Genomic DNA, 142,778 nt, shown 5'->3' with positions numbered 1-142,778 from the left:
AACATTTTTGATTTCAATAGCTTTTTTGAATTACTCGTGACATGTTCATAGTGCTAACGTGATAGTACTTCAACTGTAAATTTTCACGAGGGATTACTACTACTGCTACAAGTTATGCAACGTATGTAAGCTGACTGTATTTAATGAGTTACTTCCAAGTGCCTTTTTTGCCACTTGCAGAAATTGTTATTCTAAGTGTCTGACACCATTACAGAGATCCTTCGGGTTTAACCAGAAACACGTCTTGCTCAAGGAGAAGTCTCAGTCTGAGATAATGTGAGAAGAGGTTATTGCAGGAAGGTGAATAAATATTCATGGCTGAATATTTAGCTGATTTCAACAATCGAGATGAAGCAGCAACTCCTGTCCTGGCTGAAGCAAATCCAAAACTTTTGTTATGAATTATAAGGCCCAGCATTAAAAATACCAGAGTTATCCTGAACAATATACTGAATAATAAACAGTATGTTGTGTTGATTTTTAATTTTTTGATGACAGCAGCATGTACTATTATGACCGGTTTATATTTGCAAGTAATTGCTTTCTGAGTTATAATGGATGACATGTGTATTTTGCCATTCATTTTGTTTGATACAAGCTTCATATGAGTGCTAATAAGTACAAGACTTTTCTGATCATCTGCAGAGGCTCTCCTCAGCAGAGACTCATCAGTTTTTCCATTGTGTTTGGCTCTCAAAATGAATTTATGTCTAATTGACTGTAAATGGAGGAACTGCTCTGCAGTAAATTACTGCTCTTTGTTAAACTGAGAGCTTCAAACAAACAATACCGTTTTTCTTGAAGCCAGCGTCTAGTATCTACACTATTATCTGCACTCCAGGGCTGAAATAATTTCTCTAAAGATCTTCTCATAATCTTATCAACAGCTCACATCTCTTCATGTTAAGTGTGTGTGAGTCCTTTAAGTTCCAGTCTTTTTTCTTTTTTTTTGACCATCTTATAGTTAGTTGCTCTTGGAGTTTGGGCAACATCTGTTTTCAATCTGCAAATTGAAATTAAAAGCCAGTTTTTTAGTTTCAAATGCAATATAAACATCATGCCAGAGGACTGATTGAAGCTGATATCTGTCTTTTATTCACAATACCAGGTGGCTGAGTGACCCCACCCCTGTCCTTGGCCGGAGCTCCGGTTGGGACCCTGAAATCTGCATGGATTGTATGACTTTTTATGGCTTCTTAAATCAGTCATAAATCAACAGCACATGTGGCTGCAGTGCTGGCTCCTGTGTTATTCATTAAACTAGCAAGGTTGTAATAATTTGCCATGAATCCACCCAAAAGATCTCCCTACAAACTAACCCTTAATATCTCAACTGTCATTTGATGCTGAATTTTCCTCTCAACTTAAGTCATTTTCAACCACATCCTGGCGTCCAGCCTTATCGTGGCTCAACAAGGCATTTCAAAATCCAGTGTTTCTCTTTTATTTCAATTCCAACAGCTGATCTCTTTAAATACAATAAAGTGGGTGATAATTATTTCACAGGGGTAAAAGGAAATTCAGTTAAGAAACAGCATTTTTTTCAGGAAAACAGAGGCTTTTCATTTATATCTGCGCGATAAAACATTCTCCTTGTTTCTTGCACATTTTTACTTGCAGTAACTCCAGACATTCCAACAGATCCAATTTATAGTTCAGGGAGGGTAGTTTAATGTACAGATAAGTGAAGATGGGAAGGCAGTAATCTTTTAAATGGTGACACTGTTGGTATTAATGTTTCTTTGCACTTTTACCAGAAGAAAAGTGAATGCAGATTGTTTTCCTATAAATGTTGTCTCCAGTGAATGTACTCATTTCCCAGGGCAACTGTAAATTCTCCAGCTGTGCCAATGTGGTCTGTGAATGCATCCCAGAAAACCTAAGGAGAAATGTGTGGGCTTTGACAACATACTGTAATTACATCAGGGTTTCCATGGCCCCCTTTTGTTTATCTTTACACAGCTCCATCAGTATGGCATTTACAACTTTCCATTCAAAATATTTAAAGAGACCCACTGTTATAACTTTAAAAGACCATACCAGGGGTTTCGCATCTCGCAGCCCAATTTACCACAGGTCATTTTATTGCAATACATTTACATTTTGTTCAAAGCATTGTTCTTTTTAAGAGGTGCATTTTATTTTTCAGAAAAGAAAAATGTGAAACAGGTCAGAAAACAAAAAAAAAACACAACCAGCACATAAATAATCACATCTAATCTTGGTTTGTAAGCACAGATTTATTAAATCCACAGAACAATACTGCAAGTTTAACAAGCAGACATGATGTTCACCTTAATGGAATATCTGCCTTAAGTAAGTTTCAAGCCTAAGCCAAGTTGCATCCCATTCACTATTCGATTTAAATATTTAAAACATTTTAGTCTGGTCTGGAACCGGTAATGTTCAAACAAACTGGTAGATGGAGTTTAAGAACAAAGGGTCTTCAGTGTTTTATATACTGTAGAGCTCCTTGAGGCAAATTGGTGATTTGGGACTAGATAAGTGGGTCAATGGTAGGTTTAGGCTCAACTAGTATTCATGTTTTGCAGTTAATTAGATAAAAAAAAAAAAAAATACTAAGGCACAATTTTCAGTTTTAAAAGCTGCGTGACTGTTTCATTGTCAGGAGTCATTAGGAACACACACTCGTGTATGCACTTTTGATGATGACGTCTTTTCGTGATTCTTGTAAATGATGGAGACTGTGTCCCTGTATTAGAGTCTTGCTGCGTATGATTGTACCATGGCAATCTCTATGTGTTACTCACTGTGTTATGGCTACCCAGACTCCATTAGCTCACCTCAAACACAGGTCAAATGAATCCAGCTGCAGCTTTCAGTTTTACCACACCATGCCTGCAGACCATGGGACATTTGTTCTGTGAGCTGTGACTCAGATATACGTATGCTGCTCTGAGTCATGTCCTACTAAGGCAAGGTACTTTCGGGGTGTACTCTACACCCGTTACACATAGGTAGGTGTGTGTGTTTGTGTGGGCCAACAACGCTGTTACTTGTGAAATTTTTACAACTGAGGATGTTTTAAGAAAAGTCAGGACCACTTACCTCCATTACAAGCCATTTACACCTACACCGCTTTGGTTGTAAGAAAAATGGCTGTGATCAGTATCACCAGCGGTCTCTGTGGCTGCATAAGGATTCAGATTTTCAAATGTCGGTGGCTTCACTAATAAAAATCCTCACGTTTTCCATGGTGGTCCCTATTGATACAATATAAATAAAGTAATTTATTTTATCAACTCTGTGAAAAATGTCATTGTGATTACTGACAGTAACATCCCCCTGCCAATACCCAGGCAGTCGCTCAATGGTGAAAAACAACCCCTGACAACATGATATAATATTGTTAGCTAATGTAGCTTATGTAAGTGTTCACATTGCACAGTTGCAGCTGTGGCTAACATAGAGCCATACACCCACACGCTGGTAAGAGTTTGGAAGCAAAGTGAAAGAAGGATGCAAGCTATCAGATGAAGACAAAAAGGAAACTGAGAGAAACACATAGACAAATGGATGCTTGTGATACAACAGCATAAACACTTAATTTACTCATGATGCACTCCAATGTGTTCTAGTGTACATATTTATATAAACAGTACAACACAAGGTTTGTATGACGTATCATTGTGACCGAAATTTGTGTGGGATCTTAAGACAGATTTAATACGCTGGGTAAAAGTTTTAGGTTCAGAGACTTCAGAGTCTTCAAACTCTTCGATTTATCAAGTTGGGCCCCACCTGAAGAGTAACTGGATATTGCCTGGATATATGGATATATGGATACCAACTGGATATATGGTACTAAGATGTTGTTAACATTACTAACCTACTAATTATATACCAGCTGATGAACATGTGATAGCTAGAGGCTAAAGAGGAGTTGGTTGAGGCCAGGACATAGCTAAAAGAGGGTGAATATTGGGTTTACATTCATAAGATGTCCAGGAACACACAGCTGAATGCTAATGTTGCTCTGTACCTGCTAAATGTGCAAATAAGTGACTGTTTTAAATAAATGCCAAGGTCTATTTCTGTGTTGTTTGATCTTTTGATACACTTGGCTGTGAAGAATCTTTTGACCCACTTGGGTTTCTTAACTACTGGATGGTACCTTGTGTGTTTCTGTGTCAAAGCAAGCAGGTGGATGCCACATCCCCTCAGTCAAGCACAGTTCTATTACTGTGGTGCCACCGACACCCTGGTCACCATTCAGTCATTGCACACAGATGGCACTCAGTACAGCCAGGGAAGGCAAGCGAAGGCCACCATGTGTAGAGCCTTCCCTAATCAGTAACTGATGACAGAGAATATCCATTACAAAACACAAAATGAAACATCTTTTGAATCCTTCCCGATCTGATATGGAGGAGTTGAGATTGTGACTCAACAGCTGTGTGGCGTCAGAGCTGCTCTGTTCACGTATGCACCAATTCAACACTTTGCTTTTCATTCCGCCCAAAATTTTCAAAGCCCCAGATGCTCATTTCTTTGTTTCATTGTTGACTTATCACCAGAAGAAAATAGTGTATTATCTCTATGTCATCTTCAGAAATGTTTGCAAGTCTAATTACGTGTTGCGCTGATGCAGATAATGAAGAACACATGTTTGGCAGTGGCTAATGTGAATGTGACTTACTTGGGATAACCCATGCTTGTTCAGCCTTGACCTTTTCCTGTCCAACCTTCTGGAAAGATTTATATAAGAGACTCTTGACAGCCACTTTTCGGATGCTTCGCACCATCCAGCCTGTATGCCTCAGACAGGCGGGACCCAGAGAACTGCTGTATGTTAACAGGAATTGTACCACCCATTCAAATCTCAGCCCACAGAGATCCAGCTGTGAATGTGCTCATGGCCTTAAGACTTGGCTCTGACACGACAGACACGTGAAGGAGACGCCTCTCAGCCTCAAGAAGACATAAATATACACAGGCCAGTACATTCTGTACTCCCACGTGCATGTATACAGATAAGAATATACAATATTGAATATGCACAAATGGACACACACATTTACTAATGTGATATGTCTTGTATGTCTATCTGTCTGTCTGTGTGAACAGACATACTAGCTTTATCAAAACTGGAAAAATTGTATTCATTGCCAGCACTAATCTCCAGTGCAGCTTGTTTTGCAACAGTGACTCAGGCAAATTTCTCATCATTTCTCATCACTAAGCACAGAAATTAACCTCTCGGTATCATGACAGGAGATACATGTTTTCACATGTTACAGATATGCGATAAATACTTTGATGCTGAATTAATCAAAGCTTTCCCTCTTATCTTTTAGGTTACAGTAGGTGTTCTTCATTCAACCTGTTGTTACATGCATTTTCACATTAAAATTAATGAATATTTTATGAGAACTTGCATATAAAAACAATTAATGGTGTCTGACTGGGGAATTAGTATCACCTAATGTTTATCTATCTATCTGTGTGTGTAAAACTGTAAGTGCTTTCTTTCATTTAGCTGATAATTACAGCATTTTTCACTCACATTTCAGTACAGACATACAGGAGTTTTTTTTGTTGAGCTGAATCCCACAATGAGTACAAGATATTTTTTTTCCAAACCTGGAGTGGTTCTCATAGAAACTGCCAAGCTCTTTCACTTGCAATTACGTTGACTACCCAAATATTTACAGTTTCATAGTGGCTTAATGGCTTGGATATCTCTGATGAATTAGCAACACATGGCAAGCCACATAACACTTTTTGCTGATTGCACTGGTTTCTTTTACATCTCCGTCACACATGCACAAGCAGGATCCACCCTGCACTGTTAACTAAACTGCAGCAATGTATTCTTCTTTGTCGGGCAAGGCTGAATGGGAATATTGTAACACCAAAGTTCTTTCTGTCAAACACATGTTTGGCAAACTTTTGTGTCCTCACAAATGCCTGTTTGTTGGGAAGGAAGGAAGTGCCCACTTAGACAGCAATCTGGCAGTCAACAGTAAAATTGATACAATTGCAGATTCCATTGGCTTTGATATCATCACAGTATGTCGGCGATGCTGCCACATTGCAGCTCTGGGTAAGATTCACAGTCCTCGTCAGGAGTGTCTGTGCTCTCAAACTAATTTCACCCTGGGCCTATGACTGTCTTGTAACAGTTCCTTAGATCTAAAGGAATGGAGGGCAGGGGAAGAGAGGATGTGCCCACGGCAAGCTGGGGCTTTACGGTATACAACGAGGTGCCACCATGTTATAATCTCTGCAGGGATTTAAGGACTGACAGATGAGCCATGGAGAGAAAGAAAGAGACAACAGAAAGAAAGAAAACAGTTTGGGTTGTCCCAGCTGTAAAAACTCCAGTCACTGAGTGCAGAACAGCATCTGCAGCATGTTGCTCCGATCTGAGCCTTGCCATCCTTCAAAGACAACCCTGACGGCTGAGAAAACGTTTAGAAGAGACCACACAGGCCCTTTCGGATCATAGCTGGCCACAAAATCCCTGTCCTGCCTCCCTAGAGCTGCTGCTCTGCTCTGCTACAGCATCAGAAGAGACCCACACAATTACAGTAACTGTGCAAGCGTCTAACTGTAGGGACGGTGGGTACTGGCTAACTTGGTCTCTTAACTGTCTTAGCTACAGACATTTACAACTTTAAACATATTATATGTGAGAGACAGAGAAAAAAATGCTTTGGTCATATGTACAGAACAAATGCTACAGGGGAAAAAGGTGAGAGAAGACAGAGTAATAAATAAAAGAAGCAAAGGAGGATACGGTAAAGTATGACTTGTGGGCAGACATTCTGTGTACATCATTTTTATGACCCTTTTACATTTAATGGTCTTGCAACAAATTTACGCATAAGCCAACAAGGCTGCAAAGTGACTACAGATCACATCTGTCACAAGTGAGTCAGTGAATCTGTGTATGGACAGAGTGCAATGTTTAGGCCATTTACAGGGTATGGAAATGCCCCACAACAATATTTAACTTATGAACAATTATTTGGATTCATATAATTAAAGTCTTTAAAAGAGACCATAAATTATTTAAAAAAATAATTAGATGGGGTGTGAAATGAGAATAAATCACAGGTAATAGAAAGAAAACATACAAGGCTGCATGTCATAGGACAGTTGAGTTTATGCAAAAAAATAAAAATAAAATAAAAATATATATATTGATATGATGTCTCATTTGCTTCTTCTAATGAGGATAGATATGAAATATCAACTTCAGTGACATTACCTGAGTAATGTTTGTTGTATTCTTCACACAGGAAACATAGTTCCACCTTCATCTACATAACTCTGTGTCATTATCTGCAGATTTACCGTCTGGAGTTTTTTGTCTCGCTCATTGTCCCAAAGGAGAGGAGGGAGTTTTCCCCAAATAATTTGGCAAAGGGGAGCCAGTATAGAGCTGTGCATGGTGATGGGCTGATGGGTGGGGGGAGTGGTCTCAACCATGCAAGGCTATAATAAAAGGCACTTGTCTGGACCTCTGAGGAGCCAAAACTTTCCAGTAGCACCACAGGCGGCTGCTGCACAAAGACAGAAAGAAAGAGGGACAGCTAGATGAATGAAAATTAAAAAGAGAACATAAGTTGTTCAAGTTAACATCCGGCTCTCCTAAATTATTTAAATTTAGTGCATTTTTTACCTTTCAAGTTTTATATTTATATTTTTATTGAAGAAGGCCCTTTGTGTGAAAAAAGAGAAAATGACGAGTCTGCTGTGCATCACAATAATCTCCCTGACTCTGGCTGCCAGTGCATACAGTTATGTGTTGAGCTCACCGCCACCAGTAACAGGTAAGATTAAATTTATGTAAAAGAAAGAAAAAAGTTTAACATTTATGTGTCTGTTTTATTTGTGAATTCATGTGTGTTTATGTGCGACTGTGTTACTGTGCATGAAAACAAAAGAAGAAGCAGAGGATGAGCTGAGCAAAGCAGTGCAACAGTTCAGGCTTATGTAACAACAGGGTCATTGTTACAGTAGGTAACAGAGTTGTCTCTGGGGTAACGTCCACACACAGACACAATTTGACCCAACCTGACTCATTGACTTGCTGCATACAGACCAGCACAGCATGGACTCTCAAAAAGCTGTAAATCAACCGGTCAATGACAAGGGCTCACTGCCTGCTCTACTGAATGAGGACCACACCACTAATACTACTGCCTGTACTCTTTAAGTGGATCGTATGTGCCTCAGTGACAGAAACTGGGCTTGTAGTCCTATTTGGATGCAAAAAAAAAAAAAAAAAAAAAAAAAAATTAAAACAAAAATAATTAAAATTTCTTTTTCTTTCTCATTACTGTGGCACACATGAAATCAAAACCCTAGAAAGACATCTTATCAGAGAGTACCTGCTCTCCCTCAAGAGGCTGTTGGAATTCAGATTCACACCTGCCAACAGGAAGACACACTGAGATGGTTCCTGCAACCACAAGCTATGAAATACCAGAAAAGCCTACCACTGTGGTGAAGGGGAAAAAATGGCTGGCTACAGCAGAAGCTCTCATGTTATATCAATGATATTCAATGCTCTTTCAGCAGCCCTGCAAGCTGACTCAGTAGATGTCAAATTAGTCTCAGCTTGCTCTCTTCCCAGACGAGAGGAAATGGTTTGTATGTGGGGAGAATAACTCCGGGAGGAATGGAGTTTTTTCTATCCAAACTTTGAAATTGCTCCCGTCGGCCAGTGATGGTGTGTGTCTATGTCTAGCACATGTAAGAGTATACATGACCTCACCGTCTGCATTACGTAAAAGCGTTGGCTCAGCTCAGGCCGGCCCTGATCATTGTTCCATAAAGTATAGCTTTTATTAGCCATGTGAGCAGTGTTTTCTCTGTCTGTTCATGGGGCGTTGGCTGTCCTTATACCTACTGACTCATCCTGGCACCAGGAGCTTTTGGAAATCTGCCACACAGACACCCTGACAGGAGCGAAGTTAAGATTAACAACCCGCAACCAAATGTATGCTCCATACTGAACAGCAGCCAAATGACTCTGTTTTTCCTTGTGAGGTAATAGCCTGTTAAGTCTGGTGCTTACTGTATTTGTTGGTTACTGAAGCTTGGCCTGGTTTCTGGGGCTGGGTTGGAAATGGTCTGGGGCTCGGAACTAAGTTGAAAAATGTATTAAGTCCAGGAGATGAGATGTCGGTGGAGCCATTTTTGGTGCAACTGCACTTATGTTAATACACAAATGATTCCGATGACAGTCTCCCACATGGGTGCTGAGGGTTACATATGTGTACCCCCACAGTCAGCATTTGTGCTTGTTCTACATGACAAAAAGCGGAAAAGACTTCACTGGAACTAGTTTGTAGGAGTTGGCTTGCTGTGTTCGTCCCAGCTGTGATTGTTAATTCTTTCATCACACTGACAAAAACGGGCCAGCAGCAGCAGAAGAGATTAAAGCTGTGGGATGAAGGATCTCATGTCCAGCTGCTCTGTCATAGGGTGTGGCACACTGTGATATAAACATGACTTCTCTCCTTATTATTTCCATCCTTTCATAGAGGAGGGATGTGAGCCAATCAAAACATTTTTCTCATTCAATAAGTTAAAGTGCAAATTATACTTAGGGCTTTAATAGTATAATTAGACTCTTGTTTTCGGAATATAGGTCACTGAGCAGACTTAGGCCACTGTAATGTTGTTGTAAATTTACAGCTCTGTGTTACAAAGAAGCAGATGGTTCCAATCACTTGCTAATACAACTTTTTAACAAAGTGAGAGAGAATTGTGCTCGGTCATAAAATGGCAGCAGGCCTTGGCTGCAGCTGCAGAGCTTTTTTTATTGTCATGCGCATGTGTTCATTTACTTGGTTGCTGTGTTTTCATTCCCACCATTGAAGAGTTTTGAATAAAAAACTATTATGAATTATTTGACAACCTGTTTTTAAGTTAAACGTGACAATTTGGCACCACTCTAGACCTCAGACAGTCTGACATAAATAGGATGTTGTTTGATGTGTGACAAAGAAAAGGAGGGCTCCCCTATGTTCCTAAAAGGCAAAGTACACACAACAGGCTGTTGTTTTATGAGTGTGGTGTGGCCCACATGGTCGGGCCCACATTCTCCTGTGGGACATGTGTCTGTCGGCAACTGCAAGAGCAGGAAAGAGTGTGGAATTACTGTTAACATGACCGTCTCTCTGTCTGTTCATGCTGTTTCTTCGGGATCATTGCCTTCACGGTTGGTCCATAACATATGATACATCTAAGAGACAGGCTTTATTATTACCTACTACCCTTTATTATGCTTTCATTTCATGATCAATAGCTCTTCAGTGCTCTCCAACAGCAAGCTCTTTTCCTCTGCTTTAAGTTGGCACCATGATCTTTGATCAATCCCTTCCTTTCATCTCATATTTTACGATCACAAACCACATCCAGTGATTGGTTTTCACCTCCGGTCAGAACTGTGTTTCCTTGAGACAGTTCAATGAACACCTTTATTCTATCTACACTACTGAAATTTGGAAAATTTTAGGCATAAAAATTGGGTGGAAACAAATCTGGTGAGCTGGTGTTGACATCACATTCACCTTTGCCAGGCCATTTGATGAGCAGTTTAATCATCTTTGGTCCTTTGGGTTTCAATCACACTTCATGCAACTGCTACCCATGCAGAGAATTTACGAGGAATGGCGAAGCTATGAGTCATTCATCACAGTCAGAATGGGCAATGAAGAATCTTGGCCAGACTGCTTTTAAACTCTGCACTGCTTTTAAAGACATTAGTCATTAGCAAGGACAAAAGGGTGTTTCCTAGTTCTGAAAAATACCTTGCATCTCACTGACCAGTCAAAGGGAGAGTGCGGCTACTGGGTGTGGAATAATAAAGTAACCTCTGGTGTATGACATGTTTTGCAGTCTAATGAGAAAAATGAAAGAAAAAGTGGCATGAGGACAGACTGAAGGGTAGATTAGGTCTGTCAGTAGGGCTTCTGCTAATTAAATCCTTCTGCAGGACAGCTCAATATTGATGATGGGAGTGCAGCTGAACAAAGTCCAGACACGCGCCTACTGTGCGGTTAGCACAGTTTAGGCACAGAGTTGATTAGAAGTCGTTTCAGTGTCAGTCCCAAGTATGTGTGGGTTGAGGGGGCAGGTTATGGGTTGATCAGAGTGGAAGGAAGCAATTCAGTGGCTCCAGTTTTTTCCTGTATTGCTCATGTGGGAAACATGGGAAACATTTTGTTGAGGCACCTCAACACAAATGCTGGCATTCACAGTTGAAAAGGAGAAGCAAACCTGGACACAAATCACCTACTCGTGGGAGTGGAAGTGGAAAGAAAAGGGGCTGTGCATATCCATTCATCTGGAGCTTATTATTATTGCCTATAAGCCCTTTCAGACTGGGGTCCTCTTAAATAAACAAGTCCTGCGAGGTTTAAACATAGGGGTCAAGGAGATTGGGGGAACCCATGGTGAAATATAAATGACCTACTGATTTGAGTCAAATTGTGGTCTAGTTTGGAAAGGGACAGAACAGAATACACATGAAATTTAAAAAAAATATTGATAACAGCCTAGACTCTGTAAATCATTCATTTTAATATCAGGTTACTTGTCCTGATGTTCATCTTCACACAAATCAGATGGAGCTGATGAAAGATAAGCTCTTCATTTTGAGGGTTAATGCCGAGAATCAAAGGTTTTTAAGCGCCAGGACTGAAGAGAGCAGGAAGGGGGATGAATGGCTCCAGGGGCTGAAGACTGGCTGGTGTCCAGTACTGCATACAATAAACTAAAACAGTCCCTCAGACTTTCTGAGTGAGAGTAAGAATGCTTTTAACTGCATTTGTGTACTCATGAGTCATAAAATGTAACATATAGTCCACACATGCCACAACATACAACAATTACATACAAAAGGAAGGGTTTCAGTTTATGCAAAACATACTTATTTTCCTGTTTAAGTTCAAGTATAAAACACCTAATCATCATAACATCATAACATAATCATCACCAAACACTAATTAGCTTATTTCATGTCTTTCTCTTTTCCAGTTCAGGTTATTGCTGAACTAGGTGCCAATGTCACCCTGCCCTGCCAACTCCTGTCCATGGACACTATGTCCTTTGGTTCCATTGGTATGAAAATCAAATGGACCAAGGTGGCAGATGATGAGGCACTGAATGAGGATGTGCTGCTTTCAATGGGATTCCACAAGAAGACTTATGGCAGCTTTGAGGACCGAGTCTTCTTGGAGGAGAAGGACAATGAAGATGCTTCCTTAGTAATAACGGATATCTCCATGGATGACACAGGAAAATATCGCTGTGAGGTCATCAACGGGGTGGAAGACACCATCCAGGAGATTACCTTGGTGGTCCAAGGTGGTCTCATTGATGGTAAATGCTCACATATATTTAAAATCTTAGCTAAGAGATGAGCCTTTAAGTATACATCAATAAAACCCCTGTAGTGACTTTAGGAACATATTTACCAATCATTTCACATGTTGTTTCTCAGTTAAAATGCATAGCTCAGGATTGGATAAGGACTCTTCCTCAGCAATATTTTCCTTCTTGTCATTAAAAATGTCCACATGTTCTTTTCTTTTGGAAAAAGGAAAACAAAAGAACAGACAGCTTATGGTGATTCATCCAAACCACTGTGACGATTCATTTGTGATACATTTGAATACTGTTCAACTTAGATAAAGAGAAACACGTTGTCCATCTTTTCCAGGCCATATACTCACCAGATTTTGTAATTATTAAATTATCTTCCTTATAAAATGTGTCGTTCAAAGAGAAATTGCTTTTCAAACATGTTAGGGTTTGCAAAAGTTTTTAGTAATTATGAAATATAGCAGCATCATGTACAAATTTCTCTTGAAGTGGACTGCACCGATGTGTAGACATTTGAGTCATTATTTTATTACTTCTCTTTGGATTCATGCAGTTAAAGCAGTTAAAACTACTTTGATCTTTAATGCAACAGAACTCAACATCTAGTTTGCATAAGATGATCTTAGGATTAAACAAGCATAAAATTAATGAGTTAGCAAACTGCTGACATTTTGACAGCTGCAAGACCTTAAAAGACTAATAGACCTACATCCACTAAAATAAAACCAAACATAGACTGATACATTGACATATTATCACATCCATTTCATCTCCTCTACCTCACACAGGTGTTGTGTTCCCATACTCCCCCCATTTTGGTCGCTACAACATGAACTTCGATGAAGCTGTGCAGGCTTGTGAGGAACAAGATGCTGTGGTCGCCTCCTACGATCAGCTGCTTGAAGCCTGGAAGAGGGGCATGGACTGGTGCAATGCTGGCTGGCTGAATGATGGCACAGTGCAGTATCCCATCAACAAACCCAGAGAGCCTTGTGGTGGCTCCAACAATGGACCTGGTCTCAGAACCTATGGTCGTCAAGACAAAAACCAGAGCCGCTATGACGTATTCTGCTATGCTTCTGCACTCAAAGGTGAGGGTTTTTTTGTTTGTTTGTTCATCCAGTTTCTTAATTCATTATTTTTGTTATTCAGTATTTTGGTGTTGACCTTGCACCAGGTAAAAAGCTCTTGAAAGTTCTTCTCCTGACAGCTTGTTTTGTTTTCTCTGCTGTCAGGACGTTTCTATTGGCTTGTCCAACCCGACAGACTGACCTTTGATGAAGCTGTGCAGGCGTGCTTAGATGATGGTGCAGAAATTGCCAAAGTGGGCCACATTTATGCAGCCTGGAAGCTTGAGGGTTACGATCGCTGCGATGCTGGCTGGTTGGCTGATGGAAGCGTCCGCTACCCAATCTCCAGACCCCGCAAGAACTGCAGCCCCACAGAAGCTGCAGTGCGCTTTACTGGGTTCCCAGACAAAATGCAAAAGTCTTCTGGTGTATACTGCTACAAGCAGTGAGCAGTGAGGTGGTAGATAACAGTAGGGAAGCCATAACCACCAAAGAGCAGCACAAACACAACCAGTAAAATCATCATTACAAAATAAGCTCTGGATCTTTACTAGCATGAAGTCGATATTTTATTGAAACTGTGATAACCATTTTTAATGCCTAGAAACAAATACTGTACATTGTACATCCATATACAATCAATTGCAAAATATTTTGTAGCCAGTACGTTCTGTTTTTCTCAACTATGCTTTCATTAATTTTACATAAATTGTTGGGGAAAAGGAAATAGTGTTAATGTATGAGTGATGAGACAGAGACAAAAACTTGATGGTTGTAAGACTTCATCTAAGTTCAGTTTGTCCTCCACAGAATGATTCAATGTATGAAGTTCAAGATTTAGAACACTTTATACTCATGTACAGATGATTTTTGCGGCTTTATAATTTTTCTAGAGAAACATTATTATGCCTTTATCAAGCACCACATCAATGAACGGCCATTGATTGAATACACAGTAACGAATATAATTTTGCTACCACTGTTAAGCTAAATATATATGTTATACTGCAGTAAGTATTCAACTGGATTCCTCTCTTATCAGAGTTGAGCCTCTTTTTCACCTCTAAAACTGCAGCAATGTCCACCTGAGGAGTTGAGATCAAATTTACCGTTCGACGAGTAACTGAAGGTAAATAACTTGATGTACTGTGACCTGTTCTGCATTAATAACTCCCATTAGATTAACTTCCCATTACAAATTAAATGTGTTTTTTACCCTTTTAATGATGTTAGTCACTATAGCTTTTAAGCACGTTCATAAAGTTCTTTTTAAAGAAGAACAGTTTCTGTCACTTGCAGACTTTTTGGAAAGTGTAGTTTTTAAATAATATACATCTGCACATACAAACCTGCTACCAAAGACAACTCTGACTGTCTAACAGTAGTAGGAATTCCATAAGACAGACAAGACAACTAATATTACAGTAGTCACTGGCTAACAAATGTATTGGCTGAGATCAACTCTGGCTGCAGTTTCACAAGTTTATACTGAGGTAATGGGTTGTAAATGGTAAAGTTCCACTGATCTTGGGTAATACTGATGGGTAATACTTATACTCCTAAATAGAATTTGTGTTGATAGTAACAGATAGCCTAAAGGTTTGCCACAATCAGAAGGCAGCATAAGTTACAAAAATGTTTTTGTTACATTATCCCTTTCTGCTTTTTCTAATCCTATGCACTGACACATGGTACTTACTGCAGGTTACATGTGGTAACATGACACATTGTTGTTAAAAATGTTTGTTACACACTTGTGCATGAGAAAAGGGTAAAGGTGTTTTTGTATCTTATCACCATGTACCGTTTTCAGCAAAGCAGTTTGAAATAAAAAATACAACTCTTTAATTAATTTTGTCCCCTTTTCAGCAATGAGCATTTTCATTTCCATTGGCATCACATCAACATGTATTATGTGGAGATACAGAGGTTTAAGCAGGGATTTAAACAGTATTGTTTAAGCTGCCATGGCCAGGGGCCATGAATCTGGCAGGAGCCCATGTCACTGTGAGATTAGACTCTCCTCACATTTATTTATTCTTTGGCATTTTTTAAATTCAGTGCCAGGCTGTCAGCCCACCACTATGTTAGACAAAGAGAACAGTACCACAGTCTTTAAGGTTGTTTGTGGGGATGCATGGGAATGAGGTCAGATTTTGGTTGATACAGCAGTGAAATGCCAGACAAATGTAAATGTGTGTGATGGTGAAAAGTCCATTGATGCAAGCTTTTTGTTCTGTGCCCACAGAACAAAAAGCTTGCATCAAACAGAATAGAGAAGAGGTTGTGAAGAACATACTTTTGTTTAGCATTCTGGTTGAATTCTCAACCAAAATCTTAAGGTTGAACTATAATATAATTTTGATGTGCGCACAAATATTTATGTGGCATAAAGTGAGCTTTCCTTTTGTTCTGGGTTGGTTTATGCTGGAAGCAGACAGTAAAATTGAGGGGCAATTGTGGGATAAAGTGTAAGTAATGTGATAGAAAAATAACAGGGTAATAAATGAATGACAGACACTCTGCATTGGACAAGACAGATCCTGAGGAGCCTGTCAAGGCCAAGAAGCTATCATGGTGGAGGCAGGATACATTTCCTTTCCAAAACAAACCTAGCTTTTTAAATCCCACAGAGACCTGGGCTGAAAGGTCTAGGTTTTTCAGCTGATCACCCACGAGACATCTGCATTTCATGAGGCAAGAAGGCAGGTTTTACTCTCACTGGGGCATCCAAGAGCAACCTTTAATCACAAGTCAAGTCTTCTCAAATGACAGAGTGGGCAGTCACAGTGAAAACCACAGCAACCCCAGCTTACACAAAGATTACACTGACAAACTTTTTACCTTGCTGGTCGTGCTTTGTGCTATTAGGCAATGTCACACTGCTCTGAGGAGCTGCTCTGGGAATAGTGGTGAATTGTAATTTACTCAAAAAGGTTATGTTTTTACACCAAGGGAATTCATCTGCACTTGTTATGCAACACCATGTTGGCATAAGAAGTATATGACATTCAGGAGGAGCCACCAGAAAAAAACAAATAAACAAAAAAACTGTATTGTGGTGTGCAGGTCCACAGTTCTGCAGCATCAGCCATTTCAGCATATACATCGCTTTTCCATAATCCATTTCTCACTCCATATGTTTGCCACTTCCTATCTGTGAACCCCTCAATGTACTGTCTGGCAGCCAAGAGGCTTGTAGAGCATGTCTGAAAGGTTTTTCAGAAGCGTCTGATGTATGACACAGCAATACTTTGAACATCAGACATTGGTATGATGTATACACTGAATTCTGTGTAAATTTTTCATATTATGTTTAGTTGTGCGGATACTTTATGGAAGGAAATGAAATATTTGCTTTTTTTCCATGTTATTGAGCAGACAAAGACTCCTGTTTATGGCTTAGTCTTATAGCACTACCTGCTGGTAGAAATATTGTACTGCATACACCACACAAAATTTACCTTCATGTGAGAGGACCCAACAACAGGGACAAGTAGGTAATGAGAAAATACTATTAAAAAGTTTCTAACATATCAAAGTGTTACAAAGCTAACTATGCACAACTCAGACTCTCCATTCCACCAAATCTGTGAAAGAGGAAAACACAGCATCTGGAGAAAACTTGCACAAACACTACACTCAAACACCATACAGCATTCACATGAAATGTCTGTAAAAAGGTTCCCATAAATATTATTAGTATATCCATATATTTTATTTCTTTGGTGACTTAAAGCAGGAAAAAAACAGTTTGATCTCATTAAAAAAAAAAAAAAATCACAAACATCCCAGACATTCACATTGTAAAATAAAAAAAACAAATATGTTATAAATATAAAATGATATTATATGGACATTAAGGCTGAAACACACACACAGACATTCACAGGCAGAAAAACACATTTTTCCATGAAAAAAAAAATGTGGAAGAAACACATAACCATCCACATGTATGCATATTCTGTTAAGGTTACAAAACAACATTATTGCAGCCGATGGGGCCCTCCATGTTCTTTGGTCCACTGCTGGCATTAAAGATGTAAAAAGATAAATCCATTGTATTTATTGTAATTGTGAGTAATTTTTCATCTTCACTGCATCCCATTTATACAGTCTGTGATTGTGACTGATGTTCCATTGTACATAAAATAAAATGATATGAAAAGCACTGCTGGGCCAGGAGACAGCATCATTATTTTACCTGTGACTATAAAACAAGTAAGGAGATCAGGAGCAGCTTCAAAATAAATTACATGCATCTTTGCCTAAACAGCCGTTACGTTCAAGTCTTTGAGTGTTTCACAAAATACATTCTCTCAATGGCTGATTCCCATTGACCACAATAACAGAAAAGTTAGGTGTGCAGAAGAAAAGCATTACCTAGAATACCATCACAAGCTATGACAACAGGTGATACAAAACATGGGAACAAAACCTTAGGCTTGTAATTACGAACAGCTCTGCAGTGATTGTAAACATGCTGCTGTAGTTAATTGGGAGTTATGGAGGACACATGAATAGAAAATAAAGGCTACTTGAGTCACACATCCCTTCTTGCATTTTAAAATAGCTGATGGTCTGATTGAGATCTCCATCAGTCAATAAAGGCTTTGTTGGCAAGTCCTTACAGACGACACTTTCATATTAAATGGGAAAATGTCATACAAAAGAAAAATCGGTATACTTTTTAAAATCCACTTTATAGAAATCTATCCAAAAACATTTATCTTGACAAGACATCAAGGGGAAATTGGAACTAATGAAAGGGCAGTAATTTTGTAGTTTAAAAGCTGCCACTACAAAGAAGGTCCACAACAGTTAACTGAGCACTTAAAATCTTTCAAAACTTGGTTGCACTTTTCATCTGGAATCTGAAGAACTACTACGATCAAACCTATGAAACCAATATGACTTGTGCCTCTGCCGATTAGTTTGAAAACAACAGATAGAAAAGTTTACAATTCTACAAATATGAGCTATGATATTCCACTGATGTAAAATATGAGTCAGTTGCCTGATCAGTCATTGCCAATGATTCCTACATTGTGTTCGAAACAAGTCAAACTTGGATCTCTTGACATGGAATAAACATAGTTTAAAATCTGAGGACTTCAATACACATGCACATGCACGCATGCAAAATGAAGTCCGACTTAAAAACGGCACAACAAGTTTACATAACATAAGCGCTAAATTTCACAAGTTTTTTTTTTTTTTCTCTATGAATAAGGAACACTTATGGTGATTTTAAATAGCACAGTCAGTGTACAAACATATTAGTCATCAATCATAAAGGTATTGTTAAGCTAAGGACAAAGAAATATCTACCGCGGTTTGAAAAAGAATGAGTGTACTTTTTGCTTTTCCAGTAGCCAGCTGAAATTATTTTTTCCACATTGGCATTGTTATAAAGCAGTGCCCCTTGATAAGAAAAGTCATGTATCAGCATCTCTTTGAAGGCACTTCACAAGATTCCATCGTCATCCAAAATGCAAGAAAACTACAGGTTATCCTCTTGGTTTCTTTCAGGAGTTTTCTCTTGTGCTTTTTCTTTGAGAATCCTTTTCCTCTTTCCACACAAGCATCAGTCATGTGTTTTCGTCTGGGGGAATCTCTGCCATGTTACACGGCGATCACTTTCTCTTCCGCTTCTGTTCAGTCCTGTCTCTCCTCCCCCGGTAGAGCTGATAGTGAAAGCGGACTGCCTCATCTGGCCATTTCTTGAAGTTGTTGATGCTGTAGAGACTATTGTGTTGATGTTTTCTGATAATGGTCCTCTGATAGTTTGATGCTGTCAGAGAAAAGTCATATATTAGCTCAAAAATGTTCCTAGTGTTTGTTAAAGTGCTATACACACAGGACAATGTGCATCCATTGAGAGCAATACTAGCTGTACTTACGATTCATGCAGGAGATTTTAGGGACATCCCATCGTCCATCCCCTCGACAACGGATAGTTGGGACATGCCTCTGAATAAAGCCTGTCCGGCACTGGTACCTCACCAGCGAGTTGACCTCATATCTCTCACGCATCTTCCCGAAGGTACGTGCATTCTCCACCAGAGGGGGCTGACTGCAGGCCACTGAGAAACAGAAGAGACAATAATGTTAAAGTGAGGAATTTTGAGGAACAGAAGACTCTGTCCTTTCCATTTTCTACTGTCTAAATTCATGCATTCAGTTAAGAGATAATTTGTTCAAATTTGGCAGATTTTGTACCTGTGCCCTTCTTGCAGGTGAAGGTGAGGTGGTAGTTGCATGGAACATCATTCCATTGTCCGTCCTCGTGCCATATCATCACGACACAATCCTCACCAGAGGTGAAGAAGCTGTCGGGCTGGTTGGGCCTCCAGTTTTCATATTGCTGAAATAAGCAAAAAGCCTTACAATGGGTTTCATGTCCTTTGTAAGAAAGGTGTTTCTTTGAATGTAAATATGACCTGTTGAAAACAGACAAATTCTAATCCTAACACAGATATAGGTCTAGATATTTTTAATATTAGAACTAATTCTGGAAGGAGTAGTTATCTGCTAAGTTTATGAAGCCTGCCTTCTGAATTACATGGCATCACACTGGTGGCACAAATGGGATAAAAGTCACCAAGTCAGCACATGAATTGTTACTACCACTTATCTCTTTCCACAGAAATGATCTTAAAAATAGAAAATCTGTTTCACGTCAATGCGATTTTAATTAATGCCACAGGAGGGAGCAGCTGTATCTTTCAACTAGCCAACCTAAACTCAGAAACTTAGTGACCTCATTGTTCATCTCCAAGGGCCTTGCAGCCTTGCAGGCTCCATATGACTAATACAAGGCACAGAATCCAAAACACTGATGAAAATGGCTTATAAACTATATCCAGGTAATGACCAGGGACACTACTGTTACATTAAGCCACAGAATGAGCAGCATTAGCATCAGTAAATGCCACAGGTAGTGCACGAGAGGGCTCTGTGATAACTTATGTCATTACGTCACAAAGTCTGCATGCTTTGCATTGTATGTGTAGTTCTGCAGGTCAAAAAAAATTCCACATGCACACATTGGTACAGTATGCATACACACAGCTGTGGCGCTGTGGGGCATTCAAGCAGGGATTGATGCTACCTGCAGTCTTTCAGCACATTCTAGGTTCAAACAGTCTCTTCAAAGCTGTGACCTTCCCCCCCACCACCAATCAGGCCCTGAGGCGCTGCTACTCTGTCATTATGGTTAGCAAACACACACTGACTTCCTGCTCAGATCACTTCAAGTTAACAAATGGGTGACCCATCAACTGCACAGCAGGCCTGCATCCTCCTCAAAATAATCAAACAAACTTTGATCGCCCACACACACAAACAACCAAATATACACCAACTTGGGTGTTTCACTGCCCTACTGCCAATATTAATCATTTTTCTTTTTTTTTTTCAACAGTTCCAAATGTCTTATTCAATTGTCAAATATTTGTTTAAAAGCAGCCTTATTTATTATGTTTAAATTCACTGGAGGTGACCACCCACCCAGACCCCCTGGGCTGCTTCTATTCAGTTTTTTTCTCAGAGCACAGGTGCTGTCCATCTGTGTGTCTGCCTGCCTGGTGGCCCTTCCCCCGGGTGGCTGCCTGCTAGCCATGCCTTCTGATGCATGTGTGAGTTGTCAGGGTACCATACCTGTCTACGCCTGCCAAACTCCCTTCTACACACCGTCACTCACACCCTCATCAACCCTTTCAGTTGAGCAAGGATCTCCATAGGAGGCCTGTGCTTATCTTTTAACCCTCAGGCTGTCTCTATGCTTCCCCTATCTCAGGTCCTGGAGGATTATCTTTGAAGTGAGGACATCAATCTGTACAACATGGATGCACATAGTAATTAGCCACTTTCCTGTCTAGTGAGGGCTATCTTCAGCAGCTACAACCAGCAAACACATTCCCACTTATGTGCTTTTTCAAGAAGATTTGTGCTTTTCTCTCCCTTGATCACTATTTTTACATTGGATTGCTATCTCCCTGCATTGGTGCAAATGCTTGTGTCACGCCTTGTGTTTTGTCTTTTGCTTTTTGGAGTCCATGTGCAATATTTCATGTTGTCTTATCATGTGTTTCCATGTATTTAAGTTTTTGTCATGTCCTGTTTTGTTTTGAAAGCGTCACTTCCCCAAGTGTCTGTTTCATTTATCTTTCTGCATCGGGGTTCAGCTTCCTGTTAGCAACGCCATACTTTTGTGACAGCTTGCTTTTCCTTCACTGGGCTCATATCAATTCAGTTGTGCCTTACAGCAAGTACAGCGTCAGATTTATTACCAAAGCGGTCGTCCACCAGGATATAGCGATATGAGGTGGAGGAGAGACTTCATGAGAAATTCAGAGAGCTGCTCTCTCTAGATGACATCAAGATTTCTACCAAATATTTACACTGTCTCTGTGCCATGTTTGTTGAGACAAAAATATGTGAGAAACAATCTCACCAGAGTACTGCCATCGGTCCAGCGGAAGTCACTGTCGAACATCTTATCATTTAGGCCGATCCACTGGTAGTCCTGTCCAAGACCTGCCATACAGGGAAGAATGATACAGCAGATTATGTTGCCATATGTCCATTTTAGGACTCTGCAGTTGCAGAAAGTGCAAGAGGAAGAGAGATAACAATAGCATTTTCAATGCCAAAAATCACAGAAATGTATTTCCTGTACATCTAAGTTTAAGGAGAACTTGTACTTTTCCAGTCTTATCATATTGGTTTCATGAAGTAGAACTTGAACACGCTCCTGTACTTGATGATCATCTTCAACTGCTGTCTTTAACTTACGATTGACAAACTGTTGCTCCTCATGGGAGAGGATGCTGGTCAGATGAGCCCCCTGTATGCGACACTCTCTTTCTGCTGTGTCCCAGTTTTTCCTGTGAGGGAAGTACTTGTAGCAGTGGCCCTGAAACTTATGCCAGCCATAGTCACATGCTTCTGTATCTGATGGGACAGAAGACGAGAGGTAATGAGGTATACAGGAAAAACTAATTTACAACAGATCAACAAACATTAAATGCATTAACATTTTCAAAAGGACAAAATTTGCACTGTTACTTTAATCCATGGATCTATTTACCTCACCAAGTTAATAGTCATAATACCTAACCTATTACATCTACAGTACTATTAACACCTGAGTATACTGACCCTTGAGGCCTGCTCTTATCTCTGACTACTGTCTCTAATCAAGATGAAGGAGGAACAAAGTGATGGATTAGTTTCTACAGCTCCTAACATCAGCACACAGGATGTGGAAGCAAAACAACTACAAAATGATGTCATTATTATTCCAAATCAGATCTTCTGGAGTCAGCTGGAGTCATTCACAGGTATTCATACATACTTAACCAAATCAAATTAAGATACCATATTACATGGAAAAAAATGTCAAATTTCTGTAAAACCCTGACACTTGAGAGGTGGTGAGATTAAAAGTGGGTTTGTGCTAAGTTGGTGTGTTAAAATGTTGCATTATTTGAGACTGGAGACTTTCTTCTTGATACCACACTCATCTTGACCCTACAAATCATGTATGTCTGTTTGTACCTCCTTTCCCTTCTCTACTAAGCTTCCGGATATAAACCAACTGGGTTGTTCCTGTTCCAATGACTTTGTCTCCCTTTCCCTTGGGCAACCCCCACCCCACCCACCCAAAAAAAAAATAAATAAAAGTTTAGGGTGTAGACAATGACAAGAAGCCAAGGGAGATGATGCCCTGCTTTCAACGCACGTGGAATGAAAGTAGGCTGCAACTGTTAAACTGACTGTTAGTCCGCTGAGTACTCAGGATCATCAGTGTAATTTCCAGTCTGATTTTATCGTTCTAGATGGAAAGAATGAAGAAGTGACTTGAAATCTAGCATAACACCACTGAATTGTACACAGCGTCTGATGTGGAGAATGAAAGAAAGAACAGATGGTGTGAAACAGGGTACATTAAAAATGTGTCCACAGTCTGTGTCTGAAACTTGTGGAAACTAAAGCTTGAGGGTGACTCACATAACCCATGTATTATCAGACATGACAGACCTTTAGGCAATACAAAAATCAGAGTGTAAAAAGTGCTTGTGGTGATGAGATAAATGTGTTTTTATGACTCAGCTAATGCATGGGAGACCCTTTTGGCAATGCTTTAATTTCTGATTTATTTCCCAGGGACTGAAGTGAGCGATTAAGGTTCTAAACACATGATCAAATGCAAGACCAGCAACTGTTTATTCTACTAGGTCATATGAAACTGTGTCTGGACAGTTCAAATGGATGGTTGCAACCAGATAGAACACTAATAAAACAAAAAGTTTTCATTGATTTTAGAATAGAATAGAATAGAATAGAGAATAGTCTGAATAAAGTTAGGGAATTAATAAATGAAATGAACCACAAACTTACCCTCCTCACAATACAGCCCAGAGTAGCTTGGGAGGCACACACATGTGAAGGAAGCCAGCCCATCAACACATGTACCTCCATTGCGACAAGGGTTTGACTGGCACTCATCAATGTCTGCAAAAGAAACTGACATAATGAGTAACAAAAGGCAAAGAACTCCAACGCCTTACTAAATTAAAGACATTTTTAGGATTAATGTGATCCTTCCTGGGTGAAAGTTAAGGCAGTGAGATACTGTGGGAGGATGATAAACAATATTCTACCTGTTTGACAACGATCACCGCTGTAACCAGGAGTGCAGCTACAAATAAAGATGCTGCCGCTCTTGTGGCAAGATCCTCCATTCAGACAAATGTTTTCTGAACACGAGTGAACTTCTGTTTAGAGATTTCAAATGCAAATTAGAAATGATTTTAAACAGAAATTTTCACATTTCGTTGAAAGCCATTTGGAGAAATGTACCTGGAATGTCAACGGTCTCGCCAATGACGGTGTGCCCCAAATCGAGTCCAGCTTCAGGGAGTGCAGTTGCTTCTTGTCTTCTTGATGGGGATTCTTCTCCAGTAAGTGATGGAGGTGCAGCTATGTCATTGTTCAGTTCCTTATCCCCCTTAGGAAAAGATGACTGAGTCGTGGTTACAGGTGCAGCTGTCACTGGCTGGTTTTGTGTTTGAGCTAGTGTCACTGTTGTGAACTCTGTATGGCTACCTGCGGGGATTTCTGTGTGAGAAGAGATATCTCCCTCTATTGCGCCCACAAGTTTCTCTTTTCCAGAAGTGCTATCAGCACTGGTGGACTCCGTGGTAGCATCTACCTTGAATACAGTCTGGATTTCATCTGGAGACTGATCCTCCATACTGTCACTTTTTTTTGAAGTTGTCTCTCCAGACGCACTCTCAGAACTGACTGACCCGCTTTCGGCCCCAGTGCTAAAGACAGAGGGTGACTTAGTTGTGGAAGATAGAAGCACAGAGGTGACATTCTCAAAGACACCACCATCCAGCTTAATAGTGCTTGCTGTTGACATGGTTTCTGCTGAGCTGCTGCTTTCTGAGCCACTCTCAGAACTAGAGGAGGATGCTGCACTGATTGGAGCTGGAGCAGAAGGCAAGAAAGTGATAGCTGCTGTCTCTGCTGCTTTTACAGGTGACTCGGTTGCCTTTTCTTCTGAGCCACTTTCAGTACTTCCCACTGAGTCAACAGGTTGACTGTCAGATGTTTGAGAAACCAACCCTGTTATTTCTCTTGTTGTAGTTTCATTGTTTTGGGGAACTGCTTCCACAACATTTAGGTTTGGTGCTTCATAATCTGGGCTTGGATAATTCATATTCTCATAAAGGCTGTCATCTGGAGAAGAGGGCTTTATTTGTGCATTTATATCAGCACCACTTGAGACCTGATCATCAGTGGGTTCAGCTGTCCCATTTTCCCCCAAAACTGAAACAGCTTCAGCCACCAAAGAAGAGACTGTTGTTGATTTTGTAATCCAATTTGTTTCATGACTTGAAAGCACTGGACGAGTTGCTTCAACTGTCTTGTCTTCCATTGAAGTGGTTTCTACTCCTGTCTGAGGAGTCACATCACTAGGTTCAAAATTCTGGCTTGACTCGTCACTGTGTAATATTGGGCTGGTTGTGGCCAACACAGTTTTCTCAGAGGAGATATCAGTTTGGGGATGATGTGTGAATGTGATCTCAGACCTGGCCTGCTGGAAGGACACTTCAGCTGGTGTTGTATCCGATTCTGGGACAAAGGTAGTGACAAACTGAACCATCACATCAGGACTTGAAGTGCTTTGTATGGAAGCCACTGTGGATGTAGTGATGGGTTTCTTTGTAGATATAGAGGTGATGTGCTCTGTTGTGCTCTCTTCAAGTGCTGGAGGTGATGTTGCTCCATAGGTAGGGGATAAAACCGTTTCTGACAATGATCCTGTCTCTACCTCTGCAGTTGTCTCATTCATTTGAGTTTGATCCTCATGGGTCATTATGGAAGATTTTTCTGTGCTGAACAGGGAGGAAAGTGGAGTGGTTGTTGTCATTTCACGTTCAGATGTCACCCTCCTAGTTGATGTAGTTGTAGTACCTAAGATCTCATCCCCCGAGCCCTCCATACCTGAAAAACTTGTGTTACTCGCAACTAAAACTTCATCTGTGCTGTAGGAAGGAGATAAAGTTGTAGTAGATAGCACTTGGTCCATTTTCACTGTACTGTGCAGAGGAGCAGCTGTCTGTGTCATGGGCTCTGTCACATGAGTGTCATCATCTGATCTATCTTTCTCAGTAACATTAGCAGAGGATGTGACAGTTGGCTTCCCAGTGCTATTGAGACTGGAAGCAGTACTTGAGACTGCAATTTCAGTCTCCCTAGTTCCAGGTTCAGGCGAGGTAACAGAAAACGCTACTGCTTCAACTTTTACTGTTGAAGCTGTTGCTGCCAAGGTCTCTGTATCAGTAATCTCTGACACAGAAGTGACATATGGTTTCGCCGTTACTTTGTCGACTGTGCTGACCATATACTCCTCACTGGACACCGGAGTGACTGAGCTTATGTCTGTTGTTTCAGTTAAGCTGAGATGAGAAGGCAAAGATGAGATGGTGATTTCAGTGACATTATCGGTGTCCTCTCCTGATAAATCACCCACTGCCAGCTCTGGAACTGGTTTGGTATGAGTCTCAACAGGGAAAACTGTATGGGGGGTAGTTAAATTATAGGTTTCTTCAGAGCTTGAGGGCACAGTAGCGGCTGGGGTCGTCTCTTCACCGGATGTCTCCATACTAGAAACACCTTCCATGGTTGATAGTTTTGAAGTGGACAATGAATACTGAGTGGATGTTGAGGGCAATAATGAATCACTGGCTGAAGATATATGTAAATTTCCTGGTGTAGGAGAAAAGAAGGTGGCACTATCAGTCCCTGAACCCTCTGGTTCTTCTGTTACCTCAAACCTTTGTGCAATTGTAACTGCTGCACCTCCAGCTTCCTCTGTCTGGATGGCTGGGTAAAATGAGGAAGAAGGAACTATGGAAATAGTATCTGCATCAATTATAGTATCATCTTTGGTGAAAAGTTCAGGAGTAGGGTTGTCTTTTCTTGTACTGTCTGTAACTGCAGAGAACAGCTCATCTTCATCTTTTACATCTGTAAATATGATGGCTGTGCTGGTTGATGGTTTAGACACATGTAGGACCATAGTAGGTGTTTGTTCAGTTAAGTCAGTCTTGGCTTGGCTGCTGCTGGGAGTGATGATAACAACTTGTTGGTCTGTGACGCCATGATATATAATGGAGGGAATGGGGGTGGACATCATTATGAATCCATCTTGCTTACGTTCACTGCTGGAATCTACCATGGAGAAGTCAACTGTAGTGTGATCACTAAATGAAGCTTCAGTCGTATGGGCAAAAGTACTTGTACTGGAGGACTGTGTCATAAGTTCAGATTCAGTAACATTTTTTGCAGCACCTGAAAAAGGGGTCTCTGTTGTTTCAGAAGTATCAAGAGTAATTTCACCCTCCTGTGAGGAAACCTGCTCATCAGAGGTTGGTGTAACTGAAACAAAGGTTTCAGTTTCACCTACTGCTTCTCCAAATGTGCTGCTCTCCACCAATGAAGGCTTTGAGGTCGTTTGGTCATGAGAAATATCTTCCTCTGTTAAAGTAAAGGCAGGAGTTGGTGTCAATTTTTCAGTTGCAGATATAGATATGTGAACTGGCTGGGCAGATGTGACACCATACTTGAGTGTCACATTTGGCTTCTCAGTGCTGTAGAGAGAAGATGCTGCAGTTACAGCAGATTTTGGAATCTCAGATACTTCGCTTCCATGCAGTGCTGTTGTTGTTTCAGGATTCTCTGTGCTGAACAATGAAGAGTGTGTACTCTTTGTAGTACCAGCATGAGATGCTGCTGTTGTTGTTGGCTTCTTTGTGCTGAACACTGAAGACACTGTAGCATCCTCTTTAGTAAGTTCAACAGTATGATCACCTGAACCATCCTCTTCTGAAGACACTGAGATTGTACCTGTGGAGGGACTAGTGCTACCCACAGGTGGTTCAACAGGCCTTTCAATTACTCCTGTGGAGGAAGGCACTAATTCCACAAGTAAGGGTTGTTTGCTAGTAGCATAGTCCAAACTCTCAGCACTATCCAACAAACCTGAAGATGCATCCAAAACAACAGCAGTGGATTCTGTGTTATAAACAGATGAAGGTGACACAGAAGACATCTGGGAGAACATATCAGCTGAGCTCCCCTGAACTGCTGAAGTGTGCATTTCAGGAGATGCTGTTGGCTTCTCAGTGCTGTAAACAGAAGAAGCTGTGTAGCCAGTGGGTTTTTCAGTAATAACATTGTAGGTGGACTTATCTGTTGTTTGGTCACTTGAGCTCTCCTCAATAACAGCAACAACACTTGAGGACAATATTATTTGTTTTGTAGTTGCCACAGGAGTGGTGGATATCACATGAGAACCTGTAACTTGTGATGTAGTTGATTCATCAAAAAAGTCAGCACCTGAACTCTCATCCACTGCATAGTCATCTGTGAAGACCCCACTGCCCTGCTCAGTAATGTACATCTCAGTGCTTGTCACGTGCGGAGATTGGGTCGATGACGTAAATTCCTTGGTAAGATGTATGCTGGAGAGAGTTGAGAATGCAGTCTCATCCGTTTCAGTCTCATCTGTAGCAACAGAATATTCATCCTGTGGTTTTTTGGTAGTGTCAATGAATATTTCTGCACCAGATCCATCTGGACTTGACTCTAAATCATCCTCTTCAGTTGAGTAACCAGAGCTCTCCATGTCAATGTAAGTAGAGGTTTCCTTTGAGGTGAACACTGTGCCACTAGAGACTGCCGTAGATTGAGTGGTTAAGCCTAAGGGACTTGTTGTGGCAGTTGGAAATTCTTTACTCAACGTAACTGACGGACTAAATGTGGTTGTTGCACCAGTTGTTTGTTCCACTGAGGGTTTCTCAGCTGCTGTTGGTGTTTCTGGGGGAGTGTCATCTGTGGATGCTGAAGTGTCCTCTCCTGAGCTCTCTACTTCCATAAAATCACCACTTCCTGACTCAGACACTGATGCTGTTGTTGCCTCAGTTGTGGTAGAAAATTCGGTAGCATCTGTAGACTTGACTTTCATGAACTGTGATGAGGATTGGGTTGATGATTGAACACCACGCTGTGATGTACTCTGAGTCTCAGCTGTGTGACTTTCATCTGTTTCTGGAGAGAACAGGAGTTTGCTTTGAGAGTCAGTGGAAACAACTGGTGGCGGTGTCTCTGTACTGTAGAGAGACGAAGCTACAGTAACATGAGATTTTAAATCCTCACTTGTTTCAGTTTCCGGTGATGTTGTTGTCAATAATGGTTTTTTTGTGCTAATCACTGAAGCGGCTGCACTGGCTGTTTCTTTTGTGAGAACCTCTGTAGGAGTAACAGATGTTTCATCTGTTGCAGTGCTCTCAGTTGATTCTGCAAACACTGCTGGAGCTGTGTCTGTGCTGAAAACAGAAGAAACAGGAGTAGTGGCAACATCGGCTGAACCCTCTTCATCAGTGAATAACGAACTTGAGTCCATGGTAAAAGCAGTGCTGGTGGGCTTGACAGTTGTCCTCATAAAGGTAGGTAAGGATTCAATCAATGTCACTTCTGTGCTGAGGCTTGCGGATTCAGACGATGATGTCACAGAAGAGAGCTCAGCAAACACATCAGAGATTTGGTCTCCAGAACCCTCTTCATGGACTGTGCCAGCTGAAACATCTGGTGGTTTTTCAGTACTATATGGAGATGAAGTAACACCTGTTGTTGAAGCGGATACTTCTACAGTTTTCATTACAGGTTTTATAGTACTGACTATAGATGATGATGAGATATCGGTTGAAGAAGGAGACAGGAGTTCATCAGGAGTTTGACTTCCAGTACTTTGAGTAGTTGTGATCACAGACTGTGTTTCAAAAGTTTCTGTGTCAGGTGAAACGGTACTCTTATTATTGTACAAAGGAGAAGATGTAACAAGCTCAAATTGTGAACTCTCACTAATTCCAGTTGCAAGTGATGCTGATGTTACTTCTGGGTTTTCTGTGCTAGACACTGAAGAGGCCATGGCTGATGCATTACCAGCAGCTTTGGTGGTCAAGTCAGGGATTTGATCAATAAACTGCTTTTCATCAATAATAGGAATAGATGAGGAGCTTGGAGATGCAGTAGCTGTTTCCTGTGAGCTGCCAATCACAATAGCTGCGAGGCTGCTTGGTTCCACCGTTTGGTACATATCAGGCAAAAAAGACAGGGCAGATGATTCTTCTGTCAAAATTTCAGTTGTTTGTCCAGTTAAGTTGTCCTCTGCTGTCACTGCAGAATCTGTCTCTGATTCATCAATGATCTGGATGGCTGGGCTTAAAAGCATCTGAGGTTGTTGTGTAATTGTGATGTCCAATTTTGACTGCAGATTTGTGGTGGCTGTGGTTCCTGGCATTGAGGAATGGCTAGATTGATCTGGAGTCAGAGTAGAGTTTCCCTCGCTTTTTTCTGTAAAAGGCATTAATGAGGGGCTTTCTGTACGAAGTTCAACAGTACTGTCAAAAGGCATTGCTGTTGGTTTCCCTGTGCTAAACAATGAGGAAGTGGTAGGAGCCATAGTGTCATTGCTGGACAACCCAGTGGTCTCATCTGTGCCATTTTCATTTGTTATTTCCAAGCTAGAACTTGTTTCCAGTGTTACTGGTATTTTGCCAGTCTGACTTGTGGTTACAGTCTCTTTTGTTTCAGGTGACACTGATGATGGTTTCTCAGTACTGTAGAGGGACGAAGCTGCAGAAATAGCTGGTTTGAAAGTAACGCTTCTTTCAGCTTCATATGATGCTGTCACTAATGGGGATTCTGTAGTCAATATTGAAGAAACAGTAGTTGCTGTGATGACTGATTCCTCGGTGAAATCATCAGTGCTGTCTCCAGAACTCTCTGTATCTGTGATAGAGAAGAATGATGCCGTTTCAGGTTTCATGGTTGTTCTGCTGAATGAAGGGAATGACTCCACTTTTGTAGTTTCACTACCAATACCTTTAGCCTCAATGTCTGAACCAGCAGTTGATGGAACAGAAGATACTCTTATTGGTGCACTTGTGCTATAAAAAAGTGATTTGGAGGTTACAGATGTGGTCTTGGTGAACATGTCTTGGGTTTGGTCACCAGAGCCATCTTCATCTGCTGGAGTGAGAACAGAGCTCTCTTCCATCTTGTCAGTCAATGGAGTTACTGAGGAGCTCTCTGTATGACTTGTGACTGCATGGTCTCGTTCTGTAACAGGCAGTGCTGTTGGCTTCTCTGTGCTGAACAATGAGGACGCTGTAGGAGCTGCAGTCTCTGTGCGGGTAATTTCAGTTGGCTGTTCACCTGAGCTCTCTTCTTCTGCTGTTAAAGAAGTAGAGATTGTCTCTTGTGTCACTGATGCTTTCTCAGTCTGACTTGTGGTTACAGTCTCTTGTGTTTCAGTCAATGCTGATGTTGGTGTCTCAGTACTATAGAGTGATGAAGCTGCAGTAACAGCTGGCTTTGAAGTAACACTTGTTTCAGTTTCATGTGATGCTGTCACTGATGGAGTCTCAATGCTAGACAATGATGAAGTGGTTGCCAAAATCAAAGACTCTCCAGTGAAATCAACAGTGCTGTCCCCTGAACTTTCAGTTTCACTGGTAGTTGGAAATGACAATGATTCTGTCTCAGGGCTAATGGCAGATGCAGTGATGGAAGGAATGGACTCCACCATTGTAGGCTCACTGCTCATGACATCTTCCACATTATCTGGCACAATGGATGATATGACTGAGGCCAAACTTGGAGACATTGTTGCCGAGACTATTAGGGTCTCAGAGACTGGAGAAACTGATGGTTGTCCTGCATGTGATGGCATTTCTGTCTTATAGGATTCTGGACTTTCTGCTGTTTCAGGTGTCATTGCTGTTGGTGTCCCATTGCTAAAGAGAGAGGATGTGTCTGTCACAGAGGTCGTCTGAGTGAAAATGTCTTTGGTTTGGTCACCTGAGCCATCTTCATCTGCTGGAGTCACAACAGTGCTGTCCTCCATCTTCCCGATCAAAGGAGTTACTGAGAGGCTTTCAGAATGACTTGTGACTGCACTGTCTTGTTCTCTAACAGGTAGTGCTGTGGGCTTCTCTGTGCTAAACAACGAGGACATTGTAGGAGCTGCAGTCTCGTTGTGGGTTATATCAGTGGTCTCTTCACCTGAGCTCTCCTCATCTGTTCTCCAGAAAGCAGAACTTGTTTCTGGTGTTCCTGATGCTTTCTCAGTCAGACTTGTGGTTACACTTTCTTGTGTTTCAATTAATGTTGGTGTTGGTTTCTCAGTACTGTAGAGTGATGAAGCTGGTGTAACAGATGACTTTGAAGTAACAATCGTTTCAGTTTCATGTGATGCTCTGTGTGTTGCTCTTTCAGGGCTAATGGTTGATTCAGTGATAGAAGGAATGGACTCCGTAATGGGAGGCTCACTGCTAATGACATTTTCCACGGTGTCAGGAACAATGGACGGTATGACTGATGCCAAACTTGGAGACATTGTTACTGAGAGGGTCAAGGTCTCGTTAGAGAGTGGAGAAACTGATGGCTGTCCTGTATGTGATGATGTTTCTGTCTTATCTGATTCTGGATGTTCTGTTGTTTCAAGTGAAATTGGTCCTGCTGTCCCAGCATTGTAGTGAGTGGCTATATCTGTCACAGAGGTGATCTGGATTTGGTCACCTGAACCATCTTCATCTGCTGGAGTCTCAACAGAGCTGTACTCCATCTTCCCAGTGAAAGGAGTTACTGAGGGGCTTTCAGGCTGACTTGTGACTGCACTGTCTTGTTCTGTAGCAGGCAGTGCTGTTGGCTTCTCTGTGCTAAACAATGAGGACACTGTAGGAGCTGCAGTCTCTTTATGAGTAATTTCAGTGGGCTGTTCACTTGAACTCTCTTCATCTGTTGCTGGCAAATAAGAACTTGTCTCTTGTGATACTGACACGCTCTCATTCTGACTTGTGGTTACAGTCTCTTGTGTTTCAGGTGACACTGATGTTGGTTTTTCAGTGCTGTAGAGTGATGAAGCTGCAGTAACAGCTGGCTTTGAAGTAACACTTGTTTCAGTTTCATGTGATGCTGTCACTGATGGAGTCTCAATGCTAGACATTGATGAAGTGGTTGCCAAAATCAAAGACTCTCCAGTGAAATCAACAGTGCTGTCCCCTGAACTTTCAGTTTCACTGGTAGTTGGAAATGACAATGATTCTGTCTCAGGGCTAATGGCAGATCCAGTGATGGAAGGAATGGACTCCACCATTGTAGGCTCACTGCTCATGACATCTTCCACATTATCTGGAACAATGGATGATATGACTGAGGCCAAACTTGGAGACATTGTTGCCGAGACTATTAGGGTCTCAGAGACTGGAGAAACTGATGGTTGTCCTGCACGTGATGGCATTTCTGTCTTATAGGATTCTGGACTTTCTGCTGTGTCAGGTGTCATTGCTGTTGGTGTCCCATCACTATAGAGAGAAGATGTATCTGTCACGGAGGTTGTCTGAGTGAAAATGTCTTGATCACCTGAGCCATCTTCATCTGCTGTAGTCACAACAGACCTGTCCTCTTCTCCTCCAGTAAAAGGAGTTACTGAGGGGCTTTCTGTATGACTTGTGACTACACTGTCTTGTTCTCTTACAGGCAGTGCTGTTGGCTTCTTTGTGCTAAACAATGAGGACACTGTAGGAGCTGCAGTGTCAGTAATTTCACTAGTCTGTTCACCTGAGCTCTTTTCATCTGTTGTTAGGGAAGCAGAACTTGTTTCTGGTGTTACCGATTCTTTCTCAGTCAGATTTTTGGTTACAGTTTCTTGTGTTACAGGTGACAATGGTGTTGGTTTCTCAGTGCTGTAGAGTGATGAAGCTGCGGACACAGCTGACTTTGAAGTAACACTTGTTTCTGCTCTGATAGTTGACTCCTCAGTGAAATCAACAGTGCCATCTCCAGAACTTTCAGTTTCAGTGGTATTCCAAAGTGAGAATGATGCTGTTTCAGGGGCTATGGTTGATCCAGTGGTGTAAGGAACGGACTCCACCATTGTGGACTCACTGCTAATGACATCTTTCACAATGTCCGTAAAAGATGATGATATAGCTGAGACCAAACTTGGAGACATTGTTACTGAGACTGTTAGGGTCTCATCAGAGACTGGAGAAACTGATGGTTGTCCTGTAAATGATTGAAATTCTGTCTGATCTGAGTCTGGACTTTCTGATGTTTCAGGTGTTACTGCTGTTGGTGTCCCAGTGCTATAGAGAGAGGATGTGTCTGTCACATAAGGGGTCTGAGTGAACATGTTTTGGGTCTGCTCACCTGAGCCATCTTCATCTGCTAGAGTCAGACTAGAGCTCTCCTCCATCTTCCCAGTAAAATTAGTTACTGAGGGGCTGTCGCTATGGCTTGGGAAATCTTCTCTAACTGGCAGTGCTGTTGGCTTTTCTGTGCTAAATAATGAGGATGATGTAGGAGCAGCAATCTCTTTGTCTGTAATTTCACTCGTCTGTTCACCTGAGCTCTCTTCTTCTGTTGTTAAAGTAGAGATTGTCTCTTGTGTCACTGATGCTTTCTCAGTCTGACTTGTGGTTACAGTCTCTTGTGTTTCAGTCAATGCTGATGTTGGTTTCTCAGTGCTGTAGAGTGATGAAGATTGTGTAACAGCTGGCTTTGAAGTCACACTTGTTTCAGTTTCATGTGATGCTGTCACTGATGGAGTCTCAGTGCTAGACATTGAGGATAAAGTCGTTGCCAAAATAAAAGACTCTTCAGTGAAATCAACAGTGCCGTCCCCAGAACTTTCATTCTCATTGGTAGTTCGAGATGACAACGATGGTGTTTCAGGGACCACGGTTGACCGAATGATGTCTTGTTCTCTAACAGGTATTGCTGTTGGCTTTTCTGTGCTAAACAATGAGGATCCTGTAGGAGTTGCAGTCTCTGTGCGGGTAATTTCAGTTGGCTGTTCACCTGAGCTCTCTTCTTCTGTTGCTGGGAAAGCAGAAATTGTTTGTGGTGTGACTGATATTTTCTCAGTCAGATTTGTGGTTACAGTCTCTTGTGTTTCAATTGATTCTGATGTTGGTTTCTCAGTGCTGTAGAGTGAAGAGGCTTGTGTAACAGCTGACTTTGAAGTCACACTTGTTTCATTTTCATGTGATGCTGTGACTGATGGGGATTCTGTAATCAATATTGCAGAAATAGTAACTACTGTGATGGTTGATTCCTCGGTGAAATCAACAGTGCCGTCTCCAGAACTTTCAGTTTCAGTGGTAGTCAGAAGTGACAGTGATGTTGTTTCAGGGCCAATGGTTGATCCAGTGATGGAAGGAATGGACTCCACCATTGTAGGCTCACTGCTAATGACATCTTGCACAATGTCCGCAGAAGATGATGATATAACTGAGACCAAACTTGGAGACATTGTTACTGAGACTGTTAGGGTCTCATCAGAGACTGGAGAAACTGATGGTTGTCCTATATGTGGTGGCATTTCTATCTTATCCGAATCTGGACTTTCTGATGTTCCAGGTGTCATTGCTGTTGGTGTCTCAGTACTATAGAGGGAAAATGTATCTGTCACAGAAGGGGTCTGAGTGAACATGTCTTGGGTTTGCTCACCTGAGCCATCTTCATCTGCTGGAGTCAGAATAGAACTTTCCTCCATCTTCCCAGTAAAAGGAATTACTGAGGGTCTGTCTGTATGGCTTGTGACTTCTTTACTAACTGGCAGCCCTGTTGGATTCTCTGTGCTAAGCAACAAGGATACTGTAGGAGCAGCAGTCTCTTTGTCAGTAATCTCACTAGTCTGTTCACCTGAGCTCTCTTCTTCTGCTGTTAAAGAAGTAGAGATTGTCTCTTGTGTTACTGATGCTTTCTGAGTCTGACTTGTGGTTACAGTCTCTTGTGTTTCAGTCAATGCTGATGTTGGTGTCTCAGTGCTGTAGAGTGATGAAGCTGCAGTAACAGCTGGCTTTGAAGTAACACTTGTTTCAGTTTCATGTGATGCTGTCACTGATGGAGTCTCAATGCTAGACAATGACGAAGTGGTTGCCAAAATCAAAGACTCTCCAGTGAAATCAACAGTGCTGTCCCCTGAACTTTCAGTTTCACTGGTAGTTGGAAATGACAATGATTCTGTCTCGGGGCTAATTGCTGATCCAGTGATAGAAGGAATGGACTCCATCGTTGTAGGCTCACTGCTCATGACATCTTCCACATTATCTGGCACAATGGATGATATGACTGAAGCCAAACTTGGAGACATTGTTGCCGAGACTATTAGGGTCTCAGAGACTGGAGAAACTGATGGTTGTCCTGCATGTGATGGCATTTCTGTCTTATAGGATTCTGGACTTTCTGATGTTTCAGGTACCGTTGCTGTTGGTGTCCCAGTGCTATGGAGAGAGGATGTATCTGTCACATAAGCGGTCTGAGTGAACATGTCTTGGGTTTGGTCACCTGAACCATCTTCATCTGCTGTAGTCAGAATAGAACTTCCCTCCATCTTCCCAGTAAAAGGAGTTACTGAGGGGCTGTCGGTTTGACTTGTGACTGCACTGTCTTGTTCTCTAACAGGTATTGCTGTTGGATTTTCTGTGCTAAACAATGAGGATCCTGTAGGGGTTGCAGTCTCTGTGCGGGTAATTTCAGTTGGCTGTTCACCTGAGCTCTCTTCTTCTGTTACTGGGAAAGCAGAACTTGTTTCTGGTGTTCCTGATGCTTTCTCAGTCTGACTTGTGGTTGCAGTCTTTTGTGTTTCAATTAATGCTGGTGTTGGTTTCTCAGTACTGTGGAGTGATGAAGCTGAAGTCAAAGCTGGTTTTGAAGTAACACTTGTTTCAGTTTTATATGATGCTGTCACAGATTGAGATTCTTTAGTTAATACTGAAGAAACAGTAGTTGCTGTGAAGTCTGATTCCTCGGTGAAATCATCAGTGTTGTCTCCAGAACTCTCTGTATCTGTGGTAAAGAGGACTGATGCTGTTTCAGGTTTCATGGTCGATCCACCGAATAGAGGAATGGACTCCACCATTGTAGTTTCATTACTAATATCTTCAGACTCAATGACTGAAACAACAGTTGATGCCACAGAAAATGGTGCTGTTGGTGCCACAGTGCTATAAAAAGACGATTTATCTGAGACAAAGGTGGCCTGAGTGAACATATCTTGGGTTTGGTTTCCAGAGGCATCTTCATCAGCTGTAGTCAGAACAGAGCTGTCCTCCATCTTCCCGTTCAAAGGAGTTACTGAGGGGCTTTCTGTATGACTTGTGACTGCACTGTCTTGCTCTCTAATTGGGAGTGCTGTTGGCTTCTCTGTGCTAAACAATGAGGATGCTGTAGAAGCTTCAGTCGTTTTGCTGGTGATTTCAGTTGTCTGCTCACCTGAGCTCTCTTCATCTGTTGTTGGGAGATCAGAACTTGTCTCTTGTCTTGCTGATACTTTCTCAGCCTGACTTGTCGTTACAGTCTCCTGTGTTTCAAGAGGCACTGGTGTTGGTTTCTCAGTACTGTAGAGTGATGGAGCTTCAGTAAGAGCTGATTTTGAAGATACGTTTAATTCAGTTTCATGTGATGCTGTCACTGATGGAGATCCTGTAATCGATACTGAAGAAACAGTAGTTGCTATGATGACCGATTCCTCAGTAAAATCATCAGTGTTGTCTCCAGAACTCTCTCCGTCTGTGGTAGTGAGGATTGATGCTATTTCAGGTTTCAAGGTTGATTCACTGAATAGGGGCTTTGACTCCACCATTGTAGTTTTATTACTAATATCTTCAGACTCAATGACTGAAACAACAGTTGATGTAACAGAAGATGGTGCTGTTGGTGCCTCCGTGCTATGAAAAAGTGATTTAGTTGTCACAGACAGGGTGACTGAGTGGGTGAGCACATCTTGTGTTTGGTCACCAGAGCCATATTCATCTGCTGGAGTCAGAACAGAGCTGTCCTTGATGTTCTCAGTAAAAGAAGTTATTGAGGAGCTTTCTATAAGACTCGTGTCTTCTTCTCTAACTGGCAGTCCTGTTGGCTTCTCTGTGCTAAACAATGAGGATGCTGTAGGAGGCTCAATCTCTTTGTCAGTAATTTCACTAGTCTGTTCACCTTCATCTGTTGTTAGAAAAGTAGAGATTGTCTCTTGTGTTCCTGAGGTTTTCTCTGTCAGACTTGTGGTTACAGTCTCTTGTGTTTCAGTCAACACTGATGTTTTCTCAGTGCTGTAGAGTGATGAAGTTGGTGTCACAGATGGCTTTGAAGTAACACTTATTTCAGTTTCATGTGATGCTGTCACTGATGAAGTCATAGTGCTAGACTTTGGTGAAGCGGTTGTTGATATGAATGACTCTTCAGTGAAATCAACAGTGCTGTCCCCTGAACTTTCAGTTTCACTGGTAGTTAGAAATGACAATGATGCTGCCTCAGGGCTAATGGCAGATCCAGTGATAGAAGGAATGGACTCCATCGTTGTAGGTTCACTGCTAGTGACATCTTCCACAATGGCTGGAATAATGGATGGTATAACTTGAGTCAGACTTGGAGACACAGTTACTGAGACAGTTAGGGTCTCATCAGAGGCTGGAGAGACTGATGGTTGTCCTGTATGTGGTGGCAGTTCTGTCTTTTTTGATTCCACATGTTCTGTTGTTTCAGGTGACATTGCCCGTGATGTCCAGGTGCTATGGAGAGAGGATGCATCTGTCACAGAGCTGGTCTGGGTTTGGTCACCTGAACCATCTTCATCTGCTGGAGTGAGAACAGAACTGTCCTCCATCTTCCCAGTAAAAGGAGTTACTGAGGGGCTTTCAGGCTGACTTGTGACTGCACTGTCTTGTTCTCCAAGTGGTAGAGCTGTTGGCCTCTCTGTGCTTAACATAGGGGATGCTGTAGGGGCTGCAGTCTCTTTATGAGTAATTTCAGTTGTCTGCTCACCTGAGCTCTCTTCATCTGTTGTTGGGAAAGTAGAACTTGTCTCTTGTGTTACTGATGCTTTATCAGTTTGACTTGTGTTTACAGTCTCTTGTGTTTCAGTGTGTTCAGTATGTTTTGTGTCCTCAGTTACACTTTGTGTTTCTACTGTTGAAACTGTGATTGGAACAGACTCAGGTGACTTGACTGTGCCAATGACTGGAGAAGTAGGGGTGCCCACAGTGCCCTCATCTACTGAAGTCTCCTTATCTGTCACACGAGTGACAATTTCTTCACTTGCATCCACTTTTTGGTCAGGTAATTCAGCCATCTGTGATGCAGTTTGCGTTGAGTACGGACTGAAATATTCAGTGAGGGAGGCCATAGTTGTCTTGATGATTTCAATAGCACTATATAAGGGAGAAGCAGTGGTTGCAGTGGATTTATTAAAGGGAGGAGTTGTCTCATTATTTTTCCACCCTTCAAGTATAGTGGTGGGTGTTGGCATTTTTTCTGACTGACCCGTGGCAGGACTGAATGTTTCATCTGTGCCTCTTGTTTGTACCGTTTCTAATGTTGTGTCACTCCCCCGTGTCACTAGGTCTGTTGCACTCAAACTTAAAGATGATGTCACAGTCCCTGCAGAGGTATTTGATGGTGAGCCAGTTGTAAACATGTTTACTGTTTGAACTCCTGAAGCCTCCTCCTCTGGTGCAGACGTTGCATCAGTGCTAACTTTCTCAGTGGGTGAGATGGAAGGCATTTGGCTGTGTGTTGTCCCTCTTTGACTTGTGACTGTACCCTCTGAAGTTTCATCCAGGATGGGTGCTGCAGATGCTGATGATTCAGTGCTCCGTACACCTATAGCTGATGTTACCTCAGTCTTGTCCGTCTGTACATGAGAGGATGGACCTCTAGATACTGAAGGAGTCATTGTGCTGAAGGCAAACTCTTTTGAGGTTTGGGTCCCTTTCCCTCCCTCCACATCTTGAGTAAAGCTCTGTGAGTCACTGGTCGTTGATGATGGTGTTTTCCCATCAGCCTCACCGGAGAAGGGGGTGTACGCAGCATGTAACATAGACTGAGTGCTGTCTTCAGCAGCTGGAGCGGCAGATGTGCTCTTTGTTTCCTCTGTGGTTTCAGCTTGATCTCTGACTGTGTAAAGCTTGGCTGAAGAAGTAACAGTGGATCGGTTCTGAGTGACTTCTGAGTCACTTTTCACATAAGTGTTAGTCCTCCCCGACTCGTCTATGTCTTGTGCAGATGTAGTGATGACAGTGGTGGTTTCCTCAGCCTTTGTTGTTTGGGTTTCTTCAGTTGCTTTTGTAAGCTGGGGCTCAGCTGGTGTTACTGCAGGAACAGAGGCAGCTATGACATGACTCGTCCCTTCTGTGGCATCTGGCCCAGCTTCAGTTTTTTGCGTAGCTTTCGATGGAAATATGTCTTCTTTTGTTGAGGTCACCACAGAGGTTGTATGCATCTGTGTGGGGCCTTTTGTGGTCAGCTCATCCACTTCAGGGATTATGTGACGAGGTGTTGATTCAACAGTTGGGATTATATCAGGGTCATATTTATTAACATCTGGGATCTCTGTAGAAGTTAGCATTGCTTCAGGTTCCTCTGTAGATTCAGTGATGCTATCAATGGGGGGACTGGTTGTACTATCATCAGACCCTGTGGTAATTTCAAGAGTAGTCACATTTGTCAGTATCCGGGTACCTTTGGCCTCCTTTTCTTCTGGAGTCTGTGGATCCAGTGTGATCTCATGTTTACCATTTATAAAGCTGACAGTTGGAGTGATGGTTTTAGCAGTTTGGGAGAAAAGGTCTGAGTCTCCACTCTGCAGGATGGGCTCTCCATCAGCTAGGGAGGGGGTGGGATGGTCAGGCACAACAGGTATGACAGGAGACTGAGAATGTTGAGGCTGTAGAGGCTGGTCAACTGCAAAGAAAATAAAAGAAAATAAGGATAGGTAGTGCCAATTGTAAAACAAAGTTAAAACTTTATATAATGAATTTAACAAAAAATATGAGGACATATTGTTAAGCGGTCGGTATTAGGTGTAAGATTCTATCATAGATGTTACTGAGTCACAAAATGGAAGTCTCGATTGCACACAAGACATGAGGGTAAAGTGAACAAAAAGACTTTAATGAATAAACTTACTTCAAAAAGAACAGAAGAAGGCAAACTTAAGGCAGCTGAGAATTCAGGTAAAAAGAGGACCAAAGAATCATCCACAGACACAGCAGTTACAGGGAATGCAAAGACCCAGGGATCGTAAGAAGGCAGCAAACACAGATGAAGTGGCAACATACACAAGGAGAGCACCAGTATATATAGAAAAAAGAGACTAGATACAGGTGAAAACAATCAGGGAGGGGCAAGCAATCTAAACTGGAGGGAAAACAGACAAAGACAGGAAATGAAAAGCTAAACATAACACAAAAGGCGAAAAATACTACAAAATAAAACAGGAAACTAAACTGAAACACCAGACCATGACAATAGATAGTCACTCTATTACCTCATGTGAAATTATTTAGTTTACTTGTCATGGAGATTATCACTAGTGGACTCTGAACAGTCGCACTGGATGAAGTTCTTTAAAGTCTAAGAATATAAACCTCGTAATGTCGGAGTTTGACCCACAAAGGAAATAATCAGCCAGAACAGCTTGCTTTTTTTCATCTGTCTCTTGCAAGTCATTTGGCTTTATGGGAGTGTAATACTAAACTGATGAAGTATTCCTTCAAACATTCTAAATATAGTGCATAGATAACTTTTCACAATATGCATTATTCTTTAAGTTGAATTACATCAATCACCATCATAATACATCAGTCATTTATGCATCATCTCTAAAATTAACTCTACAATTAACAAACATTGGCAAATGCCGCAAATAAATCTTTCTCCGTCACATTTATAAGCCTCAGCCAAGTTGGTGACTCAACCTTAACTAAACCATAACTTGAAAATTTAGACTCTAAACTGATGCTATAAAGAGGCCACTTGAACACAGACACTGCCAGGTCCTTCAGCAATGTTAACAAATCTTCATCTGTTGATTTACTAAAGGAACTACTGACATGGATTACAAAACCATATGGAAAATATATAGTTATGGCTGTGTTTGACATTTCATATTACCCGCAGCATATCTTGTAACAGCTTCATTGAAATCTACAACTTAAAATATTAGAGGGAGATCAAAACGTTTATGTCCAGCTCTTAAAAATCATCCACCCTCACCATGCTGCAAATGAGTTTATGTATTTATATAAATGAACAAATTTTTTGTGTAGCCTAAAATAATCCACCTCTTTCAATATATAATTGCTTTAAATGAGTACACCAAACCAACCAAACTATCAAGATATTAAGCTGGTGAATTGTAGCTTGATTTGTTGAACTAATAGCTGCCAAGTATAAACTTTGTATTTAAGCAAAAGATTTTAGCAAATGAGTTTTTGACAAATCCAACAACATGCTTAGAGCAGGCGGGAAAAAGAACAGAGCCATGGTTAATCTTAATATGAACAGTTTAGTCCTGTTGCGCCTGCATTGTTTACCAGTTTTTGCAAATGCAGTTCAAGCATAGAGGAGGAAAAAAATATCCAAGCACAACAACATTAAAGCCCTTTGGTATACAAACTTCTGCTCTACTTCTTCTGCCACTTCTCTCTCTCTCTCTCTCTCTCTCTCTCTCTCTCCCTCTGTCTCTCCATCTCTGCTCCTTGTCGCTCTCTGCTTCCCACAAATGGTGATTTAGAAAGATTATTGGTTACAAACAAGAACACCTGCACCAGCTCAGCTCTGCAGAAAGACACCTGTTTAAAATCCAGAGCTGGCCTGGGAACTCAGGCAATAGACCCATCGAACTAACCAATGCAGACTTCATACTCACATAATTCATTTCATCAGAGTTAGAGGGCTATTCCCCCACCTGAGTCACTGTAAGCCTGTTGTACACTGCCTTTTGTTATTAAATCATTTGTTTTGCATACATTGCCTGCACTCTGCCTGTACAAACTGTATGGGGCAAATAAATACTATAAACACTTTGTGACCAGTAAATGTAACTGTCTTCCATTAATCAGAGACACATGGCACTTTTTTAGCATTCTGATATAGTGCAATTTCTTATCCTGCAGCCAGACAACACACATCTCTGTGCGCCACAATATTTTTCCCAAGCTTTTCCCACACAACCAGGGAAGGCAGAAAGAGTCTTCGACTGTCTCAGCTGAAGCAGAGGTAAAAGAGGCTGTAATAACTTGTTTGGGTCAGGCAGACTCCAGCTGTCCTTGCAGAGAGGGGAGACTTTGTGCTAGCAATGACCTCATCTCCTGTGCTAGTGTCCAGTCTATGAAGACAGGCATCTGTGCTTACTCAGGTAGACTGCCAAATCTGTTACTGCCAGGCTGCCTGTCAGTAAGCTGGTACATGCTCACACAAGGAGAGAAATACTGCAAATGCATAGTAATTTACAGTACAAATACAACCAAGGCATAAAGACGCAAACCTTGTATATCTACCTTAGTCAAATACAGCACTGTACATGCACATACAACCATAAAGATTATGTACAAAGTACAGATTATTACCTAATGCGTGCTCTTGGAAACTAAACTCAACACACTGCATAAAATGTGAAAGTTTCTCTCCGGCAGGTTTCACACCTACCGCAAAGCCAGACCAAAGTCGATAAACTGCCAAATGACCAGTTTGTTCACTTGTGTGCTTTCCAGATCACCAGACCCCTTTTCTCCACAAGAGCACCTCCTCAGGGAGCCCAGCTCACATGTGAGAACAAATTAAAGCAGTAAAAAATGATGCAGCTGCTATTTGCATGTGAGATCATGTGCTGTCGACCTGAAGTCATGGCCTGAATATGTATTTCAAATAATTTATATAAAAAGCAGAAACACTTGCCTGAAGGAAAGAAATAAGTTTCTCCAACATGATAATGGGTTTACAACCACATTTTATTTATGATATGATCCTGATCCCACTGTCTCTCTCTCTCTCTCTTCCTCTCTTGTCATTTCCTCATGACTTTTCCCCCCTTTCTGTCCCTCTCTCTTTCCCACCTTCTCTCTCTTGTCAATGTCAAAATCATTATCAGGACATCTGCTCAGCTGGACTGACTGAGGAGGTCCTAAGGCTAAGCAGTCTTTCAGCAGCCATCCACACTGAGAACATACACAAACATGAGCCTGAGGGAACAGGAAAACAAAACACTTCAACTTGGTTTATCACAGAAGAACTTCAAATTGACTCGCCGTGCAAACAGGAATACTAGGACACTGTGTCTTTTGTATATTAGATTAACATTACCACAATTATTACAGTGAGTCTTTCCACCTTAACTATACTTTAAATGCTTTAGGAACACTCATTAAAAAATGATGATAAAAAAAAATGATACTTTAAGTCTTCAATTTGAACTGGCAGGGCAGCATCAGCATTCATTGCCTATTCTGTGTTCACGTGACCTAAGTGTTCTCCCGCTACTTAACATTCTCACTGGAGCGAGAATCAGATTCTCCCTCCCTCTTTACTTCAGGACTATGGACAGCACAGTGTCCCCCAACTCCCAGCAACAGTAGCACAACAAATCTGAATTATGTTTAAATGAGAATCATCTGCACTGAACTCAAATATGTCAAAAGACATTTGTAAGGTTTAAGGTATTTTTGCATGTCTTACCTGTTTCATTCTGCATCACAGGGGTCACTTGGATGAACTGTTTGTCAGTGACCACTGCACCAGGAGTGCTGGTAGCGTCAGCCACAGCTGAAGCTCTGGAAGTGGATGTAAAGAACTCTGTGCCAATTTCTGTTGCTGTGTCGTCCTCGGTCAGGGTGTCACCACTGTGCTCTTGCAATTGACTAGTAGACTCATCAAAGACATGAACACCTGTTGACGATGTCACATCTTCGTCAGATGTTCCACTATCAATCAGGATGGCGGAGGTTGTTGCAGCTGCAGATGTGGTCTCTTCCTTCAAGATGGGTGTTTCTACATTTCGCACCTGAGGTGTGGCTTGTGTTGCAGTGCTGGTAGCCTCTGGTAGTCCTGTGGTAGTGGCAATCTCCACCTCACTGCTGGGTTGGGTGTTACACATAAAGGTGGTGTCAGTGGGAATGGTTGACGTTTCATCGGTAATACTAGTGCTGTCTGATGGGCCAATCGAGAGCTCCTGTTGGTAGGGCGGAGTAGGTGGCAGTGCCTCAACCCCGAAATCAGTATCAATCTCATCATCGATGTTATAGTCGGGGAATGATGTTATTGAATCAAGTCCAGTGGTTGAGGGTGTTGATTCCGATGAGCTCAAGACTTCCTCACTGGTCAGTTCAGTTGATTCTGTTGGAGTGTCCGTGAGGTCAGAGGTCATTGCTGTGGCGATCCCAGAGCTCAGAATAGCTTCCTCAGTCTTCCCCTCAGCAAACATGGGCTCTGTGATGAGAGAGGCATCTGGTATGGGGACATCAGGTTGGATTGTGTTGATCTCAATTACTGAGTGATCATCTGGCTCCTCAAAGGGCACTCGCTCTGTGGAATCTGTGCTTTCTGTTGTGCTTTGGGGTGCTGGGAATGTGTCTCCACGTTGGGGACCAAATTCCACATCAGTTACATTTTCACTAACAAAGTCATCAACGTTAAAGTCTATTACATTATCAGTGTCCTCATGTTCGTCTTGGATGGTGAGTGCGACTGTGGTGATTAACTCTTCTTCTTGGCCTTTTGGAGTAGGTTGAGGTGGAGCCATACTGGCAGAGAACATGTATGGAGGGTCTGTAGGAATTGATGAGTCTGTAGACTCTTCTACCTCTGATACCTCAGTTTTAGATGCTATGGAAAGTGTAGGGGTGCTAATCTCCATTAAGGGGGTGGAGGTAGTGGAGCTGATGGTGGTAGTGATGATTTCAAGCACAGACACATCCACAAAGGAAGCATGGTTCATGACCTCTCTCCTTCCTAAGAAACACACATAAGCACATCACAAATTACAAAAGAAAAAATTACAAAAATCATACTTTTAAAGATAAAACAAAGTTGTCATAGAACGTTGAAACAAACCTTGGAAATTCGTGATGTGTAAAACAGATCATATTGCATTTTTACTATACAGTTACTATAAAATATGTGAATCAGGCAGCTGGTCAAACAGTCTGAGTCAAAGAGCAGTCAATATAGCACAGCTGCACTTACAGTGCAACACTTATCATCTAAGTACCCAAAGTTAAAAGTTTCCTAGAAACCTTAGCGTGAAGGACTTCCTCTCACTGTGTTGTTTATAATCTGCACTAATATTATTTTCACTCAATGTTCTCAAAGTGGAACTAATGCTAAGTATGGAACAGTGTTTTTATCTGCACTAGAATTGTTGGCAAATAACCTCAGTTATGTTAAGTTATCAGTGAGGCCAATAACATCATGCTGATTTTCCATTTAATACTCTCCTGTTGTACCTGATGAAAATGGAGTTGTCAGCTCATGGCAGATGAGGTCATTTTGTTCTATTTTCCTGTGGAAAACCAAGTGCACTTTGTTTCTCTAAACATTTCCTGGTCTGCCTGAAAGGATTCACATGAGTATAACAGACGAATTAAACAGCATATAAACTTTAAGGAATCTAGTGTTGTGGGTTTCACAGAGTTGTCCTGATTATTATTGTCTTCTCTTGCACTCTTTGCACTGTCCCTCCTTTGACAACTTGTCTGAGTGTTTTGTTCTTATATTTTGTCCTGTCACTGAGCATCTTTTCATCCCTCGGTAATGTTCTTTAAATGCACCCTAATTAACTTGTCTACTTATTTTTAAGGTTTGATTAATGAGTAAACCCCTTAGTTCCCAGCCCCTTTGTCTTCCTGAGCTCTCTCATGTCCTCAAGCCCATAAAAAGCAGTGTTACAGCTTTAGAAAGCCTTCCTCGCTGGCGCAGACAGATTGTGTAAAGCCAGCTGTTGACCATTACGTATTAGCCCCCTTTCTACATGAAACTAACTGTGATGTAAAGTGCAAGGCACGTTTTTCCCTAACAGGAAAACTAGGGCCTGTTCTCAGGAGGTGTGCATTATCTCACTGATGTGTTTGAGTTGCTGTTGCTGTTACAGAGGCCTTTGTTTTCTTCAGGCCAATCCAGAGACCAATCAGAAACCAATTACCCCCCTTTTCTCTCTGCATCGGGCTGTGTTTTCCGTGTCTCTCTGTGTAGTCTAACTGAAGTAGGTTTACATAATATTTAATTTGAGATATTGTTGGGAGTAGGAAAGCAGGAAATGGTGAAATGAGGCCCATCAAATAAGGGTACTTGAAAGGCACTTAGAATGAGGCGTAAATACAACAGGACTCAGGGAGATGACATGGAATACACAGAGCAGGAGGTGAGGGTGGCCTGTTTGTGTGCCCTCTGAACTCCATGGGGACTTATCACCGCGAGAGTTAGCATAGCTCAGGGGCAGTAAATGGCCAGGCCTTATCTGTCCAACCTCTTATTTGTAAAGATGGAAAGGCCAGGTCAGGGGTCACCAAGGATGACTGAATTTAGAAGTCCAGCAGTAGCTTTGTCCATTATCCAAACGTCTGCTCTGATAAGTACAAGTGAGAATGACAGAGGGCAAACTCTGACAGCGGAAATGAGACGAGAAAGGCGAAAAGGGGGTTAGATAGTGCAACTAAAAGGGCTGACAGGTGTGGTATTAGTTACTTTTGCTGCCTCTCCGAATGGTGTTTATCATCTGTCATTTGGCTTCGCCCTGGGGATACTGATTAGTTAAGAACACTCACATTTTGAGGGATTAGCCTAATTCTGCTAACTTCCAGTGAACCATTAAGTGTCAAGTTTTATACATAGCTATGTTTGTCTGCCTTCGCACGTGACAGCTGATGAATATCCAGCACCATGGCTACTCAGATTTATTTTGAATCTGTTATGATTGTTGTCTAAAATGATGATAAAACTCTGAACAGCACACAAGTAGATAAACTGTCCTAGTTTGTTTCACGTCATCAATGAGGATGTATAAGGATAAAGCTTTCATTAGCCCAGCTGGAAGTAATAAAGATAAAAAAGATACCGACAGTTCACAAACTCTCAACCAAACAATATGTCATTAATCACTCCATGAGAATAAGAACTGCCCCGTTCAAGGCTTTTAAAGTAACTGGAGGTTGGTGGTATGCACCTTTAAGGTTGGTTTGCATTTGGTCAATAAACACATTGAAGAAGAAGAACGAGAAGAATAAACGCAGCACGCTCTTGTACTCATTACATCAAACTGCTGCACACGGGTAGAGCAAGTAGTCGCTCTCAAGCAGACTAAAAAGCCAAACATGTCATCATCAATGGACGATTTTTTTATGTATATACTTTCAGAGAATCTATGTTGTAGCTTTTCTGAAGTTATCTTCATCATCCATGAGAGGCAAGCAATTATCAGTTATCAGCAATGGCTGAAAGAATTTACTTTCCCTTTGGATAAATTTGTTGCCCCAGAAATCGGCAGGAAACCAAAATGTGAGACAGTGAGGTCAACTGGACACTGCAATCTGTATGACTAGTCCAGCACATAAGAAAATGACAAATCATTCCTCCTTTTGCTCATGTTATTGTCGACCATGAGACTATACAATCATAAAGCAAGAAACAGACAGCGAACAGAACAATGGACAAAAGATGAGACGGGTTGTAAACATGTTCAAATGTTGGTCTGGTTCAGATGTGGGAATGTGTACAGTGGTGCAAAGAAGCAGAAAATCAAAGGGTGGGGAAGCACAGGCGAATAGGAGATGAGATCATAGTTCCTCACAGCCCAGGCCTGGTTTTGACAGGGGCAGTCTGTGCCTTCAGTCACTGTCTGCCACTGTCTAAACCAAACCCTAAAACATATACACCACATGATCACCATATCACTCCACAACATTCTGTAAACAAACTAAATGCTAAAAACAAGATCTTGTGAGTGGCTTTACCTTTAAAACAGTAAGCTCCGAGCTTATTAGTCGGTTCTGGAAAGCCAGTCTGGTTTCTGTAGCGGTACATGGTCCTGACGCCGACCAGGCCACCCCCACACTGCATTCTGGGTACCGCAACAGGGTGTCGAGCACTGCCGTCGGAGAGCCAGCCATAGTCACATCTGTCCAGACCAAGTCGCCAAGCGGCATGGAGCTGGCCAGGGGTCGCCAGAACAGCATTTCTCTTCTTGCACTCTTTACTGGCCTCTTCAAAAGTCATCTTGTGGGTTACAGGAGCATAATACACTTCGCCTGAAATCAAGATGGCAAAATGCAACAAAGTCATGGCAAAAAGCACTAACTTAAAGGCAGCATGGCAACAAATCATCAGTGATCATGGCAACAAAATTTGATTACTCTAAGCAGTCACCCAGGGCAGATGGTTTAATTCACTGTTTAACCAATTCCCTAAACTCTGGCAAGAATCGGTGCTCTATTATTAACAGATGGGAGGCCATTTCAGATTTCATTTTTTAAGTGATTTTTTCTGAAAACAGAACTAAGAAGCCTATCATTTTGGAGTAATCTCAAGCCACAGCTTTTTAGATCATTTTGACCTTTTAGAAGAGACATGGCCCAAAAACAGCTGACAAAAGTCACAGCTGCAGGGCACAGACCCAAATAATCTCCCACCGAGCATATTTAGGACAACAGTAGTTCATTCATTACATTAATCTGAGGTGGGATAGCAATGCAGACAATGTGCCTGGCCTGTCAATGAATGCATCTGTACTTCAAGACATTGGCTTTTCCCTCGGGGTGAGTGGACTAGATTACACCTTCCATGTTTCCTTCTTCTATGTCGTTTGTGTATGACTCTTACCTTCTGACAGGTCACAGCACTATGGCATTTATGAGCTATTGTCTACAGAAAGACTACAGAAAGGCAATATCTTAATTGAAACCAAACAACATTACAAGAGGGGACGATGCTGGTTACATGTTTTCAGTTAGTCTTAGGCGTAACGTTTCACATATTCCATGTTGGTTTCATCCACTTGATTTACAATGGCATTGAGATTATCCACCCAGAAATGTCATCCCTCTTAAAAGCAAACAAGAGTCATGAAATCCTCCACAAACACTTTCCACTATATAACTTCACTATTTTACGCGTTAATTTTATTACACATATTACACTCTTTAAAATGTATTGATAACTTCCAGTAAGTTACCTATAAGCACAAGCTTTATATTAGGAAAAACTAATTTCTCATGTATATCACAAATGCTTCTGGACTATGTGATTATAGTCTAATTTTAACTGTGAATCTTCAGTTTTATGCTTGATTTAAGGCTGTAGCCATCTCCATTCAATTTCAAAGCATGTAAAACCTCAACAGCCAAATATGTAGTTTCCTACAACATATAAAATTACAGAAAACTTAGATGACATTAATTAACATTATAATACTAATGACTATCTAGTGGTGGTCGACACTTTAAGTCACTTAACAGTATAACCGCAGTGTCCCCAGTTCAGTTCCAGTGGGAGACCTTTCATTGCATACCATCATCTCTCCCCTCTCTCTACTTAAAACTATCAAATGAAGGCAAAAATGCCAGACAAATTGTCGACTATGCCCACTTTTTACCACTAATTAATACACAAAATAATGATCGAACTACATACTCAGTAAATCAAAGCAATCTGAATGAGAACACACCTACACGTCAGTGAGGTCACTGGTGTGTGTATACTTTCCTGAGGAGACTTTAGCGCTAAGTGGAAGTAGTATGTGTATGTCCCTGGTGGCTGTGGGGTGGGGTGACCTTCCCTGGCTGACACCACTTTCTACATCTGTTCATAATACTAATATTACAAATGTCAAAATACTGACTGATTTCTTCATATTTACAACAGACTGTATCTTAAACATATATTTTGTGCTCTAGCAAGGCTGCACTGTATAAACCCCAGATAAGAGGAGCAACTACAGAGGGCTGACTGCAGTTTAGATGTGTCAAGAGGGATGTTAACACTCATAAAGTGCTGTGAGTGGAGTTTATTCCATCAGCAGTAACAGGCTGGGTAATGAACAGACAGAGAAAGACTGTTGGCTGAGAATTGAAGACCTCGCATCAGCAGTGCCAAAAACATTAAAAAAAACCCATTATCACATTTTTGTTGGCGACTTTTTCAAAAACCTCTATGGTGGAGAATGAATTTCGATTCCTGCTTTATTGTCAAATTATTAGGAGGTTTTCTATGACCCCAACTTCCTTTTTATAAAAAAGTTGTTTGGCCAAACAAAATATATTTATATAAGATCACAAACTGTCACCAGTGCAACATTCTAAGAACAACAATTAAGTGTATTTCCACAGTCATCTTATGTGTTGTGAAAGTAATTTGCTTGGCACTGTGATAATTTGGAGGTTCCATCCTTTCAGTGCCTCTAAACTACACCTCGTTACTTAGAACCAAAGAGGCCAAATTCTGTGGCTGACTTACCATCAAGTTTATCTACGTAACAGTATACATCATAGGTTTCCATGGGCTTCCTGGTCCCATATGACCTAATGCCAGGTTTAGTCTGTAGATTGCCATAGCAGCCCTGCCTTGGCTTTGTAATTGGGTATCTGTAAAGTCAGAGAAAACACAGAGCCATGATAACACATATGTCACACCATCTTACCAGGATGCGAAACCATTTTTCCTATCAATACAATCAAATATGAGTAGGAGTGTCATTTAACAGAAGTGACTTTACTGTATGGAATTAAAATGCAGCCAACCTCACTGTCTGGTCAGCAATCCAGCCGGCATCACATTGATCAAAGCCATCTTCATAGGCTGCTTTCAGTTGGTCATATGTAGCAATGGCTGCTCCAATATTTTGACAAGTTTGGACAGCCTTCTGATAGTCCAGAGTGTACCTGTTGGTGCTTGCCCGGTAGTGAAACACAACACCTGGCAAAAAATTGTAGAAAAAAAAAGATCATCATCAAAGTCTTGTATAGAAACATGAGCATAATGCTCTGGAATTCATCAGCATAATTTCAATGCTATAAATTATGGCAGATGTCTTATAATGCACATGCCATGCATAAAATAATTGAGTCTCTCAGCTTCTTTGGAAAGAAGGAACCTTGCAATAAACCAAGAGGATAAGCAAAACAGTCTACAGTTCGCCGCAAATGAACAAGATAACTGCAGATGATGACATGTCCCTGAAATCTCCATATTTGTGGACAGCGAACAGTCGCGAAAGATATGATTGATAGTCCTAATTAACATTGCACATGGTTGGAAAAAAAAGGCAGAGCAGATTGCAAACTGTGAAAACCAAAACTATCCCAGTATCCCCCCACCCATGTTTTCTACATCCCAAAAACATGAGTTATATCTCTAGAATGCTTCTCAAGTGAGAACATGTAGAATGTACATAATGACACTAGGAAAAGAGGGATCCCCCCTTCACGTTACGATAACTTTTGGCTTTTGGCTCAGATGTCCTGCTGTTATGATGAAGTATTGAAATTTAGCTGTGTAAGTTTGCTGAGGTATATTGCTCAGAGAAGGCAAAGTAAGCACACTTTGTAACACCCACTGACAGTCCTGCCAAGACAAGGTGGCACCCAAAAGACTAGGATGGGTGAGTTATAACAGTTCTTGTTCTGCCCTTACCAACGTGTTGAGTACCATCTGAGTTATGACTGTGATGGCTGATTGGGTCATGCAGAGAAACAACGGCATTAAAACATCGCTGTACTTGATATAGACAGGAACCCAATTTCTCATTTGACTTTTTTAAGAGTGTGTCGCCTTTAAACTAAGAACAAGTTTAACTACTGGGTAGCTGCTGCCATCAAAGTGAGCGAAGGGGAGCCTCATACAGTTACAATTCTCTCATCACTTCTATTACACTTCACTGTTATTAAGCCCTTGCAGGAACCTCCCTCTACATTCAGAGAGCATCTCGGGAAAGCATTGTGTGTGATGTGTGAAGTGGCAAAGATATCTCAAATCTCTCACCGTTGACATCGAGGTTAACTGTATCCTGGGTGTCCTCAATGCCATACATGACCTCACAACGGTAAGTGCCGGCGTCACTGGCACGCAGCTTGACCATTGTCAATGAGGCGTCGCCTACATCCTCAGGGTGACTGGGCACCGATACACGGTTTCTGTAGCTGGATCCTATCTTGATGACCCCATTTTGTGCCACCAGAACTGTGGATTCTACTTCTCCATCAATTTTGGTCCATTTGATTCGCAAGTAATCTCTGCTATAAATGGCTGTTCCATTGGGATTGATGACTGGTGCTGAGGTCGGGATGGTGGAGAAGAAGCAAGGAAGATTTACCTTGCCGGAAAGGGACCCAGTGATCGGTCTGATAATCGATAATGCACTGGAGGCTGAAAGGCAAAAGCAAAAGGGTTAAATGCATTTTCAATTCATGTTAATTCAATTATTACTGTATTTTTATTTTTTTATTATTATTTTTATTATGTTATTTTTTTTACTACTCTTTGTTTTCTTCACATTTTTCTCTTCTGTCTCTTCTGTTTACTCTCATTCTAACAGATGCAAGTAAACACTATGAACTGCCCGACTCATTTACATCAACGGGGTGTGACAACTACACCCAGCCTAATAAAAAACAACATGCATCATGGCCTGAAAATCGCTTTTGGAAAGTCAAACCTCATCCTTAAAATGATGGGTGTGGGAACACATTTATGCCTGTAGTGTGTGTGCAGCATGTTTGTAAGAACTGTGCATGTTAGCTTTCCTTCGTAAATAACCCCACCTTCACATGGCAATTACGTGCCTGATGGTGACAGGTAAACCCATACAAAAAGCAGTGAGCTCAGCGTGCTGCACATGGGACAAGGTTAAACATCTCCCTTCTCATGACTCTTTTCTCAGCTGAAAACTTACTTTACTTTAAACCTTCCATACAAAACTGCATTCTGCGGCAGCCATATAAACATTTTCGCTACTGTTTAACAAAGACGAGGTTAACAGTTGCCCCCCTGCTCTGAGGTCTGGCCACAGCTGAGGCTCTTGACTGTACCTCAGTCTCACTGTACTTCTATGTGATGAAGCAAAGCAAAGGGGGGTGTCAGACAGGAAGCCAGACACAAATGAATGGCAACATACTGAATCACACTGTGGAGAGGAAGCAGATTTGCCTTTTATTTTTCTTTTTGGGGGGAGAGGGGGGCTTCACAGGGAACAATGTGGGGAATGTTCTGGAAACAGTGGTGGGACAGCCCCCAAGGCATGAGTGTGTGTGCTTTAACAGAGGGCCTAATTAGGATGAGGGGTGAAACCAGCTGTTATTTCCAGACTGGTAGTCCAGTCTAATTGAAAGGTGTCCATCCATACCCAGAGATAAGACCATGGACTCAGAACCAGAAGAGCCAGGGGGGCCGAAGGGGCCCAAGATACAAACCCCAGTGGACAAAACTCTCACCTTCCCCACTGACTAAATGGTCACAGGTTTCACAAGAAGAAGATCAGAGGGGGCTAATCAGCTGAATATGACCATATCAAATGACTTTACATTTGGTGCCACACACACTAGTGGACAGATGAAGAAAGGGAGACGGGGAGTGGGGGGGGGAGAAGTAAGAAGATGAAAAGCAGAGAGGGCAGGGAGGGAGGGAAAGAGGAGTGACTGGGAACCAGAATGAGAGAGAGAGAGAGAGAGAGAGAGAGAGAGACAGAGAGAGAGGAAGAAGCATTCACTCATTCAAAACTTACCTGTTGCAGTCACAGCATCACAGAGACAACATAACCAGAGGATGTGCTTTATATTTAGTATCATCTGTTGGAAAAAAATGAAAAGGTGCATCAGGAAACAACTCATACAAAGTCTTCATGTTTTATCTTGTTTCTTTGTTTTTTTTAATTGCATCCACAGTGAGAAGTAAGTTTGGTTTGTTATACCAGACACCCTGAATCAGAATCTGCTTCTTTTTCAGCATGCACAGGTTTCAGAAAAATTCAATTAATTCATTCAAAAATCATTTTAGTGCAGCCTACAATCTGTATTACATAGAATTTTACCACTGTAGATAAACTTTCATTGCTTTTTTATGTAGAAAATAATGATTTTCATTATATTAACACTTTGAGAAGTCCTTGAGCACAAGAGACATGACATTTCCCTGACACATGTCACATCAGAGCTGGGATAGGCTCCAGTTCCCCCGCGACCCTGACGGATAAGCGGTATAGAAAATGGATGGATGGATGTCACATCAGGTGGCAGAATATTTTTCTTTAATTGTTCGTATTATAAAGACGATTTGGAGGCAGAAATAAAATTTAATGACCCAGACTCATGTTTAAGTGAATTCGTGGGTGGCGAGGCTGAAAGGTTGGAGTTTCTCAAACTGCAGAGCTGTTGGGGACAGAAGCCCGCCGACCTCACTTCCACCACACTGTGTAAACACAAGTGGTGGGTCGCGTGGGTAGGAGCTGCTCTATAAAAACGAGACAATCACTATATAATGGTAATAACAAGCGGCCATCATCTAAAATATGCCTGGACGGGTTATGATTCAGACTTAATGCCAGCATTGTCTCAAGTCCATCCCGAGTCGACGGATCCGCCCTAATGGAAAGTAGATGAAATAAGACTTTGGGCAAGACGGTAAGAGAAAGTCCAGCACTGATAAAGTTACATCTCCAGCCACATATTTGCTGTTGTTGTTTTTTTTTTTTATGATCAAATACATATTTTTAGAATGATGCGCGTGAAGTACGGACAGTCACGGTAAGATTTCCAAGAAATCGAGAAAACTTCACTGAAATAACGATCAGCATTGAAGCATCACAAAGGCGTTTCATAGATAGCAGATTTTCGGATCCAGTGGACCGTTACTTGCCGTAATTAAAGAAAAAATCTGCTTCTGGGAGATGAAACTGAAATTCCTTTCGGTTTTGCGACCGAAACACCTGTTGCTTGAGGATGCGCCGCAAAAATCGTGAAAGGATATCATGGAACTGATCATACTAATCTGAAATTATAAACCGTGATTAAAAAATGGACGGATGACCAGTCCCAAGTACAGATTTGTACTTGCCTCACTCAGTAGCTGGACACAACAGGTTAGGTAGGTTATCTGAGGACAACATGGCATCACTGGGCGCTTTCGTGTTAAATCATTTGTAGACTGAAGTTAACTTTAGTGGGTTGGTTGTCTCATTTGAAAGTAAATCTTACATATTGAGAAAATAAGAGGGCAGTTCCATTAATAGCCAATTCTCTAGTTTACAGCAACAGTCTTAATTCATAGTCAGTTCAAACAAATAACAGAAAAATACTTACGTTTAAATGTATTTTATTCCATAAAATGCACAAATATCGATATGTGTCCTTAAATCCAGTTAGTCCCCGCGCGTAACATGCGTGCGTAAAAAGTGCCCAAGTAAGTCCACTCCAAATCGGCGCAGCAGCACTGATCTCCTGGTGCGCCTTTCTCTTTTCCTTGATGCTCCAGAGTTGCAGAGTCCCACTCCGGAATGATCCAGGTTCTGAACGGCGCGACAGAAACCGTGAAGTGCTGGCAAGCAACAAGTTCAATTTTGCCTAACGCACACTGTTATTTCGTCACGGTTAGAGAGGAGGGGCAGTGCCCATCCAAAAAAGTGAATGAGATACCTTGGGGAGGAGGGCAGAACGAGCTTAATTTGGCCCTTTGTGTGAGAGGCGGATTCTCATCCAATCAAACTGTTCCGAAATCACGCGGATCGTGCAGGTAACACATGTGTCATTTCAGAAAGTGCGCTTCCTCACAGAAGGCCAAATCTGATGATTTCACAGCCTGCAGAAAATCAATCAAACAAAAAACAAATCATGCTGAATTCAAACGCTGACTATTGTGTCATGTTTATACCGCTTGTGATATATAATCAACTACGTCTGACACTTAGGACGATGCCCTGCGTATAGCGCACCAGACATACTCAAGGCTGCCCAGTGGAAACGGGCGGTGCAGACATGTCTCTGGTTGAAACTGAGTCACGACCTGTTTGTTCCAGCAACACATTTCTGTCAATATTGTCAGGGAGTTCTCCCCTCCACCCTGCTGAGCCACTGTAGACAGTTTTTGGTCTCGCGGGTATCTGCGTCTTCTGGATTCCGGGATGAAATAGCAACAGTAAAGTTCGAATCAGAGACGAGATGATTGATGATGATTTTGATTTTAAGCACGAGGCTTAATTGGAATGGGGCTGTGTGTCTATATTATGCAGTTTGTGTTAGAAATTAGAGACAGAACAGAAATGGATCATCTCAAGAGGAAACAGATTATCTTTGACTGACGTGACTCCCTGACTGATGCGGAGGGGAATCAGCAAATAGTGGTTAACTGTAACCTCAGTGCTTGGCTTTTCCACACGGGGGAGAGGCTGGACCATAGTTTATCAACTGTTGTCTAATAATCACTATGATTGGCTACTGTTAGATAGGTAGGAGGGTCTTGCTGCGAGAGCTGAGCTTGTGTGTGAGTGTGGTAGGTAATCTTCTGTCTGGCAGTGATTATAAGTCCCAGCAGTGTGGGATAAGATGTGTATCTTTCAGTTTATGTTAACAGCAAATCACCCTAACATGTCATATAGATGATTAAACTGAAGAAAAAGTGAGATCTCAGCATTACACTGCAATCTGTGTCATCTTATGGAATCCCCTTTGAGCCAATTGAACTTCATTTAGCATAAAATAAAATATATTAAGTTATCTCTGTAAAGCACTTGTAACTCATCAACATGAACATTAATGACTTTTTAAAATCAATTTTAAGATGCAAAACTTTATCTCAGCTTAGCTATTTTGAAGGGTGACAATTGTTTGTTTCCTCCAACACATCACACACATGGCTGCAGGGCAGATCAACATCATGAATGACTTAAGCAGAGGATTACACAATGATATCATCTCTATAGTGTTCCCTCATGACAGCCTCAACCAGACAGGCTTCTGCATGTGAATCAGAACTGACGGGTAGGTCTGGTTGTGGACTCTAGTGGGGCGGACTAATTGTTCAAAATCATGGTGTTGCCTTCTGTAGGCACTCACACCAGCTGAGCGCAGGAGCAGAGGTGATAAGCCTCTGACAGAGAAGACTGCCCTTCAAGCCTGGGGGCCCTTGTAAACAGTCAGAGGGGCCTTTTCCATACCTGTGTGCATACTAATCATCTCAGGGCCGAGCACCACTTAGTCACAGTAGATCTTTCCTCTGCAAGGCTGGACTGGTCTGGAGAGTCGGATTCTGAGAGACAGAGGAGGAAAGGGAAGGCTGGAGTTAACAGGTTGTCAATTTTGATTTATTTCCTATTTTCCATATGTAAGTGGCCACTTACTGAGCCATTAAATCACAGAACATTCGAAAATGACTGTTCACAAATCTTCAGCATTTGCAGTTTGAGCCATGTTTGAAACAAATACGTATGTGCCACAGTCAGTATCAGACTCTGACAAAGACAGATTGCATTCTGATGTCAAAGCTCCAGGAAACAGGTTTCATAATTTAACCAAGCATTTTGACAAAGAGCTCAAACTGACCTAATTCTGGGCGGAATTTGCCACCTGACCCCAGCACTGTTAACAACTAGGCTACTCAGTTTTCGACTTACGGGAATCATTTTACCCTTTTACTGCCTTACCTTCTTAAATGAGTCATCGTTAAGTTAAAAGTTGCAAGTCACTTACTGCTGTGTAAAAAGTCTCTACTGTACATGTGACCAGTCCTGTTGCCTTTCAGTGGCCATAAATCAGTGAGTCAAAAAGCCAATCAAAGAGTGTTTGATCCTGGTGATCCGCTGTGCGGGCCCCAAGATGACCCACATATCACATGACTAATAAAGGTGGTCTACCTCCGGCCACATGCCACCTCAGACAGCATAAAAGGGGCGTTAAATTTCTCTGACCCCAAGGGATACGTCCTACTTAAACTCCCAATGCTGAAGGCCAAAGCTGCCCTGACTTTAATGCTTTTTATGGAATACATACAGATCAGTATGGTTTTTGTCACTCTGTAAAAGGAAATCATCCAGTGCCTACAGGTACACGTGGAGAAGAGAAAAGCTGGAATCACTGCAAAGTCATCTCATATGCCTGACATACAGTAAGTGTATGTATACAGTTCATGTATAGATACACGAAAGTCAAACATCCAACAAGTGGCAACTTTAAAATAGTAAAATAATTACTCTTGGCACAGATAGAAACAATAAATTAATAAATAATGGTGTGAAATGATCTGTACAAAAGCCAAACCTGTGACACATACAAAGAAAAAAAAATCTCATAGGGAAACAAGCCTGTGTTGTGTGTGTTTTGTGCGTGAACCCCCTGTTAAAAGAAGAAAATGTGGAAAAATGAAATTGCTTCTGGACAGACATGAACCATGATCCTCTGGAGCCAAATGTGGAGGCCCAGATCACAGAAGCTGATCCCTATAGCTTTAGAGAGGCCAAGAGAGGAAAATGACAGCAACTGATTTTAATCATGTTTCCCCAGAATAAAATTGGGTCAGTGTATCTTTGTTTGTTTCATTAAAACAAGATTTAGTGAATTGCTAATAAAGTTGCTAATAAAAGTAATTGTGAATACTGACTTGCACTCTGCTGATATGAGATTTTGAGGCCAACACAGTACACTGCTAAGGTACTGATAATGATTTCTGACAACAGTTTTGGCATTGAGACCTCAAATTTGGTTATTTTTGACAAAGAAATGTACTGAAGGATGTCCACACATGTATAAATAATAAACAAGAAAAGCTATAATTACCACATTAAAATTCTAAAAAGGGAATATTTTTCTTGTCCCTCATTAAAAATTCCACAATATATGATGCAGCAAATATTTTTCTGTGTATGTGCACTGGAGGTTTCTAGTTTCCACATCCCACTGACTTTCAAACTATCTGGGATGTCACCAATCATGCTTGTAGGCTCCGCCTCTTAAAACCAGGCTTTCAGTAAGCACAGAGAAAATGTGTACTTTCAGCAATGAATGTGTAAACCTCTCTCTACCATCTCTCTCTCTACCCTCTCTACATTTAAGAGTAGACTAAAAACTTCCCTGTTTGATAAAGCTTATAGTTAGGGCTGGTCTAGGCCGGCCCCTAGTTATGCTGCTATAGGTTTAGACTGCCGAAAGAGAGGGAGAAGGCTCCCTCTCTTTCTTTGTCTGTCTGTCTCTCTCTCTCTCTCTCTCTCTCTCTCTCTTTCTCAGTCCAAGCCCGATGGCTGCCCATCTTGAGTCGGGGTCTGCTCCAAGGTTTCTGCCTTCTAAAGGCAAAAGGCAGTTTTTCCTCGCCACTGTCGCCAAGTGCTTGCTCAAGGGGGAATGTTGGGTTCTCTATATTACAATTTAATTAAAGAGTTTGGTCTAGACCTGTTCTAATTGGAAAGTGTCATAGAGATAACATTTGTTGTGAATTGGCGCTACATAAATAAACTGAATTGAACTGAATTGAATTAAACAGCGGGCGGCACGGTGGTGCAGTGGTTAGCACTGTCGCCTCATAGCAAGAGGGTTCCAGGTTCGAATCCCGGTCTGGACCCTTCTATGTGGAGTTTGCATGTTCTCCCTGTGCCTGCGTGGGTTTTCTCCGGGTACTCCGGCTTCCTCCCACAATACCAAAAACATGCACGTTAGGTTAATTGGCTACTCTACATTGCCCCTAGGTGTGAGTGTGAGAGTGTGTGGTTGTCTGTCTTTCTGTGTTGGCCCTGCAATTGACTGGCGACCAGTCCAGGGTGAACCCCGCCTCTCGCCCGTAGTCAGCTGGGATAGGCTCCAGCTCCCCCGCGACCCTGACGGATAAGCGGTATAGAAAATGGATGGATGGATGGATGAATTAAACAGCCTTGCAGTGTCAGTATGTACGTCATTCTAAGCAGAAAACCTCAAATATACAGCAGCAGGAGCAAGAAAAAAAACACATTTTCGCTTGAGGGAAACTATAGCAACAAACCTACAAATGGATTCTGGTGTACCAATAACCAGGGCATTTGCAGTAAGAAGAAGGTACATTTTTAACAATAAACCAATAACCACAAGTTAAAACACAAACACAACAAAGAGATTTTGAATATTGAACTTTAATGTCTATTTATGTGCATGGACAAAAAGAGATCAATACTGATAGGTCTGTGGTATGTCAATATATTGGTCAGGTTCTAATTCAGGCTGTGAAACTGTGTATATGTTGGGCACATCTGCACAAAGCAGCTTGTACCTAACCTTGCCAGCCAAGTCCAATGTGCTTTTGATGAAGTATTTTTGACTGGGACATGATCCATTGAACTATGTATATCTGTGTTTTAACTGAAACAGCAGACAGGAACAGCAGAACGCAAGTCTTAGTCTGAGCCAACCGCACCCACTCGTTACGACTTCCGAACAGCATAAAAATAATTGAAAGGAAAAAGAAAGAAAAGAAAAAAGAAAAAGCTGTACACTGCTGTTGTGGGGACGAGTGCACAAGTGGCACAACTGTCTGGAGTCCTCGGCACCAGGTGTCAATCAGGTAGGCACCAGGTGTCAATCAGCAGGCAGGAGTCAGTCATGGTGGTGACAGCTGCTTGGCTCTCAGGCAGTCTTAGGGGTGGTGGGAAGGTTCGCTCCACTATTCACTAATTGGTGCTTGTACTGAGAGCCGTTGACCCACTCTGCCTTTCATTTCTTTGTTCATCTGATCGTTTTAAACTTTGTCAATCACCACCTGAGGCGTGACAGGTAAAATCACAGCACAGTTGTGGTGGTTTCTGTATTTCTAAATTCAATACATGAAAAAACCTTCTGTGTGTTCCCATTGATTACAAGATTTCATCATGGGTGAGTCGGCCACCCAACCCAAACCTCAGCGTCAAAGCCCCTGTGACAGGACCAAGTTCAAATGCTGCTTGTTTGAGAGGCCCAGCAGACTGGAACTTTATGAATCACTGCATCAGCCACCTTCTAACAAACTACTTCAATCTGAAAGGATGGCAAAGGAACAAAGACAGAGGAAGTTAGTTGTGGGGTGGGGGTGGGGCAGTAGGGCAGAGAAAATGGTTTGGTAACCAGAAACAGACCATTCCCACATCCCATCTTTGCCAATTGCAATTAACACTGCAGCACTGTGGGAACCATTTAATTCTCTAACATCACCCCTACTTCTCAGGACTCAGGATTACAATATTTCTAGATAAGTTTGGGTAAGTGTTGCATTTTTAAACACCAAGGTGTTTTTAAAATGTATGGTCTACGATTTTTTGCATAGACTGCGTGAGTCCCTAAAATTCCCGGAGGAGTTATGCTTCTCCCTGCAGCTCAACCACAGAAAAAAAGGGTCTGTGAGACAGTCAGTTTTTAAGCCAGTCAGCAATTAGGCCTACACGAGAGAAGGCGATGTGGACAGCTTGTCGATCCTTTGGTGTCTGACCAAGAGGAAGTCAAGATAATAACATAATGCATTCCCAGCCATGAGAGAGAATCAAGTCAGCTGTAGAAAATCATTTTGGTTTCTTTGGTTCCAATTAACATTTTAAAGGATGCTCTGGGAAAACTGCTATAAAAGTCCATTTAGGTCATCCATCAAAATGCTTGGGTGGCACTCGCATTTAGAATTGTTCAATGGTTACTGTACATTACTGTACATTTGTGTGTAGCAACTGGTAATGCAAAAACATGAAAAATGTAATGATGACACAAGCCAGCACAGTTGCAAACATCACAATTCATCTAAACAAGCAAAGTCAGATTTCATCCTTTCTCATACTTAAAGGGGCATAAAATAAGGGGTTAACATTAATCACTAAACCTTAGTAAAATATTTTATGTACATATGAGGACGTCCAGTCGAATAAAAAATACAAGTTCATATATAACCTTTCCTAACAAAGCCACAAACTGCTTCACAATGAGAAAGAAGAGAGAAAGTCTCCCTCGAGCACACTGTGCAGCAGGTAGTGATTATCACACACTTAATGTTCAACTACCATCTTAAAACCTGCAGAACATTTGCTTAAATTCAAATAATGAGCCCAATCAGTTCACACTAGCATCTCAAAGAGAAACCACTCATTATTTGTAACGATCAAAAGGCTATTTTAATGACCAGGTTGAAACAAAGGGAATGCTCTTTGCCACTGGCACAAACTTGGAAGACAAGTTAGGGCTAAACATGGAGCAAAGATTTTTGTTTGGTTCAGCAGCAAGATAAGTTTTATCTGTAATGTAATGTAATGTAGAGTATATGGTTGCTATATACACTACACAGACAAAAGTATTGTGACACCTGACCATTACACCATCAGGGACTTTAATGACATTGCATTCTAAATACATGGACATCTTTGCAGCCGTAACAGCTTCCACTCTTCATCCATTCTTCGTTCACTTCATTTGAAGTGTTTCTGTGGGAATTTTTATCCATTTATGCAGTAAAGCATTTGTGAGGTCACACACTGATGTTGGACCAAAAGGCCTGGCTCACAATCTCCACTCCAGTTCATCCCAAAGGTGTTGGATGGGGTTGAGGACTCTGTGTGAATCATTCAAGTTCTTCCACACCAAACTCATCCAACCATGTCTTGGAATAGAAAAGGGCCTTCAACAAACTGATGCCACAAAGTTGGAAGCACAGCATTGACCAAAATGTCTTGGTATGCTGAAGCATTAAGATTTCCCTTAATGGGGCTCCATAAAGAGGTGTGTCTGAATATTTTTGTCTATGTAGTGTATACTGCTTCCTGATTTTCAAACAGCCTGCCCACTGCTTTACTTCCATAAGTGCGCCGCCCCCAGCAGAAACCGCAGTACTGCCCACTGTGAGCAAAGGGAGCAACAGGTAATGCAGTCTGACACCACTGGCCTAATAAAACCAATTTAATTTCCAGGGCCAGAAACCACAAATGAGGTAGTGTTTAAAACTTGTGCATTCATTTGCTGATCTTAATTCAGTGTAAAATTTGGAGGGCTGCAGAGCAATAATCAGAAGTGGAAGCATACATCAGTTGGTCTGATATGTCTGAAGGATGAGTCAACTCTTACTCATAACAGCGTATTTGATGATATAGTGGCAAATAAGCTGTCATCCTCAGTTTTCAAACATTGCTTGTGTGAGGCCAAGTTGTTTCAGACATTACAGTTTAAGGCGGTGAGCAATGGGAGCAGAGCACAGCCTAATAACAGACAAAGACCACTCTGTCTCACTGCAGCTCTGTGGCGGGAAAGCAGGAAGACTCCAGTCATTTGCCTGGACGATGGGAATCCTACAGGTGCACGCAGTAAGTGAATGACGATGATAAGCAAGTGACTGAACGTTTAATTTCAACCTGGCGTAGCCATCATCACTCCCTCACAAACCCTTTCAGCTGCATGGGCCGCTGTAAAAATTGTTCGTCTAGAGTGTCCTTGTTAGAAGGCCATGTGGTTGTGACTTCAGGCTTTTATTCTAAAACGATATCCAATTTAGTCGTCAATAAGAGCTAGTGCAAGTGACAACAAATCGGCAATTTCTGCTGTTTGATATTAAATTAATTGGGCACTTTAAAATAGTTATTTATAAAACCTTAAGCCTCATTTATAAAAATGTGATCCAATATAATCTATGTCCTGTAATCTAAATGTCTCTTAAATTGACGGCACCGCCTTAGAATTTTCCCAGGTATAGTGCCAGAATCAATGAGGGTTCAGTCAGGAACAGCCATGGAGAAAATCAAATTTTTTTAGTAGACAAGATTACGATCGTGATGGTAGAAGAGACTGAAGCCAGACAACAGCTGTTATTCAGCTGGCTAAACAGTGGGTAGACAAAGTAAAACACACAGCTTCAAAGTGCGCCGCTGCTGCAGAAACACAGAACTGTGGCTGATTAAAAAGAATTCTAAAGAAGGAGACTTGCTTAAGATTTCAATATGAAAAGATCAAGTGATGCAGTCAAATGTGCAAAAATATTGACTGCAGGTCTGCTATTTCTCACACTGTTAACTAATAATTCCTACCACGTTGTTCTCCACATATGCATCTCAAACTGCAATACCCCAACACAACCAGCAGGAAAATCATTTAAGTCTAGAACTTCCACATCAAAGTAAGATTTTATCTTGTGCATGGTTTTCTTCTTTAGCTCCACGTAAGATCAAAATTGATCATAAGTCTGTTTATAAATGACATCCCCTTACTATCACTGCCAAAAAGTTGGATTTTCCTGAATGAACTCTCATTTGTGCTGGCGTTCTATAGATGACAGAGATGTTAGACTTACAGATCACAGGTGTGTGAGTTTCTTAACCTGCTCAAGTTAGTTTGAGTTTAAGACTAAGTACAAGTATAAAAATAAGAAGAACTTTTATGAATGGGGCACCTGGAATAGATTAACTGACTTGATATGCATATTTATTTATTTAGTTACTTCATTATTCATTATTACATTCTCATTAGGAATCAGTATTCTTCAGGCTGACAACTTTTTGACAAAAATAAAGCCTTAGTCAGTGTACAGCATTATATCAAATGTTAAAATACTACATTTGAGATTTTGCAGGGCAGCACAGTGGTGCAGTGGTGAGCACCATCGTCTTCTGTGTGGGGTTTGCATGTTCTCCCCGTCTGCATGGGTTCTCTCCAGGTGCTCCGGATTCCTCCCACAGTCCAAAGACTGGTGTGAATTGGTGTGAATGGTTGTTTGTCTCTATATGTCAGCCCTGCATTGAACTGCCGACCTGCCCAGGGTGTAGCCCGCCTCTCGCCTGTTGTCAGCTGGGACAGGCTCCGGCCCCCCTGCGACCCTGATGGATAAAGCAGTATAGAGAATGGAAGGACGGATGCCCTTATTTCCAAAGTGGGCAATGACATGATTCAGAAAATGCTGAAAAGGCAAAAAATATTGCACAGTAATTTGTTTTTATTGAAGTCAGGTTGAAATGATCATCTTTTGAGACACTTCACAATGTAAATTTACCCAGAAAGCCTTTGTAAAACATTTACAACATCTAACATATTAAAATATTACTTTCTCCTTCCTTCAAGGGAACAATTGGTTTTATTCAAAATCAATGAGAAATTAAATAAATAAGTTCTAAAATGACTTTATAATAAGAAAACACAAAGCACAGAAAGAGTGTTACATTCCTGTGAGGATTACTAAACCGACAAGCGCGTGTTGTGGGATTATCCTGGCGCCCACCCGTGGTCTTCAGCAGACATGTAGGTATCATCACAATCATGAAAGACAGCAGGGAGGACCAGAAGTCAAAGGTAGAATGGTCAGATAAAGACTCTGAGTAGGTCTCAGTAGGTTCATTACTGTCAGTGTGAAGACACACTGTGATGACCCGAGGACCTAAAGCTGGTAGCAGAGGTAAAGGAAAAGGTGAGAAGGTGAAGACGGTGAGAGACAACATAACCCTATTAACCCCCTGCAAAACACCCTTCAGGTAGTTTGGGCCACAGACCATCTGCAGAAATAAAAGGGCAGATGGAAGCAAGAAAAAAGGGGGAGGTGAAATTATTGTTCTCAAAATGCTAGTTTAGAAAAGGGAAATGAAAGAGATGGCCGCTAGTTTATTTTCATAATGAAAAGAGGGAGGAAAACATCAGCAAGACAGGATGAATAAGCAGCAACAAAGCAGTTTCGGTGCCTTGCTGGTGACAGCCTGCTTTCTGGGTGTAGCTTGTTGTCCCTCAGTAGTTGTTACTCTTTCTCCGGTCTCACACAGAGCCAGAGCCGAGGGGCTTGGCAGCCAAATTCAAGCTCAGGGCAAACTCTTGAGAGAAATTGCTTCCACGCTCCAGATTCAGTCATTAGCAGCAAACACCATCACATTTCTGAAGAAGCACTGCAGGGCGCAGGGCTGTTCTCACATGACCATTAGATATGTCTTGATGGCAGCATCAAATGGCGCACAGTCTGGAGCATTGGGGAAGAGATAGCGTCCTTACTTGGTCGTCTTTTGATTTATTGAAGACGAGAAACAAGCAGGGAGTCTCTCATGAGAGCTGTGGCAGGTAATTGTCACAGTTAAAGCAAACCAGATGGCTGCAACATGTTCTGGCTTTCCGAAAACGGCTTTCACAATCTGGGACCAAACCTGGCTTCAAATCCAAGGACACTTCCAGGACCCTGTTGCCTGGTCGTCACTGTTTGCTTGCTTGTGTGTATCGAGGTGAGGGTTGATAAAAAGTAGCCTGCCATACAGCTGGGTAAGGATCAGGAAAATATGTTCATCAGGAAAGCCTTTTGACCGTGATAAGTCCTGAATGTCATCTATTCCCTGAGGAGGAGGGAAGAGAAGAGACAAAGTAGGGCAAAGCAAGAAAGGAATAGAGAGAAAAGGGGAAAAAAGTTACAGGTAATATTTAATTTGAACTTTAAAAAAAACAAAAAACAAAAGAAACATCACATTTTAAATGTAATATTGTATTCCTCAACAAGCAGACACACTTTGGGAAACACTTCAATAAAACTTGAAAACTTGCTGTCATTGCTTAGATGGACAAAGTGACTCACTGCAGCAGTTTTCAGTTTTACTTAATTGCCAACCAACAACCCAAATATAAATGCTGACAAGTGAAGACTGATATTACTGAATGAATCTGGAGAGGTTACGGTTGTGTGAAATTACTGATATGTATATTTTCTGACTCTTGATATTGTGTGTTACAGTATGATTTTCAGACTTTTATTTTGTAGCAGTTACATGTAAAATAGATGTAATGTCTAGTTTGAGTCCATTTGTGGTCTTAAAAGGAAGCAGTCCAGGAAGCTCATTCTACTGGTCATTCTGTTGCAGTGAGTCAGTTCAGTATGAGAAAACGAGCAGCTGTTGAACGTGGACAGACCTCACAACATTGTATGTTTGAGCCGGATGTTCGGGAGACACCTCTGAAAATCCAAACACTAACAGAAGCTGATTAATCTCGTAAACTCTGTCAGACCCACCAGTGAGTCCATCTTTATAAAGTCATGTTAGAATGTTCACACCCATTGAAATGTTATCTAAACTCTCCCATGAGAAAACCAGTAGAGTTTAACCAGTGAAAAATCACTGTGTCATTTGGTTTTATTGCTAAGCATATTTGAAAATAACCCAGCTATCCCGCTTGCATTTAACTAATCCTATTTATTAGCAGGAGACAACACTATTCTTTAGCATCTGGAGACCATCTCCACAGCCAAGACCAGCACTGTGGTCAGATTCTGCGGGAGGAGTCCTGTACGTCCTTGATGATAAAGGCAATCGATGCTGTAAGATGAAGGAAACCAGTTAGATAATTAGACAGAAATGTGCAGAGTCCAGAGCAGACACTGCTGGATGCTGGGAAGCGTGAACGTGTGGTTTGTTTCTCTAACAACCCATGATGACGACAAACTGATGAGTCAGTCTTCTCTAATGGGAGGAGTGGAAGATAAAAATCCACATCTGTTACTGTGGTGGTTTTTCAGACATTTGTCTGAAAAGAAGTCGTGAATGAAATTTGAGGGAAATGAGAAAAATGTTTCACAGGCCCATAAAACCTAGCTTTTAAATGCTGTTCCTAGCATTGTTGTTTAAAACTCTGGTTTGGGCCCCACAAGGAACAGCTCATTATTTAAGAGAAAAAAGACTGGACACATTCGCAATCTTAACCCGCAACACATAGCATAGCCATCTTAATTTCTCTTCAATATTCCCATCTAAGCTCTCTCAATGACAAGTTTTGTCCTCGTATGAAGAGAGATTCCACAGAATGGCTTCATGAACTAAAAATGTAAGTAATCCATGGGAATCAGTGGCAAGAGCAACTATGACACCAAATATGGTGATGAACCGATTGCTTTGCTATGTGACTAACCTGCAATTTTATTCCTGCTCATAAGACTCTGGCGTTCGACATAACATCCGCTTCCGTCTCGGTTCTTCGGCTTCATCATCAGAAAAAGTCTGGTCCAGAGAGATGCCCTGGCACACCAGATCACGACCTGGATATGATATACATACACATACAGCGTGCGCACACACACACACAGAGAGAGAGAGCCACACAGGACTGAATGAAAAATACATATTGTAGTTATTTTGACAGATGTTGAGATTGCATGTCTGCATTTTGTGGCCCGTCTTACGATGAACGCATGTTTTTAATGTTTGTTTTTATGGCATGTTTCTGGTGGAAACAAAGACAAATTTTTCACATTACTGGACAGCAAAGATTTCATATTTGTAATACAACTCAGGAAAAATTATAATGATGTAATTTTTACTGGCATCCAGCAAACAAGCATGTTCTCTTCCATCTGGAGAACATGATCTGTGGGCCATGTGGCGCCACATTACTTCCTTTACACGTATAATGAAGCACTGTGTCACTAATGTCACTGATATACCAGCACTATGAGGGAAGTTAATTTGAAAAATCAATCATCTCTATTGTAACTCAAACATACTAATTATATTACTTCACAGTGGCCTCTGAATGTTGGACTACAATTCCTCAAATGCCTCACGATGACTTTCTCCACATCTTAGACATTACTTTGCAGAGTTCATTCTCCATCAGTGTCATTTGTGGCACATTTGTTACAGTTTCAGGGCTCACTGGCCTCAGATGACCTTTGTTAAACCTGGACAACTCCACAACTAAAGTCTTGGGACCTTTATCGAGAAGAGAGATCTGGCATTCCACACAAGCCCAGTCACACTGGGATACAATCGTTTATATATACAGACAGACATACAAACACACCTGTTTGCCCTTTAACACTGCTGCTAGCCCATTTGAATTCAAAGATCGACTGATTGAGCAGTTGTGTTAGATGAAAGGAAACACTTAGAAGACCTGATTGGCTCTCTGATCAGGGGATAAACATGTAAGTAAGATGGTGAAATTAATGTTACTGTGGATAGTCACAAAGTGGCGTTATTGTTTCTGTCATTTTTATCCACGTCTTTCTTCCATCTTTGCACTGACTCCTTCTGATATACACCACAATTCCTTAAGTTATACAGCTTCACTGCTAATTTCATTCTCCTGCTTCCAACATCTCCTTTATCTTCAGTCACCCGAGCGTGAGTGATATGCTTTGTATGCATCACAATCAGATGCTAAAACCTGGAGGGAACAAAGAGAGAGTTTCTTCTTTTGTCTCAGATTCTGCTCTGTCATTACTCTCTCTTATCAGGCGTCAGCAATATGAAAACACACCCCGAGGCATGAGGGTTAACTGGGGCCAAGCGTGTCAAAGGGGAGCTGTGCAGACCCCTACGCTAATGAAGTTTGGGCAGATTTCTAAATGCAAATAAAGCATCAATTTGTCGTTGCGTGCATCGTTTCTGATTTGGTTCAAATTTTGCAATAGCCAAATGGGTGGGGACACAAATTGAACACAACAAATTTCAGCAAGGTCTCAAATTTACCCAAGTTTACATACTGTATGTTTACTGAATTCATAAACAAAAGATTGTCATGGCTCATCGTCTGTATATTTCTGCCCTCAGATGGTTGTAAATTAATTGGTTGCTGGGGTTACCAGAGCAGGGCTGCACAATATAAACAAGAAGGAGTAACAATGCATTAGGCATCAATTATATATGGCTTCTTTCCACCACAGTGTTTAAGGCCAAGAGAGAAACGCCCAGAGAATGATTTGTTGGACAGCTGAATTAGTGTAAATACTACAACAACTTTGGAATACACACTTGTAATGTTAAAAAGCTCAATGTGGAAAGAATAGAGGGACAAATTCATTCAGGCACAAAGATAAGAGATAAGTGCGAGGTAATTTTCACTGACAGAACAAAAGAAAGCATTGTACAACACTTCTGGACTGCGAACAATAAAGTGTGTGAGCCAAGAACCTTTCTGCTCAATGTACGACCTCCATCCGTCTTCACTGAGGCCAGGCGGGGAGAAAGAGGGGAGGAGGCGTGCGTACGTACGTGTGTGTGTGTGTGTGTGTGTGTGTGTGCCTGTCGGTGAGAGAAAGCACAGAAAAATAAAAACCAAACAACAGAACCTGCTGAAGCCACTATAACGTCAGTGTGTTTTGCAACTGTATGATCCTCTCAGAGGGGGCTTGAGTTTGGCTCCGAACACAAACACGGCCATTGAGAGCACGATCAGTGGGTTATCCCAGCAGATTGCAGCCCTGTAGCACTTGGGGTGGGTTATGACTCAGCAGATGTGACATCACGCCTGCTCTGCATGATGCAGGAAAGGGAAGACCACCTCATGGCTGGCCGTGTTGAAGCAATCACAGCAGACTTCACTGGGTGGGTTTATGACTCACGGACAAATGTTTCCCAGAACCCGGCTACCCGAGGGTATACTCTCTGCTTGTGTGTGCTTTTAAGTCTATGTTAACCCCCCCCCCCCACTTACATAATCAATTACATTCAATGGTTAAGTTTATGGGACAGTAAAATCAGTTCAAGGAAAGCCTAAGTTTCACTTGAAGGTGTGCGTCAAAACTGAGTCATGTCACGATCGATGACGTCACGACGGGTCCAGGGATGGGCGAATACTTGCCATGTTCAATACTTGTGCGCCCTGCTCGACCAAAACATGATGCACGTGCATGTGCAACAATAGAACAATGTGTGTGATGGTGCGTGACAGTAACAGTTGATTTCTATAAAGCTAACCTATAATAAATAAATAATACATTTGTAAATTTCTCCCTTGTGGGACTAATAAGGGATTATTTTATCTATATAAAGTCTTAAATAAATTACATCAAAAGAAGAAGCTTCTAAAGACAGGCACAGGGAATGTTTTAAACTGGTTAGTGCTAATATTGCTTTTGCAACATACCGATGCAGGCAAAGATTAAACTTTTTTGCATTTCAACACGCGCACACACCTGTGATGAGGATGGTTGGCTCCTGAGATGGACGGATGCTCTGAATTGTCTCCTCTCTTCTGTCCTGGCTGTCATCTTCACCACGTGTTGTGTCATTGACACTAAAGCAGATGACAAAGTTTAACAGAAGTAGAGAAAGTGTTTCATGTTGAAAAAATCAGCATGTGGAAAAACAAAGAGGAAAAACTGACTTAATCTGTGAATATGCTTTAGAAAATACAGCATCTCGTTTTACTTTGCTGGTAAAACCTTTGGGTAATCATCTTTCAATTTTTTAAATTATTGACCACAAGGGATAATCGCAAAGCCAGACACATGAGCAGAGATTATGAGTAAAGTCTTCCATCTGTACGCTGCGGCCTGCAATGACGCAAGATATAACACAGGCTTTTAAAAAAACATATTAGCCACCGTCTGCGTTCAGCGGAAGCCAAAGGTGTGGCTCACACATATACACATGTGATTGCACTGTGCTGACCTGTTTGGATTTACTCTTCATACAGCATTCCGAGTGCAATGCCAAACATCTGGAGGTTCCATCTTCATACATACATGCATAAAATTAATAATGACAACTAGCTGTTTTTATCTGTCTTACATTTAAGTATAAGCATTATTCAATTTACAGATTAAACTAAATTTACAAACTAAGCCAGACGTCTGATGACAGTACCCTGTATTAGGCTGGTTGGCCTGCATGTTAAAGTAGCAAAGCTAACTTGAGCATCACAGAATTGCAGGAAGTCACGCTGACCTGTTCCCCCCCTCCTCTTCTTCTCTCTGCCGGTCATCCGTCTGTTGGAGCTGCTGGAGAGCATCCTGAAGGCCTCTGATCTTGGCCTTCTTCTCGTTCAGCACCCTGACAAAACGTGAGTACAGCTCCCCCTCCAAGGTCTCCTTATCCTGAACCTGCTGCTCCAGCCTGGTGAGGAAAAACACCAATGACACCAATGCAAAAAAATCAAAACAACAACATTCAGCAAGCAAACAGACTCCCGCTCGTACGTGCGTGCACTTGTACACAGACAAATACTTGTTTCTGCAGCACGGTACTTTAATATATAAATTGAGCATGTGGCAACTTTCCCACACTAGCACACTGTTAGTGATGTGCGTTTTACGTGAACCTGCAAATACTCGTTTGCCAGAGCTGAAAGGGGAGTGATGGTAGCGACGGAGTCGGCTAGAGCAAACAGGGATGGAGCTTGTGGCATCATAAGGACGTCAGCACTGTTTGTGTAATTATTTTCACTTCCAGAAGGGGACACAAAAGTTCCGCACTGAAGGTTTAAAAGGTCGAGGACACTATTCTTTTTCGAGAAGAATTGCTAAGGCTGATACTGATGGTTCCATCCTGCACGAACAAAAGTCAAGAAGTGAACAACAAACAATTACACAAAAATATTTGAAAAGTAGCACCAGGGATATATTAAATGAAAGACAAAGAAGTGAATCATTTGAAATTAGTTTCCAGAGAGCTGGGTGGAGCCCTCTCACATGGTCGACCGGTGATGATGTCATACTGGGTGATGGCTGTGCATATAAACAGCTGGCAGTGTGACTTAAAAAGCAAAGAGAGCTTGCATGCAAACAAGACAACCAAAAGAAATACCAGCACTGAACATCTAAAGAAAATAATTAGATTCTCTGGTGGTATTTTCCATTTGAACTCCACATTTGTTCTCCATCTCATATTCTTTCATAAACACACATTTCAATCCATCAACAAAAAACACTGGGCTGCTTTTGTCCTTATGCTTACTCTCGAAGTATTCTCTGGTGCTCCCGTTTCAGTCTGTGATTTTCCTCCAACAGCTTGCAGTTGTCTAATTCCAGGTCCGTACTGCGCTTTAAAGACTGGCCAATCATCTCTCGGTTCAGCTCTAGAGCATCTGGGGCTGGCTGGAGCTCCACAGAACCCAAGTGCACCTAAAGAAAGGAGGGATTCATAAACATTATTCCTTAAGATTTGACACGCTCAGCAGCGCGGCCTCAGTATTCAACTGTTCTACCTGTGCGAGGACAGGTGATGTTTAAGGTCATTCACGACATACGGTAAGCATAATCTCTGGGTGCCTCCCTTTGAGACTGCCTGACTGGAGGAGACAACAGGACAGGTTTAAGACTACATGTCCCAGCCCCCACTGGAGTACCTGGGGATCCTCTGGTAAACGTTGAAGGTTATCTGGGGGAAAAAAGGCCATCTGGCACCACAATCCTGACAAAAGCAGGGAGATAATAAAAAAAAACTGAAGCACAGTTAAGGCAATGACCTGATGCTCAGAACTAAAGCTTACAGCTTACAGTGAAAAATGAGTAATAACTGGCACCTTTATGTCATCCCGAGATCTGCAACACAGAGGTGCAGAAAGCCATTACATCACACTTCCTTAGAAGTGGGAGATTTGTTAAGATGATGAGGTGTTTTCTTGTGTCTAAGAGAAAAACAGGTTGAATTCATTGGTCATCAGTGAACTATGCAAAGTGGGCACACAGTTTCCTCTCTGTTGCTTCATGTCGCTGACTCTTTGGAATCACAAGCAGGCTTCAGATATGATAAAACATTCGTCATTTGGGTTGCACTTTGGCACTAAGTCACAGAGCAGGGCTGAGGCTTTACAGCACAACTGCCAAAGACTTAGATTTCCAAACATTTAGTTGATGTGTTAAATTTTCTAAACTTCACCACAACCATCCCAATATTTAGTCTAAAACTATAGCTATATTAGCTATACATAAATAGGAAATATGTCTTGGAATGAAAACTCTTTTCAACCTGAAGTGGGGGTCTGCTCATCAAAGCTGTTGCACCAAACAAATTTTTAAATAGCTGCACAATCTCGGTTTGCCTTGGAGATTCTCCTCTGCACACACACACACGCAAACGCACACACACAAACAGAGGTATTGCTCATGATGCATTGGGAAACCAGAAGGTGATGAGGTGCTAAATCTTGACTGTGCTGTGTCGGGGTCACAGACCCACTGTAATAAAGCCACCATCTTCAAAAGCACTCATAAAATACTTGTCATTTTTGTCCTGGGCTGATGTTGTCCTGGCAGGCCACACAGCTGTTTTCCCCTCCGCTGGTGAACCTCAGCATGTTTCAGTGAGTGGACATTCGCTGCTCATTGCTCCCACGGCTTCACCGCCTGAGCCTATCTGGCTGTTTCAGCCGATCAACGTTAAAATTGGTTTCCTCTTTACTTCTCTTTTATGTCCTTCCAACCCTTCTTTCTCAATTTTGTCTCTGACTGTTATGATACTATTAAATGACTTTCTTACTATGTATTCTGTGTCAAATTCTTTTCAGACAGCAGCTACAATGGCAGCTAAAATTCTGTTAACTAATGGCCACAGTGGCCCATGTGCGTCCTCACATGCTTTTCAAATACAAAAAATAGATTAGAAATAAAAAAAAACAGATTAGAAAACAAAAACAAGGGACTCAAATCACAAAATAGCATTCAAAAACACCACTCAGTGAATTTATGGGTGACTGGCTGTATGCTTAAAAATACAGACCCCATTCATTCCTCAAAAATATTAAGAGACAACTTTAAAATGAAGTGATAACTGTCTTTGCACAGTGGCATGCTCACTCTGTGCCAGTGATACAAATAATGTCCAGTTGGACCACAACAAGAAGGATTGACCAAAAATCAACTTATTTGGAGGAGACCACCCAGGATCTAAAGAGGATGAGGCTCCCAAGAACTCATAAAAATCTAGAGCAACATCAGGATGTCACAGTGATCCAGTGCAGGCTCCTCTCAGGGATTAAGAGGCAATCTGGGTCACTTTATGAGTCATCTACAAGCCGACACAGCCGTAAATCGGTGTTTGTGCAAGGTGGCCATTAATAGGAAATGGGGAGACTGGTGTAGGAAAGGGGCAAGAAGAATAAGTGATGTTTGGATTGGTCGTGATTGTGACTTTGGCCAGTGTTGAAATCATCGGGTCCACTTAAAAGATGTGACAACCTGCACACCGTAGTACGCTACACATTATCCACACACACACACACACACACACGCCAAGCTGCACAATAAGTGAGGTGTGACAGTCAGGAAGTCTTTGATCTTTCCTCAAACCTGTCCTCCATCTCCTCCTCAAATCCCTCCTCTACCCCTTGCTACCTGTGCTTAAATCTCTGCTGTACTTCCAGAGGAAAGTCATCTGGCAGTAAATCAGCCACGTGAGAATGGATAATGTGAAGGCTTCGGCCGTCGACATGCCGAGCACGCGAACATTTCCACACTTTAAAGAATGTTCTAAAGTCTGTGACGTTTATTATACGCTCCATACTCCAACATAATGACGAGGACTTTGTCAAACTTTGTCATCAAAGTTTTAACCACTGACATCGTTTAAGACCATAAATCTTCCTGACCAGCATGTTAACATGGTGTTAACAGTTTCAGACACCAGATACAAAGATCTAAACTGCTGCAAGCACAACCCTTATTTACTGGATTAACTTTGGAAATGACACTCAGCTGTTGTTTATTTCTACTGCTCCTTCTTTTAAATACCAAAGGTTGTGTGTTTCACTGTCTTTACTTTCAGGGTTTGTGAGAAGACTTACTGCAGTAAACATGTGAATTCCAGATCACCAAAAGTTTACCTTTTCCTTACTGTGCAGCATGGAAAAAGGAAGGATGTATTAAACAAGATATACATCTGAAAATGTAGGCAAGCAGCGTGCTCATTTTTTGTTTAGTGACAGCACATGTTTAAGTGATTTAAGTTCTTTTTTGTAAGACAGAAAAAGGCTAAAAAGCTTCTGCTTCTCTCCTGAGATAAAGCGATAAAGTTAAAGGTCAGGCTGCCAGCCTCTGCCAAGGTGTGGGAGGTCAGACTGTTTGTTTGTGATACACGACCCACTGCCACATTTTTCAACTCTGTTACTCGATCAAAGGCAACAATAAATAAGTATATAGTTCGTCTTTGTTATTTCAGCCTTCAACAGCATTTGACGGGGTAGGCAAATTTATGACAAAAGACCAATGCAGCCAAAACTGACAGCAGAGAGAAGAGGAAAAACCAATCCGAGATAAAGTTAATGATACTGCAAACCACAAAAAATCAATGTTTAAAAATGAAACATCCTGTACACAACATCAAAAAAGAGACTAAACAACTAGAGAATTGAGATTTAGTAAAATATGTGAATCTAAAATCTTGATTTCAGGATAAGCTTGTCCAACATTATGAGATCGTCTAGTGTGTGTGTGGTCTAAATTTTTTGTTTGTGTGTGTGTCTCCAGACAGCTAGCCAGACCATAAGGTCGAACCCATGGAGAAGGGGGGACGTAGGTGTTGTGGACAAAGCCAAAAGAACACAGTCCCAGTGAAAATGATACCATAACACACTGTGGGCACAGAGGACACAAAGCCTTACTTATCACGCTGCCCAACACATTGTGGGACACCAAATCCACCATTTACTCCAATGGATGGACATGGAGGACAATAAACCCCATAAATCAATAACCAGTAATAAGTACTATTACAGCAACTGCCATCATTGAAATTCAAAGACTACAGATAGTCACTTATCTTATCGGCTGACAGAAACTCCAGCTTAGAAACACATTTACATGTTTATATTATATAAACATAATATAACTATAATTTTATTTTACACAACGACAAAAACATAGTGAAAATGTGTAATTCACTGTTTCTTTCTCTATTTAAAAATCATTATTGTGTCCAGGAGAACAGGGAAGTGAGTGGGTGGGCACAGTGTGCATGCTGACAAAGACACAGTGTTCAAGGGTAGGCAAGGGTGCTCAGTATGGGAAGTGTGGGCACTGAGCAAAGATCAGCTTGTCCCATCAGCTCCCTCGTCCACTGTGCAGAGGCGTGAGGCCAGATAAATAGCAGGAAGTGAGGGGCGACAGCAGTCAGCCCATCACCGATAACATGAACATTCCCATAAACACAAGGCACAGCACCAGCTTGAGAGCAGATAATGGAGGGAAATAGTTAAAACACTTGATTTCACTAAAGTATCTGCCAGCAGTGCTGGGTTGAGATATGTTTATGGAAAGGGAGGAAGGCATTATAATTAACAGCCACATGACTGACGAAGACAAAGAAAGACAAAGTACAACCCGGTGAAAAACGTCTGGAAGATGGAATCTGCTGTCGGTGACAGGAAGAACGATGTGTCTGTGAACTGTGAATCTGACAGTCAGTGCAGTAAGGTCACAAAACCACAACCATGAGTTGTATCACAATTTCCCAGACATGAAAAGCAGAACACAAACTGAACTCAGTCAAACTTGTAACCAGTTTGATTTATTTTTTGCATTCTGGCCACTTCATGGGACTGAAAATTTACTTAGTTAAGTGGAAATTTCTATTTGGGCCAATCAAAACATGAATGCTGTTAAAGGTGAAATGAATTGCTGAATCTCATTTCCAGATCGTCAAATATTGACACTTTGGGTTGGTGGCCAGGAAAGTCCACCCAACTCAACAATGAACTATCTTACAAAGTGCACACATTAAACAACAAAAGCTTAACAAATGTAAGTAAAGAGATCACTCTTCACACGCAGGCAGATGGTGCTCTTTGGAATTTGCTTACAGATGAAAAAATGACAAATCACATAAGGCAGGCCCTATGCTACAATGGAAACGATACGTCAATTAGCTTTTTAAATGTCAGGATTTTCTGCTTTTCTTTATTTTTATCAATGGAAATGGATTACCATTGGGTTGGCTGACTGTTTGTCAGATGAAACAAACAATCTACTAGCAGTAAGAGCAGCATTATATATTGGAGAGCCTGTTTGAGCTATTCTTAAACAGATGTGAAGCATGAGGTAATTCCACACATTTAAGTGCATTAAGAGAACATTAACCTGCATTGGCAAGTGTCAGAACTGGGATATTTGTTTTCCTTCTGTGACAGACTGGTACTTAAACAGACATTAAGGAGGAGTTAATGTCTGACTTGGCAATGTAAAACACCTGCTTAGTAGCAGTTTTAACAACAAACACCCAAATTACATTCATCATTACAACTTCTGGGGTCATATTCATAAAATATTAATGTCAGGTTAAGTTCACCACCTGTTTTGTTTCTAATCTCCTTTCTTCTATTCCCTAAGGAAACCTGCCTCATTTTTGGTCATTTCTGCACCCTTAAATTATCTCCCCTGGGAAAATATGTAACATCTTTAAAAGCTCTGACGTGTTCAAAAAAAAAGAAGGAAAAAAAGCAAACAAGAGAGAGCAAGAAAAAAAGAAGCAGAAAAGAAGCAGGTGTCAGACAAGAGTGGTAGTTTGCAAACAGTAATGCAAATAGTCCCCCAGGATCTTCAGATTGCACTGCACACAGTGGTGATTACTGTCAGCAACAATGTGAGCATAGATTACATTTTGGAAAAGGCACTCTTGGGGATGAACAGATTTGGGCCTCTGTCAATCACTTTGTGTGGTCTCCTCCTTCTTCTTCTTCATGTTCCAAAGAACCACCCACAAATGACAGAGTTGACCTCTGTCATGTCAAGACCAGTGAAACTGCTTAATTTGGGAATACAAAAGTCAGATGGCGACAAGATGCGTTCAGGTTTGAGTGACTAACACAAAGCACAAATGGCTACAATAATCAAGGGATCAGAAACGTTTAGCAAATTAATACTAATTATCCCTAAAAGTCTAATGTTACCACTAGGGATGACCCAATCGGTATCCTAACTGCATCCCTAGTGGTAACACCAGTCAATCGTTGTTAATCTTCTGCATTAACAGTTAAACTGAGCAGCATCCATGATTCATCCATGAGCATCTATGATTGTAATTTCATTACTGAAATGAAATATGGTTTGTAGTTACATGACAAAGACACATAGAGTGGAAATAACCATTTTGCCAAAAATGGCTGACAGCCTTCTAAACCAACAGTATGTCTGTACATGTCAGGACATGGACTCGCGCACACATAGGCACACTTGTATACACGGCCCACAATGATAGACATAGAAGGCCAGGAGGAGTTTTGAGAAAGAAAAGAAAAGGGCTCTAATCAACTGTTGTTTAACATTGTTAGATGTGGACGGCCCTGTCCATAAATCAGGGTTTTACAATCTCCACAGTTTTCCTAACCCCCTGGCCTTTTCCTTCTGGTCTCCTCTACCTGCACAGCAATCCCAGGACCCTGAGTGACCTGTTCCCCCGAGGCAACAGCAGAGGCTCACAGATAATATTATTTAAAATAACACCGAAATTCGCTCAAAGGACCATGACCTGTACTCCTTCAAACCAGTCACTCACTGTGAACTAATTCAGAATTGCCTAAGCATAGTAGGTAATAAATGTCTCTGTGTAAACATTTCCAATTTTTCATGACTGTTGCCTGAATTCAAACTGAGATGTGCTTTAACAGGGGGAACTGATTGCTCCCCAAACTGCACCTTACCATTCAACAAACTTTCAATCAGCAAATCTTTTTCCATAAATGTTTATGAGCTGTGGCCATTAGACAACTGCCTTGATGCTATTGAATGACTGATAACAAACCGAATGATTCCTATCTGTGCCTCTTTCTACTGACCTGAAGGCAACTAATCCTTTCTAATTCTGCTACAATGTGGGGAGACTATAAACCTTATCTGTTTAACAGCCCCCAGTAAAATATAAGACTTCCTTTCTATTTTGTTGTATGTCGTTAGATGCATTCATCCTCAGGCAACAGTGACACAACGGAAGCGTATGATGCTGTGGAATTTGAAGGTGGACTACTGATAGATCAACATAGAACTTTCTGAAACTGATCTTTGACAACAGATTCCTCAACATTTGAGTGTCAAAGTTCATTTATTGTCTTTGCCTCTTTCAGATGGTTCATCACTACATGTCTGATATGTCCCTGACCTTTGAGGCCAAGCCCCCAACAGCAGTTCCAGCAAATATCATCCAACTACAGAGTCCAACCTTCTGTCATAAGACAAAAAGCTGTTTAAAACTGCCAACATGTTGATGTATGGCATTTAGAACACAAAGTAACCTACAAGAAATGTGTGCCTGCGTGTATTTGCTTGTACAACATGCTGGATAGCTTTCGCATTACAAGAAAGTTTGAACCAATTTCAGTCTCTTTACAAATATGAAGATTCAGAAATGATCATATGGTACTGGTCCACCTATCTCCTCAGTCGCAAAACCTTAATGGCAGGAATAAACCAAGAAGGCACAGCAAACCCATACCGAAATCAGCAGAAGAAGCGCTAGTTAGCAGTTAGCTGTTAGCATCCGGTGAGCAGCAGAGTCCTGCAGTGTGTTTGGCCATGGGAGCTAACAGCTAAAGAAATTTATAGCTTATACTGGAGCTAACACACATTAGGACAGGATTTGTTCAGAGGAACATGAACCATTAAACAGTGAACTGCAGTTTAATATGAGAAGACGACAAATTTGCAATAAATTATTGAATTTAAGTACTTCAGCTCAGTGGTGTTCGGAGATAAAAGTTGCTTGATTTTGGAATTATAGACACTTTACATCAGTGTACATTTTGCGAAACTTCTGTCAGAGATGAAAGTAACCAAATACAAGCAGTCAAGTTGTGGCTTCAGGGCTTAAAGACTGAGACAACAAAGACACAGAACTTTCACCAAATTCTGTGTTACTAAATTCTGTGTCCTGCTGATTTCTTTATTCTGTGATCGGCCCCAAAAATCTGTGCCGATGCAGCAATCCCACTGAGATAACTGAGGGAGGTGAATTCTTTAATGAAGATGCTTGTGTGTGTGTGTTTACAGTTCATATTATTAACTTTAAAACATTAAATTCTAAAGGTTTTGTTAGCTAGATCATACTGTGAAGTTTCTGCTCACCGAAATGTCATGACAGATCTTCTCATATGAGAGATGACGGTGATCTGGAGTGAGCTGGAAAGAATAGACCTCCTCCTCGCCTCGTCTCTTTCGTCCTCCTCCACTTCCAGTTAGCGCTTGAAGAAGATCCTTAACATATTTTTCCCTTGTGACTCCCATATCATCGGCTTCCCTTGTTACCTCATCTTCTGAAACTGGACACAAAGAAGGCATTTTTCTCATTTTTGCATCATACAGTTGAGTGGAACTGACAGAGGCCAAAGAGGTGACAGAAGACTGCAGAGCAGAACTATAAACATTAATTATGTAGTAATGCACAAGTGCATGTGAAAGCGGATTTAAAAGGAAGCATGCAGAAGGGACCAAGGGGAATGTCATCAGCTGTTGCACAGCTGCTCACACCGGGTTGAGGGTCCCAATTAACACATCAAACACAGAAACCCTGATGACCCAGAAGCCCGCACATAGCTGCCACAACCCCGTCTCTGCCTGTCAACTCTACAGATGGACACCAACAGAAAACTAGGGAGCAGTTATGTTCCAGGTGTCCTTCAAGACAAAATTTACTCGTGCATATGTAAGCACACACACACACACACACACAGTGACATGCACACACAAAGACAAGCCTTGTAGAGTTTAATCTACTTTATACACCTGTAGGCTGCGGCATTAGTGAGGAGGGATGATGAAACAAGGTCACTGCTGTCCCTCGGGTTGAAGGACCAACAGTTAGACATTATGAGATTGGCTTCAGCCAGGTGCCTACACTGTATAGCCAGTTTGATGAATGGTGGACCTGCTGACAACCCAGTCTAGTCAATGGTCAAAAGAGGAAAGTGTTTGTAGAACATATAAGCAGAAAAGTGAAACAGTTGTTACAGTTGTTGTGCATAATTTGATTCTTAATGTGATTTTGTACAGTTTCCATATCTAATATTTTTACCTTCTCCGATCCATGCTGAGCTGCCACTGGTGAGAGCTAATGTGAATCCAGCACCAATGTCCACAGACCAGTCCACTCGCAGAAAGTAAGGGGTGTCTGGATCACTGGTTACAGTGATCTGTTGGACTGTACCACTCATGACCTGCAGAAAATCACAGATGGGAATTGAGAAACTGTTAAAAAGGAACTATTATGTTTCTTTTATCCACCAACACGCTTGTTGTATTGTGTTCAGCATATTCCGTAGATTTAGTGTTAGTACTAATTCCGAGAACCTCCTTCAAAGACCTCCAATCAATCCATTTTGATGTTGTAAGGTTATGTTAGTCGTCCAGTTGCATCAATGTGCCTCATTGTTTTACTACTTGGATTTGGTAACAAATGTCCCCGTGTGAGTGTGTCTTCAATGGGGGTCTCTCTGAGTCACCGGAACCACATGGAGATCGACAAGTTTTGGCTGGTTTTCACCTGAAAGTGTGGGCTCCCTGACCACCAGCAAGACAATAACACGCTGTTAAAGATTAACACAAGAATATTATGGAAAAGGCCAAGTTGTTGTCTGATTTTACTCAGTGCGTACATTTATACAAAGATCTACAATGCACATCTGACATTCCTGCAAGTCATGCCTTCAGACACATGGAACAGAAGGCACTGATGTGAGTGAAGGTTAGGAGTGTCAATCATCAGCTACAGTCTGACACGTCTCAGACTTACTCACCCATAACCATACCTGGCAACAATGAGCTTTTAGAATTACTGTATCCTGTGAAACTAAATCATTATTTGCTAATACTACACTGTTCAATGAGTGTACTGAGCAATCTGGTTTGATAATGTCACATTTATCCTCAGGCTTATGTCTTGACTAGCTGACAAACCACCTCCTGCCAGAAACTGTTCCGTTCAACAGATCAGTTACAAAAGTTAATCTAAGGCTTACACTGAGCTTCATGAGATTCTTCCTGAAATGTCATTTTGAAATGTCATTTTTCTTCACAAAGGGCTTGAGAAACTTTTACTTGATTACGGATGTCCAGGCCAGAACATGTGATTACTGCTTCCACGTGAAGTGAGAGGTGAGTTGGACATCTTCCCTGCTTAACTACAGGGCAAAGTGTGTGGAGATGGAGGGAAAAGGACAACTAAATTGGCACTTAGCCAAGCTGGACACGTTTGAAAAAATGAAAATGAGCGCCTTCGGACTCTGTGCTATAAGTTAGAATGTGACAGCACATTTTTTTGGAGATTCCTCCTTTGTGCCCCACCACCACCACCACCAGCAGCATATATGCTGACAGAGCAGATGGTCAAGGTTATGAAAGTGAGACATACAGCAGAGATCTGACACAAACATGCACATGTGCCCTCTCCACAAACTCACAAACACTAAAGAACCTCGCGACAAACTAAAGTTAAACCTTTGTGCTTGAAGAAGGGACGAGGGTGGACAAAGGGGCTGAACAAGATGAGGGAACTGAAGGGTTCAACTTTAACCTCATAAAGTGAGCTCAGCTACTCATTAGTAACTGTAACATCTGTTGTGCAGGTACGATGACCCCATGGTAATGACAGAAGGACACTCCAATTAAATAAACAGCGCTGTCTGTCAGGAATGGAGAGCTGCACAAAACCTTCAAAGTAAATCCCCAAGTCTTCCTGCTCAGTCGCTTGATCGGCAAACACAATCACTGGAATGCTTAAATCGTCAACCAAAGCTCCCCTACAGCTTTGACACACTGCCTTTATCCTCTTCTTTTTCCTCTCCCTGTAATTTTTCACTCAACCTTTTCATTGTCATTTCTTCAGCACTGCCACAAATGAAAACTGCAAGACATAACTCTGTGCAGGAAGTGCTAGGCAAATGAGTCATAAAGAGAGCCTCTAATTATGCATCTTGTGTCTCAAATGAGGAGTTCATATAGAGCAGAAAAAGCCAAGGCACTCAGCTGTCTCTTTAATGGGCCCAGACAATTAGGCCAGTCCTCTCACTGTCCTTTCACTGGACTTTCCCCCTCATGTTTCCTCCAGTGCAATGCTTTCAAGATGAAAAGGATAACTGCTTTTCTAGTCCACAGCCATCGTGATTAGTCAGCAACCGAAGCACCGCTGCCCTGAACGGGAGCAGACTGTGGCACAGCATTTTATTCATTATTGTTTCCAGCTACTGGCTGTCTCAAACCTTCTACAAAGAGAAGACAAAACACATTGTGAGATAAACCAAGACCTAAAAGCTAAAATGTGTGTCTATCTGAACTGGCATATTCAATGACCACTGTAATTTAACCATAGTCATTTCTATTACTTAACTGGTTTCTGTTTGCAGAGGAGACTGTGATGTAGTGGTCATGGGTCAGGGTCATGTCCGGCCTTGTGTGCTATAAAAAACAAGCCGTGTCCTACATGCAGAAATGTTTTTCTGAACTTGTAATAAATAAAAAGAGTATTTTTTATTACCCTTAGTTGACCAAAGCATTTGAGATTAGTGATAGGAAGGTTCAAAGTTTTGCTAGTGGGCAATCTGTCTTCTTAGTGACTATGTGGTTAAAACAGCACAGCCTGCTACTGAGTGGACATACTCCCTTTACATAATCTGGAATAATAACTGTAACTCTGCTGCCAGCTTTTATGACACTTTTAAACCAGTACATGACATACAAAGTGAGAAGGGAGCTGAGGAACAAAAGGGCCACCGCTGTCAGTATAATTTAGCTGAAGAAGTTGTAAGGTTCTGCAAGTCGACCTGATGAGGTCCTTGTTCACAAAAAATGTAATCTAGATAATTTAGTGCAAGTTTAGTATATAACTGTAATTTAAATTCAGATGAAATCACACAAGGAATGGGCATTATTTCAGTCAATAACATGTTCCAGAACAGAATCTGTGCCAGTGGTTTCCTGCAAAGAAACAGTAATCTGCAGTCCACTGGAGCCAACAGGAGTGAGCTACAGCCGAACAGCAATCGCACGAGCTTCAGTGGCATGCATTCAAATCACTGAAGAGACGACAAGTTTCAAAAAGACATATTTCAACAAACACACATTGCTAGCCTGCAAGGATTGTCCTCCTGTCCTCAGCTCGTCCATATAACGTTGTACAAAACAGTTTGCCAGCCTTGGATTGTGCGGCACAATAACAGGTCATTTTCACATCTCCTGTGCTGACATAGGAATAAGCTAGAGATGTGAAAACCTAAGCCATGCTCAGTTACAAATGTGTGGCAGTTCTCAGTGAATGTTACGGATGGGTAAAAGCATCTGCGAGAGCACGGCATAATTCCACCTGTGACAGGACAACACTAGTCTAATTTCCATCCCAGTCTTCTCTGCAGTTTGTGGAAGTCACACTTTCTCTGAGGGACAAAATTGTGCACTAATCAAGAGACCACTGAGTGCATGAAATTGGTTAGTGCACTCTTTAAAATTGTAAAGGCCTATCTTATCTTAAAACTTAGTCACTATAAAGGAATGTGAGTCTGTTTAAAGGTTACACTTACTCATCTCTTAATATGCCAAATATTATTTATACATGGTTTACAAATTGACAGATTCCTTGGAGAGCTCTGTAGGAGTGTCTGTGAAGGAAAAGTTCAAGGGTGCTGTCTGAAACAAGCCTTAAATGTAGTCAAGATGCTGTCGTGTCTGGTCTGAGGGAGGGGACTTCGCTGTGAAAGAAAAGTAGACCACAAAAATTTCAGTCTTAGGTCAACCGGAGGTAATAGGGTCCATTAGCTTATACAGTCAAATTACTCTGTATGACTTAAACTAAGGATTGTTTCTATAATTGTTTAATTATGAAGTCTACAGCATGCTAAAAAATAAAATAAAATCTCAAAAATCCAAAAGAAAATTGCATGTTCCTACATTTTTATGGCATAAGCAGTTTTAAGCAAATACTGTAATGAGCAATAACCATCAAATACGTGTGCATATTTTACTAATGATACAATTTATTATCTGGTGAACGACTATTTAAGGAGTTTCTGAGCACTACACTTGCTGTATAATATGTTCACTTCCTTCTCTTTCCTATACTACCTCGGATTTTAATGTTAAGCGTCTAATCACTCAAACATATTATTACTTTAACACTTTCCGGGTTCTTCGAGTGTGGTCCAGCTAGCTGTCTTATTGTCTTCACCAATGGAACAAAGTATTTAGCTATGGTAATATTATCAGACAATATTACCGCCAAGGCGCCGTGCTGAGGTGGACCCACCCTCCCTGAACATTGGAGATTTTCTTAACAGACGGATTTAATTTAAAGTAATGTTGGTGTGGGTAGAATACGTACAAATTTTCCTGAACAGACTTACGGTACAGAATGGCCTAACTACTTCGGTGTCCAGACGAAGCAATTTTTGTATAAAACTGCAATTATTGAATTTCCATGTGTTGTCAGTTTACTGACAGAAGTTTCAACCTTCAACTTCTGTGCTCTCAGCCAATCAGTAAACCAGGTTTGTCGACGCACGTACGTATGTACGTAAGCCTCTTGGTACGCGTTACGTAATTTCCAGAGAGCAGGAAGTGTGATGTGGCTTTGATTCACAACAAAAATGGTAAGCTTGTTTTTACTAAGCGGTTGCTTCTCTTCTTTTAAAGCGCCTTTTAAGCATTATCTTTAACATCTAGTCTATTTCTAACCCGTGTCTGCAGTATGCCATAGCAACACCTAATGTCAGCATTTGTTGTAAAGCAGGACGTATATTAAATGCTACATTTCCTTGCTAGCATTGGTTAGCTAAAATTAGCTCAACTTTTAGCCGATCTCACCATCTTATTATGTTTCTGTAAGACTGCTTAAATACTGTTATATTGTAGATTTACCTCATCATGTAAGAGGTGAGTCGTGACGTGGTCGTGTTAGAAGGCCCTTCGTTTGAGTCCAAAGGCAAAAATGATCACTAATTAGTGAATACGATAAATGCAAGTGTGCCACGTAGCTGTTCCATAGAATAGAGAGCAAGTATTTTCACACAAAATTTTCACACGGAAATCACACAATAAAACTATGTACAAAATTATTTTAAGCTGTTCTAAAACGCATATCTGTCGCCATGTTAGTGATACGTGATATTCAAAAGGTGCATTTTTGATTTTACTAGTTTAAGGGCACATATGAAATCGTCCCAAAATGATGCTCCATGAACAGAAGGTTCAGTCTCGTAATATTAATTCACATATTTCTGTGAGTTTCCAGATAGGATTCCAACAAAAATCGTTGCAAAGCTGCTTGATCCATTTATAGTGGCATAATTATGCAGGAATTAAGCATAATAGAGTAATTTGACAGTGATTTTTGTTTTATATACATAAGGTGGAAAGCATTTATCAGAAGTTACTTTGGATACTTTGGATGCTAACTTCCATGTCTTTGAGAGGCCTGAAAGAGATGTTCACTATTGTTGGCTACACATTTGTACTTTAACCACATTTCCTAACTTGATATTACATGCCTGTAAAATGACAGAGACATTTATTTGTACCAAAACAGGGAAGAGAACACAAATAATCTCCATTGTTCAAAGCCAGCCAAAGCACTCCTGGGTCACCGTTTTGGCAAATGGCAGTATGAGATTTGGTAACTAGTGTACGCACATACTTAAAGAGGACTTTTGGCGATGTCGATAGTTAAACATACTGTGTGTCACCCAGTCTCATCTCCTCATCTTAAACAATCATCTCTCTGTAACTGGGTCTACTCAGCCAGTCCACTTCTTTGTCATAGCACCAGACTGAACAGCTGGCACAACAACATTACCGCAAGTAGGATAACATCAGTGTTACAGAAAATCAACTTAAATAAATTCAGTGGTTCTGATTTTTAAGAAGTACTGCCGGTAAGCTGCACTAGATTGTGTATGTACTAAACATATTCACTTTCATCTTCCAGTCGGCCATTTTCAACTTCCAGTCACTGCTGACGGTGATTCTCCTCCTGATCTGTACCTGTGCCTACATCAGAGCGCTGGCTCCCAGCCTGCTAGACAAGAACAAGACCGGGTATGATCAGATGCCATTCCAGATACTTAGCAGTGAAGCAGCCATTGAAGTCTTCTCCAGCCATTAATTGACCCCTCAAATACCTGTCTTTGTCTTTTCGAATAGGACACGATGTACCACCATACTGCACAACACGAGCAAACTAAAGCTTGTTCACTCTTCTTTTCTTTATCTTACGAGTATTGTGAATATGACTGTATCTAGTATCTGTTCATATAGTGTATGTCAACTGTTATATTTTAATTTTATGAGATATCTGCAGTGTTCTTGCCGAATGAGCAAGGTCAAATTATGACTGTATACTTTGGAATAAAGTACTAAACCTAAATCTGAGGGTGGAATGAGGACATTGAAAAAGGTCTCATCCTAATCCTAATTATGAGTGCAATCACTGACAATGCTGAGGCAATTATAGCACAAATTGTTTGTCTTTCATGTAAATACTATACAGTATCAAGGTCCTGTCACCGTCAGCTTTTAACAGTTGATTTCGAGTAGTTTACTGGAGTAGTTTGTTTTGTTTCTGTTTTAGAAAATGGTCTGTGATAAAGCTGGTTCCGCTCTCTGTAGTAATTCAGTGTGTTTACGTATAATTTTAAATTACCCATCCCTCTGAAACTCAATGTAGCTTCTAAGGATACTTGCTTATTTTTTCAGCTGATGAGAAGCTCCTCACTGAGGCGAGTAAAGTAGCAGAAGACCTACATTTTCAGCGTTACTGAATCATTGTTATTCTTGGATGCACAAACTCCATGATTCACTTCTAATAAGTCTGGTACTGCCCTGGAACAAATGCATTTCACACATTTGCTCACACACACACACACACACACACACACCTTTGGAGCAGGGAGGGACACCCACTTTAGACAAACTCACGAGACTGACTAGGGCACATGGGAGGATTTATTAGCTTTCCCTCTCGATTGGTTTGTCTGAGGCATGGGCCGTTATTTGTGTTGATTCAGTTTGCCAATAATTCTTGTGTGGTGGAATCTGAGGGAAATACCATCTCTAGGCAAATTCTTACAAGTTGTAATTAATTCAGAAAAACATGTCCATTGTAGAGGAGAATTCTCTGCCAAATATTGTAGAAAATGTTGGGCTATTTTGAGTCTATAAACGAATTTCTCACAAAAAGGATGCTAACACCATCTGGTCAGTTTGAAAGCTGAAGGAAGTTGGTGGATAAATACTCTCTCTGTCTCTCTCTCACACACACACACACACACACACACACACAGGCCAACAGACACATCAGAAAAGTGAAGGCCTGGAATGCCACATTTGCCTCAGCTGTCACGAGAGATAATACAACTTGCCTGCTGTCCCTGACTCCTCCACTGTGCACATTCCTTACATGGAAATGGACATCTGATAACCACCTGGGTTTTGTGGATCACAGTCCTCCTTAATTCTTGTAATTGTACATTTACTTCTATTTTTTTGTCTTTTAGGCTTCTAGGAATATTTTGGAAGTGTGCCAGAATAGGTAAGCCTGTATTAAGTCATACTGTTTTGTAATGCTGTCATTGAAATGTTTCTCAACAATCTAACTTGAACTCTACTTGATTTGTTTTCTTCAGGTGAGCGGAAGAGTCCCTGGGTGGCTTGCTGCTGTGTCATCATGGCTTTTAGTATATTGTTTCTACAGTAGCAGTCCAAAGAAAACCACAAATGGAAACATTAGGGGAATAAACGGACAACAAGGCATGGACACTACGATCCGAGAAGCACAACAGGACCTCCAGTGGTTGTCACTTAGATAAACGAAAACTCGTCACCACTCACCGTAGCCACAGAGAGAGAAAATGTGTCTGCGTGGGGGGAGGGTGGCAGCTGATAGCCCCAGAGTTTGTCTCGATCCTCCCACTGACATCCAGGTTTGTCCGTGTGTTTGCTAACGTGGAATGTTTACTCTGGATGCATCTGTGTCGGGGGGCAGTGCAGAGAATTCAGATTCTGGCATCATTTGTGGGATCAAGTAATACTTTGTTTGTCCGGACATTTCAAAACGATTATTTCCCTTTTGAGTTTGTCACAATCGTCTCCGCCTGTTTGAAATTCTCCAGAAAAAGACCTTCATAAATATTCACAGCTGTTTTGCGATTCACTTGGAGGCTTATGTTTGGAAGCTGAGGTGTGACTTTGGATCGCCTCAGCTCCTTCTTTGTAACCTGTGCCCGGTTTGTTGTATGTAGAAAAAGTGAGCAGACCCCGCAGCAAGCAATGATAGTATAGCTCTTCAAGTGTCTAATCATCCTACGCATTTGACTCAAAGAGCTACTGATGTTTTTCAAATCATTCAGTTTGCTGCTATTTATTAAAGACATTTTGGTAATCTGGTCTACAAGGTGGATTTTTGTCATTGAACTCAACCATTTTGACTCATGCTTGCTGTTGATGCCTGTTTGTCTATTGTGATATTGTAAGGTGAAGTGTCATTAATAATGGCTTTAAACATGCAAAATACAAGTTGATGACTGCCTTTAAACCTTTTGTCATTCTTCTCTCTTTTAACAACTTGCAGAGTTATACAAAAAGTTTATTAAGTTTGGAGAGAACTGCAGCCTTAAGCATCGCTGTCTTAGGTCATATCTGAAGTGTAGTCTTCAGGAATCCTCGTGGAGTGACATGGACAGTGAAGAGTTTATGATAACCTCCTCTGTAACCTCACAGTCAACACTCGTCCTCACAGGGTTTACTGCGAAGAGCTGGCAGCTGATTGCACCACACAATGTGACTTTGCTAGATATCTGTGACACTGAAGCTGAAAGAAGGGTTCGCATTCATACCAAGAAGATCTTTAATGTCTTAAAGAATTGGACAGAATCACAGAGACTGAGGTGGATATCCAGAATGTTTTGGATACATTAAAACCTTGTGTAACTGCCAATTTGGATGACAAATCCTCTCATTTCCATCTTGAGTGTGGACGGCTGCAGCAGCTTAAAAACAGTACTCCAGTCAGTTCAAACATTATCCCAAACACTGCAGCTGAAGTTGTGATTCCAACAGAAGAGTCGTGAAACATTTTAACTTTGACAAAGTGTCGGTCAATTAGACCAATTTATCAAATCATAACAAATCAGATGTGCTGTTTAAGGACATTGTGCAAATCTCAACTTTGTCACAACCGACTCAAAGAGTCATTGAGGTAAATACGTTGAGGTATGTCTTGTGTGTGGTACAGAGGATTTAAATAAAGGAGGAGACTTGTTGACACACTCACCCTTGATACTCTGATTACTGATGAGTGTCCAGAGCCCAACAGCCCCCCCATCCACACACACACACACACAGTCCCTTTTTAGGGAACGTGGATCCCATATTGGTGTGCATCCTTTCTGGCCCTCCCCCAGGTTTGAGATAGAGAATCAAGTGAAGCCTGCCGGTAAAGTCGTGATTATCAGCCAGTGACGCAGATACAGGAGACACAGGAACAGGAAGCTCTCAGTCATCTGCTTCTATCTTGGGAAGAGGAGATACTGGTGGAGGGACATGACTGGGTCAATGAACCAAGCTAATGTCCTGCGTGAAGATGAAAGGGAAAGTGATATGGAAGACCTGAAGTCACTTACTCGAGTTTGGTGATAGCAGCTGTTACCGTCATTCCCTTTCTGGTTATTAATGCAAAATAAATAAACCGAAGAATAAACTGATTTATTTGTAGTGCAGTAGTCATTAACTACAAACAGCAGACTTCTGCGCAACCAAACCATTTTTTAACATTTTAAATCAAAGTGATTACTCCTAATCTCCTTTAAACTGTGGCACATTTGTAATGACGACAGAAGAATATCTGGCGGTTACTCAGTGACTGGATGCCTAAAACAACATTTAAACTTTTTCTTGTCGTTTCTAAAGTGACTTGAACGCGTGTGCTGATTTTTGTGCTTGAGTTGGCTCATCAAAATTTACTGAAGTGCCACATGGCGTAGCTTCATGAAAACAGGCCTTTTGCTTTCCAGTGTGTGTTACAGTTCAGTTTTGAACGTCATCGTTGCCTTCGTCCTCATCCTTGTTTCTTTCTCAAGTCCTCCCTCCCTGTGCAAGTCTGGCAACAAAACCGCCTGAACTAATTACACTTAACTGACTGTGAAGCAATTTTGTTAAAGGTTAAGATGACCCCAGTGATTAAATTACAAAACATTTCTGAATCAGATGTGTGATGCACTCTGGAGATGGAAAATATGACGAAAATAACACTTTGGTGATGTTTTATAGGGTCTTAGTACTATTTTTTTTTCAGCTTATACACACAGTGAGTAATTTCAGCCACTAACAGTCTTTCAGTCAAGAAGATGAAAAGAAAAGAAGTAGTTTGATGAATGAGTAAAGTAGATCATGGGAGTTGTTGTCTTTATCATTAAACAGCCACCCTTTGTGGATAAAATTTCTGTCTGGTGACCCAAGCAGAAATGTTCACATATGAGAAAATGTTTAATCATGTTTGAGGTATGTTATGAAACGCTCCATCTTAAGAAAAATTATTTCTCCAAGTCTGAACATTATTTGAATTATTTGGGATAATGTAAGTACATTCAACCTAACAAAATAGACATAACAGTCATTTTTGGTCATTTTAATGTATATTACTTTATTATTCTGATATATTTACCTTTGATTAATAGGCTACTTTTATTCCAGCAAATAAGTAAATCACTATTCCACTCACCAGGATTGTGATTGTATTCCTGGTGAGTGTGAGGAAGAGTCTGACACAGCATTTGGGGATAACTCATAAGTAAAATATAAAAACTCAAAATAACTCAAAGGAAGAGACATTATTTGTTGTTGGTACTTCTGTGGTTGTAACTAATGACTTCAGTTTTGACCTCGTTACTCTGAATGCATATCTTACACAAAATGTTTACCGTCTTTCATAAATGAGGCCCACTCGACCCTCACCAGAGCGAGTTTTCCGTGAACCCTCTTTACTTTTTATTCCGAAAGCAGCCAGTGATGTGACAGCATCAAATCCAAAACTTTTCATTTACACTGTGGTGTTTCATGCATCATTAATTTACATGAACAGTTATGGCAAATGTCAGCTGCGTCGCAAGGAAGTGCGTATGATTGATGCAGATAGTCAAGAGTCACGTTGACCTCACTGATTGATACAAAACTGAGCTCATTCAGTTTCATTTCCAGCCTTTCCAGATGATTATCATCATCACTATTATCATTATTATTATTATTATTTTATTTTTTCCTTCAGTGATGGTGGAAAGTTGTTCTCAGATCTGACAAATGCTGAATTGTCCGTTGCATTTGAAAATTTTCCCTCAACGGATAATCTGTATTGTTAGTTATTCTACATTCTAAGATATACTAATATAAAATAATACCATAACTCAAAAATATTTATACTGAATACATCATTATCCCTAAAGCTCAAGCTGAAGCTTATCCATGCACATTATTCTAATTTCCTCGTCTCTTTCCTCCTTTGATCAGACAGGAGAGTTTTTCACAGTCTTGAAGACTTCAAAGGCCATCGGTCTAATAAAGTCTCTACCAGCTCCTGCTGCGTGGACCAGAAGTGTCCAAACAGACCCTGACCCTTTAAATGATCAGTGGAGCCTGTTTGAATCGCTACTCTGAGTGCTGTTGGAGGGAATGAAAGATGAGTGGAGGGAAAGAAAACTGCAGGAGAAAGGCCAGGATGGTGAGAATGTGCGAGAGGTAATGACAGGGAGACGGAGAAAGAGGAGGGGAAAAAACATGAATAAAGTGGATTAGTCCTTATTATACTGCTGGTGCATCTCAGAGATCAACCTCCCAGTGACCCCATATTTTGCTCCTTGGTTATTTATTTATTTCTAAGCTTGTGGATTCTTAGTTTACTGATACCTAGGAGGGCAAGTTCTCTATTGTGGCTGCTGGTGGTTTCAGCAACAAACCCAAACTCCTCTTTAGACACAGAGGATTACAAAGGCCGCAGTATGATAGATTAAAACTGCTTGACAACACATTCATACTGTAAAGCCTTTGTTCTGTCCTCACTTCCTCATTAGAGACGTGCAACCTTTGTTTTCAGCCTTAAGAGAGAGCAAAAGACAAGAATAACGTTGCCAGCTGAGTGACACCAATGTCCTCGGGCAAGTCTGGGTTGGCAAGCCTGATGACAACGTGTATGAATTACTGTATACACTTGGATTATGGACGCTGCATAGTTTCAATGCGTACGCAGTGCTTGTCTCATTCTGAGGCGCAGATCTTCTAGGTGTCTCTAACTCCTTCCACATGCAATGTTTTACCAGGAATTTTATGGTAACAAGTGAAAATTTTAAACTTAGTCCTGGCAGACAGCTCCCCATGGCCACAAAAACTGGGGCACTGCGTGTCTCCTTTGAAGGTGGCATTCGCGGTTTGTTCAGAGGACATGTCATTAGCCCGAGGCAGGAGTTGTCTCTGCGTAACAAGGCACTTCCACAGAGCTGAAGAACTCGAGGTCTGTGCCAGCGGGGGATTGTCACTGGTAGAAATAGATATGAAGTAAATGTGATCTGGATCAGTGAAGACCTTGAGTAAACACTGAGACACTGAAATTTACCTTCGTACTTAGGAAAATGAGAATTTGGGGTCAAAGCTGTAAAGTTCTGATGTGACAATTTGTTTCCACATTTTTTTTTTTTTTTTTTTGGATGAAATCAGGCTGCAGCAGTGGTGCACTACAACATTTAAAAGTCATCAGCTGCAAAAGTTCAAATCTTTTAAAAATAATGATCAGCAAAATGACTCAACAGTGTACTGTATCAGCTGCTGTGCAGGGTAAGAGTTAAAGCCTTTTGAAATTTCTATTTATTTAACGTGTGGATGAAATAATTCAGTGTAAATAGGCAGGTAAGAAACATACACGCCAGAAGTTACAAATGCATCCACTTGTCTGATTTTAATTGAATGTTTACATCATAAACCAAATCCACGCAGCCAAATTGCATAATTCCTTCATCCACAGCTTTCTAAATACGAATCATTTACTGAATACCATTGATAAGATCTTGGTATTGATGTGTTTTTCCAACATTCTCCGGCCTTAAATACAAACTAAAATTGTGTGGTTGCAGCTCTTAATTTCCCTAGAAAAAGGAAGTTTAAGGAACTGATGATATGAAATCAGTAATGGGTAAGTACTTAGTCATTTTCTGAAGAACTGTTTGATGAACACACCTGCATTTGGCACATATCTTGATGTGAAAGTGTGGCAATCGTAAACAAAATGGCTTTAGCATGATCTTCCAATCAATTGATGATCCATATTATTGTGTTGCACTCAAAACCCCAAAAGCACACTGCGTGTTTCTGGTGACAGCAGAAAAAAATATATATTTTGTCTATCATTCACAAAACTTTTCTAAAGTGTATTAGTGTTTTCCATTGCGTGAATTCTTAGCATCCATGTTTGAGTCTGTAGTGGGAAGAGTTCCTCTATCACTTCCAGGAAGACCCAAGACTGTTTCCACTTTGGCAGCTCAGATGGCCCCTCGAGACCAGCAGGCGGGTTTCCAGACATGAGCTGGGACATGGACTCCTCTACTTCATCTCTCAGAGCTGCCATAGGAGCACTGCAGCTGTGGAGCAACAGACATACTGTAACAGCTCACACTTGCTGAGTGAAACCTGCTGGTGAGGATCAGCAACGTTGGACTTCAGTACTGAACGTGTTGAGGTCCTTAAACAGTTCAGACTCTGCAGGTACATGATGAGCACAAACAGCCAGCCTGCCATTTGCTACGCATGCAAGCATGTGCACAATCAATACGATGAATGTTGCTTTGTGACTCGTCTCTCCATCCAAGAGTTCCTCCTCCAGACTGCTTCATCAAGCCTACAGTGCGGGCCTCACCTCCGCACCAGCACTCCTCACTGATGAATATTACAAGCACCAACTCTGAGATTTAAGGTACACCAGCAAGTCACACATGCTTTCAAATCATGCACGTATCCACAGGATTGGTCATGCAGCGTCCTTTTTTTTTTTTAGGATGAAATCATACAAGTTCTGTCAGATATTAACAGGGAGTGGTCTGGTTTGAAAAGAAAAGGCTCATTCAGGAGGTGTGAGTCTGCCAAACATTAGATGGCCAAGCACCAATGGAGTCTTCAACATCCCATTGTTTTTGCAGGCTTTTCTGCAAATGAAGTTTATGAAAGTCAATACGATGGATAAGTATATTGCATGTTGACTTTATTGGATAGTGTTACGTCATGCACTCATAGTCGTGTGGTCATTCTGTGTCCTCTGTTACTCACTATTAAACTGTAATGTATTTTCAGTCTAAATGCTGGGTAACACTGAGCAGCCATCCAATCCTGTATTATGTAGAAAATACATCATTTAATAATCATCACTTTTAAGACTCTTAATAAATCCTGATCCATGCTCTACAGAAATCCTCCAACCATCACTAAAGAGATTCTATCACAGGAAGTTTTAAGTGCAAAGTGCAACGTGGAAGGCAGTTAAGTACAATTAGCTTTTTCCTGGTGCCACAAGAAAACTCTCTGTAAACATCTTTGATTTATCACAACTCTCCCACATAACCATAACTCACTTTATTAGTCTATGATCCTCTCTGCAGGGACACTACTTTCTCAGATTTCTGCTGCTCTAACCTTAAATGACTTAGTGTTTCATCTGTTTTACTGGTCCCCATAAACTCAGAGGCACTATAGTATTGAAGTTGCTGTTGGACTGTTGTCTAATGGTTGGACTAATCTGCAGCGTACCCACAGTTGTAGACATCATCAGGCGCGTCCTGGCACAGCAACGCGTATGACAGCAGTGCTGCTCACAGAGCTATGGTGTGGCACATCTGGCTAATGTAAACATGCCAACTGAAATAATGAGTTTATGCCCATCGTAGAGTCATGCTCATGGGTGTTACCTCAGACTGAGAAATGGCAAGAATAATGAACAATCAGTTAAATCAGAGAATGATTTAGAGCTTAAACATCTTCATGAGGCAGATGAAAAGTTTCTCATCAGTGTACAAGTGTATCCTTTGTTTTCAATTGCTGACCCACCACATTTTTGTGCTTGAGTTCAATTTACAGAAACGGCAGTGATGCATCAAAAATAATGATGCAGTACAGGACCACAAACAGAACATTTTCACACCCCTCTGACCACAGGATTCAGTGCTGTGCAATCAAAATAACACTCCTCTGAGTTGAGTAACGACAGTCCTCCTTTGATGAGGCTGCTTGTTTTCTGTAGAAGAATTGTGAACAGGTTTGAACAGCACACAGCAGGTGGTGCCACCTTCATCCTCATGTAAGTACTGTATAGCATGAGGGTAACTGGTCAGAATGACCCAGTATGAGTCTGAAAAATAACAGTGAAGGACTTGAGCCTCCTCAAAAAAATAATGATAGATAATGTAGTGCTAATGAAGGCATCATCAGTACAGCTCATTGTGGGGGGCTGTCATCGCTGTGAATGTCTGCTGGAGCACACTGGGGCAGTGTCTTTAGGCTAAGATGAACACAGCGGCTGAACCTCTACCACGAAGTTTGGCACGGTGGAGCTTGAGGGGATGAAGACATTGACTCGACTCGCTGACTCACCACTTGCGAGTCCCTGGCTGGCTCTTCTCAACTTAACTTTTTTAATTAGTGACGTACAAAGGGAGGTCTGGGTTTGAGTGGTTAAAGTATGAGGCAGAAACTGTGCGAGTGTTTCAGTTTGAATACAGAGAGCTCTAACATATTGGCTGTGACTTTGGTACATTAAAATACTGCAGAAAAGAAAGGCACTGTGCCACTTGGAAACTGTATCTGGCTCTTACTGCTTTTTTTTCTTCATCTTTTACTCTTTTCTTATTACTCTTAACAATTATTGTTTAATATTTTTTTTAAAATAAACTTCAACTGATAAAAAAAATCTGTGCTTTGTTTTCTTCAGAGATAAAAGTATCATGCTTAGTATTATGCTTATCTCTCCTTAAAATAGAAATACGAAGATTTTTATAGCCTCTTCATAGTGTAACTGCATCTTAGTTATTTTCATTCCTTATCAGAACATTATAATTGATTAGGATCCTCAGTACTGAGGCCCTAATCAAACTCGAACAGTTTGATTTCCTCAAACTGTTTATTGATGCAGAACAAATTACCTACAGAGTGACCTTCCAACACGAGCCTGCCAGGTCACAGAAGCAAGAAGATAAGTTATCAGCCAAAACATAGACTGTAAACTGTTGTTTCTTATTTATTTATTTTCTTTTAACATGGCCGTTCCGCACATCCATTGCCGAATGACCCCTCTTCACTCCCCCAAACAAACTGAGAGACTGGACAGCTTAAGCAAGGATCAGATCACTCACAGCTATGGGGGTGGAAGCATTGATTGCATTTACGTTGAGCTGAAGCCAAGTGTGTCACCAGAGGCCACCGCGTCCTCTGATTCAACTGTGAATGTACAAACATGTTCGTACTGAGGGAGATGACATGGACATGGAGGAGTGATGTGCAGCTGCTGCACAAAAAGTAGTTTACATAGAGACTGATGTGTTTTACTGATACGATATCTTTAGGCATAAGTAGAGGAATCGGTTTTGTGATTGCTGAAGTCTGTCAGCTTCACTGAAAGACGTTTGCTCAGATTCTCCATTTCTGTTAAAAGTTTTTTTTTTTGTTTTGTTTTGATTTTTTATTTGAACATAGATAAACAAAAACAGAAATGAAACAATCACACAGTGAAACAACAAGACTTAACACTTATTTATGTTCAAAAGGAGTGGGAAGAAGCCAAAGCTTATTCAATCTCACCCCTTCTCCCTAGTTACTTCAATATATACTGTAATAATTTATAGAATAGTGATATATATAAACACACATATATACATCGATACACATACGTTCATCATACAATAATGTATAATTTATAGGCATGCATACATACACAGATACACACACATAAACACACACACATACATACCACAATAAGTTATGTCACAAGTCCTGCTTTGGAAATCCTACTGGAGTACAAGTGCACAAGTATTGTCAGCTAAAGGTTAAAGATGGTTCGTTCTGATGTATCAGTGTGTATCTGACCACTTTACGCTTAGAAAGTTTAGTCCAGTCGATGCTGTTTAATGGGGCAGGAAAAGACTTCAGTCTTTGATTTTTACTGTTTATTTATCGGTGAGTATTTTTAGTTTAAAACATGACAAAGGGACACTGTTTTTGCAAAGGCTGATTGTTAATTCAATAGTATATTAGTTATGGCTGTATGTTTGTTTGTATATAAAATCTGAATCTAAAAGTAACCAATAAATACACATAAACATAATGAAGTAGAAAGCATAATATTTGTAGAATTCTACAGTGATTTCAAATGGAAATACTCCAGTAAGGTACAAATATGTCACTTGACAATATGTGAGTAAATTTGCGACCTTACACCAATGTAAAAGGTTAGAGGTCAGTTTGTGACAATATTACAAATCAAATAAAATCTGTCACTGCAGAATTGAAGTTTGCGGGGTAAATAAATGTGTGGAAAAGCCAGCACTGAGAATGCTCGCGGTTTCAAATCCTCAGGCAAACAATGCAGTTAAGAAATAAATAAATAAAAAGAAATAACTCTTCACCGAGGCCTCCCGTGTTGTGCTTGTAAGGAAAGACAAGTGAAGACTGAAACAACACTTAGACTCCATCTGTTCCACACATTACACTGGCAGGAGATAAGCTATACGAGACACATTTAGAGCATCCAGTCTTTACTGTGGGGCAGCAGACGAGGCAGCTCTTTGGCTGTGATTCAACACATCTTCAGTTCAGTTCCCCTCTGCCACCAGCTCAGTGTGCTGTTATTGTTCCACTTACTCTGTGAATCTCCTCATCACTGTTAGTTGTTTGCTCCATGGGATTACAGGTGCAGTATGTGATGTGAAGATAAAACAGGAGGAAAATTCAATCAAAACGGTTGATCACATCAGGCCATTAAGAGAATTCACACATTCTCAACTTTTTTTCTATTTTCCAGATACTGTAGCAAGCCAGTTGGCAGAGAGCCCTTCATTATTTGTGTCTATAAATCTCACACTTGTTATGTGGGACTATCATTCAACTAATCCTGCATGTTTCCAAGTCAAAAGAAAAATATTTTTGCCCAGATGAGACAAGTTTTTCAAATGTGGGAACACAGAGTGCTACAATGGCTCCTCTGTCCCCTCCTGGTCTCTCAGACATGACTCAGGCTGAGAGGGGGACATGATGTCTCGTCTTAGCAGGCTTCTCTGCTCTTTGCCACAACAGTAAGGGAACAGATCTGTGTGAACAGATATTTACAAAAAAAAAAGACTTCTCATCTCCTTTAGAATAAACTGATAACAAACATATGAAACCAACACACAGTAGTAACTTACTGGAATTAAACTCAAAAGCTGAATTTGAGAAATACATGAAAAACACCCCCGTGGTGTCATTTGTCTCTCATGGAGGTCTTGCTTGACATGTTCAAACAAGCAGTGCCACATGCAGATGTATTATTCCCCCTCTCACTCGTAAAACTTTGCGCTCATGATGGAAAAAAATCACCTATGGTTTACGGACAGCTCGGGAAATAGTTTGTGTTCAACACAAACACTTGCAGAAGGGATGTTAGTCTCCTCACTTTGAAATATTTTCCTTCTCTTTTCTGTTTGCCGAAGCCGTGAGAATGTTTAGGTTCTTTCACAATCCACCTTTCCTGTCCAAAGTCGTCCTTCACAGCAGTCCAGTTTAGGCTGCAGGAGCAACACGAGTACAAGTCAGTTTTAAAATAAAAAGAACAATATATATATATATATATATGGCTCTTTTAATTTGAACATCAAATATAGAAGCTGTGGTCACACTAAGAACCAATAGGAGGTACCAATTACAGTGGTGACCTAGAAGTATGGCTTTAGACAAGTGGTAGTAGTTGTGCACCAGGATTAAAGGCATTTGTAGAGTGTCCCTCACACACACACGCACACACACACACAAGGCCACATGCCCCCGTGTTCTGTGACCTGAAGTGCACATCAAGGGATGGTAACAAGGTCCATATGTGGCCACTTCCTCCCTGTGCTGACCCAATGTGAGGGGGGCAGCATTAACAGGACTACAGAATCCATTGATTTACTCTCCACGGGAAGAAAAAAGACACAAAGAGAGAAGGACAGAGACTCACAAGCTTCCTAACTTTCTCTTACACTCACACCTACCTGGAAGCATCGTTGCTTCCAGTCATAGTTCATATAAAAAGTCCCACTGCAGAATCATAAGTGCAGTCAAGCTCCCACAAGTCAGAGCTTGGCTGGTGGCAGCATTTCAAATGCAGGCAACAGATATGAAACAAAGGCTCAGGGGTTGAGGCCAAGTGTTGAGAAAGTGATTTGTCATCGAAACGAATGTGCTACCTTTGAAGTTAGAGAAAAGTGTTTTAGATAAGTGTTTTCTCACAGTTAGGGTTCATTAAGTGATGCATGAGTCCTTGCTTGATGCTGAAACGCAGGGAAAACAGGAAGGAGACACTTATCCACTGAGATTAGGCATAACAACAACGTAATAACTCCATAATCCCTACCGAGAAACTGCGAGATGCGATCTGTTCACAGACATTTACGTTTGTCCCTTTTTGTTGTCTAATCAAAACAAAAATGGGATGTTCTGTAAAACATAAATAAAACAAATCCTTTTTGGTATATTAAATTAAATTAAAAACAAAGACATTGTATTTAATGTTTTGCCTCATTAAATTTGTGGATTTTTGTGGATTTCTGCTTAATTTGAATCCAGCAACGCACTTTGAACGAGCTGGGACAAGTGTGACAAAAACCTAGGAAAGTCTTGTGAAAGCTCAGAAAACACCTGTTTGGAACATTTCCCAGGTAAACAGGTAGCAGTTGATAGTGTCATGATTGGGTATGAAAGAGACATCCTCAAAAGGCTCAGTCGTTCACAAGCAAGCGATGTGGAGAGGGACACTGTTTGTAGAACACATGACTGTGCTAAGGATATTACTACATGGGCTCAGGTACACTTTTTAAAACACTGCTTACTTCCAAGTGATTGCATTTGGTTTTATTTACATTTTGTTTTGGACTCCAGCGTGTACAATGAATGAATATCATTGGATGTCAGGTTAGTGCAACACAAGGTGCATCTTCCAAGAGAGTACCAAACATCTGCCAGCGAACTGAAGGCATTGTTTGTTTCTTACAGCACTGCTAAATAATTATTCATAACAACCACAATCCATTTGTTGATGTCTTTCCCATCCAGGCCATTTGGATCTAATTAAAGGCAACATGTAAACAGTTCTTGTAATCTGGGAGACTCGGACGCAACACCAGATGATTTATCGTTACTTATAAAATCACAGCAGAGCATTAAACTGAAGGGGCTAATGATGAGCACTCTGCACTCCGGCCCCCACTACAGAACATTCATTATGTACCAATAGCGATGCTCAGTTTCCCATGAATGCTTGCAAAGGGTGGTGTGAGTTATAGTGACACATTCTTTGAAACAATTGATGTATTTGGTTATTAACGTGAAAATTGTTCCGGTCATTCTCTGCATGGAGCAGACAAAACACTTTTTGCGCAATCCTCAAACATGTCGTATTTTGTTGTCCTCCTGCGTCATTCATCATATGACAACAATAAGACACCCACACTGTGAAGCAGAGGGCAAAATGGGATTCCCTATGCAACTAATTGAAGCATTAAAAAACTTTCTGCCTGGAGAGACAATCCGAGAGGTACAATAACTCATAACTCACAAACCAATAATGATCAGCTGGGAAGTTCAAAGTTTGGACCCTGCAGATTCTTGATCTTCTGTCCTGTTGATAAGGTGGTGTGAAAGACACTGTGATGTCTACATTAATGCACTGGCTATTATGAGAGTAAGGACAGACATTAAAATGGTCCCAAAATGCTCTGTCAGACCATCTTTTGAACCTTCAGCAACAGAAAACAACATGTGAAGACAGACATGTTTGCAAGGAGGCACGAAGCCATCTGAGTCAAACAAAGACGTGATGATCGAAATTCAGTTGGACATCAGCACTCTGATAGATTCATCAAATGTGCAGTTCAGCATGCAGAAACCGGGTTTCACATTCACCACAGGATGGGTAAGAGTGCGGGATATTTAACTTTTATTCTTCGTGTTAATAAACTCACCTCCTTTCGTGGTTTTCCTCAGACCAGAGAATCTGGGTTTTAATTGGGCCACGTTAAACCTGAAAATAAGAATGACTTTAAAAAGACAGAACTTTGTGACTAAACGTGATAAATGGCCGTGATAATTAGGACATCCCGCATCTCGAATTTGACTGAGACCAGAACCAGCAGAGGCTCAGAAAATGTGCCAAAACCAGAGCCAAGGTCTCATTGACCAGGTCTTATTAGTCCTTAATGAGGAACACATGGTCTGGTGACCCAGAGCCAAGTCAGATCTAAGGTTGGTGTGTGAGAGGCAGACACAAAGATCTCATAAAAACATTTAAATCCACAAAGGCATAAAACATGGTGCTCGGTGAAATGAAACCCACCCACAGGTATTCTGTCATCTACCGCCATCTAGTGGCTACATTTATATTTTAAAGGTTCCAAGGGCATCTTTTTTTTCTTTAGCATAACGTGTTGCCTAATTTTTGCCTGATGCAAAATATTTCCTCATCTCAAATACAAGATGTGTAGACCCTATGTGAGTGTTTCCCTTCATAGCTTTTCAACACAGTAAATGGTATGACTGGTTTTTAACAAACAGAGAGAGCTGTTAATCACAATTTGTTCTTACTTATAATTTTTAAATGTTCTCTATTATTACCATATTCTTTTTTAGTTATTAGTATTAAGAAACAAAACAGGTGGTGTGCAGATTGCTGGCATCTGTGCAGGCTAAAGTTTGAAAACATCTACTTTACAGCAAAATATGGCTTTTATGCTTTCTGTCACACCTGATCTTAACAATTACTTCTTTTTTTATATCATTAAATACACCAAAGTATCAGACTTATGTTCTGACAATGAAAATACACAACCATGATACACTTTGGCCATCTTTACTCCAAAGCAGTTACTTCTTTCCACCACAAGAGGGCAGTACTGTACTGTTGCCTAAACAGTACAGTACTTGGAGGAGGGGGGGGGGGGGGTTGACCAGGTGAGTGTTTTTCAAGGTCAGTATTATCACACCCCATTACTTGCCCAAATAATCACAGCAATTATTTGGCAAAGTAATTGGGTTCTCTAAATGAACAGGAAAACAGTGTACACAGTTTTCATAAAAATGTATCTTAGTTTATTTAGATTATGAATACTCCTCTGTTTAAATCAGCTGATAAGTTGCTACCACGCTGGCATGCTTTCACAACATCTTAGACTGAAGATGCCACTGGCACTTGAAAAAGACATCACAATTAATAAGCTTCTCACTGACACACACACAGAGTATACAGACACACACACACACACAGTATACAGACACACAGTATACACTATGACAGAGAATGACAGAGAGACGGGTTGGTCTGTCTTTAGCAGGGGCTGCAGTGTTGCACCATTTGCTCACAGACTGGCAGATGCACACACACACACACACACTGAAACACACACAGAAACCATCTCTGAACCCATCCATGAGAACAGGATCTGAGCTGTGGAGGAGCTGAGTTAGCTGCACAGACACAGACGCACACACACACACACACACACACTGAACGCCTGAGCCCCCATTGGTCGGCGTCTCTCCACCCCACCGCGGGAGTCTCGGAGGGGTCTGCTGCAGTACTCTGCTCCAGGGGCCTGGAAATGCTGGAGTGAGACATTTTTTTTCCTTACTTCTATTTTTGGGCTGGATATCGGAGGTCCACAGCCTCCCTCATTTTCCACTGTTTTCCAACATACTGGTTCCCAGTGTACACTGCTTGAACAGCACAGCTTCAATGCCTTCTCTGCAAACACAAACAGCAATAAGGCCTGGAGCTCAGAGAGGCAATATGATACCACTGAGGCAACAAGACTCTGTGCAATAAGCTAGCGAGGAAGGACGCATAAATTGTGCCTCGGCTACAGGGCTCAGGGGCAGCAACCCAGTGCTCAGCCAGCCATGTAGACTCAGGCCACAGCTAAAGGAATTTGGAAAGGACCCTTCCTGCAGCCCATCCCCCCCCCATACGAGAAGAGATGACTTAACTAGTCTCCTCCCAAGCAAGCAAAAAATCCATGACTGAAGTTCTGTTGTTTTTAAGTCAAACCCATGTATACACACGTGTATTGCAATGAACCTAACCGACTACGCTGCTTACGTGTGTGGAATAAGGCAGCATCGAGCCACACACAAAACATGCTACACTGTATCTCGTCTGCATTAATACTGTGATGGTAGGAAAATATCCGGGGTCGGAGAGTCCACTCTCACATAACACATCCCAAAGTCCATTTAGAGCTCCCTCTGCTTACCACAGGGGTGTTACACCTGAGGGAGAGCACATGGGAAACGATAAGTGGCTTGTTTATAAATAATAATTAAAACACGCATGGCTACAAGTCTAAACAGAACTACACTGTTATACTGGCCTGCCCAAACACAGTGTTACAGGTGTGCAACTGAAAAGCGTCTGGCAATGTGATGGGCTGGTTTCATACAGAAAACAACAGGTCTAATTAAAAACAGGCCGGCACAAACACTGAAAATGCCTGCACATCGTGGGTCTGTAGGCACAAGCAGCAGATGATCAATCAACCTCATCAGGAAAGGCTCTTCACCCTGAGTCCTGGAATAAAACACAAGAGTATCTGCCCACATTCAGAAAATAGAGGGAGGTCCCTAATTCCACAATAGCCTATAGGGCTTCAGATTCATGTAGGAACCTGTCAGAGGAAAGAAGCATGTTTATGAATGAACAAGCTGCTCCTCTGCCCGAGTTCAGTGTGTAGTCTGATTATCAGAGGGGCGAACAAGGCGTCCCGTGTCATGTGGCAGCAGCCATCACTGCGTTTTAATCACGCCGTTTGCGTTTTACGCGTTTCCTTATTATGAACGAATGCACACACAACAGCCTCAATAAACTTTAAATTTTGGGCGAAACGACACCATTTGTACTTTGTGTGAGCTGTGGACACAGTGGACACTGGAAAGTTTTCACGTCCACAGCTGTTATGTTAGACAACTGATTGACAGCATAAGATTGTGATGTTTGGCTTTTTACGCAGTGGTTTGTGTATCTCCGCGGCCTCAGAGATGGGTATCCGGCTTATTGATAGTGGTGAATGCCAGCGGGCATTAGAACAGCAAGCGGCCATCTGCCAGCCTAGCGAACTAGCAACCCCACCAGCTGCAGTCGCAAAACGCCCTACAAAGCAGGACATGCATGCAGCTTCTGACGTCTGCGGCCACACTGCGCTACAAAGCCCAGAAAAACCAGGAGCGGAAACAATGAGAATCAAGCTTATAGACGCCGCATAGGTCCACGACCAGCAAGTTTTTGAGAAGAGGCTGCCGTTAAGTGCACATCAGTTCATTTCGGATGGCCGGTTTGTGCGATTATTTTTCCACGTTGAAAAAATCTATATAAAAAGACTCATGCAGGGGCACTTTAATACCCCGACATGGCGACGGCAAGAAAAGGGAGAGAGCTTTTTACTATTTTGGAAACTAGCGCGGACACAGAAAGTACCACGGTGTGCGACAGTCAAGACTCTCCGCTTAATCTTTCAGCCGATGTGAAGTGGTTTGAAATTCCTTACAGAAAGCCAGACTCGGACGAGGAAGACGAAGTGCGGGAGGAGGAGGAGGAAGGCGAGGGGGAGAATGGATTCACGAGCACAGCAGCCGCGGCGGCGGCGGCGGCGGCGGAGACTGCAGACGCGGCCAGCTTCATCGCAGGAGGAGGCTGCAACATAATTCTGGTCACTGGTAGTAATGGGATCAAGCACGACGAGGAGGAGTACGCAGAGGACTGTTATTATTCTACCTCCACCAACTGCTCTGATACCACCTCAAACGATTCGGATATTGATTTCTCCGATTTGGAGGAGGAGGAGCAGCGCAGGAGTTTTTTCAGCTTTGAAGATGACTTGGACGATGACTGCACTTCTCCCGACTTCTGGGGTGAACCTGACCAGGTGATTTCAATCGAACCATTCTCCGCTGTCAGCGGCCCTCAGCACTCGCTGGGGGACGATGCTGACACCCGTGACTATTTCCGGATACTCTTCCCAGATTCTCTTTTTGAACACATGGTAGAACAAACAAACAAATACGCCCTCTATCGGCAAAGGAGGAGTGGAAAGTCAGACCCCCACTGGCACCCCACCGATGTCAGAGAGATGAAAGCTTATGTAGGTCTGAATATTCTTATGGGCATCAATCAGCTCCCGGACACTGGCATGTACTGGGCCAGTGACATTTTCATAGGCAATGCGGGCTTTAAAAAAACAATGACAGCCAGGCGCTTTGAAAAGCTCACCCAGTACCTCCAGCTGTGTGACCGTGAGTCTGAGCCTGTGCGTGGAGAGCGTGGATATGATGGCCTCTTCAAAGTCAGGCCTCTCCTTGATGTGGTGGAGAACACCATGTGGGATGCATACACGCCCAATCGCTGTCTGACCATAGACAAGTGTGCCATTGTCATGAAGGGACGTTTCTCCCCCACCCAGTACATGCCCTCCAAGCCCCTGAGGAAGGGGCTGACCGTGTGGATGCTGTGTGACTCACGCTCAGGCTACTGCCACCGGGCCAAGATCTACGTGGGCAAGCCCAGTGAAGACGAGGCGGCTGCAGCCCTGGGGTACAGGGTGGTCACCTCCCTGGTGCGTGGCCTTGAGGGTCAGTACCACCACCTCTTCATGGACAGCTTCTTCACCTCAGTGCCCCTCCTCCAGCGGCTGCTGAGGGATGGACTGTATGCCTGCGGGCCCACCCAGCCAGGCCGCAAGGGTTACCCAGAGGTCCTCCGTCCCCGAAACGTCGGAAAGCTGTCCCAGGGTGAGTTCTATCAGTGCCAGCGTGGCAACCTGGTCGCTACGGTGACACGGGATGTCAAGGTGGTTAGCTGCCTCTCCACCAACTCTGCTCCAGGCATTGTGGGTATCAGTCCAGGCCGGCAGCAGCATGACACAGACGGGGAGGGCGAGGGCGACAGCATGGAGAGCTCAGGATTGTCTTTCGGTGTACCGCGACCTCTGCCCTTGCTGTTGTACCAGGAGAACATGAGGGGTGTCGATCTGTGTGACCAGCTGAGGGAGTGCTACCAGGTGGGCAGGCCATGTAAGAAGTGGTGGCGCTACTTCCTGTGGTTCTATGTCAATCTGTGCATCGTCAACGCCTACATCATCCTGAGGGAGAGTCGAGGTGGCACGCCACCAGCGGGTTTCAACGGCAAACAGTTCACCCAGCGCCACTTCCGGGTCCGCCTGGCGCAGCAGCTGATCGGAGACTACCAAGGGGCAAGGGGCATGGAGCGGGCAGCACGCAAGAGACACGCCGATTCACCCATAGAGTACGGACACCGCCTGGAGCGCATGTCGGAGCGCTCTCGTCGCTGCAGGAACTGCACCAACAAGGGACTGCGACATGAAAGCGTCTTCGGCTGCAAGATATGCAACGTCCACCTATGCAGGGGAGGATGCTTCTCTGAATTTCATAAATGAAACTGAACTCATTTTTGTTTTTATATGCTTTGTGTAATCAAACAACTTGTGTCAAGGGATTTTTTTAAACAGTAAAACTATTTGTAATTCCAAAGGTTACCACTACAAGTGCACAATATAATCACACACTTTATGTAGAGCTAGTTTTAGGATAGACGTATTATTGCACGTATAATAGACAAAATAAACAGAGAAATTGTAGATTATTTGGATTAGTATAGAATGTTTTGGCTACTTGCCTTCTGTAACACTGACAGAATTGCCTTGTGTCACTTTTTATACATTTAAAATAATGAGAAGGATTTTATATGAAAACAAAGAAATTAAACTTTTCTGCACTTGCAGTAGATCAGAAAATGTTTACTATGGGAAGTTTATCTCTCTGCTTTTCCAAATTAAAAACTTGATGTACTTGACTGAATCCCCCGTTTGTTTTTATGTTGTATTAAAGCGAAGAAGAAAAACTGAAAATCTGAGCTTTACACAAATCTGCACTGGTTTGGAAAAGATTGAATTTTGGATGTTTCTGTTCCTCTGTGCACATGAAAATCTGTGTGTCTCTCGGCCTTCAAGGGGACACAGCTTGGAGCAATTAGAGAGCAGAAAAAGCCCCTCAGTACTCTCCAGCCAACGGACCTAGTGATGCCATTTCTTTCTCCAACCGCATTACAGACACAGAGCCATCTGTGGCTCTATTACTCTGGGTCCAAACCCAAAAAGTGGTACTTGTTACTGGCATGATTGGAAAACGGAAGAAAGATGGCAGAAACACTCTTATGGGGAGAAGAATCTAAAGTGTGATAGTCAGGACATTGATTTGAATCAGCATGTACACACTCTGTTAAATGAAAGTGTGCTGGATCAAAGCTGCTCCTACAACCCAAAGAGAGGAGGACTAATCAGTCAGGAAATATTTGCGAGCAGTGTTAAACATAAGTTGTGTATTTTCATCAAAGCTTTTCAGTCCGCTGCAAGCTGAAGGCTGCATGACGGCAGAGGTAGACCGCCTCAGCAGGTCAGACTAACCGTCTCCTGTATATGCTTCTGAGGTCTGACTCTCTCTCCTTCCTCACTCTCTCTTTAGCACACTCTATCTCCCTCCTCAGGCTGCTCTTCTGTGCCATCCTACACATTTACACACACACACACACACACACACACACGCACACACACCCTCCCCTCCCCTTCACTCTGCTCTCTTGCTCTCCCTCAGTCGTTCCCCAGCTGGGAGAGGGTTAGTCAACTGGACGGCCATCCCGCTGATCTGCGGGAGCCCCTTTGGGGGGTTGCCATGGTAACCGTGGCCGATGAAGACAGGGAGTCGCCAGCAGGCCCGCATGGTTGTCATGGTACTCGCTCTGGTTACGGAGGTGGGAGGTGCCAGAGGCCACACCTCCCTCCCCCCTTCTCCAAAACCAGGCAAGGCTGTGGTGTGTGTGTGTGTGTGTGTGTGTGTGTGTGTGTGTGTGTGTGTTGGGAGCTGGCTGGTTGACAGCCTGCACACTGTACACGGAGCCAGACTGGTTACCAGGCAGGCTTTGCTATAGCACAGCCAAGACTACGGCTGCTGCCAAAAATGAACTGAATGACATGAAGCTGCTGCTCTGGAGATGTCTTTATGCAGGTGTAGGATTCAGGGATTAGAAGAATCTGTCACACTGTGTCATGCTGAAAGTTTCTATTTTGGTTTAGTGAAGAACATGAACCATGGTACTGTTTTGCAAATATCTACATGCAGGTGTAGGAGGCACAGTTAGCTCTGCCTGAATCGTGCACTGCGCTGCATGAGACTGCGCTGCAAATTTCTGTTTCTGTTCTACTCAGTCATACAGCATGTATACCCTGTATTTTCCATTTTTCCAACATTATGTAAATGGCTGTCAGTCTTACTCTACCCACATAGTCATTATATTGTCAAAGTTATGAGTTACTTACAATAATTGATACATTAAAAATCTGTTTTCAGGCATTAACTGCGTATTGTTTGAGTTACGTTCAATGTGTTTCCACTGAAATATTAATACATTTTACAACAGGATCAAGTGACACGCGATGAAAATTCAACCGCAGCAAATGTTAGCTGAAATATGAGTTTAATTTTCCAGTTCCCACGAAAGCATTGCGGAGGACAAGCCTGCGCCGGTCACTCTTGTGCTTTTTCTATTCGTCACATTTAGAGTCGGATATCATCAATTTTCTTCACTGTTTGGTGGGATGAATATGTAATCGTGAGGGTCTATTTGTCTGGAAGAACTAAGCACTGTTCCCTCTCCTCCTTCTGGGTAGGTGGGTGTGCTGTGAGTGGTGTCACAATAGCCGGATCTAATGTTTCCAGGATGGATCCCAACCATAAAATGCTCAGTTCTCAACATGTTTTCCCTCCTGGGCAGGGAGAGATCTCTGAGTCTCTGATCAAGGACTTGGGCCTGGTTTCACTTAAGAACGGCTGGTTGAGTAACACATGTACTGTTAGAATCATGACTGTGCCTTTGTTCAGTTCTCTCCTCTGCTGCAAAAAGACTATATGGACAAGGATGACTGTGAGAAACATAAATTCTCATCTCTTACTGATTCATTGTTTGTCCTTCTGCCACAGCATGTGAATGTTCACACCCAATAGTGATGAATGAGATGATTGACTGAGAGGAGAGAGTGAATGATTCCACAAATGTAAACTGTTCATATATCTGTTAAAATATATAGCATTTAACAGAGAAGAAGCCCTAAAGGCATCCAACGTAGGATGTGTCTGTTGTCTGTTGAATTCTGAGTCTCATTCTGAAGTTGTTAAATACTCCCCGAAACCCAAAACATTGGTATTTGACATCCTGCCTTAGACTCAACAATCAACTTTCTCTAGGATCACTGACACCCAGACACATCCTATACACAGCAAAATAATAAGCAAATATGACAATACAGGCAGCGTGCAGGATCTGCTACACATTTCGACTGAGTCAGAAGTGATGATTGTGATGGATTGTTTTGGTCTGTGCATTTTTTTAGGTAAAATCCTGTGTATTATACCTTTAAATTGTTTATTTTATTAAATGACTAGTTCACTTCACACAGAACCCCTTACACTGGAAAAAAAACTAACAGTTTAACAATTCAGTAGCTGGAATGAAATAAAAATAAAAATAACCGGAAAAAACTGTCTCATAAAATTACAGGATTTTTAAACGTTTTTTTTTACGTTTTTTTTTTTTACATAAATAAATTTAATAAAATTCAGCTTTTGACATACTTCCGTGCAGTGGTGGACAGTAACTTCTGAAGTACGGTTTTACATATACAATACTTCTTCATTTGCTACTACTCCACAGTAGTTCAGAGAGAAAGGATGTGCTGTACAGTGTGTGGTCACAGATTAAACCAAAGTCTCCCAGTTGCTGTGTCTTGTGAGCAGTGTGAAGTTGAGGAGCATTTTAGATGTATATGAGTTATTAGCAGTTCAACCAAAAAGACATTTCCTATCCAAACTTCTCACATGGTTTCACTTAATTGTCTGAGGCTTAAAATATCTTAAATTCTACACAAAGAATTGTGTAGCAGAACACAGTAACATTAACAGTGTAACAGTAATGCATGAGCACTTATGCATCATGAACAATCTAATAATCTAACACTCACAGGGCTAATACTGCTACTCTCACAGAAGTATAGGATCTGAGTACTTGAACTGAAGTACATTCACTCAAATACACTGAAATGAATCGGCTGTTACTTGCAGACTAGTTAATGACACACATCTCCATCTAGTGGACAAGAGAACACACAATGAACAAATTCTCAGGCGCTGGGTGTAGTTTGAAGCTCCTGGAAAAACAATCAGCAGCATCCTTTTTAACCAGGAAGCTTCCTAAACCAGATGGATCTCTTTGGTTTTTGTCGATTTGGTTTCGGAGAACCCAACAGAATGACCAGAGGAAGTTTGACCTCTGGGTCTCTTGCCAGAGGGACGTCAAGAGTGACCTGCAACAAAAGAAATGCAGCTTTTAATACTGTTTTCAGCCCATGCATACCAAATCTGAATATACTCATTTGAAGTTCATATAAACTCCAGAACAGTTTTGTAAAAAATCATATCCAATTGAAAATCCCCTTCCTCACTTTTCATTGTACACTTTGATGTCTTCACTCTGACTCCCTGTCACTACACCAGTGTTTACTGAAAACAAAGGCCTAAAGCTTTGTGGGGCTGATGGTGGGATAGAACAGGTTGGGCTGTAATATGACACCTTTCCTTCTTGTGTCCTCACTGGTGTGTAGACCAGCCATGAGGGCCGTCTCCTTCAACCCCTCCTCTTCTGTCTCTGGCCGTTTCTCGCTGTCAGCCACTACAGCCACTGTGTGGTGCTGTAGTCAGCTTGACAAAAAGCAGACAAATGTGCTTTTGGAGCCAGTCTACATCCAGGTCAAGTGTATTTTTCAAAAAAGTCAGTGGTATTTTAAAGTGAGTTTTTCCACTTTGCAACCACTCAAAAGCAGATGAAAAATAAGAAAACTAAAATCCAGATCTCATGTTTAGGATGAGAACACCTGCTTCATACTACATTAAGATGAAATTGATTGACAATGGTTGAGAGACAGTATTACCAGCAAATTGGTCTCATTATTCCATGTTTGTCGACACAGTATAAATACCTTTAGTCGGTGCTCGAGCTTCATCATGCAGCAGTTGAAGAAGGTCGGGTGGAGCTGTGGAGGGATGCTCAAAACTTTGGTTATAGTTCGACTGGTGTGAGCTTGCACAGAGTCTCCTCCGCCAAGCAGGATGTCATTTGTGTGTACTATCCTCTTTGAATGAGCGGCAAAGGTCTGCTTTTCACACAGGAAGAATCTGGGTGTTACTGTCCGTGCTGAATCGTTGAGTACTTCTACAGAGAGTCCCATTGCCTCACCTATTTATATTTAGAAGGAAAATTGTCATCATTAATGTTATTGTCAAGACCATTAAAGAAAAACCCTACATTCTTAGGAAATCGGTCTACCTTGCTTCACTCCCATTCTTTCTGAAGTAACATTCATTGTAACTTTTTCAGAGCCGTAAAATGAAATCCTGGTCACGTGTTGTGGTTCCTGAAAAAATTAAGACACGACCTGTCAGGGAGTCAGATCTCTAAATACCAGTTTGCATTATCTGTATGAATGATGATTGTTTGAAACTGTTGAGATATGACAAACCTGACTGGGAATCCAAGTGGAAACAGAAAACAAGTTCAAGCATGTAAAAAAATAAATGGCATACCTTAAGTCCGAGGATTATCATCTCTGATTTGGAGGCAAAGGGGAACTCAGACTTGGTCAGAAAAGGGAACTCAGTCTTGGTTTTGTGGACAAGCCAGATTGACTGAGTCAGCTGTGCTCGCAGACTGTATGTAACTTTGCCCCACTTCCCCTCGTAAGATGAAGGCATGTCTCTGTAGGGAAATAATCCAATTCAGTTATTTGATTTTTCCAACTGGTAAGAAAGAGTTAATGATGAATACAAATTCCACAGAGAGGGTTAAGTTAAATGAGCACACGCACGAATTTGGAATCACAAAGGTGAATGGGTACACATTTCTCCCAGGGCCGATGATTTCTGAACCTTACAAAAAGAAACATCCTTTTGTTAAATGTACATTCATCCATTTACAGCAGCTTTAAGTTATTTCTTGCATTCTTTGTCGGCACAAGAGTCAGACAATACTAACCGTCTCCTTTGTTTTTATCCTGGAGAATAATATGTTCAAAATGAAAATATTTCTTCTTGTTGCTATGAGCCTCTGTGACTTGCTCGTCTTGTTCAAACCATGTCACCTTGGCTTTTCCTTTGGCTTTGACCACAAAACGCTGCACTTTGATTTCCTTGCTGGTCTCCACTGTTACCCTTCCTGAGAGGATGTCCCCAGGAGAGAAGGTGCCTCGTTCATTCACCTTGTTGTAATCCACAGAGAAATGCTTAACAGTCATGATGAGACTACATCACATGACCTTCCACAAGGCTGTGGAGTGAAGGCACCAGGATGTTCCTCCTTTTGTGGAAAATAAAATTGCTGGAAGCAAGTTAAAACTGATCCACAGTGGAATTGGGGCCTTTCCTTGATGAACAAGAATCAGGCGAGGTTGTTACACTGACTGCTGCAAGTGCACTTCTCCAGAACCTGTATCTGTGTCACACATGCCATGTGATCAGGAGCTGCAGGTGTCACTTTCACACAGGTAACTCTAGCCAACACTCGTGCACACTAAATTAGGTCGCATAAATTGAGATTGACATTATGATTGTGCCAAGACAAAAGATAATAATAGTGTGTTATCTGTGTGCAAATTCATTGACATTCCTCACTGAGCATTTAATATAATCATAATAAAATAAAAATGAGAATGAGGAAAACAACACAGAACTTTCACAACACTGATGGTTTCTGTGGTCAACAAGCCTCATTAATGGGCACAGATCATACAGCATGTCCTAGAGGACGGTTCAGCATGCATAAAAGAATCACAACAGGTATTATTTCAGGAGATGTGGTCAAAGAAGCATCAAGAACAATTTAACAACAAAGTAAAATGAAATTCCACATGCTTCAGTACATGTCTGAGTCAGTACACCCTCCACAGCATTTTGGTTCATAGTGCCGTGCTGTATACCTTCAGCCTCTATTCTAGCTTGATGACGGAGCAGGTCAAGACGGGGGACAGATCGCAGGGAAGGTGAGCACCTTGGCACCAGTCTGCTCATTCAATCTTCTCCGTAAAAATGGAAAGTGTGCCAAATCTTCACCCTGGCCAAAGGATCTTTTCTTAAAATGTGATTTCAGTCTTCATTACTGTAAACAAATTAGCATGTCAGGAATGTTATACCTGTGCCTCTGCACAACCGTACTGTAAACACTTAAAGATATAAAGCAGTGGATAAACTACACAATGTAGTTGGTTGAGTTGTGGTAATGTGGGTTTAAGTGAGTTGGTGTGGCACATACACATGGAGCTGCTAAGAAGACGTCATGAAATGAATCATCACATGGTTGACTTCTATAAGTGAACCAATAAATACAAACGAGAGAGCGTCTGGATCTGAAGTGACAGGAGAGTTAGTGTATGGCAGGGAAACTGCAGAGCAGACAAGAACATGAAGGATCAGGAGCCGACTGGAGTTGCTGCCACTGCTGTGGTTCAATATCAGTTTATAACCAATATTAACGTGTTAGATGTTTACACACTCAAAGCAGTTTTTTTTTTGTTTTGTTTTTTATTGTCTGACCACATGTGGTACGCGGGAGCTTGGTGTCCAGCATCAACATCCCAAGCCTTGGAGTAAGTGCTCAAATATAGGAACTGGGACAAACCCTACTTGTAGCGTGTGGCCAGTCACACTGTGTTTGACTGAAAGTGTTTGGTCAATAAAGTGGGTATGCGCTTGCTTGTATTTCTTCTTGTGTTTGGAAGCATCCTCCAAAGCACATATCACATCACATATCTTGTGCATCTACAAACACTGAACCACTAGAGAAAAACTCCAGCAAAGACAGAAAGCAAAGACAAAAAAAAAGTGAATCCATCTCAGTTGAAGGTTTGTGAGACTAAAGAAGCATCAGACTTAGTTCAGACTTAAAAACACATGAACAATTGTTGAAAAAATCCTTTGTGAAGAGGCAACATCTGTGAGCTTTTACACCAGACAAAACTGGAAACGTTGCAGCCATGATATCTGAACAGACTGCAGTCCTCTCATGTCATGAAATAAAAACTGACTTTTCAAAGTGACATGAAGCGAAAGCGAAAAAAAAATTACTCAAATAAGAATAATAATTTACTTCTTAAATCATTTCACATCTTTGGGTTAAACTGACCATGTTCATGTTTTCATTGTTTCTTATGACAATGACAATGAAGAATCTGATGCAATCTAATAAGTTTTGCAAATATTTCTAATGTGAAGCTTTATTTGACAATTATTTCATAGTAAACACTGCAGCTGCTTTCATTTAGGACGACCAAACAAATACTTACTATTTTTCATCAACTTAGAATATATATATACAAATGCACAATATGTAAACAACAGTATGTTTCCTGAGCACTGCCTGAAGAAGTCTGAAGTCATGTCACAGGACTGAAAATAAAAATAATAATAATAATAATAATAATAATAATAATGTGATGTAGGTAATGTAGGCACCACATTTTGACAAGGAAGAAGAATGCACAGAATAAAAATATCTGGTTCTACCACATCAATATTGATATTAAACTGAGCGTCAACTGTCCATGACTGTCCATCATGAGTCTGATAAACCCTTAGGAGGGCAAAACTAAGTTGGAGGCACATTTAAAGTGCGCTGTGGTATTTGTTAGACTCAGGAAAGGGTGGGTACAGTGCATGTGCTCCATAGGCGGGTGGGGACTCCACATGTTGGGCTGCTGCTTGTTGTTGAGGCGTCATGCTCCAAGGGCTCCCAAATGCTTCAAATCCAAAGTCAGCAGAAGCAGGTGGATGTTTCTTGTTAGGAACCTCAGAGGCAGGTAGGATGACTATCGGCAGTTTGATCTCTGGGTCTAAAGCACATTTGATATCCAGATAGATCTGTGGAAGACAGTCACACAGTCACAATCATTTATATAATTTGTGCAAAAGCAACTTTGGTAAACTCCATGAACAACGAAAGAGGGATTGGGATGTCTCCAGATAAGCACTGATGGTTTTAAGGTTTTTCTGTCAGTCTAGCTCAAGTGATCTAGGTTTTCTAACATTTTTTATTGCTTAGTTTTGTCACTAGAGGTCCTCCTCTGGTTTAGTCTTGCTTCTCTTTGTCTTGACTTTGCTGTGTTCATTAATTTTTCGAGCGTCCTCTGTTGATTATGTTTGGTTGCTCAGCCACTCGCTTTGGTCATTGCTTATTTTCACTGAAGAAACTACACTCTTTCATGGAACAGCAGAAATGCTGAGCCTTTCCATAGAGAGGATTTGGCTATTATATCAGAATTTGATTTTTATGTTGCCAGTTACTTAAAAAAAGAAACCTCATTCACTGACTAAAAGCCCCATCTGCTTCCCATCAGTATCATCTTACACAGAGCAGTGAAGCATCCCATCAGAAGGAGGAAATGCAGAATAATCTCCCACCAACGAACCCTTGGACCATTGTATGATGCAGTTTACCTTCAGCCTGTACTCCAGCTTGATGATGGAGCAGTTCATGATGGAGGGAGGGAGTTCCCTGGGTATGCTGATCACCTTGGTCACAGTCTCTTTGTTGGAGGATTCAACAGTGTCAGTCTTGTCCTTAAGGATCTCATTTGTGCAAACTCTCCTGCGACCCTGGGCGAAGAAGCTTTTCTTCTCGTACAGTACAAATTTGGGCTTCACTGAACGAGTGGAGTGGTTGATGATTTCAGCTATGACTTTGACAGCCTCACCTGTAGAATGAAGACATGAAAGCTTGTCAGTTTCAATACCCAATCTGTAGCTGACTGAGGGGTTACGATTCCGGGATCAAGTGTATGCAGGTTCTGTATGATCCACCTCAGGCTGACCAGTACAGTCTCACATGATGCCATTTACTTTATAATGTCCTCTTTCACACAGGTTGCTTTAAAGTGATCCTACAAACTGAAAAAATGGGACTTCATAAGCTTCACCAACTCTGCATGGGTCGGGTGGACTGGCGCACAGGAAGAATGATTGATTGATGACTGTTGATTGATGACCAATTGTCCTTTTCCCACCACACTGCATCCAAATCACAGTCCTATTGCTATGTGCTCCACAACATATGAAAAATCCCACCTCACCTATCTCAGTATGCCACTCAGCTTCTTGTCCAGGCCATGGTTATCTGTCGCCTCGACTACTGCAATGTCCTTCTGACGGGCTTTCCAGCATGTGCAGTCAAACCTTTACAAATGATTCAGAAGGCGGCAGCACGTCTGGTTTTTAATGAACCCAAATGGGCTCATGTCACTGCATTACTCATCCAACTACACTGGTTACCTATGGTAGCCACAATCAAATTCAAGTCACTAACGCTGGCTTACAGAGTGACTTCAGGGTCTTCACCCAGCTACCTGAGCATTCTCATTCAAGCTTACAACCCATCTCGGGCTCTATGTTCAGCAAATGAATGTCGTCTGGCTCTGCCATCCCTTCACGCATGGCCCTCCCAAGCCAGACTTTTCTCCCACAATGTTCCATGCTGGTAGAACAGCCTGCCAGCCACAGTAAGAGCTTTAAAAAACACTTAAAAACCCATCTCTTCCAACTTGGCTGGACCGTGATCAGAGTCATGTGTTAGAGTGCACCAGAGCAAAATTTTGTTGACCTGTACTGACTCTCACACACACACCAAGCACCTTCTATGCATGTGTTATGCTGCCTTCAAATTCCAAGCAAGCCTGGTGCTCACAGGCTGGAAATGTAGCTGCTGCTCAAGAGAAATGTTTCAGCAGCTGCAGAATCACGATTTACATAATATATATTATGGTAATGTATTTTGAGTATTTTTGATTCCCCTCAATATTCAAATGAAAAGGTCTCAGCACGAAATATCAGCTTGCTTTCGATGCGTGAAACTGCTGCAGCGTCAACACCAGCACCAAGTCATTCTCATGACCCCATACAGAGAGTCAGCTTTGGCAGAAAGACCTACAACATTTCCGCATGGCAATCAGTAGATTAGTTACACAGGTTCCCCGGTTAAACAGCACTGACAGGTAAGGGAGGAGTAAAATGTTATGCAACAAGAGTTTGAAGCATTTGCTGAAATGAGAGAGGTGTGTCTAGGGACTGAACAAGTTGAATCAAAACCCCTCAGGTGCAGAAATCCCTCAGATTATTACCTTGCTTGTATCCCATCCGCTTGGTGTGAACATCCAGTGAAACATTTCCAGAGACCAAAACAGATTTATCCTTGCTACCATACTGAGGTTCCTAGAAGAACGAACCGTCCTTTACTTAAGACAACATTTATTATTTGCATGTAGTTGCATTGTTGTTGTTGTTTTTGAAGATGAATAATCTCTTACCATAAGTCCAGGAATGTCCATGTCTGCTTTGGACACAAATGTGAAGTGGACTTTGGCCTTTTTTGTCAGCTTCATGCTTTGTTTCAGCTCTGCCTTCATCTTATGAACAATTTTGCCAATGGGGGCTTTGAAAGATGATGGGATTTTTCTGTGAAGTACAATAATAGTAATTTAATTTCAACTGAAGTAAAAATATCCACCTGAAATAAAGATTAAGTAAAGAATAGGTACCTGTCAGGAATCCTGAAGGAAAAGGGAAATACATGTCTTCCTTTACCTATGACTTCAGTGCCTTGGAGAGAATTAATTATTAGAAATCTTTAAACAATATATTAGTTATGGCTCTTAAAATTTAAAAGTCATTGTATTAGCTACAGTCTATCACATGTTCAGTGACTATACCAATTTAAAGTCTTACCATCTTGTCTTGACTCTCTCAAGATGTGATGTTTGACATCATAATATTTCTCATTAGCCCAATAGACACGATGCTGATTTTGCCCATAATATTCACTCCAGCGAACCCGAGCTTCTCCTTGAGCTATGAAATTAAGCGACTGGACTTTGGTTTCTTTAGAAACCTCCACGATGATTCTTCCATTAATGGTGTCTCCATTTGTGAAGGTGTTCTTGCTGTTGATGGAATCGTATTCAATTGAGAAATTTGTGATGGTCATTTCCCACAGTGAAATATAAAGTGGAAAATAAAAATCTTCTGTGAATCCAAGAAGACACTCAGTTCCTGTACACCCTGGGCAGCTGTTTGCCACCATTTATACCTTATCTCAAGCATCCAAACCTTGCTAAACCTGTTTTTCATGTCTAAGCCCACAAGTGGAAAAACACATGCATTCACAGTGATTAGAAAAGCATTCAGCCCTGCAAATTCACCACAGTTTATGTAACAAAAAAAATAGCTTGAATTGCAACTGCATGGTCACAGTCAAAGCATTTCATCACAGCAGTCGAGAATGAAAGTGCTCTGTTGATAACCACCTCAGTGGGCGGAGCAATACCTGTACATTACCTTTGATCAGCATTTACAACTATCACATGACAAGAAATTTCACATGACATATTTTCCAACCATGTCAGTCAACATTTCCATTTACATGACGTAATGCGTGTGCTGTCTGACACAATGGAATTGTAATCCGAAGGAAGCTACACTTGAATGAACTGGAATAGTCACGGTAGGGGAGATCAAAAAATCAGGAAATAAAAGTTATTTCACCAGTTTTCGCAGCAGCAAAATATTAATGTTTCAATAAGTCTGTGTTTTTTGACTCATCTCTACATGAATGATGTTTCAGTCACTCATCACAGCTTTCACCGTGAACAGTATTCATCTGGAAATACATTTCTGTGTAGGTTAATAAAAAATATTAATATTAATTATTTAGGGTTAGGGTAAATATTAATTAATATATTATCCAGCCAGGTAGTCTGTTATCGAACACAGACTACCTGGTCAACTTTCAATACAGACATTTTGGGAAACACAAATGAAATTCCAGTCACTTTCATTGTATTTGAGCAGCAGCGTTAATGCCACAGGTGGATATGAATTCATGAGGCCAACTTCAATTTGAATTTGTGTGCAGGCAGAACATATGGACCGAGTCTGTTGAATCAATTGTGCGTTCACCCCTCGTGGATGTGAGTCATGTAAACCAAACTTCTGTAAACACAGGTGCTGCTTATTATGATCTAATTTTATGGCAACAAAGTGGGTTTATTTCCAAAGCCTTTTTTTTTGTTTAAAGAACTTTTAGCATGCTGGCAGGACAAACATATGGTTACAGAGTTCAGTGAAAACAGCACAAAGAAATGTAATGAACAGTAACACTACATCCAGTAACATCACACATCACTCGACACAAAGGCCGAATTCAATGTTTACACACATCAACAGAACAGTATCTGTATTCCAGAGTTGATCTTGTGTCTGTGGCTCACTTATTTCATCATTCACAGTGTATGCCTATAATTAACTCCCTCCCTCTGTGAAATTCACGACAGAGGTAGGACAAAAAAATACATGCAATATAGCAGGAGTACACCAGAAATACAAATAAAACAAAGGTCAAAGTCCTATCAGCAGAGGCAGCAAGATCCTGACTTGACCGACTTGAGCCAAGCTTGAAATATGCTCGATCCTGTTAGTCCCATAATGTCAGTGAACAGTGACATTATGGGACAAGACCTGTGTTGGCTGTTAAACTTTATCTTATAAAACACAAACATTTGGTTAAATATTTCAGGCTCAAGCCTTAAAATAACTGTGATAACATTACTGGGGTTTTCCTTTCTGCTTTTACAAAGTTCCCTTCAGAGACACAAAATACATTTAAGTGTTGGAAGTACAAACCCTGACGGGTAAACTGACCTTTACACGTAAAACTAGAGAAGAGTTATTTAAATGTGTGCGTTAATACATGAATTTCCACTAAACTACAACAGTCATATCATAGAGAAAATATTACAGTACTATCTGGAACAGGAGAGCTTATATCTGACAGCCTTTCAACAATATTAAAACTCAGAAAGTCATGTTCCTGTAACAGTTACTGCATCTTCTTCTGTCACTACAGATACAATAACACCGACTTCGCAGAATCACAGACTGCTCCTGCAGAGGTAACTGAAATTGTGCAATGATCCCTACTTTGCAGCTGCTTATTTTACAGCAGGTTATTTTGGAAATGATTCGACATATTTTACCACTTTTGTTTCACGCATGACACTCCCCTGTACAAAGGACAAAAGAGCTGAGTACCATAGTGGCAGTTTCAAGCAAACAGGTTCAATCAAACCACAGAGTTATGTAAGAAAAATCTTGCCTTGATAAAACATATGTCCGCTAGCACAAGATGATGACTAATCTTTTTGGATTATGTAACAGTGTTAACACTGGTCAGTTATATTCTTCAATAACAATATCAGCCCCAAAAATCCAGAATTATTCAGGTTTTAGTAAATATCAAAGTAAACTCTAATAGAATCTTGTGAAAGCCAATTTCAACCAAATTCATACAAACACAAAAAAGAAAGCTACTGTTTTGTGATAACCAAGTGTTTGTCCAGGTATCTTCAAAGTCCCATCACTGACTTATTTTTTATCGCCAAAATCTGTAAAAGACGGATACAATCCATACGCTCCATAGGGAGGCGGGGGATCCAGGGGGTGGGGCGCTGCTGGTGGTTGCGGTGGTGCAGAGCCCCATGCCGGTGGGTTTGTGTTGCCAAATGGTTCAAATCCAAAGCCAGAAGCAGCAGGTGGTGGTGCAAGAGCAGGAACCGGAGAGGCGGGCAGGATGACTATGGGAAACTTAATCTCTGGATCAGAAGCGTATTTGACATCGAGGTAGACCTGTGGAAAACACTGAGGTTATATTTCTGGATGTTTATATTACATACAATGAGAATTATGAACTTCCTGAGTACATAACCGATTCCTTCTGCAAACTCCTTCAGGCTCTGCACGGTGCCGTCGTAGCTTATCAGAGAAAAGGTGAAAAAATGGTGTGTGTAAAAAGCACAACATTGACAAAACTTTAAAACTACAATTACTGCCTTGTGGCTACATGCCTCCTTGCACCAGCCAAGCTCAAGTTTACATCTATGTTTGTCTAGACTCATATATGTAGTGACTGATAGAGAGCAGGCTGCTGCTTGGGTTTTGACATCTGGAACACACCAAACTGGCTGAAAAATTGAACTCAAGACTAGACTAGGCCTGCTGCCTGCATCTGGAGGTGCAGTTTCACTGTTCGAGTATGGCCCAGTAGCTAAGCAAAGCCAGCTACAGTCAGATGTTTCTCATGATTGAATCAGTCGTGATAAGTCTGACTCATATCATGAATCAAGATCAGGCAACTTCGACCTGTAAAGTCATCACACAGGGACTCCCCATCAGTCTTAGAACTGAAGAAGCCTTTCGGATGAGAGGTGAAACATCTCCAGCAACCTAAAAGATATCCGGTTGCCTTCGCTAGGACCTACACTGACATAAGCCAATACCCCCCCTTTTTCAGGAGACATGACCTTTTTGTGCACATTCACATAAGAACAAACAGAAGAACATACAGAAGCTCACCCTGAGTCTGTACTCCACTTTTATGATGCTGCAGTTGTGGATGGAGGGCTCCATATCCTGAGGGATGGTAATGACTCTTGAAACCTTTTCATTAGTGGAAGGAGGGATGGGCTCTCCCACTTCTTTTAAGAGGTCTTTGGTATCAACTCTTCTCTTCCCATCAGCAAAGAAGCTGTGCTTTCTGTATATGCAGTACTTGGGCTTGATTTCACGAGACGAGTTGTTCTCAATGTAGGCCTGAACTTTTAATCCCTCTCCTGCAAAATAGACCAGAATGTCCAATGAACCGTCGGTTTGAGACCAATACGTTTCTATATCACTTTGAGGGCTTGAAAGAGGGCTCACCTTGGAAGAATCCAGTTTTTTCAAGTTTCACATCCATGGCCACTGTTCCTGAGGTGAAGACCTTCATTTTCTTATCCTTAGTCTCATGCTGTGGTGTCTGGAGGAAAACCAGATTAATGAATGTAATACACTTAAAACAACTGAGAGGACTTTGACTCTGGTGTATCAAATGTCTGCGTCCAAGAAACTGTGTTAACTATTCCTATGTAAATACAGTAAAGATGGATACCCTCTGGTGGCTGATGGAACATGTGCCAAAAGTACAAGTACAAAAAAGTATTTGTATGTGTCAGAAGGAAAGGCATTCCCATTGTCCATCTTTATACGGTCAACAATAAGACCTGAAAGTGTTGTTTACGTGTTACTGAAGCTGTGTCTAAATAGTGGTGAATGAACATGCACATCAGCACCCACCATTAGTGCAGGGTTGCTGCTCACATCTGCGTGTGTCACAAAGTTGATCTTGGTTGAATCTTTCTTGTCAATCCTCATTGATCTGCTCAGCTTGGCTTCCAGCAAGTACACAATTTTACCAACAGAGCCTTTGAACGACGAGGGCATTTCCCTAAAGCACAGGAGCAGAAGGCCAGAGGAACAGGAGAAATTTATAACATTAACACAAAGAATGTACAAACTCTACAGAGGGTCTGTAGGACATTTCTAAAAATGAAGTACAGCTGCAGAACCTGAAGATGATCTCTTAAAATGTTTCTGAGCAGATAATATGCACTTATTGTCACTGTATAGAAAACAAATAAATCTGAAAAGTCCATCCAAACCATTATGGGAACATTAAAAGCATGATCACTTACTGGAAAGGGATCTGAAAGGTGAACGGGTAAATGTGGATTCCTGGAGGAATAACATTGCTGTCTGAAAAGTAAGAAGAAAAAAGCTAATGGTGTCATTTACTTTGCAAAACCCTAACACTTTGGATGTAAGGTCCTCACCACAGGCTGAGACAGAACTGAGAAAGACTTACATGTTTCTCCATTCTGGTTTAAGAGTTGTGCTTCACTGTCATCATCTGGAAAAAAAGTCAGCACAGTGACTCATCTGCCAACTGTAATTAACACGTGTTACATGAGATAATAAACAATCTGCACATCATCTGCATGCACATCACCATCACCTCCATGACTGCAGCATCTTGTTATTTAACATGAACAGGAGTCCAACTCCTTTTGATATTAATGCAAAACTGATAGATAAAAAGACAGAGTTCATTGCAATGCACCTCAGCCTCAGCCTCAGCCAACATCAAACCCTCTGTTAACTGCAGCCCCACATTTCTTCCAATCTCGTATTTCTGCATGGTGCTTGAACACACTTTTTCCGTATTTTTCATAGTACTATTGATACGTGCATCCCCACAGAAGTTTCCAATTTCTCCTGTGCAACGCTCAGACTTTTTAAATCCTGCAGTCTAGCAAAGCCAGTTCACGTTCACGTTTTTTCTCACTTACTTTTGTGTTTCTTCTTGTGGTCTTGAATGAAATAATGTTTCACGCTGAAGTACTTATCCTTGGCGTGGTACACGACGGTAGTTTGACCGTGCTTCTCGGACCAAAGCACGTCCGCCTTCCCTTTGAATTTAATTAGGAGCGACTGAATCTCACAGTCTTTCTCCACTTCCACGGTGACTCGACCCGAAATGCTGTCACCGCTGCTGAAAGTGTTTCTCTCATTGATAGGGTCGTAGGTGACTTTGACGCTCTTTACGCTCGGCATGGTTCCGTTGTTTACTCGGAGAAGATAAAACAGTAAACTCGACACCGACTTTGCGAGTTGGGTGTCTCCCTGCCCTGGGGTGCTCTCTGCTATGGTACAACAACATTTCCTCCTCCTCCTCCTCCTCCTCCTCCTACTCCTCCCTGCTTTCGAGCTCAACTTGTGTACTTCCGCCAGAGAAATTTGGCGTGGATGAGAGGGCAGAAAAAAACTGTTTTAACCCAAATACTGCAATAAAAACATCAAAATAATCAGACACAGTACTGTTTACAATGCAACGTGCTTCAGGGAAACCTTCTGTTTTGGTAATCATGTGGATGCTCTTTGACATGCACCACCCACCTAAAAATGGCAGACCAAATACACTCCACCCCCAGCGGGAACTGCTCTTCCCCCCACCTGGACAACGTAGCCTACAAAATATTAAGCAGGTGGTTTTAATGTTGCGGTTTATTGGTGTACGTATGACTGGATCCAACACAAACCCAGGAAACAAGTTGAGTAAAAACGTTTATTGTAATACAGCAGGGAGGTTTGAGCTGGCATTCACTTGTCAGCTGAAGTACAAGTACCTCAAAACTGTACAGTACAGTTAGTTACTTTCCTGAACTGTGTAATTTCAAACCATTTTATGTATCCATTCTGGAATAAGAGATTTTATTCATGAGAAACAGATTGTGCTTATTTGTATTCACTGTTTATGTGAAAAAAGCAGGAAGAGCCAAATATAAGTTACAATATATCAGTATGAGCTCAGACAATGAGCTAAGAAAATCTTTTACTGCCAATAAAATCGTCAAAGTCATATGGAAGCTGATCAACTCCCTTCATTTCTACTCTCAAGAATTGTATAATTACCCCAAAAAAATTAGAAAAGAGGAAAAAAGGGATTAAGAACAAATGTTAATATTTCATCGTGGTAGTTTATAATTTCAAGTCATACTATGACTTAAACGACACCCTCCAAATCTCTATTTGGGTTTCTAGGATTTTACATTAAAATTGGTCACGGAGGGGTACAAGCCATATGTCCCATAGGATGGAGGTGGAGCAGAAGTGCCCGAGGCTGTTGGGTATTGTAGGAAGCTGGTCCCACCCAGCATATCTGAGCTTGCGAATGCTTCATATCCATTGGTAGGCTGAACTGCCAGATGTTCCCCATCAGGCCCCAGTAAAGCAGGCAGGATGACTATGGGAAACTTGATCTCGGGGTCTGAAGCATACTTGACATCCAGATAGACCTGTGGTGGAGACATCATCAGCACTTGTCATAGCGCTCATTAAGTCCTCAACATACTGACATGTTTTAGGGGACGAGATACACACCCTGAGCCTGTACTCTGCTTTGAGGATGCTGCAGTTCAGGATGGAGGGCCCTGCGGTGGGAGGTATGTTGACGATCTTGGTGACAGTCTGGCCTGCAGAGGGTGGGACGGCATCACCCACCTCTTTCAGGATGTCTTTGGTTACGACTTTTCTCTTCCCCTTTGCAAAGTAACTGTACTTCACATACAAACAGAACTTGGGTGTGATATTGCGAGATGATTTGTTGTGAATGGAGGCCACAACCTTTATGCCTTCCCCTGAAAAACAGTACAGCACTTAGTTAATCACAAAACATGCTCTCTATAAATATAATCATCCCTCATAAGCTCTGGCTAACATCTACGCATAAATGATAGACAGCAATAACTTTGTACTGCATACAATATTATTACTGTTTGGTATGTTTTAAAGGAGCAATTTATCCAACCCAAAGAAAATATCAGGATTATCTCTCCATCATTACTGTTGCTACAAGCCTCATTTGTTGTTGTCTTATCTTTAGACATTTAAACATTTCCGTGAGCAAAGGAACTTTGAACTGCACACGGTTCAGCGTACTTTGCTTCCACTTTCCTACCACCGTTAAGATAATCTGAGAAGTAATGATATAACTTAAATAATAATTTCATAATTTCAGAGCACACACACTCTAAAACTACCTTGGCGGAAGCCTGTTTGCTCAATACGTGCGTCCATGCCCACTGTTCCTGATGTAAAGAGCTTCATTTTTTTCTCAGTGATGCTGTGCTGTGGAGTCTGACAGCAAAGTGACAAATTAGTAAGAGATAGCTTAACTCATCAAGTCATTGGACGTTAGACAAGCGTTTGGGAGTGCATGAGTGCATATCGAAAGGTGGGTACCATCAGCGATAGATCTTTGTTTCCATAGTGGATGAGGGTGAACTTGGCCTTAGCTGTTCTGTCGACTCTCATTGACCTGCTCAGATTTGCCTGCAGTGTGTACTTGATCTTTCCACAGGAGCCTTTGAAGGAGGACGGCAGGTCTCTGCGAGACGTGACAACACAATGCACAAAACACTTTATTTAGATTATCTGAGGCTGATCCTCACAAAGCATCAGGAGGAACTACATCATATAGCTACTCAATCAAATGGAAATTAAAGATTATTTCTATTGCAGAAGATGCTTTCAATAATATTTTTGATTTGGGGTTTTAGAGAGAATACTCACTGTGCAGGGATGTTAAAGGTGAATGGGTAGACATGGCGGCCCTGGTCGACAATATTATTGCCTGAAAGCCAATAATAAAGCCAATTAATGCGGCTTCTATCACAGATTAAGGTTTGTTAGACAGATGAGAAATAAACACATTATTAACTCTTAGACTACCCGAATCAGCATGGTTGCCCTCTGTGAGTGTTAAATCAGAAAGACAAAAGGGAGAGAAAGTTTAAGAACAAACTTCCTGTGGTACCTTGTGTTTTCTGTCAGTGTGAGTGAGCCACAAAGACACAAACATCAAACTCGAATATTCGGTCAGTGTAAGTCTTGAGCTTTCTAAATCATTCATTGAGATTTGTCTAACCTCTGGTGTGGCCTTAAAATTTAAACAAACAATAAAATAAAAAAAGAAACTTCTCTACATTATTTTGTTTATGTTATGTTGTTGTAATTTCCCAGTTATGGGACTGATTAAAGGATTATCTTGTCTTATACAAATAAACTAAACACAGTCTGGCCACGAGCAGGTTGCTTTGACATTGAATGACATAAGCAGCTTACTTACCCTGCATTATACATTGCTTTATACTGAAGTACTTCTCTTTGCTGTAGTATGTTACGGCCGTTTTTCCGTAATATTCAGTCCATTTCACTTCTGCTTTCCCCTTCAGCTTCACAAAGAGTGAATCTACTTTGCTTTCCTTTGTCACCTCTAGTGTAACTTGTCCTGTGATACAGTTTCCACTGGTGAAAATGTTGCTTTTGTTGATGGGGTTATAGCCCACGGAGAAGCTCGTAACGTTATTCGACATGATATCTCGTATAACAAAGCAGAGCCATAAGTGCCAGGTGAGACAGTGAAAACGGAGATTTTATATGTTGTGAGGTGTGTCTGAGCATGCAGGTAGACACTTTGGTTTGGTAATGATTAAACCACAATACATCAATAAATCTTGCTTACTTGTCAAACTGGAATGGATTGTTATCTCTAACAATATGAAATGCTACTCAAGGTAAAGTCAGTTGGTGTAAACATTTCCATGAGTGTTTCTTGTGTAAATCACTGCTGTGGTTAAACAACACCAACTAACAAATGAACTCATAGTGTGTGTGAATGCTGACTAACTGGGTGCACTCTGCAAGCTGCTGGCTGTCCTAATGTGGGCGTGTCTAACACCTGTCAGTCCAGGACATCCAGGGAAAAGTGCAGCAGTTCACCTGATGTGCATAGCCAGGTTAGTGAATGCATATACACTATATGGACAAAAGTATTGGGACAAATGACCTTTACACCAACAGGGCCTGGCTCACAATCTCCGTTCCAGTTCATCCCAAAGGTGTTGGATGGGGTTGAGGTCAGGGTTCTGTGTGGGCCAGTCAAGTTCTTCCACACCAAACTCATCCAACCATGTCTTTATGGACCAGACCACACCTGAATTCAATGATAGAAAGGTGTGCCCTGATACTTTTGTCTATATAGTGCATTTTCACAGAATTGTGTGGAAGAATCCCTAATCATCTTTAATTGTTACTCTAAATAGCTCTTAATAAAACATTAAGTAAGAAATGTTTCTTGCTGTCTAAGAAGTTGTAATGTGCTTCAGTTACAAAAAAATGAATTACAAACATTTTATTTCCAGGTTGTGTCAACCACTGTGCACTAAATCACAGTCCATTTTCGTTAAAATTAATGTTTAAATCCATGGCCTTGTGACATCAGACTGTCTTTTAAACTATCACAAAAACAACCATGTGTGTTGACCACTTGTGAAGGTACTGTCAGTGGTCCAGCAGCCACCCTGGCCAGAAGCCTTTAAGCCCTCCAGTTAATTTATTTTCTAAGGTTCATGTAGTGACGCACATCATCCACAAGCAACTGTCAATTATGTGTGGTAGTTTTCAGCAGTCATTTCGACAGGTTTGTCACTTGACACAAAAATGAAGGGGAAAAAGGAAGGTCCAGAGAGCTCCATGAGCTCCAGCAAGCGGAGCTCACTGTGACCCTGTGTGATGCTGCCCCCTACAGGAAATCAGATGCAGTGCATCATACTTGCAGCTGAGGAAGTAGAAAAGGGGCAAAATCACAATCATTTACAGTAAAACATCTGGAAACAAACAAGATTTATTTCCATTCCACTTAAACATTACATATGGCTCTCAAAGTGTTAACTCACCTCACTATATAGCATAACAGCTGCATTACACTTTCAAAATGTAACTTTCACATAACAACAACATGAAAGTAACAGCTTGAGATATGAATCCACATTTGAAATGAGATGGCACTTTAAACAAAACTCTTAAAAAAAAGGGTTAAAATGTGCCCGCTGAACAGCAAAGATTGGACAGCTTTCCTCCAGGAAATTAAGCTGATGGTACGTAATTAAGCTGAACTACTGAAAGAAGTTGACAGGGTGCTTTCCCCACTGAAAGGAGTTACACACAATCTGATGCGTTTAGTACTGAATCAATTTAGCCAAGAATTCAGCTGTTCGCACGGAAGGTCTCATCATCATCATCATCATCATCATCATTTAGAGCACAGTAACTGTGCCCAAATTTGTAAATTAGTCGCACTACAGCGCAAAATACCTTTACACAGTTATGTACATGTACACGTCAAAAATTAAAAGACATGCTGGAAGGCGAGATGAAAAGACAAAAAAACTTAACAGTACATGCAATGCATCAACACAGGCTCTTGATATTGTATTTTTTAGTGGACATTGTAAATACACATTAATTATACATTTTAAAAAAATAATAATAATAATATTCAAAGTGTAACGCACTGTTCCCAATACTTCAATCTACTCAACTGTACGCACAAACAGAACAGATTTCCTATAATAATCCACAGTAAACAGTACACAGGTAAAACACACACATACACACTGATAAGTGATAAAAGGCAGTATGATGCTGAAAGACAGTTTCATCAAAGCAAGTTTTGTCTCTTTGGCTTACATAAAACATACTGAAGAGTCACTTCACAAAGCACTGTGGTGTATATATTTCCAAATCTGACATGATATTTTTATATATTTTGATTTAATAAGATAACACAGAAAAGATATGCAATATATGCATGTGTTAAAAAGGAGACTAAACCAAGCGAAAATATAGGAGGGGAGGGAGGCAAGTTAACTAAATGACAATTTTCTTTTTGTGTGTGTGTGTTGAATTGTAAACATTTAACGCTGTGTGGCCCGCCTGAAGTGTGCCTGATACTAAAACCCTGAGAACTGAATACTTGTTACTACCTCCCTGAGTGACAAGCCAAAGCTGAGAAATTACAGTGCGCAGCCAGACACAAAGACAATCCTCTATCATGTAATAGTAGACGCATTCAAAATACTTCAGGATATTTACGCATTTACTCCCTAATAGGCTGTATGGGGTTAGAAAACAGAATGATGGGAATCAGCACTGTGAGGTCAGGTGCAGATGAGACCTTCAAGTTCACCTGTAGAAGACGCAAGAAAACAACCAGTTAATAATTTAAATTCCAATCACTGAAAACCAAAAAAACATAAAAAAACTTGTAAAGTAATAAATTAAAGATGACTGAATGATTTCTACCAGCATCTTTCATCTCTGGACCAACCTCAATAATGTAATCAACGAGCAGGATACTGCAGTTTGAGATGCTGAGCGATGCCGATGAGGGTATGGTGAGCATGAACTCAGCGTGCACATCCAAAGCATCAGGGCTGATAGGCTCTCCAGTCACGGAGTTCAAGTTTTTGACAAATATCTTCTTGCTGGCCTTGTTGTGGGTGTAAAAAGTCTGCTTCACTTGCAGTTTCAACTTCGGAGTAAGTGTTCGAGACGAACTGTTCTGAATGTTGCAAATGATTTTTACAGTTTCACCTGGAGGAAGGACAAACACAGCTGTGGTTATATTAATGACACATTTCAGGCTTCGCTGTCATGATTAGGTGACCGGATGGGATGAGTACCAGGGCTAAAGGCTTTCTTCTCTGCAGCGGCCGTCAGTGTGATGGGACCTGAGGCGCACCACAGGCAGCACAGTGTCATAGTGTTGGTGCCTGAGAGAGGATACTGCAGAAGAACCACACAGAGACAGTGGCACAGTAGAACAATGGACAGAAATTATAGCACGATATTATCTTCAGGCCACAGAGCCCAACACTACTTACATGTTACATATTCCCGAATGAATGTGCTCAGTCAAATGGCCACACAGCAAACTCAAACAGTGTTCCAGAACAGAGAAACTGTGCACCCCAAACACTATGTGGGAAGGGTTAAAGGGATGTTGCATGGGTCAAGGAAGACTTACCCACAGCTCTGGCAGGTTGGTATTCATGCGGCTCACAAAGTTCAGCTCTGTCACAAAGTCTTTGGACATATGCCAGGGTCTATTGATCCCCACTGTCAAGGTGTAAACTATTTTTCCATGAGCCCCTTTGAAGGAAGCTGGGAAGTCTCTGCATTGTTGCAAAATGATTAGAAAAGAAGAAGTAGAAGTGTAAATAATAAGAAGCTGATCCAATCTGGAAACAAGACACAACTTGCAAAAGTCACCAAGCTGTTACTAACACGTCAGAAGAAGACAACTGATGTACCCTCTGTTGAAGTAATCAGTCTTGGTTGTTTTTCCCCCTTTCCCTTTTACGTTGCATGCTCATTTCTGTGCATCAATGTGTTTATCTAAAATACCACGTGATCACTACAACAATAAATAAAAAAATGACAAAAAAAACTGCTGAAACACACCCGTGCGGGAGCTGACATGTAAACGGATACATGTGCGTGCCCGGCTGAAGTTGTGTTGTCCTGCCAGTAGCTGCAAGGGGGTCACAAGCAGAGAGACTTTTCTCAACAATGACTGATTTGTTTCCAATGTTGCCATGCACCCAAATGGCCCCAGCGACTGCATACCGACATTCTCTGCAACGATGACGGCTTTGAGGTCAAAATATTTCACTTCAGCATGATAGTTCCTCCGCTGACCGTTTTTCCCCCCACTGCCGGACGACCAGTGGACATCCGCCTTTCCCTTCACTGCCATCGTGATCGAAGTGATCTTGGTCTCCTTCGTGAGGTCGAAGGAGATGTGTCCTGTTATCAGGTCGCCACTGGAGTAAGAATTCTCCGCATTCAGACGGTTGAAATTGATGTTGAAGTTCTTGAAGGTTTGCTGGAACATCGCCGCGACTCGACTTCAAATGGTAAATAAAAAAAAAGTTTTACAAAACTTTTTCGGGTTATGCAATGGGTTAAGCGATACAGCAGGACAGCAACACCTCAGTTTGCGCTAAACCCTTAACAGTCAACAGACTGCGCAGGCGCCGAAGGACCAACCCAGATTTTGGGTGGAGCCAGTTAGGGTCCCACCCCACGTATCTATAGAGGATGCATTCCAGTATATACACAGACTGCTTTGCAGCTCTAACAGCTTCCACTCTTCTGTGAAGGCTTTCCACAACATGTTGGAGTGTTTCTGTGGGAATTTGTGCCCATTTGTGAGGCCAGACACTGATGTTGGGCCAAAAGGCCTGGCTCACAATCTCCGTTCCAGTTCATCCCAAAGGTGTTGGATGGGGTTGAGGTCAGGGCTCTGTGTGGGCCAGTCAAGTTCTTCCACACCAAACTCATTCAACCATGTCTTTATGGAGCTTTGCTTTGTGCACTGGGGCACAGTCATGCTGGAATAGAAAAGGACCTTCAACAAACTGTTGCCACAAAGTTGGAAGCATAGCATTGTCCAAAATGTCTTGGTATGCTGAAGCATTAAGATTTCACTGGAAGTCAGGGGCCGAGCCCAAACCCTGAGAAGCAGCCCCATTATATTTTTGTAAGCCTTACCTGAGTAGAGGTTGAGATGATGTCTAGATGTCAAATCCCTGATGAGTTATATTCATTTTGTATTGATTATTTAGAAATATATGTCTTCTTGTTAGACATTCAGCTTCTTGTGTGTCATCTTCGGCCATCCTTCTAAAATCTGATGAGCTCAACGTATATGAAACGTTTCTTGCTTCCTTTCTTTATCTGTGATAAATCTAGGCCCTATGGTCTGAGGGTAGTGCCTAGTTTGTTTATAATTTTCTGATTTTACTGCCTTTTCCTTTTATTCAACATCATTTCCCTCTTTTCTAATAACTCCTTTCTAATAATAATTCTCATGAGAAAATGGATCGTATCCCTCAGCAGAACATTTCTGTAACGTACTATTAGCGTCAAAGTGGTTCAAAGACTTAAGAAACAGATTTTCATATTTCAACAGTATTTTTACCCAAATGGATGGAATGGCTCTTAATGATCATGATCTAAATTTAGGTGATGGAAATGATAGTCCACATGCTGGTGAACTCTTACAGCACCTCATGCTGGATGCTTTGTCAAAGAATCACTTATATTTTTCCTCCACTGTACAGGATTTAGTGCCATCTAGTGGTGTGTTTGTAGATTTTAAGAGCCAGAGCTCCCCTCGTCTCATCCTCCCTTCAGGTGACAGCTAAAACCACAAAAGATAAGATTAAAATAAATAAATAAAAAACACAACAATTCCTATGATGAACTAATGAAAACATCATTATGTTCCATTTCTGCCTATACAATGTTAAATCTCTGCTCCTAAATGCTACACACTGGACCTTTAACTCAAGTGGGATGAGTGTGTGGTAGGTTTGGTACACCACCATGTATATACAATGGAGGGGAATGAAATTATACGTGTTGTGCGTAAAGAAGTGGGAAATACCTGTCCATGTTATTGTGTTTAATTTGCATGACATCCTGTCAAGCGTTTTTGTTGTAGAAAGTCGTTCCGGTGTGTCCAGTGAGCCTTCAGAAATAATTATTTCAGCTTTTTATTTTCAAAGCTGAGTTCCACAAACATGTTTGTTCTGTTGACACTTTATTGACATATCAGGGATGAAAAATAAAAGGGGAAATTAAACAAAAGCTTTCCTCTCCAGCCTTGGTATCACTAGGTCCACTAGATGGAGCTCAGCACTTTATTCTGATGCTCACTGTGCATCATACAGTATAAACCATGACAATAAAGAACATACTGTAAGTGTAACTTATCATTTATGACCCAAATGTCATATTTCCTCCAGATGCAGATCAGTTGATTCATGTCTACTCCTGGAGTAAGCTTCACAGTGGCATCCTAAACGTAATGTTTCATAATGCTTTCATAACAAGAAGCTAAACTGTCCATTGATAGGTTTATGGCACACAATGCAGCCATAAAATGTTCATAACCACCCATTAAAACCGACAGCACAAGGCGTATAAAAACTCCTGGCACAAGTTAACTTGAACACTTATCTTTTCCTCTTTTCCTACGTGCTGCCTTGCTCTGTTTCAGGAGAGACCGGAGCTGCTTGCTCTTTCCTCTGAACTGTGAGAGTTTCTTTGGAGTGTAGTGAGGCTCAACATATTGTACAAACGATTTGTCAGCGATTGTGTTTGAGCTGTTACAGATGCACCCGTGCGTTGCTTACCGTGCCAGATTTTTCATGTTGTGCGTCTTCTGTATGATGAAATGTACTTAGCTGTAAATAGACAGGATTTTGGTAAACACAAAACCACACAGACAGTTGCTTACAATAGGCCAGCAGCACTGTCATTAGCACATATTTTAGGAATTCAGCTTAAGGATTTTAAGCAAGTTGTTCAGGAAATTTCCACTACGCCAAACGTCTAGTACAAAGTTGGTAAAACCTCCACCCTTTGTTTTATGGCTCAGTTCATATTTGTCAAGTGTTTATATATGGGACTTCATCAAGTTCAGTGTTTGACAAGACAGTTAGATCAGAATCGTTTCAGCTGAATTTTGAAAGACGAAGAGTTCAAAAGCTGGGGTCACTTCAGTGAACAAACTCTAATTGTCACCATCTGTTATTCAATCGAACCGTCCATTAGCTTCTGTGCAACTTACAGGCAGTGGAAAGAATTTATCGTTGCAGCGGTACTGAGAGACTCAGACCCTTCTGGAGGTTTAGCTTATCGATAAGCTGTGAAAGCACAGGCACCCCTTACACTGTGTTTCTTGCTTTTATTCACTTTCATTCATCAAAGAGGGCAGAGTGAGGAATAATAAACAGCTCTGATAATAATCTTCTCGTCTTTGTGTGATAGTGCGACGTCCTGTGGTGAATCTTTTGTGCGATGTGAAAACATTAGCTTCTGATGTGTGCGGTTGGTTGTTGTAAATGCAGATGAGTGGTTGATATGTTCTGCTATCAGGAAAAAGAGTCTTAGAAAGGTGATCTTCTGATGTGGATCTACATGTTCGGCATGAAAGTGTGTGTGTCTTTGGTTGAGTGCATTCTCTCGATCTCTCTCTCTCTCTCTCTCTCTTGCACGCACACACACACACACACAAACACAGCCATTTATAACAGGCTTTGGCTTTAGCTGTCTCTGATAAGGGCACCTATCAGGTTTAGTTGAGCTCACAGTGACTTGACTTTGCCTGCCAACTTAGTAAACCAACCACACACACACACACACACACACACACACACACACACACATACACACAGATACACACATCTATCTCTCCATCCATCTCTTTATCTCATAAATATCACATCACGTTGTTTATTGGATAATCCAGATGGCGGCAGATGGTATTTTGTTCTAGCTGTGTCCACTACTGGTGGAGTTAACATCTAGATGACAAGTTCATTCATTTATTTATTCATTCATTGTTGTCTGTCTTGTTTTATTTCTTATTTCAAGCTTATATTGTTTGATTTAATCTCAGATACACCCAAACATACCTAAGCCTCTTTCTCTCACACCGTCCACTCTGAATCATTTCAGCTCAAACGTGTGAAGTTTCTGTGAGCTCAAACAGAATAATTCCTTGAAATTACCCTTCAAAATGACTCTGTTTTCCTATAATTATAATCATCATTTCCTTAATCACTCTTCAAACTTTGCCTAATAATTTCTATTTACACTATGTCACACAGTCACAACCCTATTGTTTGTTATCCAGGAATAGAGTGGACATTTCAGCTTATCAGATCTAAATCCAAAGTGAAGTAAAAGAACCCACAGGATAAGCCGTGTTATTGATCTGTAGTTTCTACACACCGCCTCTCTCCTCTAGTTAATCCACAGGGTCAGCTCTAATGACATTGAGGAGCTCCTCTGGCAGTCAGCACTCCTGCCATTTGCAATTTAGATAGAAGGAAACGTGAAAAGTAGGAGGAGAAGGAGGAGGTGTATGCGAGTGAGACCGAAGAGGGAAAGTGAAGGAGAAGGGGAACGAGAGGAGGAACAGGAGGGCGTAAATAAGTCACAGAGAAAGGAGGGAAATGATGATGGATAAAAGGAAAAGACAGTGAAGAGAGATGGCAAGAGGGTGTGTGCCCTGCAGGAAATGGCTTTGGGAAGAGAAATATACACAATAGAGTAGGTGGATTTGAATGACAGGAAGGTGAGGTTTTTAGTGAGATTTCACTTGGTTATGTCATGTCTCGCACAATAAATGCATTAGACAGCTTTTGTTCAACACACGAAGGAATGGTTTGGTATTATGAGGAATGCGCTCATTTGCTTTCTTTCCAAGAGATTGCAGAGAATTTTGACATCGGCACATCTTCGTCTTAAATACGAATGTCCGGACCCTGTGCTAAACTAATCTAACCAGCTGAAGGTAGTGTTATATTTACGGTATGCACATGAGAGTGAAGTTTTGTCATCTAACTCCAGACAAGAAAAACTGGCTAAAGTGCATTTCCCAAAATGTTGAACTATTCCTTTAACCGAGATCAGTGGAAAGTGCAGCGTCTCACTAACACTAACATGAACACACAGAAGTTTCAGAATGAAGCATCGCTGTGTGCTACCACAACTAAAATACCACAAATCTTGAGTTTAATATTTGTCCTCCACGAAGGCTAATGTTGAGAGGAAAGGGTTAACTATGTCAGATTTGTGCAGTTATGTGCTTTTTTTTTTGCCCCTTCCAAAAGAATTCCTGCGGCAAAACAGGAAGGTGCAGAGGGAACAGTTGGCAACCCTAATCTTGAGCAGATCCTCTGATAGCTTTCTTCTCCACAAACAATGCCGGTCAGAGCTGAGGAGGCTCTGGAGGGGTGTTGAAAGACCTGACAACCAGAGCCAAGGCCGTCGTCACCCTCTGACTGGTCAACACTCACACATGCTTATGTAGCACCAAATAAAAAAGGAAAGATGATTTTTAGTCACTTCAGAACAGTCATGTCTCCCAGCACTTCACATCCTCTATTGTTTCTTTCTTTCTCTTTGTTTTCGCTTTCCAAAGCACAAGAGTAGGTAGCATCCGGTGTCTTATAATCCTCTGACTGTTTTGTGTTTGTGTGTGTGTGTGTGTGTGTGTGTGTGTGTATTCAACCTCGAGAGATCATCAAGACATGAAGCTCATTTACAATGACATTGACTCAATTACAGAAATAAACAAAAGGAAAAACAACAAAGAGATACACTAACGAAGAAGTGCTTTAGGTGTACTAAAATTAAAAGCAGTTTTTGCAAGTTCAGACCTAACTTGTAGAACACAAAGCAAGACTCAATCAGCAGAGTGAAAACGATGCCAGCGAGAATCACGTCTCTCTTGGATGGAAATCCACCTAATTCTGTAACATAAAATACAATAATGTGTAGCACTGACTTCATTGCAATAAATCTCATATTACAGTGATAAACTAAAACATGAGAAGGGCCATTTCATTTCAACAAAAAGAGGCAAACCTTTGCCCAAGTCGACACACAAGTTATCTATACAAAGTTTGAATGTGAGTTTTCATTTATCCAGATGTCGAGGTATCCTCTATCCTAAATGTGTTCATATGTGAAATATGAAGATCATGGACTAAGGTCCCTGGCGCTGAAAATAGCATGAACTCTGTTTTATCAGCCTTTAGTAAAAGTCTTAGCTCTTCAAAAGCAACTTGCAGAACTGCCAGTTGTGCGGAAACCACAACCTAATACAACTCTGTGTCATCCTGGGTGTGACAGTTTTCCAAAAATGAAACAATATTGTTGATATGAACAGTAAAAGGACCTAAAATTGAACCCTGTGGAACACCTTTTGTTAATTATAAAAATTCAGAAGTGTAGCTTCCCAGTTCAACAGATTGTTCTGTTCTAATAGGTAATTCCGAAATGAATCAATATTGTGCAGCCTCTGTAAGAGTGGGCAGTTGTAGGAGTCCACAGCTTCAGTTGCTTTGGATAGATCAACGAAAGGTGCTGCACAGTGTTTTCACAACCACAGTACCAGCACAAAACCAAACTGAAATGGGTCCAAAATGGATCGAGAGTGTGAGAGTCTCTGAAACCATGTCTGTACGTTAATTTAGCAACAGTCTGCCAAGCCGTTAATAGCGGGAGAAGACTTGTTTGGGGTTTCCTGAAAAGTTTACCACATGATGAAGTCAGAATAAAAGAATCCTTTAAAAGAGCATCGCAGTTTGCTCTCTCTGCGGTCAGACTTTAAAAGCGAGTCCTGCCACCATGATGTCATTACCACAGGGCCAATCCAGCTAATGAGTCAGGAACAATATGGAGTCATAATGTAGTCTACACGGTCTGTGTCTGTCAGTCAGTCTGTCTCTGTGGTTAACAACACTAACAACACCCTGACACACTAACACAAAATGGAGTCACCAACCCAGATGTTATACTCAAGTGTAAAGTTCATGTCTGAAGTAGTGCTCCATCTCAGGGTATAAGAGTTACCTCAGTAAAACAAAAGAGGTGCTTTGTTCCATCGTAGGGCTAAATCCTCCCTCAGCAATTACTGTTCACCTTCCAAAGACCTCAGCGAGGAACAGAGCAACACTCTTTCTTTTAAAGCAGGCAGTGGAGCATGAAGACACAGACGCTCCACAGGCAAAGCCGGATCACTCTTCTTTCTCAGCTGGCTATACTGTAGGCTTTGAACTAAATGTTATGATTCTGCACCTCTGCTGGTGTCTGCAGCAGGCAGAATATATGCTGCTGCTGTCAGATTTGTGTTTTAGTGAAAAATAATTGATGCTCTGAGACAAGTTTGTGTTTGACTACTATTATTAAACATTTCAAATAAAGCTTAAAGTAACATACTGTGACTGCAAAGCAGACCGAGATGCCGATGCGCAGAGGGACATACTGGAATAATTTGATTTGTTGGGTTGTATGTGTTTTTTATGAGTAAAATTCTTGGGGGGTTTAGGTATAGCTTTCTCTTATAACTCTTGTTATAATTGCCCACTTTGCCATGAAATTTCATGGCAATTCATTTAATAGTTGTAGAGACATGTCACTATAAACTAAAAATTTCCTCCTGTTAATGGCCCTGGGGACAATAAAAGTCTTTAAAAATTTCATGGTAATCATCCCGTAGAGGTTGAAGACCAACATCCATCAACCTATGCTACTAGCATGGTTAAAAATACGTTATTATAATTTTTCTCCAACAGTCGATTAGCCTGGCAAATGTGAATTAGTCTGGAACCTCCCTCTCCCAGCCATGTTGGTTGTTTTGTGTCAAACCCGTCCCATATTAGATAAACAGTTTTGACTGGCCTGACATGGACCGGGACGGAGGGAAATCTGTCAGAGCAGGAGGGTTACCAGACGCGTCTGCCAGAGCAAATTAAACACAGAGGCGTCAGATTTATTTTATTTTTATTTTTATTCTACACTTACATGCCGTCATTGGCAACAAAATTCGCTACATGACACTAAATGGTTACATGAATATGTGTGTGTGTGTGTGTTTCCCTGCATACACAAAAAAGGCAGCTGCAAAAATTATGCACACTGTGCTCTAAACTCACATAATAATCACCAACAACAACAACTGCAGAACAAGAAAGTGAATTGTCTGTTGGGTTGGGTCAAATATTTGCCTTGAGTTGTCCTGCTTTTCAAAACAAATCGTCCAGCCTATGACAGAGATCCTTGAAATGGAATCCAGTTGATCTCCCCTCTAAACTCCACTTTATGACTCAGTGAAGACAGAGATGCCGTCAGTCAAATCACTGTAGTCCTGGCTCTTATTCAACTTGTTCTCATTTCCTGTTTAGGGGAAATGCAGCGTGATGGCATTATAAGCTCCGAAAACACAGTAAAAGACAGGTTGTAATATAAAAATGAAAATGCCCTTTTTCCAGGAAACTGCCTGCGACATATTTTGTCCACATGATATATGTTTGGGACCACTCTCCCCTTCTGTCTCTCACCACACAGCCCCCGTTGCTGCAGTTGTTTACATCAGGACCGATGGGAGGCTTCCAGACGCAAAGGGTCTGACAGTCTATCAGTGGAAGAGGGTAGTTAATATGGGCACACAACCTCTGTCCTGACCTTGATGCAGGGCCATCCATCATCCAGGCTTAGAGAAGGGCTGAGGTTGAGAGGTGCATCCAGATGGAGGACACTTAACCCAGGTTAGGGCCTCTACGTCCTAGCCAGCACACAGTCTCTGTTCTGACTTTCCTGACAGGTGAGTGGAGTGAGCATTAGGGAGAATGTCTGCTGTTGATGTCACATAATAACATCAAAAATATTAACACACCAATGTGAAATACAACAGCTTATTTACAGCAAATGTATAATTTTAGGTTTTCTGAATTGTTTGCTGTCAACAATTTGGAAAATTGCTTGTGCCAGATTTACAAGTATGAAACAAAACTAAAGATCTATTATTGTGTCAACACAAAAAATGCATCAGGCCAAAAATATCAATGCACTAAATGCCTTAACTGTTACTTGTTAAAGCCCCTACTGTGCAGGATTTTAAAATTTATGACTCAAGTGGCAGTGCAGGAGTCTTTCATGGTCCCCTATAGTTTCCAACAGGAAATGTATATTATTGGCATGTTTGCTAAGTTCACAAGCTCTTGCTAGTGTTAGCTCAACATTTTGAGAGTTTGTTTTGTTGATTTATTAGTCTGCTAGTATATTGAGTTAACTGAACCAACAATAGATAAAGCTACAGCCAAAGATAACTGC

At 41.4% G+C, this 142,778-nt stretch overlaps 10 protein-coding genes across 12 annotated transcripts; 2 read left to right on the top strand and 8 right to left on the bottom strand.

Moving 5' to 3' along the window:
* The first annotated feature begins 7,508 nt into the window (after positions 1-7,508).
* Positions 7,509-15,287, top strand: LOC124058102 (hyaluronan and proteoglycan link protein 1-like). Its single transcript, XM_046386976.1, has 4 exons — positions 7,509-7,802; positions 12,022-12,366; positions 13,158-13,460; positions 13,605-15,287. Exons 1-4 carry the CDS (start codon positions 7,712-7,714, stop codon positions 13,886-13,888), a joined length of 1,023 nt encoding a protein of 340 aa, XP_046242932.1. The 5' UTR covers positions 7,509-7,711; the 3' UTR covers positions 13,889-15,287.
* Positions 15,288-18,636: 3,349 nt separating this feature from the next.
* Positions 18,637-45,221, bottom strand: LOC124058101 (serine-rich adhesin for platelets-like). The gene is made up of 9 exons (XM_046386975.1): positions 44,541-45,221; positions 24,309-40,766; positions 24,110-24,223; positions 23,847-23,960; positions 22,239-22,397; positions 21,898-21,980; positions 19,662-19,806; positions 19,343-19,525; positions 18,637-19,233 (listed from the first exon to the last, which is right to left on the bottom strand). Exons 1-9 carry the CDS (start codon positions 44,956-44,958, stop codon positions 19,076-19,078), a joined length of 17,832 nt encoding a protein of 5,943 aa, XP_046242931.1. The 5' UTR covers positions 44,959-45,221; the 3' UTR covers positions 18,637-19,075.
* Positions 45,002-56,807, bottom strand: LOC124057652 (aggrecan core protein-like). Its single transcript, XM_046386121.1, has 8 exons — positions 56,141-56,807; positions 54,568-54,631; positions 52,830-53,213; positions 51,590-51,764; positions 51,306-51,433; positions 48,809-49,102; positions 45,180-45,812; positions 45,002-45,063 (listed from the first exon to the last, which is right to left on the bottom strand). Exons 2-8 carry the CDS (start codon positions 54,629-54,631, stop codon positions 45,002-45,004), a joined length of 1,740 nt encoding a protein of 579 aa, XP_046242077.1. The 5' UTR covers positions 56,141-56,807.
* An 8,887-nt stretch (positions 56,808-65,694) lies between these two features.
* On the bottom strand, positions 65,695-86,900 carry LOC124058098 (DNA repair protein XRCC4-like). 3 transcript variants are annotated; one of them, XM_046386970.1, is made up of 9 exons: positions 86,768-86,888; positions 86,066-86,116; positions 82,453-82,594; positions 81,507-81,700; positions 73,414-73,580; positions 72,406-72,573; positions 71,652-71,752; positions 68,645-68,771; positions 65,695-67,083 (listed from the first exon to the last, which is right to left on the bottom strand). In XM_046386970.1, exons 3-8 carry the CDS (start codon positions 82,589-82,591, stop codon positions 68,653-68,655), a joined length of 888 nt encoding a protein of 295 aa, XP_046242926.1. In that variant the 5' UTR covers positions 82,592-82,594; positions 86,066-86,116; positions 86,768-86,888; the 3' UTR covers positions 65,695-67,083; positions 68,645-68,652. The 3 variants fall into 3 exon arrangements, with proteins under 3 accessions (XP_046242926.1, XP_046242924.1, XP_046242927.1); XM_046386968.1 differs by lacking the exon at positions 86,066-86,116 and having other exon boundaries at positions 86,768-86,900; XM_046386971.1 differs by lacking the exons at positions 86,066-86,116; positions 86,768-86,888 and adding an exon at positions 82,164-82,321 and having other exon boundaries at positions 82,453-82,584.
* tmem167a (transmembrane protein 167A) lies at positions 86,891-90,951 on the top strand. The gene is made up of 4 exons (XM_046386972.1): positions 86,891-87,013; positions 88,348-88,457; positions 89,915-89,949; positions 90,044-90,951. Exons 1-4 carry the CDS (start codon positions 87,011-87,013, stop codon positions 90,112-90,114), a joined length of 219 nt encoding a protein of 72 aa, XP_046242928.1. The 5' UTR covers positions 86,891-87,010; the 3' UTR covers positions 90,115-90,951.
* Positions 90,952-111,942: 20,991 nt separating this feature from the next.
* LOC124057802 (arrestin domain-containing protein 3-like) lies at positions 111,943-114,569 on the bottom strand. Its single transcript, XM_046386365.1, has 4 exons — positions 114,357-114,569; positions 114,100-114,187; positions 113,753-114,009; positions 111,943-113,080 (listed from the first exon to the last, which is right to left on the bottom strand). The coding sequence occupies exons 1-4, from the start codon at positions 114,522-114,524 to the stop codon at positions 112,952-112,954; spliced, it is 642 nt and encodes a 213-aa protein (XP_046242321.1). The 5' UTR covers positions 114,525-114,569; the 3' UTR covers positions 111,943-112,951.
* Positions 114,570-116,323: 1,754 nt separating this feature from the next.
* On the bottom strand, positions 116,324-121,506 carry LOC124058096 (arrestin domain-containing protein 3-like). The gene is made up of 6 exons (XM_046386966.1): positions 120,537-121,506; positions 120,350-120,410; positions 120,119-120,266; positions 119,933-120,023; positions 118,257-118,513; positions 116,324-117,680 (listed from the first exon to the last, which is right to left on the bottom strand). Exons 1-6 carry the CDS (start codon positions 120,889-120,891, stop codon positions 117,426-117,428), a joined length of 1,167 nt encoding a protein of 388 aa, XP_046242922.1. The 5' UTR covers positions 120,892-121,506; the 3' UTR covers positions 116,324-117,425.
* A 323-nt stretch (positions 121,507-121,829) lies between these two features.
* On the bottom strand, positions 121,830-126,634 carry LOC124058097 (arrestin domain-containing protein 3-like). Its single transcript, XM_046386967.1, has 7 exons — positions 126,029-126,634; positions 125,545-125,589; positions 125,375-125,435; positions 124,977-125,127; positions 124,563-124,659; positions 124,218-124,474; positions 121,830-123,491 (listed from the first exon to the last, which is right to left on the bottom strand). The coding sequence occupies exons 1-7, from the start codon at positions 126,291-126,293 to the stop codon at positions 123,231-123,233; spliced, it is 1,137 nt and encodes a 378-aa protein (XP_046242923.1). The 5' UTR covers positions 126,294-126,634; the 3' UTR covers positions 121,830-123,230.
* A 428-nt stretch (positions 126,635-127,062) lies between these two features.
* LOC124057651 (arrestin domain-containing protein 3-like) lies at positions 127,063-128,926 on the bottom strand (the record flags this gene model as incomplete). The annotated part of the gene is made up of 5 exons (XM_046386120.1): positions 127,063-127,534; positions 127,620-127,876; positions 128,279-128,375; positions 128,481-128,625; positions 128,811-128,926. Coding segments are annotated over 5 exons (873 nt in total), but the record flags the coding sequence as incomplete, so codon positions are not given.
* Positions 128,927-130,905: 1,979 nt separating this feature from the next.
* LOC124058095 (arrestin domain-containing protein 3-like) lies at positions 130,906-134,124 on the bottom strand. The gene is made up of 6 exons (XM_046386965.1): positions 133,710-134,124; positions 133,545-133,614; positions 133,108-133,255; positions 132,764-132,866; positions 132,409-132,674; positions 130,906-132,267 (listed from the first exon to the last, which is right to left on the bottom strand). The coding sequence occupies exons 1-6, from the start codon at positions 133,975-133,977 to the stop codon at positions 132,178-132,180; spliced, it is 945 nt and encodes a 314-aa protein (XP_046242921.1). The 5' UTR covers positions 133,978-134,124; the 3' UTR covers positions 130,906-132,177.
* Between the last annotated feature and the right edge of the window lie 8,654 nt (positions 134,125-142,778).

The sequence above is a fragment of the Scatophagus argus genome, chromosome 4 (genome assembly GCF_020382885.2).
Source record: "Scatophagus argus isolate fScaArg1 chromosome 4, fScaArg1.pri, whole genome shotgun sequence".
NCBI classification, from domain to species: domain Eukaryota; kingdom Metazoa; phylum Chordata; class Actinopteri; family Scatophagidae; genus Scatophagus; species Scatophagus argus.
This window is presented reverse-complemented; position numbering and strand designations above follow the sequence as displayed.

Excerpts from the sequence above, each read along its gene's own strand:
- LOC124058102 (XM_046386976.1), top strand. The coding sequence starts at position 7,712 with ATGACGAGTCTGCTGTGCATCACAATAATCTCCCTGACTCTGGCTGCC. Across the intron at positions 12,367-13,157 it reads CCAAGGTGGTCTCATTGATG|GTGTTGTGTTCCCATACTCC; the intron begins GTAAATGCTCAC and ends TACCTCACACAG. Across the intron at positions 13,461-13,604 it reads CTATGCTTCTGCACTCAAAG|GACGTTTCTATTGGCTTGTC; the intron begins GTGAGGGTTTTT and ends CTCTGCTGTCAG.
- LOC124058101 (XM_046386975.1), bottom strand. The coding sequence starts at position 44,958 with ATGTGTAACACCCAACCCAGCAGTGAGGTGGAGATTGCCACTACCACA. Across the intron at positions 21,981-22,238 it reads GGAGCAACAGTTTGTCAATC|GTCTTGGACAGGACTACCAG; the intron begins GTAAGTTAAAGA and ends CCTGTATGGCAG. Across the intron at positions 19,234-19,342 it reads TAAAATCTCCTGCATGAATC|CATCAAACTATCAGAGGACC; the intron begins GTAAGTACAGCT and ends TTTCTCTGACAG.
- LOC124057652 (XM_046386121.1), bottom strand. The coding sequence starts at position 54,631 with ATGATACTAAATATAAAGCACATCCTCTGGTTATGTTGTCTCTGTGAT. Across the intron at positions 51,765-52,829 it reads AGTTAACCTCGATGTCAACG|GTGTTGTGTTTCACTACCGG; the intron begins GTGAGAGATTTG and ends ATTTTTTGCCAG. Across the intron at positions 49,103-51,305 it reads TTACGTAGATAAACTTGATG|GCGAAGTGTATTATGCTCCT; the intron begins GTAAGTCAGCCA and ends TCTTGATTTCAG.
- LOC124058098 (XM_046386968.1), bottom strand. The coding sequence starts at position 82,591 with ATGAGTGGTACAGTCCAACAGATCACTGTAACCAGTGATCCAGACACC. Across the intron at positions 73,581-81,506 it reads AGATCTGTCATGACATTTCG|GTGCACTTGGGTTCTGTGGA; the intron begins GTGAGCAGAAAC and ends TCCTTTCTTTAG. Across the intron at positions 68,772-71,651 it reads GCCAACCATCCTCATCACAG|GTCGTGATCTGGTGTGCCAG; the intron begins GTGTGTGCGCGT and ends TATCATATCCAG.
- tmem167a (XM_046386972.1), top strand. Across the intron at positions 88,458-89,914 it reads CTAGACAAGAACAAGACCGG|GCTTCTAGGAATATTTTGGA; the intron begins GTATGATCAGAT and ends TTTGTCTTTTAG. Across the intron at positions 89,950-90,043 it reads TTGGAAGTGTGCCAGAATAG|GTGAGCGGAAGAGTCCCTGG; the intron begins GTAAGCCTGTAT and ends TGTTTTCTTCAG.
- LOC124057802 (XM_046386365.1), bottom strand. The coding sequence starts at position 114,524 with ATGCCTTCATCTTACGAGGGGAAGTGGGGCAAAGTTACATACAGTCTG. Across the intron at positions 114,188-114,356 it reads TGATAATCCTCGGACTTAAG|GAACCACAACACGTGACCAG; the intron begins GTATGCCATTTA and ends TAATTTTTTCAG. Across the intron at positions 113,081-113,752 it reads AGCTCGAGCACCGACTAAAG|GTCACTCTTGACGTCCCTCT; the intron begins GTATTTATACTG and ends CTTTTGTTGCAG.
- LOC124058096 (XM_046386966.1), bottom strand. The coding sequence starts at position 120,891 with ATGGTGGCAAACAGCTGCCCAGGGTGTACAGGAACTGAGTGTCTTCTT. Across the intron at positions 120,411-120,536 it reads GAGAGAGTCAAGACAAGATG|GCACTGAAGTCATAGGTAAA; the intron begins GTAAGACTTTAA and ends ATTCTCTCCAAG. Across the intron at positions 120,267-120,349 it reads TCCTTCAGGATTCCTGACAG|AAAAATCCCATCATCTTTCA; the intron begins GTACCTATTCTT and ends TGTACTTCACAG.
- LOC124058097 (XM_046386967.1), bottom strand. The coding sequence starts at position 126,293 with ATGCCGAGCGTAAAGAGCGTCAAAGTCACCTACGACCCTATCAATGAG. Across the intron at positions 125,590-126,028 it reads CCACAAGAAGAAACACAAAA|ATGATGACAGTGAAGCACAA; the intron begins GTAAGTGAGAAA and ends CTTTTTTTCCAG. Across the intron at positions 125,436-125,544 it reads AAACCAGAATGGAGAAACAT|ACAGCAATGTTATTCCTCCA; the intron begins GTAAGTCTTTCT and ends CTTACTTTTCAG.
- LOC124058095 (XM_046386965.1), bottom strand. The coding sequence starts at position 133,977 with ATGTTCCAGCAAACCTTCAAGAACTTCAACATCAATTTCAACCGTCTG. Across the intron at positions 133,615-133,709 it reads CATCGTTGCAGAGAATGTCG|CTACTGGCAGGACAACACAA; the intron begins GTATGCAGTCGC and ends ACCCCCTTGCAG. Across the intron at positions 133,256-133,544 it reads ACATGTCAGCTCCCGCACGG|AGACTTCCCAGCTTCCTTCA; the intron begins GTGTGTTTCAGC and ends GCAACAATGCAG.